Raw genomic sequence first — 121,896 nt, 5'->3', positions numbered from 1 at the left:
AAGAATACCACAGTAAAAACTGCCTCAGGCAAAGTAAAAATTAGTGAATCACACTCTAGGGCAAAACAGGATATTTTCATATCCTCAAATTATCTTCCTCAAATTATTTATTAATATGTTGGTTTTAACATATGTCCACAAACTCTGGGGCTTCCCAGGTGGCACTAGTAGTAAAGAACCTGCCTGCCAATGTAGGAAATATAAGAGATGCAAGTTCGATCCCTGGGTCAGGAAGATCTCCTGGAGAAGGTCATGGCAGCCCATTCCAGTATTCTTGCCTGGAGAATCCCATGGATAGAGGAACCTGGCTGGATATGGTCCATGGGGTCGCAAAGAGTCAGAAATGACTGAAGCAACTTAGCAGAGCACACCACAAACTCTGTGGTACTCTTCTCTCCAGAAGGTGGATCTCTATTTCTCTCCCCTCATGTCTTTGCTGCCTTCTAACAGAGTATAGAAAAGGGAAAATAGTAACTTCATAGTGGAGACACCAGACAGACACAACCTTAGCCAAGTCATCAAGATAACATCACCACTAATAGTTGCTGATATCATGTACTGTTTGATATGCCACAAGATGTGCACTTCACCTCCATCTTACCAAATATCCTTAATTCTAGTCTAACCAAGAGAAAACATCAGCAAATGTAAACTAAGGCCCATTCCACAAAATATCAAAATCATGAAAAAGGATCACAAAGCATCAAATCATGAAAAACAAGTGAAGACTGAAAAACTATTTCAGACCGCAGAAGACTAAGGAGATGTGATGGCATGGTATCCTGGATTGAATCTGGACTTTAGTTAAAATCCTGGTGAAATCCAAATAAAGTATACAGTACAGTTAATAGTAGTACTGTACCAATGTTAACTTCTTAAGTTTTGATAAATATACTACACTATGTAAGATGATAACACTAGGGGAAATGGATGCAAGAATATAGAGGCACTCTATCTTTACAATTCTGTAAATCTAAAATTATTTCAAAATAAAACATTTATATATGCTGTATCTTTAAGAGTAATTTTTCAACATTCCTTTTACTTTTTCAGCTTCTATTTCCATTCCATGTCCCTAATCAAATTTGGTCCTAATTAAAATCTATTTTTGTACTTTTAAGCTTTGATCACCATCCTGACCACACTTCTTGGCAACATTTTAATTTCTTAACTCCTGTAGGCAAAAGTTTGTCAATGTTAAGAAAAAAATCTAAACTGAGTTATCATTAAAATTATTAATGAGCACTTGATCAAAGCATCAGAGTCAACACATCTGATAATCTCTAAAGAAAAATATGCTGCTTCTATTGAAAATGAATTACTTAATGAGAGATATGAGGCTATTTTTTCTCCCAATTAGCCCATGTATTTGTGGATGGAAATTACTTCTTGCTATAATGATACAGAATACCATCAATTCTGTTATTTTTCTTTTTAAGTGATTTAACCCTTGAGAAACCTTTCCCAGATAAAAAAGTAGAGGAGCATTTAAATTTTGTTATAGCAATCTCCCTCAATCCCTTGAAGTCCTTGTGGGTTACTTGCCAAGATCTGTTGAAATACTTGTAAAATACTATTTAAAATATTTTCAATGATCTATCAGCAACACCTCCATTAGCACCTTCTTCATCTTTCCCTAGAGCAAAGAACTGGGGACACTCACTTTGTGTGTGTCATGCATGTATCAGTCATTAGCTTCTCAAGCCCCAACCAGTTTTCGAAACTGTTGCTTATTTGGCTCCACGTGAGGCTTCCGCAAGAGTCCAGGGAGGCTTTTTTCTGTAAACAACACACACACCATAAGGCCAAACCTTGTCCACAGGTACCTTCTGAGAGTATAACTGTGGACAAAGCAAAGGGTCTCCTGAAACTACCCACACATAGGTACCCTAGAACTGCCTTCAGGGATCCTATAATAGATAGGAGTGCTCAGTCATGTCCGATTCTTGGCAGCCCTATCGACTGTAGCCCACCAGGCTCCTCTCTCCTCGGGATTTTCTCTGCAAGAATACTGGTGTGCGCCGCCATTTCCTTCTCCAGGGCATCTTCCCAACCCAGGGATCAAACCTGCGTCTCCAGCATTGCAGGTGGGTTCTTTACGGCTGAGCCACCAGGGAAGATCCCTATAATAGATAAGGAGGCACTATTCCAGTGCTATGTCGGGATGGAAGGAGTACCAGGCAGGTGTGCGTGGAGGGCATCAGGCAGGAGAGTGAAGGGGCTGAACTGTGTGATCTTATCTGCCTTTCCCAGCAGACAAGGAGGCCAATGGGCCCAGCTACCTACATACGGAAAACCTGTAGTACCTCGAGGCCTTGAACATGCGCAATGCGCGACGCCCAACATCATTGCGTCACTTGGCATCGCAAGCCTTGGAGCTCGGCAGGCACGCGCTGGCTCAGGCGCGGGGGCGGAAGCGCGGGCCGAAAGGACGGTTGGTGATTGGATGAGGCCTGCGTGGGGCGTCCGCCCGGTCCTGTGGTGACTCCACGAGGAGGCTTTTGAAAGACGCCCTTCTGGCCGCGTGGCTCTCGGGCCAAGCCGTCTGAAGTGAGAGGTTGAGGCCGGGAGAAAGAAGCAACGGCGTCGTCGGCGGCCGGCCGGCGAGCCCCCGGCCTGCGACCTGGCCTGCGGCTCGGTCAGAGTAGCCCGCCAGCGGAGTCCGGCCAGCCGGGCAAGAAGGACAATACTGGTGGGTGGGAGTTAGGCTGGGGCTCAGGAGGCCGCCAACCGGGTGGCCACTGGAGGGGTCTCAAATTTTTGTTTTCTTTTCTTTTTTTTTTCCCCTGACCCCTGAGAAAGGCTTTTCACCAAAAACCACGTCGTCCCTCCTTTCCTCCTTGTAGAAGTGCTTTGGGGAGGGGTTTGGGAGACAGTTCTGTCACCATAAAACTGGTCACAAAGCAGTCATGACATCATGGGAGCGCTTGTCATGGGAGTGTGTGTGTGTGTATACAGGCCATGTATGGGAATGTATTGGAATGTGGTTGTTTTTATTTCAGAGTAAGTATTTTTAGTTTACATAGTACTTTTTAAATTTTCTGCTAATTTTCTTAACAATTTGTAGGTGAGAAAATGTCTGGAAACAATGACTGGTTTCAGAGTTCTCGGGTTCCTAGCTTTGCCCAGATGCTGAAAAAGAACTTGCCAGTTCAGCCATCAGCCCAGACGGTAACTACACCCACAGGATATTCCTCGGAAAGTTACAGCCTGTCAAACATGGCATCCAAGGTTACTCAAGTGACGGGTACAAACTCTTTTACATTTGTAATAATGCCTAAGTTCTATAAGATTCTGGGATGTCCAGTCAGTTTTGATGAGCTTCTGGTTTCACTGTTTCCAGAATATATATCCATTTACCTGTGGCCATGTCCCAACTGAAACTTGGATTTTACTCCCAGCCCAGTAGAAATGCTTCGCCTGGCTGTTCACTTAATTGTTCTTTACCACTTGAGCACAAGACCACTTCCAATGTGTCTTGCCTTTTTGAAGTGAGTCTGTGTTTATGCCTTTCAGGAAAGAACTGGATTTATAAGGGGTTATATTCCACATATCACTGTAGTGTTAAGTGTAAAGCCAGGACACACACAGTAAAAATTCAGTTGAATTCAACTTAAAAGGTAAAAATAGTGAATCGAAAGCAGACTCTAGGTTCTGGTACCAAATCTAACTACATTCTAGGCCTCAGTGACCTCATGTGTAAAAATGACTTAGCCTTTGAAGACCTTGACATCACTGAAATCCTATGATTCTTTGATATCACTTTATACTTTGACAATAACAGCACTTTGCACAATAGCCTTAGTACTTCAGAAGGTATATACATAACAGGTTAAACTTCTTTAGTAGTAGAAACATTTTTGATGAAAAACACATGTGACTGTGTGTGTAGAATTGTCTTCCATTTTAGGGAAGGGTTTAGTGCTTTTGCTTGTCTTATTACTCTATTTAATTTAACCAAATTGACAAGCATAAACATTTATTTTTAGGTAATTTTCCAGAACCATTGCTTTCCAAAGGTCTTTCATCTATTTCAAATCCTGTCCTTCCACCGAAAAAAATACCTAAAGAATTTATAATGAAATACAAACGTGGAGAGATAAATCCTGTATCAGCCTTGCACCAGTTTGCACAAATGCAGCGGGTTCAGCTTGACCTGAAGGAAACAGTGACAACAGGCAAGTAAAAAGTTGTATCTGGTTGTTACAATATAGAAAATATTTTCCTATTAAAAGGAGAGTATATATGTGGCACTAAATTAATTTTCTTTATTCACCTAAGGTCGGAGTTGGATAATTACTAGTATGTTTTGACAAGGATACTTTATAAATGTTTATATTCATATTTTAGCATTTTGAAACTCTAAATTTACTCATACAAAAATTTTACAATCACTGAATTTTAATTTTTTGTGTATGGCTAAACGGAAATCTCATCAGCCGTGTAGATTATTTTCAAGTGTAACTAGGTACTCCTTATAGCATAAACATGCTTTTGTAGGGATGTTAAATATTTGGACTGATTATTTTTATGAGTATTCTGTGATGATGATGCCTGACAAGAATTACAGTCAAATTTGGCTTCTGAAATATAAAAGTTAGAAGGGAAAATAGCACTTAGGTGACTCATTCTCTCTGTGAAGACTTGCCCGTGACTTAATTTCTCTATTCTCTCTTAAACTGCCCCCTGCTCTTAAGAGGCATTGATAGGCTAAAAGCATGTGAAGCAAAGGAGCACAATCTTTAAAAATCTTCATATGTGTGCATATGTGTGTGTACACACACACACATTATCAAGTAGTTTCCTTTCTTTAATTTTCTGTTACTGATACTGTTAACAATAGGGATCTTAGAGCTACTATATGTAGTAGATTGTCATAGTGAAGCCAAATTTCTAGTCATTAATTTGGGTGAAACAGCAGTACATTAACAGCTGACAAAAAAAAGGTAGAGTTTTCCTAGTCCTGTCACTGTAGGTTGGATAACTGGATGTGTTCAATACTATAGACTGAATTTTTCTGTAATTAGTTAGCTTTCTGCCATTCTGTTGGTCAACTCTTAATTGAACTAAGCAAAACTCAAAAACACAAGTGATTGTTCATAGTGTTCATTTCATGTGCATAGTAGTGTCGAATTACCTAATTCTGTAGATTTGATAGAAAAAACACAGTATCAGTATTTTTAAACCCGCTAGGTAGTGTGGATTTAGATGACGGTAAAGTTTAAGAACCTGGGGCAGAAACAAGATGAAGCTTAAAGTCTCATCTCTCTGATACAGGATACTTATTAACAAATTTGATGCATAGTATCTCAAACATAAGAATCATCTGGGCCACTTGTTAAAAATATGAGTCCCAGGTTTACTCAATTTGGATTGGAACTCAGGTGATCATGAAGGAAGAAATTTGGGAAACTGAGATCATAGATGTTGGGAGGAAAGCAGTTTACCCTGATCCAGTCTGGAGTTGCTTATAAAATCTTGTTGTACATTTTAAAAACCTAGCAGTTATTGGAGTATGTGAGAAAATAATAATAAAGAGGCTTATGTGGAGTGACAGTGTACCTGGCCATTTGTAACCAAAGTAAAGACTTAAGTTTCTTAAAGGCCTCCTATACTTCCCTGGTGGCTCAGACTGTAAAGAATCTGCCTGCAAGGCAGGAGACCCGGTTTGATCCCTGGGTTGGGAAGATTGCCTGGAGAAGGGCATGGCAACCCACTCCAGTATCCTTGTCTACAGAATTTCATGGACAGAGGAGCCTTGCTTGGTGCAGACCATGGGGTCACAAAGAGTCAGATATGACTGAGCAACTAACACTATTAGGAAGGCTATAGTCTGAATACCAAAAAGTAAAATTAGAGGATTCCATTTTATTTTTCATCAGGAGAATATGAAAACTAGGTAAATGTAATTGTGTAAAGATACTTTTTCTGGGAATTTTGGATGATTGAACAGTTTCGTTCTTTAGAATATCTTTTTTATTATTGTTTGTTTTGGTTTCCCATGTAAATCCCCACTATGCACCCTAAAGCTGTGATGGATTTAGATTGTTTCTGTGACTCTGATAGAAACATAGGATTTCTTCAAAGGAATTCCTTCTATTCTGGAGCTTTTAAGAGTATCAGGGCACTCAGAGGACAGGAAAAATTCAACTTCATCGGTACTGAGGTTTGAAAGGAGACGTGTTGCCAGATGCTCCACATTTTCCCTTTCATTGATCATTATATAGACATTTGAATGCCTACCACTGCCAGGCATTATACAAGACATTGTCACTCTGTGTGTGACATGTACTCTAAAGTTGGCCCTATTGTTGATGCTGAATCTGAAGCCACACCAGCTGCTTGAAGTTTTCCTCAGAACAAGTTGAGGGGTCCACTCAGCTATACTTAAAACCTGTATTGGCCCTACAGAAAAACTGTCAAGCTGAGATTGTTTTATGAAGTTGTACTGGAATGTTTTCCTATGTAACAGACATCTTTTGTAAGATCATTCTGTGAAGTATTACAACTTATTCTGAGTTACTTTTCAAGGTAATGTTATGGGACCATATTTTGCTTTCTGTGCTGTGGTGGATGGTATTCAATACAAGACTGGACTGGGACAAAACAAAAAGGAGTCTAGATCCAATGCAGCAAAATTAGCTCTTGATGAGCTTCTACAGCTGAATGAACCTGAACCAAGAATTTCAGAAACATCAGGTAAATATTTTTTAGTATAAAGTAGTGTTGTAAAATGCTTCATTTTCCAGAAAGAGTCATCTGAAAGATTTACAATAATGAAGTTACTTGCCAACTGCACGATAGAGGTAGCAGAATTTGAATTATTTCCTTCTTTTGCTGATTGCTGAGTTATTTGATAGTAGTTAAAATACTCTTATATATTTTAGCACCAAAGATATAAACATGTTGCTGAACTGTCTAGTAACTTTGTTATGGGTTTGAGTATTGAAACTTAGTTTTTTCTTTAATTTATTGGATTCTTGTTATGCTCCTAAACTATACATTTAACATGGACAGGTTTTTATGCAATTTTTGTGACATTTGCTTGTGTTAAATTTGATAATGGTAGGATTGCTTGAGAGAATAAGGGCCTAAGGCAGTGGCACCCCACTCCAGTATTCTTGCCTGGAAAATCCCATGGGACGGGGAAGCCTGGTAGGCTCCAGTCCATTGGGTCACTAAGAGTCGGACGGGACTGAGCGACTTCACTTTCACTTCTCACTTTCATGCATTGGAGAAGGAAATGGCAACCCACTCCAGTGTTCTTGCCTGGAGAATCCCAGGGACGGGGGAGCCTGGTGGGCTGCCGTCTATGGGGTTGCACAGAGTCAGTCTGAAGCGACTTAGCAGCAGCAGCAGCAAGGTAACACAGCAAGTAGATTGAGAGTGTAAACTCCAGAAATAGATTGCTCTGTCTTGAGTATTGTCCCTGGACAGATAAGTTGTTTGCCTTCTAAGCCTTAGTTTCATCATTTCAAAAATGGAGACAAAGATAGATACCTCCTATATCTGTCATTTTAGAATTCAATAAATAACGCATGCAAAGCCTTTAACCAGTGCTTGGTGAAGAGTAACATAATCAATTAACAGAGGTTATTAATCAATTTGAGGAATATATGTGTTAGCATAGTAAACAGTAACAGTTTTTTTCAGTATTCATTTTGATTTTTTTAAATTTATTCATTTTGGTTTTGAGTTCATTTAGATTACATTTTGTTTTCCCTATAAATGAGGCAACTTCAATAAAGAAAAACACTTAAATTTGATTTAAACAGTGACAGTTGACTATTTTTAAATTCAAATTATCACTTTGTTTTATGACTGGACTTTTTTTTTGTTTATAACTTGTTAATTGTAGTATATCTTTTGTAATACTTCCCTTAAGGTCATTTTGTTCTTAAAGTACAATCTGTATTTCATATATTTTAATTTTTATGTTTAAGTAAAACCAGTATTTAATAATTAAAAGTGATCTATTTTGCCACGTCTCAAATTTGATGTGTATATTTCATTATTTTAAAAATAGTTTGTCATAGTTTGGATTAAATAACTACTCAGGAAGTATTTTGTTAATTTTCATATTTCTGCTGCCTGTATTTCAGATTTATTAATTTTTTAGGACTAGATGCGATTTTGCTGTCTTACATATATTGGCAGTTTATTAATGGAAAAATCTCTCTATATAATTTTTTATAAGCTATCAACACACTTAGGTATGTGCCCAGAAATATTTTCCCTGTTTCTTTCCAACCATTGCATACATTCAAATCACTAAATCTGTGGTTTGAAGATCTGCTATGTTTCAGACAGTTTTCCCAGGAGCCACCTGCCAATACACAAGATGCAGGAAATGTGGATTTGATCCCTGGATCAGGAGGATTCCCTGAAGGAGGAAATGGCGACCCACTCCAGTATTCTTGCCTGGAAAATTCCATGGGCAAAGGAGCCTGGTGGGCTACAGCCCATATGGGGGTGCAAAGAGGACATGACTGAGCATGCACACATGCGTGCGTGTTCCAGGGGCTGTGATAAACACTGGGAATCTAGACTCAAATAAGACCCATCTTATACCCTCAAAGAATTAAAATACTTTGTTGAAATCAAGTTAAAACATATCTACAGAATTTCCCAATTTCTAATTTAATTACTAGAAAAGGATATTTACAATTGAATCATGAAAAATGCATTTCCCTAAAAGTTTTCAAAACGTTTATCTAGGGCTAGCAAATCTTTTGCCCTTTGGCTATAATTTTTAGTTTCTAAACATTTATATTTTCCTTTTTTGTGAACATTAAAGTAGCATTTTCCCATCTCCGTGATAGCATTTTAATATTGAACATTGTTTTCTCAAAGAATGACAGAAATGCATTAATTATGACTAAACTTTCAGTTCAGTTCAGTCACTCAGTCATGTCCCAGTCTTTACGACCCCATGAACCACAGCACACTAGGCCTCCCTGTCCATCACCAGCTCCCGGAGTCTACCCAAACCCATGTCCATTGAGTTTTGAAAAAGTCCAGTTTGTCAATTTTTTTTGTTTGTTTCCTGTGCCTTTGACATCATGTCCAAGAAATCATTGCCAGATCCGGTGTCATGAAGCTTTTCCCATGTTTTCTTACAAGAATTTTATAGTTTTAGCTCTGATGTTTGAGTCTTTGATCCATATTGTGTTAATTTTTGTATAATAGTGTTATTTAAGGGATCTGACTTCATTTATTTGCATGTGAATATCTAGTTTTTCCAGCATCATTTTTAGAAAAGACTGTTCTTTCCCCTCATTAGACTTATTAGAAAAGACCCTGATGCTGGGAAAGATTGAAGGCAGGAGGAGGAGGGGATGACAGAGGATGAGATGGTTGGATGGCATCACCAACTTGATGGACCTGAGTTTGAGCAAGCTCTGAGAGTTGGTGATGAACAGGGAAGCCTGGCAGCTGCAGTCCATGGGGTCACAGAGTCAGAAACAACCGAGCAACTGAACTGAGCTGTCATTTCCCCTATTGAATGGTAGTGGTGCTCTTGTTGAGGATTATTTGAAGCCCTTTTATTTTTTTATTTTTTATTTATTTTTTTTTTTATTTTTAAACTTTACATAATTGTATTAGTTTTGCCAAATATCAAAATGAATCCATCACAGGTATACATGTGCTCCCCATCCTGAACCCTCCTCCCTCCTCCCTCCAAGGCCTTTTAAAAAATTTATTTTTGCACTCTCTATTCTATTTCATTGGTCTATATGACATCACCACAGTTTTGATTACTGTCACTTTAGTATTAAGTTTTGAAATCATGAAGTGTGAGTCCTTCAACTTTCTTCTTCTTTTTCAAGATTATTTTCCCTGTTTGTTTATGGTGTTTCAAAATGTAGACCAACTTGTACAGTCACATTTTCTTATTTATTGAAAGCATTTGTGCTTGATAAACAAGATTAATATCTTTAGTTTTCATTTCACCCACTGAACAGATGGGAAAAAAATCCATCTTCCTCTGAGTTTTTAGAGTTCTGCTTATCTAAAGTTCAGAGTGTATATATCTAACTATAGTCAACATTTACTTAACTAATGTGAACCCCAAGATGACATTGTCAATCCTTCTTTGTTAATTTCTGTGCTTTCAACCAGTTTTTCATTTTACTCAGTGAGGTACAGAGTAGCAGTTCTGTTTACTGCCTTTGTCTTTATGAATGATTCTTGAGAGATGCTAACTACTTTAGTTGAACCTTTGCTCCTGGACTTTTTTCATTTAAACTTTACTGATCTTTTTTGTCCCTTTGATTTAGTGTCCTGCTTTTTTCTTGTTTTTCCTGGATTCCCTAATTTGGAACCAAATAGAAAGCTATTGCAAAGAATTGGGTAAAAAACTAGAAAACTTTTTTTCATGTCAATTATTTTTATTGTGCTACTGGCACAAAGAATGAAATTGTTTCTGAATTATGTTTAGGTCTTTAAATTACTCATTTAACAAGTTCATTTAAATAAATAACTTAGAAAACTTTGAAGTATTCCCCTACAAAATACTCTGGTAAAATGATAATTTTTACTTACTAAATTAAATTTTTGATAGAATATTAAATACAAATATCTTACAAATGTTTTACCTGGTATTACTGTAAATGTAAAATTGTTCATAAGCATTTAAACTAGGGTTTAATTTTAACCGATTTTCAGAATGTTAAATCTGTTACAAAGCAAGCTATATAGTAGCATAAGAATAGGGAACCAGAAATGTATAATTTGGTGTTTGTATAATTGATTTCAGTATAATAAACACATTTAGAAAGGCTGAGCTAATGGATAATTGATGGCCTAGAGTTGGCAGAAGTATATAGAAAAAACAATCATTCTTGGATTGTTGTTTTATTACAGAATAGTATTATACCTGCCCTTTTGAACATTTAAGTTTCATTTTTACCTTATGATTTTGTTTTATTTACAGGTCCTCCTCCTATCCCTGCAGAACCTATTGTTTCACCTGAACCAGTATATGTTTCAAAAGTACATTATGGTAGGAAAGTCCTTTATGATAATTTTTAAAAGAAGATTAACCCAATTAAAAATTATAACAGCATACAATTAAAATATGCATAGGTATGAAAATGTGCATTAGTATTTTATTATTCAAACCTGTCACGCTTCTACAAAGATGAGTATTTCCTTCCATACTCTGCTAAAAATTAGAGAAATAATAAAATTGGAGAGGAACAATTGAAGAAGTGGCTTTTTTCCTATGAAGAGATGACTTATCAATATCATGTAACTGCTTTTTTGAAAATTCTGTGCTTTGGTGGCCTGGTCATTAATGAAATCCAGTGGCTTTCTGGTGCTTGATGGTTGGGATAGTCATTTCAATCTGTTCACTTTCTTTTAATGTTAGTTATTACTCAAGCTCAAGAAAACTGTAACTGCAATTAAAGTTACTAGTTGTGTGACCTATAACCACTTACTTCTCTCTGTACACCTTAATTTCTCTACCTGTAAAATGGCTACAATAATAACTGCCTCATAGGGTTATTGTGAGGTTTAAATTAATTTATGCATGTACAAAATCTTGATCAGTGCCTGGCCCACAGTAGGTGCTCACTAAATAGTAACTGCTATTATTTTATTGTAGTATTTATTCTATTCAACACTATATGGTGATTGTTGTATACTTTTCCTATTAGATTGTTAATCTCCTGAAAGGCAGGAAATTATCCTTAATTTCTACATTGCCTACATAGTAGTAACACTTCAGACTTTAAAATTTAGAGTATTTGCAGATCTAAAATGAAGAAGGGCATTTCTTTCTTTGTCCTTTCCAGGTCTGAGGATTAGGATTTGAAAACACTTTCAGGCTTGGTTTTCCATGGTCTTTCTGAGACAGAAAAAGGCTGTGTACATTTGTGTGCTTGTTTCAAGTAAAAGTACTAGACCAGGGGAAATAGGCACATTCAAAAGGCAAAATCAACCAATAGTTAAATATATTCAGTCAAATATTGTCACTTGATCTAATGATCATAGGAATTGATGAACAGAAGGACAGTGAGTGATCATTTCAACAGGAATGATCTCTTAATATTGAAAGGGGCTCTAGTCTTTTCACATTCAATGGACATTTTTAATGAATAGTAGAAAGAATCTTAGGTTGATCATGGGCAGATAATACAGATTACTGGTACCCTGAGTATGTGGTTAACAATGTGTTTACAAAAATACATGAGTAGAGTCAGGTTTGGTAGGCTCAGGTAAGGAGTTAAAAAGTTAAAAATTAACAGTTCTCTGTTAGGAAAGGAGGGACAAATATCATTCTTCATGCTTATGTGTAAACACAGGAGTTGAATATTATCACTTTGAAGAACAGATTTGAGATACATAAAAATCTCCTGAACAGCTCCTTTTGGGCCAGTTTTGGAAGGTATCATTTTTTCACAGCCTGTCTACTTTGCCATATTTTTACTGGACTGTATCTTCACTAAATATAACGATATTTTGGTTCTGAAGATAGATTCAGGTTCCTTATGATACTAAGGATCACTTGAAATTAGCAGCCGGAAATCAAGGAAATGGTGTTAACATCATATATGTAATGCTTTATCTCATCCTTCACGTCCAGTGATTTGTGAGAACATTTTATTTCCTCAGCAAGCAGCACACATGTATAGGAAAAATGGTATTGCTCCTTATTCATATGCATGCTAATGAGAGATCCATTTAGTAGCAAAGATTTGTTTATATTCACAGGACTCATTATTTCCTTCAACAGCCAGTTAAGATCAAGAGTTTTATCAGTATGTTGTTAACTTCTAAATGTTCTTCATAATATTTAGGTACAACCTTTTTATATGCAGCGAAACATTGTCCTGCCACACACATAATTCTTGTTCTGTCAGTATTAATTGCAGTGTATTTTTCTGTTCTGTGTCATTGCACAAAATAATTGCTAACTGTATAGTCAAAGTGAAAGTCATTGAGTCTTGTCCGACTCTTTGCAACCCCATGAACTATACAGTCTGTGGAATTCTCCAGGCCAGAATACTGGAGTGGGTAGCCTTTCCCTTCTCCAGGGTTTCATCCCCACACAGGGATCAAACCTAGGTCTCTCACATTGCAGGCAGATTCTGTACCAGCTGAGCCACAAGGGAAGCCCAACCATATAGGACGTGATGAAGCAAATTATATTCATTCTTTGGAACCATTAAGAAGGAGGGTAGCACTAATGTCTACCTCTGAATGATGCCCAAGACCAGTTGCAGAGTGGATTTTAGCATGCCCAGTTTTTATTTTTTAAAGTAGTATATGTTTTTATTTATTTGTTTATATTTTTGTTCATCAAAATATCCATCTTGATAATAGTGGTTGCATTTGGAGAGGAAGACTTCTGAATATACACCTTTTATATTGCTGTTGGAGTGAAAAAAAGGTTTCATTTTAAAATATCATTAAATGAGTATGCTTCTCCTGTATCATAAGATTTTGGTGATAAGCAGAGCCAAGTTGCTGAATACTTCTCATTCATATTTTTAGTATACACTATACATTTTTACTAACACCAAAAACTAATTTTTATGCCACACAATGGTTTTTGCAAATTTAAATGAAATATATGCTAGCAGGCAATTGTAATAATTTGTACCTTCACACATTGTGGTTAGATAAAAGAATATAACCAGTAGTTCATTCTTCTTTCCCTCAGAATTTCATTTTATGATTTTATATATGAAGTTCTTTAACTCTTTTTGATGTGACTTTACCTGTTTTTGCTAAGAAAGCATTGACAATATTAACAAAGAAAAATTCAAGTTTGACAAATATAAATAAAAACTTGTAAATGGCCTGAGATTAGCTGTATTAACTAAGACTAATAATGTTAAAATTTTTATCATTTGTTTGCCTTTTTAATATATTAAGCAGGTAAGAAAAGAATTTCTATGAAAGTATATTTATATGTTTCATATATGTGCAATGCATGAGAGCAAAATTGTGTCATTACTTTTTTCCTCTGAAGATATCATGGACTGCAAACCATTTGATAAGACTACTTAGCAGCCATCATGGAACATCAGGAACTTTCAGTGGCTTAGTAAACAAGTAAACTTTGAGAAATACTCTAAAGTGATTCTGCAACCTCTCATTCTCTAGAATAATGATTCTTCCCTAGGGATACACAAGCATATATATATATATATACACAAAGCAATAGGTGGCCAAGGTCCTATCTCAGAACCTCAAAACTTTCATATTTTTTAAAAAGTCCATGGGTAAGTTTTGATATATATTCTTGGTTATAATTCTGTAGTAATCCTAATTACTTTAAGCTACCTTTATCTCCTTTCAAAGTCTGGGTTTTTTCTTTTTTTTTTTTGTAGGAACATGGAACAATATCAAGAGTTTAAGTGTTTAGTGCTATTTAGTGGTTCTCAGTGGGGCAAATACTAAGGAGTATATTTTGATTATCACAGTGATTAGGGAAGACTATTGGTTTTCACTGAGATCGTGCTTGTCAGACAATGTGGGACAGTCCCTTATAACAGAGAATTGTCTTGTGTCCTGTATAACGTTTCAATATTTTATCAAATACAAATCAGTAATCTTATAATTTGTAATACTTGCGCTTCTTTTTTTAAACAAAAATCTATCCAACAGCTCAATAACTTGTATGCTTTTAGAATGGAATGCTTTAAAATCTCAAGTCATGACATAAATTATAAATTTGCTTACATACCTCTGAAAATTAACTCATTCAGTTGAAAGGTTATTCTGGCCTCTGGAATAAAGCACAGTGTTCTTCAAATTCATGTTGCATTTGATTTTTTTTTCTAGAAGGGAGACATATTCAGTTTGCAAAGATTTCACAGATTGTTAAAGAAACATTTAGTCAACTAATTTCTAGTCAATCAGACTATCTGAAATGTAGCAACTCATTAGCTGCTTTTATAATTGAAAGAGGTAAGTGTGAGTATTTGTTATGTGTTTATAGAAAAACTATTAAGTAACTTAATGATACTGTGGTAGTATTTAATTAACTTTCTTTGCCCCTATTGATAGTGGTGCTGTATTAATTTGAAATAGCCTTTTCTAGTAGGTGTGGGTTGTTAAACACACATTCTCAAAGAGATAAAGTATAATGAACAGGAACCAATAGAGAACTGCAGAATGGTAAAATACTTAACATTTTAATCAGTAACTATGTTGGAATCACTACCGACTTGAAATCTAACCTCATTATAACAAACATTGAGGACTCTATAAAAATTAACATTTTCTTCACTATCAAGTAATAAAAGATTAAAAAATGAAAAATCATGAATCTCTGGTTTTTCCTGTAATTATTATAATGTGATTTCAATTACATTTTATCTTTTATCCTTTAATGTTCTATATTGATATTAAAAGCATTTGAATTTTATATTCATCTCTGAATAAGACACTGTAGATGATAAAAAAAAAACAATTTCATATTTGGTTCCTATTCTTAAGGATTTTTTTTAACCTAGATAGGAAGAGAAGATATATATGATTATTCAAGGGTCAGCTTAGTTTGAAATCATGGAGCATGATACCTCCATGCTTTATTTTTTCTCTCTAGAGATTGCTTTGGTTATTTGGGTGTTTTTATGTTTCCAAACAGATTTTACAGTTTGTTCCTGTTCTGTGAAAAATGCTCTTGGTATTTTAATAGGGATTGCACTAAACCTGCAGATTGCCTTGGACAGTAGTATGGTCATTTAAAAAAAATGATTTATTTATTTTAATTGGAGGCTAAAGTAATTACTTTACAATATTGTGGTGTTTTTTGCCATACACTGACATGAATCAGCTTTGGGTGTACATGTGTCACCACGTCCTGAACCCCCCTCCCACTTCCCTCCTCATCCCATCCCTCTGGGTTGTACCAGTGCACCGGCTTAGAGTGCCCTGCTTCATGCATCAAACTTGGTTTGGTCGTCTGTTTCACATATGGTAATATACATGTTTCAGTGCTGTTCTCTCAAGTCATCCCACCCTCACCTTCTCACACAGAGTCCAAAGTTTGTCCTTTACATCTGTGTCTCTTTTGCTGTCTTGCATATAGGGTCGTCATTACCATCTTAATTTCTTCCAGTCTTTGAGCATCGTGTATCTTTGCATTTGTTTGTTGTCATCTTCAATTCCTTGTCAGTATGTTACAGTTTTCTAAGTACAAGTCTTTTCCAAAACTCCTTGGTTAGACTTATTCCTATGTATTTTATTCATTCTGATATAATTTTAAGTGGTATTGCTTTCTTAATTTGTGTTTTTTGATAGTTCATTATTAGTATATAGAAATGCAGAAATTTTCTGTATATTAGTTTCATATCATATAACTTTACTGAATTCATGTATTAGTTGTAATAGTTTTTTGGTGGAGTCTTTAAGAATTTCTGTATATAGTATATCATGGGTGGCAGTTTTACTTCTTTCCATTCAAGTTGTATTCCTTTTATTTATTTTTTAATCTGATTACCATGGCTTAGACTTCCAATACTATGTGGAATAAAAGTAGTGAGGGTGAATATCTTAGTCTTAATCCTCTTAAGAGGACATTGCTTTCAGCTTTTCACCATTGAGTATGATGTTGGCTGTGATTTGTCATATATGGCATTTATTATGTTGAGGTATGTTCTATCTCTACCCACTTTGTTGAGAGTTTTTTGTTTTTAATCATAAAAGCATGTTAAATTTTGCTGAAAGCTTTTTCTTCACCTATTGAGATAATGTACTTTTTAGTTTTCAATTGTTTATATGGTGTGTCACATTGATTTGTGGATATTAAACCATCCTAGCATGCCTCAAATAAATCTCACTTGATTATGGTATATGATCTTTCTGCTAATGTATTGTTGAATTTGGTTTGCTAATAATTTGCTGAAGATTTTTTTGCATATGTGTTCTTCAAGCATATTGATCTGTAAATTTTTTTTGTGTGGTGTCTTTCTATGGTTTTGGTATCAGCATAATGCTGGCCTTGTAAAGTGAGTTTGAAAGTGACCTTTCCTCTTTAATTTTTTGGAATAGTTTAAGAAGGATGGGTATTAACTCTTCTCTAAATGTTTGGTAGAAGTCACCTGTGAAGCCATCTAGTTCTGGACTTTTGTTTGTTGGGAGTTTTTATATTACTGATTCAATTTCATTACTGGTGATTAATCTGTTCATATTTTCTGTTTCTGCCTGGTGGGTCTTTGGAGATTGTATGTTTCTAGGTATTTATTATTGCTTGTGCATTTTATTGGCAAATTATGGTTCATAGTAATCTCTCATATTTCTTTATATTTCTGTGGCATCAGTTGTAATTTAACCTTTTTCATTTCTGATTTTATTTATGTGGCTTGTCTTTTTTTTATGTATCTGGCTAAAGGTTATAAATTTTGTTTCTTTTCAAAGAACCAACTGTTTTTTCCATTGATCTTTTTTGTTTTTTTTCAGTCTCTATTTTATTCATTTCCATTGTTATCTTTATGATTTCTACTAACCTTTGTTGTTGTTCCGTTGCTCAGTCATGTCTGACTCTCTGCAGCCCCATGGACTGCAATATGCCAGGCTTCCCTGTTCTTCACAATCTCCTGGAGTTTGCTTAAAATTCTAACTTTAGTTTTTGTTTCTTCTTATATTCTAGTTCCTTTAGGTATAAGGTTGGATGACTTGTTTGAAAATTTTCTTCTTTCCTGAAGTAGACTTATTTATTTTATTTTGGCTGTGTTGCATCTTCATTGCTGCACTGGCTTTTTCTCTAGTTGCTGTGAGAAGGGGCTACTCTCTAGTTTGACCGTGTGGTCTCAGTAGTTGCAGTGCACCAGCTTAATTGCTCCCTGGCATGTGAGACCTTCCCAGTCAGTCAGTCAGTCAGTTCAGTCGCTCAGTCGTGTCCAACTCTTTGCCAGACCAGGGGTCAAACCCTTGTTCTCTGCATTGGCAGGCAGATTCTTAACCACCGGACCACCTAAGAAGTCTCTAGACTTGTTTTAATTTCAGTCTTATATCTGCTTTTGCTACATCCCATAGATTTTGGGTCATTGTATTTGCATTTTCATTTGTGTCTAGATATTTTTTTTAATTTCCTCTTTGATTTCTTCAGTGACCCATTGATTGTTTAGTACCATGTTGTTTAAAATACATGTGTTTGTGTTTATGTTTCTTTTCTTGTAATTGATTTCCACGTTCATAGCATTGTGGTCAGAAAAGATGCTTTATATTAATATGATTTCAATCTTCTTAAATTTATTGAGACTTATTTTGTGTCATAGCATGTTATGTGTCCTGGAGATTGTTTCACATACACTTGAAAAGAATGTATATTCTACTATTTTGATGAAATGTTCCATATATGTTCAATTCTGTCTGGTCTGGTGTGTCATCTAAGACCAGTGTTTTCAAATTAATTTTATGTCTGGATGGTCTGGCTATTGATGTAAATGGGGTGTAGCCCCCTACTATTGTATTATTGTCAATTTCTCCCATTATGTTTATTAATACATTCTTTATGTATCTGGATTCTCCTATGTTGAACGCTTTACATTTACACTCGCTATGTGTTCTTTTCCGATTGATCCCTTTATCATTGTATAGTGCCCTTTTTTATCTTTTTACTGTCTTTTTCTTCATTTGCATGGAAAATCTTTGTCCCTTTCACTTTCAACCTGTGTGTTTTTGTAGATCTTAAGTGAGTCTCTTGCAGGCAGTAATGTGTATCTTGTTTTCTATTCATTCAGCTACTTTATGTCTTTTTTATTGGAGCTTTTAGTCCATTTACATTTGAAGTAATTACTGATAGGTTAATACTTATTGACATTTTGTTACTTGTTTTCAGCGTATTTTTATAGTTCTCTTTTGTTCCTTTTTTCTTTTGCTCTCTCCTCTTGTGATTTGATGACCATCTGTAGTAGTCGAGTTTGGATTCCTTTCTCTTTTTTGTGTACATCTCTATTATAGATTTTTGGTTTATGCCTACCATGAGGTTCATATATTAATATAACTATATACATGAGTGATTAAGTTGATGATCTCAAACTGAGAAGGACTGGGTTATAGAAAGTCCACATAAATAGGAGGTAAAAAGAAAAATGAATGGTATCTTCTGAATATAGGGTTTCAAATCTCAAATGGGATACAGCAAAAAGTTATTCTGTTGCCTTTATTCATAAAAGGCAAAAATTTAGTATAATGTAAAACATCTGCCTTTTAAATTGAGATATTATTGACGTATTTTTAAAACTTTGCTTCTTAGGAGACTCTCAAACTTTTTTTTAAACTTTTTATTTTGCACTGTAGTATAGCCAATTGACAATGTGATAGTTTCAGGTGAACAGTGAAGGGACTCAGCCGTGCATGTACATGTATCCATTCTCCCCGAAACCCTCTCCCGTCCAGGCTGCCATATAACATTGAACAGAGTTTCACGTCCTATACAATAGGTCCTTGTTGGTTGTCCATGTTAAATATAACATGTGTACCTGACCATCCCCACCTCCCTAACTGTCCCTTCCCTTCAGCAACCATAGTTTGCTTTCTAAGTCTGTGAGCCTCTCTCTTTTGTAAGTAAGTTCATTTGTGGAAGACTCTCAAACTCTTATTTGAAGGTGTGGAATTATTGATATTTTTCCATATTTTTGGTCAATGGTTTTGCTAACTTTAAAATGGTAAAACAGAATTTTTCATTGAATTATAGGCCTAATTCACTCATTTAACCTAATCTCTTTATATTAATACCTGGCATTTATTGGGTTGGCCAAAAAGTTCCTTTCGTTTTTGAGTAAGAGACAGATTTTTTATTTTCACCAAGAATGTTGATGATGTTGTTTAGTCACTAAGCAATGTCTGACTCTTTGTGACCCCATGGACTGTAGCACACCAAGTTCCTCTGTTCTCTACTATTTCATGGAGTTTGCCCAGATTCATGTCAGTTGAGTTGGTGATGCTATCTAACCATATCAAACTCTGCCACCCCCTTCTCCACCTGTTCTCAGTTTTTCCCAGGTCCAGGGTCTTTTGCAGTGAGTCAACTCTTAGCATCAGGTGACCAGTGTATTAGAGCTTCAGGAACAGTCCTTCCAATGAATATCCAGGGTTGATTTCCTTTAGGATTGACTGGTTTGATCTCCTTGCAGTCTAAGGGACTCTGAAGACTCTTTTCTAGCATCACAATTCAAAAGGATCAATTCTTTGGAGCTCAGCCTTCTTTATGGTCCAGCTCTCACATCCATACATGACTACTGGGAAACCCGTAGTTTTGGCTATACATACCTTTATCGGCAACGTGATGTTTCTGCTTTGTAATATACTGTCTAGGTTTGTCATAGCTTTCCTTCCAAGGAGCAGGTGTCTTTTAATTTTATGGCTGCAGTCACCATCAACAGTAATTTTGGAGCCCAAGAAAATAAAATCTGTCACTGTTCCCACTTTTTATCCATCTATTTGCCATGAAGTGATGGGACCGGATGCCATGATCTTAGTTTTTTGAATGTTAAGTTTTAAGCCAGGTTTTTCACTCTCCTCTTTCACTTTCATCAAGAGGCTCTTTAGTTGCTCTTCACTTTCTGCCATTACACTGGTAACATCTGCATATCTGAGGTTATTGATATTTGTCCCAGCAGTCTTGATTCCAGCTTGCAAATCATCTAGCCTGGCAATCCACATAACATACTCTGAATATAAGTTAAATAAACAGGGTGACAATATACAGCCTTGTTGTACTCCTTTCCCAACTTTGAACCACTCCATTGGTTCCATGGAACAATCCAGTCTGTTTTCCATGTCCAGTTATAACTGTTGCTTCTTGACCCACATACAGGTTTTTTTAGGAGACGGGTGTAAGGTGATTTGGTATTCCATGGACATCAGACCCTGCCTAGGCTACAGTCCATGAGATAGCAAAAAGTCAGACGTAACTGAGAGACTAACACACAAGGTGGTCTGGTATTCACAGCTATTTAAGAGTTTTTCAGTTTGTTGTGATCAACAGTCAAAGGCTTTAGCATAGTCAATGAAGCAGAAGTAGATGATTTTCTGGAACTTGCTTGCTTTCTCCATGATCCAATGAATTTTGGCAGTTTGATCTCTGGCTCTGCTGCCTCTTTGAAACCTAGCTCATGCATCTGGAAGTTCTCTGTTTACACACTGCTAAAGCCTAGCTTGAAGGATTTTGAGCAATAACCTTGCTAGCATGTGAAGTAAACACAGTGGTATGGTAGTTTGAACATTCTTTGGCATTGCCCTTCTTTAGTATTAGAATGAAAACTGACCTTTTCCAGTCCTGTGGCCACTGCTGAGTTTTCCAAATTTGCTGACTTATTGAGTGCAGCACTTTAACAGCATCATCTTTTAGGATTTGAAATAGCTCAGTTGGAATTCTGTCACCTCCATAGTTTTGTAATAATGCTTCCTATGGCCCACTTGACTTCACAGTCCAGGATATCTGAATCTAGGTAAGTGACCACATCATCATGGTTATCTGGATCATTAAGACCTTTTTTGTATAGTAGTTCTATATATTCTTGCCACCTCTTAATCTATTTTAGGTCCTTACCATTTCTGTCATTTATTATGCCCATTCTTACATGAAATGTTCCCTTGTTATCTGCAGTTTTCTTGAAGAGATCTCTATAGTCTTTCCCATTCTATTGTTTTCCTGTTTCTTTGCATTGTTTATGTAAGAAGGCCTTCTCTTTCCTTACTATTCTCTGAAGCTCTACAATTCAGTTGAGTTTGTCTTTCCCTTTCTCCCTTGACTTTCATTTGTCCTCTTTCCTCAGCTGTTTATAAAGTCTCCTCAGACAACCACTTTGCTTTCTTGCATTTCTTTTTATTGAGGGTGGTTTTGGCAACTGTCTCCTGTACAGTGTTGTGAACCTTCATTCTGTAGCTCTTCAGGCATTCTATCTACTAGATCTGATCTCTTGAATCTATTCATTACCTCTACTGTATAATCATAAGGGATTTTATTTAGGTTGTACCTAAATGGCCTAGAGGTTTTCCCTAGTTTCTTCAGTGTAAGCTTAAATTTTACATTAAGATGCTTATGATCTAAGCCTCAGTTAGCTCTTGTTTTTACTGACTGTATAGAGCTTCTCCATCTTTGGCTACAAAGAATATAATCAATCTGATTTTGGTATTGACCATCTGGTGATGTCCATGTGTAGAGTCATCTCTTGTGTTGTTGTTAGAGGGTGTTTGCTATGACCAGTACATTCTCTCTCTCAGAGAAGGCAATGGCACCCCACTCCAGTACTTTTGCCTAGAAAATCCCATGGACAGAGGAGCCTGGTAGGCTGCAGTCCATGGGATTGCTAGAGTTGGACACAACTAAGCAACTTCACTTTCACTTTTCACTTTCATGCATTGGAGAAGGAAATGGCAACCCACTCCAGTGTTCATGCCTGGAGAATCCCAGGGATGGGGAAGCCTGGTGGGCTGCCGTCTATGGGGTCGCACATAGTCAGACACGACTGAAGTGACTTAGCAGTAGCATCAGTAGCAGTACATTCTCTTGACATAATTCATCAGCCTTTGCCCTGCTTCATTTTGTTCTCCAAGGCCAAACTTGCCTGTTACTCCAGGTATTTCTTGACTTCCTAATTTGCACTCCAGTCCCCTATCATGACATCTTTTATGGGTATTGGTTCTAGAAGGTGTTGTAGGTCTTCATAGAACTGGTCAGCTTCAGCTTCTTCGGCATCAGTGGTCAGGGCATAGACTTGGATTACTGGATGTTGAATGGTTTGCCTTGGAAACAAACCGAGATCATTCTGTTGTTTTTGAGCTCACACCCAAGTAATGCATTTCAGACTCTCTTGTTGACTATGACGACTGCTCTGTGTCTTCTAAGGGATTCTCTCCCATAGTAGTAGATATAATGGTCATATGAATTAAGTTCTCCCATTCCCATCCATTTTAGTTCACTGATTCTTAAGATGTCAGTGTTCAGTCTTGCCGTCTCCTACTTGACCATGTCCAATTTTCCTTGATTCATGGACATAACATTCCAGATTCCTATACAATGTTGTTATTGACAGCTTCAGACTTTGCTTTGACCACCAGACACACAGCTGATATGTTTTGGCCCACCTGCTTCATTCTTACTAGTTGTTGTTCAGTCCCTCAGTCATGTTCAACATTTTGAGACCCAAAGAACTGCAGCATGCCAGGCTTCCATGTCCCTTCACCATCTCCCAGACCTTGTTCAAACTCATGTTCATTGAGTCAGTGATGCCATCCAACCATCTCATCCTCTGTCATCCCCTTCTCCTGGCTTCAGTCTTTCCCAGCATCAGGGTATTTTCCAATGAGTCAGCTCTTCACATCAGGTGGCCAAAGTATTGGAGCTTCAGCATCAGTCCTTCCAATTCAGGGTTGATTTCCTTTAGGGTTGACTGGTTTGATCTCCTTGCAGTCCAAGGGACTCTCAAGACTTCTCAAACATCACAGTTTAAAAGCATCAATTCTTTGACTCTCAGCCTTCTTTATGGTCCAACTCTCACATCCATACATGACTACTGGAAAAACCATAGCTTTGACTATACATTCCTTTGTCAGCAAAGTAATGTCTATGCTTTTTAATACACTGTCCAGGCTTTTGATAGCTTTGATCCAAGGAGTGAGCATCTTTTAATTTCATGGCTTTAGTCACCGCAGTGATTTTGGAGCCGAAGAATATAAAAGTTTGTCACTGTTTTCATTGTTTCTCCATCTGTTTGCCATAGGTGATGAAACTTGATGCCATGATCTTAATTTTTTGAATGTTGAGTTTTCACCCAGCTTTTTTTCTCTTCTCTTTCACCTTCATCAAGGAGCTCTTTAGCTCCTCTTCACTTTCTGCCATAAAGACGGTGTCATCTGCGTATCTGAGGTTATTAATGTTTTCCCCCGCAGTCTTGATTCCAGCTTGTGCTTCATCTAGCCTGGAATTTCACATGATGTACTCTGCATAGAAGTTAAGTAAGCAGGGTGACAGCATACAACCTAGACATACTCCTTTCCCAATTTGGAACCACTCTGTTGTTCCATGTACTGTTCTACCTGTTGCTTCTTGACCTGCATACAGGTTTCTCAGGATTGCCCTTCAGTCTTCCCCAGTAGCATATTTGACACCTTCCAACCTGTGGTGGGGGGCTCATTTTCCAGTGTCCTATGTTTTTACCTTTCCATACTATCAATGGGGTTCTCCTAACAAGAATACAAGAGTGAATTGCCATTTCTTTTTCCAATGGATCCTGTTTTTTCAGAACTCTTCACTATGATCCATCCGTTTTTGGTGGCCCTGCATGGCATGGCTCATAGCTTCAGAATTACACAAGCCCCTTTGCCACAATAAGGCTGTAATCCATGAAGGGCACTGAGAACTTTATTGAGGAACCTATTCATCATTTTGCTATACTACCTTCAGCCATTTTTCAGGAAATTTTATAATTCCATCTTCCCAAAGCTTTTTTTTCTTTTTGAGCAAAGAACTATTCCAGGTGCTGTATACAGTCTTCCAAGGAATTGAAATTTTTTCCGTTAAGAGAATTGAAGTTTCAGTATCTCGCAAATACAATGAGTGAATCAAAACTTCCCAGCCAAGCTGTAACAGTTTTTTCCTGGTCGTCAAATAAACCTGTGATCTAGCATCAGCCTGATGGAAGATAATGCATTTTTCTGTTTACTAATTCTGGATGCTTTTCATCAAGTGATACTTTCAGTTGGTCTAGTTGGGAGCAGTACTGTTGGAATTGTTTGGTTTTCTGGAAGGAACTCAGAATAGAGGAGTCCCACCATGTTCACAAAATCACCTTTCAGTGAAGACTGGCTTTTGGTGGGGTTGGTCGTGGTTCACTTCACTTGCCGCATGATTTCTTCTGTTCTACATTATTGTATGGTGTCCACTTTTCATTGCCCATCACAATTTGTTTTTAAAATGGAATGTTTTCATTATGTTTAAGTAGAGAATCACATGTGGAAATACTGTCAGGAAGATTTTCTTCTCTTAATTTATGCTGACCCAAACATCAGAATGATGACCATAACCAAGCTGGTGCAAATGATTTTCAACACTAGATCTCGATATTTTGAATATGTTGGCTATTTCCCATGTGACATAATGTTGATTTTTCTCAGTTATGACTGATTTGATCACTGTCATCTTCCACTGGTCTACTTGACCATGGAGAATTGTCCAGCAAAAAATCTTCAGCATGAAACTTTGCAAACCACTTTTGACTTCTTCGATCAGCCACAGCACCTTCTCCATACATGGGAGAAAACATTTTTTACATTTCAGTTGTGTTTTTATCTTTCTTGAAACAATAAAACATAATATGCCAAAAATGTTGGTGTTTTTCTTCCATCTTCAGTATTAAAGTGGCTACACAAAGATTTACCAATTTGGATAAATTTTTTTAAATGCATGCTGATAGGATAGGTGTCACAATACAATCTTAACAGTTGTCTCAAATGAAATTAAAGGAAACTAAGTACTGCTAGTGCCACCTTACGGGGTGGGGGGCGGGGGGGAACACAACGAACAAACTTTTTGGCCAATCCAGTAAATAGATGCTTAAATAACAGTTTGTTGAATATAAATATAAAAAGACGGTAAAGTAGAGGTGGAGGTTGAACATAGAGAAGGAGGAGGTCAAAATAATCTGCTTCTGTTAACCTTTTCTTTTCAGCTGGACAGCACGAAGTTGTAGCTATAGGCACAGGTGAATACAATTACAGTCAGTGCATTAAGCCAAATGGAAGAGTGTTGCATGATACTCACGCTGTTGTTACAGCAAGGAGATCTCTCCTTAGGTAAGGTAACAAATACATTTAATGCCATCAAATATTAATGCTCTTATATTAATATTAGCCTAAAGTAATCACATATGTATGTTATGATTTACAAGTGGAGTTTTACTCATCACTGAGCCAAGGATACGGTATTGTCTTACTTACCTAAGCCGTCTTATATTTTCATGTCACTTTTAGAAATATTAACTGCACTGTTTAGTCTGTGAATTTTAGTGTCTTCTATTATCACGACCTTATGAACTAAATTTTAAAAGCCATGCAATCTGTTTTTAAAGATAAAATATGTCTTCATTACTGATTAATGTAATCTGAGAGTATAGCATTAGATCTGGACCAAGTAGGCTTAGTAATACTTCACCCCTGAATTAGCCATACTTATCCAAAGGCAGAAATCAATGAGTTTCCACTCATGAAGTCTGTACAAAGTCTACCATATGGTAGAATATCAGTAAAGTATTTTTTTAGACTGGCAGATCTCAGAGAGAAGGGGGGCTGAGGTAAGCATGCCTAGTTTCTTTTTTCAAATTTATCAGTCACTGCTCCTTATAAAAGGAAGGAGTATCTGATAATGGAGAAATAAACCAGGAATTTTACTCTTTGGAGTTTCTTTTCTGTGAAAACACAAAAAGTGGGAAATAAGCATTATTTCCTGAGGTATTCAGCTTTTGTTCTCTCACGTCACTGAATTTACTTTTCGGAAAACTTTTCTTAATGGAATTTTTCAAACACAGGTGAGACTCAGATAATTAATACCTTCATTCAGTTATCAGCATTCTGATACCAGTATCCAATATTCATACCCAATTATTAGTGTATCCTGCTATATTAGGATTTTGTTCTTATTTAATTATGCATTCTCACTTTTTGTTGGTGGTGATTTCTTTAAAATGTAAAAAACATTTAGGCATACTGTCGTTTCTGAAAATCTTAAGTATGTATCTCCAATAATAAGAAAAAGAATCCTACAGTCTTAAAAGGAAAGCTACTGGGAAGTCCATGAAAGTAATATAGCTCACTGAAAACTACCTCTTTTGTGTTTATTTCTTCCCATCCTTGGTACTGTCAGATATACTGATGATTAATTTTTATTACATATTTCTGATGTTAGGATTAAAATTATGTTTTTTTGAGTAAGCAAAATAGTATTTGTCCCCTTGAGTTGTCTTTCAGGAAATCTGTTTCACTTCTAAATTCAGTTTATGGGCTTCATTATGTTATTCCTATACTCTTAAATTTTTGTCTTCAGAACCACTACGTAACAGGAACCATAATTGTTTGTCTATGTGTTTGGGGAAGATAAAATAGAAATAATGCAGAAAATTAATACTCCTAGGAGGCTGGGAGCAGAGATGTCTTGAGAAAAAGGGGGAATCAATAGAGAAATGGGTCTTTTGCAAGAAATGATAGTTGAGTACTTTTGAGTGGAGTGGTAGTCGAGGATTGATGCTTTAAGGCTGGTCACAGGGTAAACTGGGCTGTAGCTGAAGACTTCTCAAGGGACTTACATCTTCATTAAGTAAGACTAAGATTATTTTATAATAAAACTTGATTTATAGGAACATTGCTCATGGCATGAATATAATGTTTAAGATACTTCATTTTTAAACATTCTTACTCAATAAAGCTCTTTTATTTTAGATACTTTTATAGACAACTTCTACTCTACTATAGCAAAAATCCTGCTATGATGGAAAAATCAATATTTTGTACAGAACCAGCTTCTGATCTACTCACCCTCAAGCAGAATATCAACATTTACCTCTATATGAACCAGTTGCCTAAAGGATCAGCCCAGATTAAGTCACAATTGTAAGTATATAGAAGCTGTTAAAAGCAACTAGGATGACCATTTATACATTCTGAATCCATATATCAAAAGAACAAGTAAATTCAAATCCATCCATATTTTCCTTCCAGCCTTCAGAGGTTATTTGTAGGCTGCAAGAGACCACAAATTCATTCTCCCTCCCCTGCACTGTCTTACCTATTACTATTACTTAAATAGTCCACATACTTCACTACTTTCTTTTACATGCTGTTGAAAATCTACTCCTTTCTGGTTGTAAGACTTTTTATAAACTTTAGGAAGTATGGATTATGCACTCTTCACAAACTAACACAGGAGTTAAGGAATGTAGTCTATTCTATAGTCAGAACTTCATTGTCTTGATGAATGGGTAGCATCAGTAGCATGATATTTGAACAACACAGACACAAAAAGAAAGTAAAATTTACTTTAAGTCTGACCATCTAGAAATAATTATGGTTTATAGTTTGTTTAAAAGCCTTCCAGTAACACCTTTGAAAACAAGGGTGAGTTTTCCTGTAGAGAAACCTCAAGAAAAATAATTTTAGATTTTTACTGTTTTTTATATTTTATTGGAAGTCAATCTTAAATATAAACTGTCGGTTTTCTTTTTTCATTCTTTAGTTTTGTCATTAAAAAATTTTCATTTGGAGAAAGGAAATAACTCAAAAATTATGATGGGGCAAAAATCAGATTTTTATTTGATTTTAAGGGACATAAAAATGGCAATAATATGTAATTTATCCTTGTGGGAGTTCTAAATAGGGTTAATTTCCACTTGGTTTTAATCTTGTGGAACAAAGTCATTCCATCCTGGCTTGCTTTGGGTTTGCCTCTATTTCTGTTACTGAAATTAAGTGTAACTGGCAAGTTACAATTCTTAGGTATATGCAGATTTTACTTCGTTGGTTTTGATTTTTAAAGGAAGAAACTTTCTTTTCTTCCTCTAGGCGTCTTAATCCACATTCTATATCTGCATTTGAAGCCAATGAAGAACTAAGTCTCCATGTGGCTGTTGAAGGCAAAATTTATCTGACTGTCTACTGTCCTGCAGATGTTGTTAATAGAATAAGCAGTATGTCCTCAAGTGACAAGTTGACAAGATGGGAAGTGCTTGGTGTACAGGGAGCATTGCTCAGTCACTTTATACAGCCAGTTTATATCAATAGTATTCTTGTTGGTGAGTGAGATTTCAGTACCTCTTGGCCTCTTTCACTAATTACACTTTATCAGTGTAAAATCAAATTTTGCATGCATGAAGCTTTACTTAAGGTAAAATTCAGATCCATTATTGTTGAGGTTTTCATTTCATGATAACTTGTAATCACACTTAGTATAATATGACTTTTATGATCTTGTGAGAAGTCTAAGAATATTTTAAGTAAGGCAATTATATGTATTCTGGCTTGAACATATGCTTTTGTTTGCACAATATTCAATGTTTCCCTTTCTTTTGGAAGAAGGTGCTTTTTTGAACTTCTCAGGTAAGCTTATATTTAGTTATTCCTGAAATAAAAAATATTAAATGCCCATTTTGGTTCTTTGCTACTTTTATACTTTTTAAAATGTATTTGGTTATGAATTGGATTCTTCTGGCTTGTGAAGTAAGTAGGAAGTAAATAGAATACAAAATAAATGACATGAACTGATAATTAACTTCTTCCTTTGGTATTTATATTTGAATGGGTTTTCAGGTATTATCTCCTCAACAGATATTTTGGACACTCAGTTTTGTAGTTTTCGCAAAGCCTTGAGAATTACAAAGCTTTAGTTACCCTTAGGAAACAATTTAAATTCCATTACTTGACTCTTCTTTGTTTACTGTTAATTTTTGGTAATGATTGCTCACATAAAAACTTTAGCTCGTCATATGAGTAATGTTTTGTTTTTAGAAGGTACTGTTTGTTTTATTCTTGTGAGTTTTTTTATTGTTCTGTGTATTTAAATCCATTTCTTGAATAAGTTCTCCTATGGACTATTTTTTGGTAGTTCTATATGTACACAAAATATTATATTTTCTTGCACTTTTGTTTAGCTTGACTTTATTAAATTATAAAAAGGAAATAATGATTATTTATTTTTCTAATATCAAGCTTATTTTCATTGCTTTGGAAACTTGTTTCACAATTCAAAAGGGTTTTCAGTGATAAGTCTTAACTTCTGTCCTAGCGCCTCAGCCACCCTTTTACCTCTGTGGCATCCATTGTTACTAGTTTCTTGTTTCCTTTCCAAAGATGGTTTATGTTTATACTTTTTTAAAATTTTACACCAATGAGATAATACAATTCACACTTTTCTGCATCCTACTCTTTTCATTTAATAATGTATCTTGGAAATTTTTCCCTATGAAGACTTTTTTCATTATTATTCATAACTCTCTTATGGTATTTCTTTGTATAAACATACTATAATTTATTTAACCAGTTGTGGGTTGATGGAACTTTAGATTGTTTCTAATCTTTTGCAGCTACCAAATGCTACAGTGAACCTTGACCTTTTTATGTTTGTCATTGACACAAAAGTAAAATATATGTAAATGTAAAATGAATTCCTAGAAGTAGAATTGCAGGTCAGAAATACATGAATTTCCAGTTTTGAAAATTATTGCCAAGTTACTCTCCAAATTATATTCTCACTAGCAATATATGAGAGTACCTCTTTGAAGTTACTTCTTTTTTTCCAAATATATATTTTTATAGATGATTTATTTCTTAAATTTAAATTGGATACCAGAATTATTCTGTTTTCTTTAGTCAAAAAATTCTCTCAGACACTTCAAATTTTTCTCAATCTTCTTTAAGAAAGGCTATTTTCTTTATAAATGTCTACAGAATGTCTAATAAATGTCTATACATTCTCTAGAGTCACAACTTTGAAATGCAAGGCTTTGGTTCTTGTAAAGAAAGATATTTTACAGTCTGTCATTTGTATAACATAACTTCAAAATATTTTAGTCTCTTAAAAGGATGGACTCAAATAGATTATTTTGAAATTATGTAGTATTCAGTGGTTTGGACTGGGGCTTAACAATTAGATTTCATAATTTGACTACCATCTTGTACATGGGAATGGGAACACCAGGAAGTAATAAAAATACTATAAGACTTTGTAAAATTACTCCTGATCTCTTTTCTTTGCGTCTTTATGGGACATATCTAGAGTTAATTAATTGGTGTTCTGTCTGAGAAAGCCAAAACAGATTTTAATGTTTGTTTAAAATGCAGATTTCTCAGCCTCTTAAGATCTCTACTCTCTCTCTGGGGGATAGCCCCAGGAATATACATTTTAAAAGGGCACCACCAGTGATTCTGATACAGATGATATGAATGGCTCATTGAGAAATACTCACTGTACATTTAAAAGTGTGATATGTACAGTTAAATGAATCTTAAGAGTTATTGAACTTAAGCTTCTCATTATTATATAAATTATTTTTATGCCATTTCTGATCATCTAACTCTAGTTTAAAAGGATCCAGTAATGTGGGATTTAATGACAATCTGTTCCATTAATTGGGTGCTCCGATTGATTTTAAAAATTACTCTTTAGGATTGAAATTCGCTTCCCTTTCACTTTGAACTAAATGACAATACAGATTAAATCTCAATTATTTGATGATAAATGACCTTGTCCCTTTTTCTCTTGTCTTATGAAATCTTTTGCAGTTCTCTATTTTGATTCTTAAAAACGTAAGTTATTTTATCAATAATAGATCAGTTACAGGTGGAAAGAGAATTATATTTGAAGACTTCATTTTACTTTCAAAAAGTTTTCAGAGACTAATTTCATACTTTAGATGTTTTCAGATACTCATTTTGTCTGTGGTAATATTCTTTCCTTTTTTAAGAAAAAAATCTTAAACTTGCTTTTTTAAAAGGCACTATTATTTTAATAGAAAATAAAAAGACCATATGTATGTGTTAGTTAGTTTACTGTAACCCTGTATGAGAGACGCAAAAGAGACACAGATATATAGAACAGTCTTTTGGACTCTGTGGGTGGGGGGGGGATGATTTGGGAGAATGGCATTGAAACATGTATAATATCATATAAGAAACAAATCGCCAGTCCAGGTTCTATGCAGGATACAGGATGCTTGGGGCTGGTGCACTCTGGGATGACCCAGAGGGATGGTACAGGGAGGGAGGTGGGAGGGGAGTTCAGGACGGGGAGCACGTGTACGCCCGTGGCAGATTCATGTTGATGTATGGCAGAACCAATACAATATTGTAAAGTCAAAAAAAAAAAAAAAAAGACAAGATGCTTTTTCCTTTATGTATTTTCCTACCTGGCCATCACTTGTGTTACATATGATTTGTTTTCTCCAGATGTTCTGTAATATGTAGGTGATAGTGTCAAAATGTAATGCCTTAGACTAAATACAGTGTTTCAGATATGGTATGAGCACTGTATAGTTCTGTAATAATGCTGTATTCTGTGATTTAGACACTGTTTTTATTAATGCAGCTTCAGTTTCTATGGGCATACCTCAAAGGTAGTGTGGGTTCAGTTCCAGACCACCACAATAAAATGAATATCACAATAAAGTGAGTCACACGAATATTTTGGTTTCCCAGTTCATATAAAAGTTGTGTTTATACTATAGTCTGTTAAGTGTGCATTAGTATCATGTCTTTAAAAAAAGTAAGGTATATACCTTAATTAAAAACTGCTTTATTGCTAAAAAAAAAAAAAAAAAAAGGCTAAACGTCTGACAACATGGGTTGCCAGACTTTCAATATGTATCTCTGAAGTGCAGTAAAGCAAAGTGCAATAAAGTGAGGTATGCCTGCATTACATACTTCAGCAACTGTTTCTGTTGACTTACATTTGTTTTGTTTGAGTATGTATTGTTTTGTGTTTTTTTTTTGCTTTCTAGGTGATGGGAATTGCAGTGATACTAGAGGCTTAGAAATTGCTATAAAGCAACGTGTTGATGATGCGCTCACTTCCAAACTTCCAATGTTTTACTTGGTCAACAGACCTCATATTAGTTTAGTACCTTCTGCATATCCATTTCAAACAAACTTGGAATATAAATTCCTGAGTCTGAATTGGGCACAAGGGGACATTTCTTTGGAGATTGTGGATGGCCTAAGTGGAAAGATCACGGAAAGGTTAGCATTACTAATTTCTTCAAATATTACATATTACTTAAGTGAAAGAATGTATTTTAGTACAATTTATAAAAACTTTTAACATTTTTGAATACAGTTTTTTGAATTCTGAATAATGATTAAAATAGTTATTGGGTGTGACAATTGATGCTTTTGAACTGTGGTGTTGGAGAAGACTCTTGAGAGTCCCTTGGACTGCAAGGAGATCCAACCAGTCCATTCTAAAGGAGATCAGCCCTGGGATTTCTTTGGAAGGAATGATGCTGAAGCTGAAACTCCAGTACTTTGGCCACCTCATGCGAAGAGTTGACTCATTGGAAAAGACTCTGATGCTGGGAGGGATTGGGGGCAAGAGGAGAAGGGTACGACAGAGGATGAGATGGCTAGATGGCATCACTGACTCGATGGACGTGAGTCTCAGTGAACCCAGGGAGTTGGTAATGGACAGGGAGGCCTGGCATACTGCAATTCATGGGGTCACAAAGAGTCGGACACGACTGAGCGACTGATCTGATCTGATCTGATGTTGCAGCTGCTGCTGCTAAGTCACTTCAGTCATGTCCGACTCTGCGCGACCCCATAGACGACAGCCCACCGGTCTCCCCCGTCCCAGGGATTCTCCAGGCAAGAACACTGGAGTGGGTTGCCATTTCCTTCTCCAGTGCATGAAAGTGAAAAGTGAAAGTGAAGCCGCTCAGTTGTGTCTGACTCTGTGCGACCCCATGGACTGTAGCCCACCAGGCTCCTCCATCCATGGGATTTTCCATGCAAGAGTACTGGAGTGGGGTGCCATTGCCTTCTCCATGTTGCAGACATTATACTAATTTAAAAACTTTTTTCCTAATAAGACAGGCCTAGAGAGGTTATATAACTTATTGAAGTTACTTAGTAAGTGGTGGAACCAGCATTTGAAGTCAGTTTCCAGAACTTTTATTTCTCTAGTGATCATTATCATTAGAATTATGTAATGTATTTGTTTTAAAAATTTGCTTTTCCCACTGAATCTGAATATCTGAATTTAGGGCTTAGAAATCTGTATTTTTGACAACTTTCCCAAATATTATTTATGTACACTTGAGTGTGAGAACTATTGTACAGTCCTATACTGATTTCTTGGAAAAACCCTGTTAATTGTTGGTTTTTGGTTTTTGGTTTTTCTTTTTACAGATAAAGAGACTGAGATTCAAGCTAGGTTAAATATCTTTCTTAAAATCACCCAACTATTAAGTTAAACAGCTAGGATTCTGATCTGGGTATTTTATTTCTAAAGCCTTTGTTCTTCTCCATAATACATTATGCCTTTTACATATACCTTTGTAATATCCCTAACATTGATTATCAAGTAAAACTAAAATCCTTCTTTTATGTGAACATACATTTATAATGGACTAATGAATAATGTTAAAAGTTTAAGTGCCTAAATTTGCTTTCTTTGTGAGAGACGGATTTAAATTAAGATCCCATACAAATGTTTCTTCAGTCAAGTATGAACTATTGACTATTTTAACTAGTATAAATTATACTGTTTATGCTTTGAATCAGCATAAAGAAGTGTATCTCTGTTAATAACATACAAACAAAGCAGATCTTCTATGAAAGACACTGAAAACAGTTTACTGAAAACATACTTACAAAACAAAATTGAAATTAATGTAAAATGAGCTTAACTCATTTTTTATAGCCAAATGCTTGCTAGGTGATTGCAAACACAGAGAAAACAGATATGATCTAATTATTCAACCCCAAAGTATTACATAAGGCAAAAAACAGTTTAGCAATATAATCCACAAGGAAGAACAGTTCTGAGTAATTGTGCAACAAGTAACATGACGTGTCAACATTCATAAAGTAGAAATTACAATAAGATGATAAGTAGAAATATACTATTAGTTAGTGGAGGCAATAATTCACCTCTTTCAGTTAGTGGTAGATTGAATAAGACAGAATAATAAGAATATATCAGTCTTAATATTATAGATTTGATTATAATTAATCTATTAATCTTTAAAATTCTGCACCATAAAAATATAAAATATACCTGCTTTTCAGGAACCTGCAGAACATTAACAAAAATTGACCATACGTTAGGCCACAAAGAACATCTCAAATTCTGAAAAGTATAAGTGATGTAGACAGTATTCTCTGATTGTGATGCAATAAAAGTGTAAATCACATAAAGTCAGAATACTTAGAAACTCCTTTCATTGGGCAAAAGAAGTTCTCTAACTTTTGACTCAGGGAATATAAAATGAAACCATAGAATATTTAGAAAACAGGATGTTTAATACATTGCATTTCAGAACTTTAAGTTATATAGCTAAAGCAAAGCTGAATGGAAAAGCCAGTTCTTTGGATGTTTATATCAACCAATAAAATAGAGTGAAAAATTTTATTATAATACTAGAAATGTAAAATAGAGAACAGATGAAGTTAAAAATGATCATAAAAACTGATTCTGTGGGGGGGAAAAAAGCACTGTCTAATCTCATATAAAATAATGATAAAGGAGTTATCACAGAGAAAATTTAAAGAAATCGTAGGAAACTTCACTGATCACCATGCAAATATATTTGAAAATATGGGTGAAATGTATACATTTCAAGGAAAAGTTATTTCTAAAATTGGTACACAAGAGGAGAAAATCTTACATTATTTTCTTGAGAAAGCTACCAAGAAGATGCCCTACCTCTTTTTCAAAGAAAGCAACATTCTAAGGTGGTTCAGAGGAATGTTATAAACCTTTAAATAGCAGAAACTTCCAATGCTATCTGAAAAGATGGAAAAGATTCAAATGCTTTTCTGAGGCATCATTGATCGTGTATGCATGCTCAGTCATATCTGACTCTTTGTGACCCCATGAAATGTAACCCACCAGGCTCCTATCCATAGTGTTTTTCAGGCAAGAATACTGGACTGGGTTGCCATTTCCTTCTCTAGAGGATCTTATTGACCCAGGGATTGAACCCACATCTCCTGCATCTCTTGCATTGTCAGGCAGATTCTTTACTGCTGAGCCACCTGGGAAGCCCTATATCATTGGTGCTTAAGCTTGATGGAAGATTTCACACCCACCCCCAAAAGTTATAGACCAAACTCACTTTTATATCCAAGCAAAATTGCTAAATATTAGGAAGCAGAACCTTAAAATAATATATTTTATGCAGTACTAAGTGGAAATTTTTCTAGAACTGTGAAGAAAATAACGTAATAAAAATACCAAATTAGAAACTCTTATTAATAAATTTGTTATATTAATTGATGTAGGGGAAAACACCATATTTCATCTTTATAAATTCCAAGAAGACATACAGTATAGCTCTACAACTATTCTTGATAAAAGATACCCAATAAGAAAGTAATAGAGATTTTTGTTAAGAATAAAATGTATCTCTTATTTGTCCAAAAGTGTCATCATGATTCATGATGAAATCTCAGAGTCATTTCTACTAGCATCCAAAATAGGACATTATTGTTTACTGTTGTTGTTGTTATTTAAGATGTTGTTTAATGCATTTAACAAAAGAAAGGAGAGACACAAAATATTGGAAAGGAGGAGGTAAAATGACTGTTTCCATATGGTATCATTTTATACCTGAAAAATCCAAGAGAATCATCTGAAAAAACACTGCAAAAAAAGATATCATGGTGGAAAATTAATATATAGAGATTAGTACATTTTGTTAACAAGAGTGTGTGTTAACTATTGCTGCATATACTATTGTTTTAGAGGCTTAAAACACCAACCACTTTTTACTGCTCCCAAGTCCTTAGGTCAGCTGAGCTGGATTTGGTCAAGCTCTCCCATGTGTGTGGGGTCAGCTGTAGGTCAACTGTAAGGCAGCTTGGCTGATCTTAGAGGGACAGCTGGGCTCTCATCTTCTAGTGGATCAATCTCAGCAGGTTCATATGGTAGAGGAAGGAGTGCCAAGGCATAGAAACACAAACTGCTTGCAGCCCAGGCTTGCAACAGGCACAGAGTATTTTATTGACCAAAACAAGTTACAAGACCAGTCCAAATTCAAGGGGAGGAAGAATAAGCTGTAGTTGTTGATGGAAGAATCTGAAAAATTACATTGTAAAGAGCATACAAACAAGAATAAAGGATTTTGGCAGTTTTTGCAGTCTATCACAAAAACAACTAATGAGAATATATAATGAAGGGAAAGAGTTACAGAAGCAAGAACGCTATAATATGTGAACCTATTTTTATTAGAAACACAGAAAAATATATATATTTACGTGTGTACACATATGCACGTATATATATATGAAGGGTGATGGAGTACATATATTTTACTTTTTTAGGGAGTCAAATTGTACATTAAAATGTATAATTTCATGAGTTTACATACACATATATATATTTGTGTATGTATATATACACACCTGTGTAACCATTACCCCAGTCAAAATTCAGGATGCTTTCTTCATCTCAAAAAAGATTTCTATTCCCTCATCTAGTCAATCCCTGGTAGAATCACTATCTTAATTTGGATCATTATAGATTAATTTTGCCTCAAACAGTAGAAATTTTCCAAATATCCATATTTTTCTTTAATTCTTAATGTAATACTCTGATAACATACACTAATTTTATAAAAGAAATTAGCTTCAGAAAACAGTTAATACTCAGAATAATTTTATATAGAAAATTTCACTATCTGTGCATAATTGAGATAAATATACATTTTGTATTGATTTTAATCCCTGTAAGTGCTAACATAAATCATTAAATAATGATTAGTGATTGTTTCATTCTTTTCTACTTTAGTTCCCCATTTAAAAGTGGTGTGTCAATGGCAAGTCGGCTTTGTAAGGCTGCAATGTTAAGTCGATTTAACCTGCTTGCCAAAGAAGCTAAAAAAGAAGATATACTTGAAGCTAGTACATATCATGCAGCTAAGGTAAGTCTTTAAAAGAATGAAATTGAACATTGAAATAAAAATTTTAAGAAAATAGTACTGTGGTAATTTGATGATGATACATAGCAAAATAATGGTTAAATAATTCTGATATTGCCATGTAGTGGTAAAATTAGATTTTAAATGGATATGTTGGAAATTGGATATGTGAATAAGTTTTACCACTTTTAGTAGCTGCCTCAGTATGGTATGTACTAACCTTGCAATATTGCTAAAAACCTGCTGGTCATACCCAGAAAAACAAAAAGGTAATAAAATCTCTTTTGTGTATGATATTAACTATGTTAACTATAGTATTTCAGTATTCTAAAATAATGCATTACTATATTCATATAAATTACTTTGCTTATATTCCTAAGTTGTGAAACACCTTTGAGTTTGTGATTTGGGGTTAAGTGATATATAGACCCTTTGATATATTTAAAAATACACTTTTTTAGTATTACAAACATAATGCATATTTGAGTAGAGAACTTGGAAATCTTTTCTTAAATGCAGATGGGAAATATAGCTTATAATCCTACCTACTATTCCAGTATGATACTCCTAATCTTAAAAGCATGTTATTTCATTTTCTTGTCATGTATTTATATTTTTTGTGTATATGTGCATGTGTGCACTAAGTCACTTCGGTTGTGTCTGACTTTTTGTGACCTCATAGACTATAACCCAACAGGCTCTGCTGTTCATGGGATTTCCCAGGCAAGAATACTGGAGTGGGTTGCCATTTCCTTCTCCAGGCAATCTTCCCAACCCAGGGATTGAAGTCACATCTTCTGCTTGGCAGGCAGATTCTTTACCTCTGAGCCACCTGGGAAGCTATGCTCATACTTGATATGCTTTTTAGTTAACTCTTTTTATTCAGTATACTATGAACTGAGCCATGTCATAATATGAAATATCCGTGTTTTCAAGTTATGAAAGACATATTGTTTTTGATAATCTAATTTCCTTTTCAATAACAATATAGTATTGTATAAAAGTCTTAATTTCATCAATATCTTAATGCTCAAACTGTATAATGCTCAAACCTGTAAAGCAATGAATATTAATGGTAGTTAGTTTGTATATACACACATTTTTAAGTATAAAAGCTTACCCTAGACAGTTTCTGACTTTGGCTGCATAAAGAGGTTTCAAGTCATCTCTGTAAAAAAAAACAGAGATTATCTCTGTGATAAAATTGGACAAATTAGTCAAGATAAAAACCCTTTTCACAACTCTGGAAATTGACTAAAGGCGGAAAACACATTGGAAATTGTATATTCTTGTAAAACTTAGATCTCTGGGAACGAACAGCAGGAATTTGTGAAACCTTTGCCCAAAGGTGTTCCTGTTCTCTCTCCTCTCTCTCTGATAGTTTGAATAGCAAGAACTATAGTTTTATGAGATTGAGAATGCCACCAAAAGTAGTAGATTTTCTGGACTTGATTTTGGGCAAGAGGGTGAGCATTCGTCACTTTTTCAACTAAATGTGCCAAACCTGGTAGGGAGAAAAATGGCAAAAATCAATAACTGATGCAAGGTTGCAGTCCTGGTTGGAGCAAGTGGTATACAAAAGAGTAACTTAACAGGTAGATATTGGAAATGAAAGAGCCATGGAAGAGTTGAAAGAAATTCTCTACATATCCTTGGTTGACCAAGAAATTACACTCAGGTGCAAGTGAGACTAAAGAGAACCCAGAAAAGAGTTAAAAGTGTGAAATAGAACTGCCTGCAACATTAAATACACTGTACCACCCATCCCTCCCCAAATTAACTGATCAGAAGAAGGTAGAAGTCTTATAAGTTTAAGGTGTTGAGTGTAATGCCTGCTGAAATCATTTGCTTATCACTAAGCTTTGCAGTTTATCACAATAGAACTGGACATGGAACAACAGACTGGTTCCAAATAGGAAAAGGAGTACATCAAGGCTGTATATTGTCACCATGTTTATTTAACTTATATGCGGAGTACATCAGGAGAAATGCTGGGCTGGAGGAAGCACAAGCTGGAATCAAGATTGCTGGGAGAAATATCAATAACCTTAGGTATGCAGATGACACCACCCTTACGGCAGAAAGTGAAGAAGAACTAAAGAGCCTCTTGATGAAAGTGAAAGAGGAGAGTGAAAAAGTTGGCTTAAAGCTCAGCCTTCAGAAAACTAAGATCATGGCATCTGGTCCCATCACTTCATGGCAAATAGATGGGGAAACAGTGGAAAGAATGTCTGACTTTTTTTTCTGGGCTCCAAATCACTGCAGATGGTGATTGCAGCCATGGAATTAAAAGATGCTTACTCCTTGGAAGAAAAATTATGACCAACCTAGACAGCATATTAAAAAGCAGAGACATTACTTTGCCAACAAAGGTCCATCTAGTCAAGGCTATGGTTTTTCCAGTGGTTATGTATGGATGTGAGAGTTGGATTATAAAGAAAGCTGAGTGCTGAAGAATTGATGCTTTTGAACTGCATTGTTGGAGAAAACTTGAGAGTCCCTTGGACTGCAAGGAGAGCCAACCAGTCCATCCTAAAGGAGATCAGTCCTGGGTGTTCATTGGAAGGACTGATGCTGAAGCTGAAACTCCAATACTTTGGCCACCTCATGCAAAGAGCTGACTCATTGGAAAAGACCCTGATGCTGGGAAAGATTGAGGGCAGGAGGAGAAGGGGGGACGACAGAGGATGAGATGGTTGGATGGCATCACTGACTCGATGGACATAGGTTTGGGTGCACTCCGGGAGTTGGTGATGGACAGGGAGGCCTGGCGTGCTGTGATTCATGGAGTCGCAAAGAGTCGGACACGACTGAGTGACTGAACTGAACTGAAGCTTTGCAGATACCTGGTAACTACTAGGAAACCAGGCTAAAACAGAAACTGGAAAGAGACAGTACACACCATAGATGAAAACAGAGCTTATGATTTCAACATGCAGAAAACCAAAACCTTGTAGAAAAATAGAATCCAGAGTTTCTATATTATCCAAAAGTCTCTTTCACCCCAAAAGTTTGAGATATGTAAAAACAGGAAAGTAAAATAAAATTTATACTTAGGAAGAGTAACATTCAAAAGAAACTGGTTCTGAGAGGATTCCAATTTTGAACACAGCAAAGTCTTCAAAGCAACTGTTATAAATATATTCAAGTTATTAAAGAAAAGTATAACAATGTTTCAGTAAACAGGTAATCTCAGCAGAGAAATAGAAACTCAAAAAACAGAAAAGGCAAAAGTCAAAAAACTCAAAACTCCTAAAAAAACCCAGATGAATATTCCAGTACTGAAACAATAAATAACAAGTGAAATGAGTAATTCTCTAGATGGACTCAACAGTACATGTGAGATTGCAGAAAAATATCAATGGGCTTTGAAGATAGATCAAAATAATTTTAAAGGACAGATGAAGCAAATAAAAGAAAATTTTACAGAACTTCAGAGACTTGTGGAACAATATTAAGTCTACCAACTTATGTTTACTAGAAATTCTACAGAAAAAGAGAAAAGGATCAATAAAAATATTTGAAAAATTACTGAAAAAAATTCCCATATTTGATGAAAAACATTAGCAGGCCCAAGATGCTCAAAAAAATCCCAAGAAAGAAAAAAAGAAAAAAAAAAGATTCATATCTACATACATCACAGGCAAGCTGATTAAGATCAAGACAAAGAGAAAATCTTGAGTTTTTGTGTATTACCAGGATTATGTCAGTATCAATCTGAAGTAAACTATGGTAAGAAAAAGAAGCATATTGTAATTCCTGAAGTAGTCATGAAAACAATAACTTGAAAGCTATTGCTAAAATATCAGCAGAGGAATTAAAATATTGTCCTAAAAAATGCATTTTTAAAAAGACTAGAAGGCAGTAAAGCAGCAAAGAAATAAAAGACCCAGGACTTGGAAAATAAGTAGTGAAATGGCAGACATAAATCCACTTACCAATAATTATTAAAACATTAAATTTGAATATTCTAAAATCTCAAAAATGACAGAATAATCTCAGTTTGTTTCTAAGGCAAACCACTCGATATCACAGTAATCCAAGTCTATGCCCCAACCTCTAATGCCGAAGAAGCTGAATGTTTCTATGAACGCCTACAAGACCTTCTAGAACTAACACCAAGAAAAGGTGTCCTTTTCATCATAGGGGATGAGAATGCAAAAATAGGAACTCAGGAGATACCTGGAGTGACAGACATGTTTGGCCTTGGAGTACAAAATGAAGCAGGGCAAACGCCAACAGAGTTTTGCCAAGAGAACGCACTGGTTATAGAAAACACCCTATTCCAATAACACAGAGATGACTACACATGTGGTCAATACTGAAATCAGATTGATTATATTCTTTGGAGCCAAAGATGGAGAAGCTCCATACAGTCAGCAAAAACAGGACCTAGAACTGACTGTGGCTCAGATTGTGAGCTCCTTATTGCAAAATTCAGCCTCAAATTGAAAAAAGTAGGGAAAACCACTCAGTTATTAGGTATGACCTAAATCAAATACCTTTTGATTATACACCAGGCTTCCCAGGTGGCTCAGAGGTTAAAGCATCTGCCTCCAATGCAGGAGACCCAGGTTCGATCCCTGGGTTGGGAAGATCCCCTGTAGAAGGAAATGGCACCCCACTCCAGTATTCTTGCCTGGAGAATCCCAAGGTCAGAGGAGCCTGGTAGGCAACAGTCCACGGGGTCGCAAAGAGTCAGACATGAGTGAGTGACTTCACTTTCTCTTATGATTATACAGTGGAAGGGATGATTAAATCTGATAGAGTGCCTAAAGAACTATGGATGGACGTTTGTAACATTGTACAGGAGGCAGTGACGAAAACCATCCCAAAGGAAAAGAACTGCAAGAAAGCAAAGTTATCTGAGGAAGCTTAACAAACAGCTGAGGAAAGAAGACAAACGAAAGGCAAGGGAGAAAGGGAATGATATACCCAGCTGAGTGCGGAGTTCCAGAGAATAGCAAGGAGAGATAAGAAAGGCTTCTTCAGTGAACAATGCAAAAAAAAAAAAAATAGAGGAAAACAATAGAATTTGAAAGACTAGAGATCTCTTCAAGAAAATTTTCGAGATACTAAGGGAACATTTCGTACAAGGATGGACACAATAAAGGACAGAAACGGGAAAGACCTAACAGAAGCAGAAGAGATTAAGAAGAGGTGGAAAAAATACACAGAAGAACTATACGAAAAAGATCTTAATGACCCAGAAAACCATGATAGTGTGGTCACTCTCCGAGGGCCAGACATTCTAGAGTGTAAATTCAGGGGGGTCTTAGGAAGCATTATGATGAACAAAGCTAGTGGAGGTGATGGAATTCCAGCTGAACTATTTCAATCGTAAAATATGATGATGTTAAAGAAAAAGTAAAAGAATTCCAGAAAAACATCCACTTCTGCCTCATTGATTACACTAAAGCCTTTGACCGTGTGGATCACAACAAACTGTGGAAAATTCTTAAAGAGATGGCAATACCAGACCATCTTACCTGCCTCCTGAGAAACCTGTATGCAGGTCAAGAAACAACAATTAGAACTGGACATGGAACAATGGGTTGGTTCACAATTGGGAAAGGGGTAGGTCAAGGCTGTGTATTGCCACCCTGCTTATTTAACTGATATGCAGAATACATCATGAGTAGATTGAAAACAGAGGATGAAAAAAAAAAGACATACCATGCAAACAATAGCAATAATTTAGCTGGAGTCTGTATATTAATGTCAAACACACATCAAGATGAGAAATAATACGAGAAACAAAGAGTAACATATTAGTGGTAATACACTACTGTTGTTCCAAATGTTGTTAGTATACAACAGGTAAGTATTGCTATGTGGGTATAACAGTGGAACCTCAAAATGTATAAGCAAAACCTGTAGCATTTAAAGGTTAAATGGAAAGTTCTACAGTTATAGTTGGAGGTTTTAATTAATATTCTTGTCTTAGTAATTGATAGTACAACTAGAGAGAAAATCAGTAAGAATATAGAAGGCTTGGAATACTGCAGTCCAACCAAACCAAACACTATTTTCTGCACAACAGCAGAATATACCTTCTTTTCAAATATACATGGAGCATTCTCCACTACAGACCATGTAGGCCGTAAAGCAAGTCCCAATAAGTTCAAAAGTGTTGAAATTATAAAACTTATGCTGTAACTACTGTACAGTTAAATTAGAAATCAAGGATAAAAATTAAAATTTAAAAAATATAAGAAGTGTTTAGAAATACATAGCCTTAAGTGCTTATATTAGGAAGAGAACCATAAAAATCAGTTATTTAAGCTTCCACCTAAAGAAGTTAGAAGAAGAGTGTATTTTAAAAAAAATAAGAGTGCTTGCTTTGGCAGCACATATACTAAAATTGAAACGATACAGAGAAGACTAACAACATACATGGCCCTTGTGCAAGGATGACATGCAAATTCATGAAGTGTAAAGTATTTTAAAAAGAGATGAAATAATATAGGATAGGTTGGAAACTAGGTAAAAACAGAAAAGGAAAACATACAGAAAAATCAGTGAACTCAAAAGTTGGTTCATTGAGAAAATCAGCACAGTTGATAATCCTTTAGACTGCGAAATAAGAGCACAAATGATCAAAATCTTGAAGGAAAGAAGGGTCATCACTGAAGAGCCCAAAGAGCTAAAAAAAATTATAAGGAAATACTACAAACAACTTTTGTCAACAAATTAAACAAGTTAGATGAAATGAGCACATTCCTAGAAAGACAAATTATAAAACTTAACTAAGAGAACATATAAATTGAACTAATATAAAGAGATTAAATTATTAATTAAAATTCTTTAAAGAAAAGTGAAAGTGCAGTTATGAATTCACTTGTGAATTTTATCAAATGTAAAAACAAAGATTAACATAAATCATACAAAAAATATTAAAGTAAAGGAGCAGCGAGTGCTTCCCAACTCATTTTATAAGGCAGTATTAAAAACCCTGATACCAGAAGTGGGCAGAAACATCATAAGAAGTGAAAACTATAAATCAGAATCTCTTAGGAACATAAATGTAAAAATTCTTTTTTTTTTAAATTTTATTTTATTTTTAAACTTTACATAATTGTATTAGTTTTGCCAAATATCAAAATGAATCCGCCACAGGTATACATGTGTTCCCCATCCTGAACCTTCCTCCCTCCTCCCTCCCCATACCATCCCTCTGGGTCGTCCCAGTGCACTAGCCCCAAGCATCCAGTATTGTGTATTGAACCTGGACTGGCAACTTGTTTCTTACATGATATTTTACATGTTTCAATGTCATTCCCCCAAATCTTCCCACCCTCTCCCTCTCCCACAGAGTCCATAAGACTGTTCTATACATCAGTGTCTCTTTTGCTGTCTCGTACACCGGGTTATTGTTACCATCTTTCTAAATTCCATATATATTCGTTAGTATACTGTATTGGTGTTTTTCCTTCTGGCTTACTTCACTCTGTATAATAGGCTCCAGTTTCATCCACCTCATTAGAACTGATTCAAATGTATTCTTTTTAAGTTTAAGGCTGAGTAATACTCCATTGTGTATATGTACCACAGCTTTCTTATCCATTCATCTGCTGATGGACATCTAGGTTGCTTCCATGTCCTGGCTATTATAAACAGTGCTGCGATGAACATTGGGGTACACGTGTCTCTTTCCCTTCTGGTTTCCTCAGTGTGTATGCCCAGCAGTGGGATTGCTGGGTCATAAGGCAGTTCTATTTCCAGTTTTTAAAGGAATCTCCACACTGTTCTCCATAGTGGCTGTACTAGTTTGCATTCCCACCACCAGTGTAAGAGGGTTCCCTTTTCTCCACACCCTCTCCAGCATTTATTGCTTGTAGACTTTTGGATCACAGCCATTCTGCCTGGTGTGAAATGGTACCTCATAGTGGTTTTGATTTGCATTTCTCTGATAATGAGTGATGTTGAGCATCTTTTCATGTGTTTGTTAGCCATCTGTATGTCTTCTTTGGAGAACTGTCTATTTAGTTCTTTGGTCCATTTTTTGATTGGGTCGTTTATTTTTCTGGAATTGAGCTGTAGGAGTTGCTTGTATATTTTTGAGATTAGTTGTTTGTCAGTTGCTTCATTTGCTATTATTTTCTCCCATTCTGAAGGCTGTCTTTTCACCTTGCTAATAGTTTCCTTTGATGTGCAGAAGCTTTTAAGGTTAATTAGGTCCCATTTGTTTATTTTTGCTTTTATTTCCAATATTCTGGGAGGTGGGTCATAGAGGATCCTGCTGTGATGTATGTCAGAGAGTGTTTTGCCTATGTTCTTCTCTAGGAGTTTTATAGTTTCTGGTCTTATGTTTAGATCTTTAATCCATTTTGAGTTTATTTTGGTGAATGGTATTAGAAAGTGGTCTAGTTTCATTCTTTTACAAGTGGTTGACCAGATTTCCCAGCACCACTTGTTAAAGAGATTGTCTTTAATCCATTGTATATTCTTGCCTCCTTTGTCAAAGATAAGGTGTCCATATGTGCGTGGATTTATCTCTGGGCTTTCTATTTTATTCCATTGATCTATATTTCTGTCTTTGTGCCAGTACCATACTGTCTTGATGACTGTGGCTTTGTAGTAGAGCCTGAAGTCAGGTAGGTTGATTCCTCCAGTTCCATTCTTCTTTCTCAAGATCACTTTGGCTATTCGAGGTTTTTTGTATTTCCATACAAATTGTGAAATTATTTGTTCTAGCTCTGTGAAGAATACTGTTGGTAGCTTGATAGGGATTGCGTTGAATCTACAAATTGCTTTGGGTAGTATACTCATTTTCACTATATTGATTCTTCCAATCCATGAACATGGTATATTTCTCCATCTATTAGTGTTCTCTTTGATTTCTTTCACCAGTGTTTTATAGTTTTCTATATACAGGTCTTTAGTTTCTTTAGGTAGATATTTCCTAAGTATTTTATTCTTTCCGTTGCAATGGTGAATGGAATTGTTTCCTTAATTTCTCTTTCTGTTTTCTCATTATTAGTGTATAGGAATGCAAGGGATTTCTGTGTGTTGATTTTATATCCTGCAACTTTACTATAGTCATTGATTATTTCTAGTAATTCTCTGGTGGAATCTTTAGGGTTTTCTATGTAGAGGATCATGTCATCTGCAAATAGTGAGAGTTTTACTTCTTCTTTTCCAATTTGGATTCCTTTTATTTCTTTTTCTGCTCTGATTGCTGTGGCCAAAACTTCCAAAACTATGTTGAATAGTAATGGTGAAAGTGGGCACCCTTGTCTTTGTTCCTGACTTTAGAGGAAATGCTTTCAATTTTTCACCATTGAGGATAATGTTTGCTGTGGGTTTGTCATATATAGCTTTTATTATGTTGAGGTATGTTCCTTCTATTCCTGCTTTCTGGAGAGTTTTTATCATAAATGGATGTTGAATTTTGTCAAAGGCTTTCTCTGCATCTATTGAGATAATCATATGGTTTTTATTTTTCAATTTGTTAATGTGGTGTATTACATTGATTGATTTGTGGATATTGAAGAATCCTTGCATCCCTGGGATAAAGCCCACTTGATCATGGTGTATGATCTTTTTAATGTGTTGTTGGATTCTGATTGCTAGAATTTTGTTAAGGATTTTTGCATCTATGTTCATCAGTGATATTGGCCTACTATCAACAATTATATGCCAATAAAATGGACAACGTGGAAGAAATGGACAAATTCTTAGAGAAGTACAACTTTCCAAAATTCCACCAGGAAGAAATAGAAAATTTTAACAGACCCATCACAAGCATGGAAATTGAAACTGTAATCAGAAATCTTCCAGCAAACAAAAGCCCAGGTCCAGACGGCTTCACAGTTGAATTCTACCAAAAATTTAGAGAAGAGCTAGCACCTATCCTACTCAAACTCTTCCAAAAAATTGCAGAGGAAGGTAAACTTCCAAACTCATTCTATGAGGCCACCATCACCCTAATACTAAAACCTGACAAAGATCCCACAAAAAAAAATTCTTTATAAGATATTGACAAACCAAATCCAGCAACATACAGAAAGGATTATATACAAAGGAGGTTTATTCCAGGAATGCAAGGGTGATTTAACACCAGAAAATCATTTGATATGTTATGTAAATATTTTTAAGTTCAAAACCTGTTTATCTCAATAGACGTACATAATACATTTGACAAAATTTAACACCTATTCACAGTAGAAACACTGAATAAATAAGAAATAGAACTTCCTCTACTAGATAAAGGGCATCAGTGAAAATCTGCAGTTTACATGACAGTGCTGAAGGCTGAATACTCTTTCCCTTTGCTCTCACCACTTCTAGTCAACATTGATCTGTAGGTTCTAGCCAATGCAGTAACGCAAGAGAAGGAAAGAAAAGGCATCCAAACTGGGAAGGAAGTAGAAAAACTGTCCTTATTCCTAAATAATCTTGTATGTACAATATCCTATGGAATCGACCAAAAACAAACAGCTATATCATGTGTGAATTTAGCATGCAGTATAAGAACAACATAGAAGAATAAATTGTATATCTATATGTTAAGAATGAACACTCTAAAATTAAACTCGAAAAAAGTTTTATCCATAACAGTGTGTAAAAAAATTAGGAATAAATTTAACAAAAGAACTATAAGACCTGTACACGAAAAATAATGAAACATTGCTGAGAGAAACTTGTAAAGACCTAAATAAATGGAGAAATGTACCATTTCATAGATTGGAAAACTCTATTTTTAGAATGTCAGTTCTCTCCTAAATAATCTGTTGATTCAAGGCAAGCTCTTATCAAAATCTCAGTAAGCTTTTGTATAGAAATTGACAAGCTGATTATAGAATTTATATATAAACCCAACGGACATAGAACCAAAACAATTTTTAAAAAGGAAGCAAAATGATAGAGTTACCCTACCTAGTTTCCACAATTTAACATAAAGCCACAGTAATCAAGAAAATGTATCGATTTAGCAATAGACATAAAGATCAATAAACACAGTAAGAGACCAGAGATAAACCCACACACTTACAATCAATTGATTTTGTGCAAAGGTGTCAAGGGAATTACGTGGGAGAGAGGACAGTCTTTTCAACAAATGGTAATAGAACGGTTGAGTATTTGAGAACAAATTAACCTAGACTTATATCAGTTATACAAAAATCTCAAAATGGATCATAGAACTAAGAGCGCTAAAAACTATACCACTTGCAAAGAAAATGTGGGAAAATATTTTATTTTCTTGGGCTCTAAAATTACTCCAAAATGACTGCAACCATGAACTTAAAAGTCACTTGCTCCATGGAAGGCAAGCTATGACAAACCTAGACAGTGTGTTAAAAAGCAGAGATGTCACTTTGCCAACAGAGGTCCATATAGTCAAAGGTATGGTTTATACATGTATAAACGATGTACAAACTACATGTACATGTAGTAGTCATGTTGGACCATAAAGAAGGGTAGGCATCGAAGAATTAATGCTTTTGAATTGTGGTGCTGGAGAAGACTTTTGAAAGTCCCTTGGAGAGCAAGATCTAAACAGTCAATCCTAAAGGAAATCAACCCTGAATAATCATTAGATGGGCTGATGCTGAAGCTCCAATACTTTGGCTACCTGATGTGAAGAACCAACTCATTGGAAAAGACTCTGATGCTGGGAAAGATTCACAGCAAAAGGAGAAGGGAGCAGCAGAGGATGAAATGGTTAGATGGCATCACTGACTCAATGGACATAAGTTTGGGCAAACTTCGGAAGGTAGTGAAGGACAGAGGAGCCTGGCGTGCTGCTGTCCATGGGGTTGCAAAGAGTCGGACACAACTTAGCAACTGAAGAACAACAACAACAAAATTTGTCTTCCTGCGTTAGGCAAATTTTTCTTAGATATGGCATCAAACATGTAATACATAAAAGAAAAAATTGGTGGAGTCCAGAATTTAAAACTTGCATTTCAAAAGTCATCATTAAGAAAATGAAAACATAAGCCACAGAATGGAAGGAAATACTTAAAATCATAAATTTGACAAAGGTCTTGGATCTAGAATAAAGAACTCTTACAAATCATTAAGTGGACAAACCACTCAACTTTTCCAAGTGGTAAAGAATATATGTGGATGGCTAATACACATATAAAGGTGTTCATCCTGATTAGTCATTAGAGAAATGCAAAACCAAACCACAGTGAGATACCACTTCACACCTACTAAAATCCAAAAGTCTGGTTGTACTGCATGTTGTTGCGGAGAAACTAGAAACCTCTTTCACTGCCGATGGGAATGTAAAAGGTTTTAAAATACTTTGGAAAACAGTTTGGCAGTTTGTTTTGTATACTTAGCATGTGATCCAGCACTCCCACTGATATTTATAGGAGAAGCAAAAACTTATATCCACCAAAGACTGGTACATAAATGTTTACAGCATCATTATTTATAGTAGCCAAGCCCTGGAAACAACACAGATGTTCATCAGCTGGTGACTGCATAAGCAATGTGATATATCTATTTGATGGAATACCAATCAACAATAAAGAACAAACTGATACATCAGACAACAGGAATGAATCTGAAAATGGTATGCTAATTTAAAGAAACCTGACACAGAAGAGTACATGCTGTGTTGATCACTTTCTATGAAATTTCTACGAAAAGCAAAATTCTGGGGACAGAAAGTAGATTCATGATTGCCTGAGACTGGGGCTTAGAAGTACAGATTTACTGTATATGAGCACAGTGGAACTTTTTACATGTAATGAAATTATTTTAAAACTGGGCTGTGATGGTTGCACACCTATATCAATTTCATAAAAATACCCACATCAAACTGAACACTTACCAATGGATGAATTTACCATTGGGTGAATTTATGGTATACAAATTTTACCTAAATCTGGTTTTTCTTTTTTAAAGTTTATCAGTATGTTTATTTATTTAAAAAGTAAAAGGAAATAAGCCAAAATATTCTAGTTATCTATAGTTTGGGAATTATAAGCGAGTTTTTTTTACTTCTTTGAATATTCTTTTTCAAGTTTTCTGTAATGAGTATCATTACTCTTTTAATTGCAAATATTAAAAAAGAAGGAAAATTATCTCTTAGGAGTGTTGAGAATAATTTTTAGTTTCAGAAACAATACTGAAGGAAATGGAAATTCAGAAAGATTTTTCATAATGTTTATAGTGTTAAACTAAAGAAAGATGATTAAGGCTAATTAATTTCTTTTCATAAGCCAAATTCTGCCTATATTCTGTAATTTACTGTTTTTTCTTTCTGTAGCGTATGTCTGGATCCTATCAAGAAGCTAAAACTTTGTTGAAATCCTACTTACAGCAACATGGCTATGGCTCCTGGATTGTGAAATCTCCCTGTATAGAGCAATTTAGTATGTGAATTAAGCAATCCATTGTCATATTAAAAATCTTTTTTTGTGTGTACTTTGACTACTAAATATTGGTGGTTTTTAGATTTCAAAATCAGTCTTGCTATAGCAGTGTTCAGAGATTGCTAAAACTTCGTAAATATTTATGTCAATTTACGTTGAAACATTTGAACTTTTTTTTTTAGTAATTACCTGCTTCATTATGTAGCTATTTTGTATTTTTTATAGACATTACAAAGCCATTACCATTTTGTAATTTAAAAGAAAATTTCTTTTAATTTTTGTACTTTAAAGTTACTTGTTCAGCAAAGATATTCACTGTGTCCTGGTGTCTCACTCAAAATTTTTTTTTTAATTAAAAATTGGAATCCAAGAATACAAATAATAATTCTTACTCATTTGTTGATTAAAGCAACAGACACTTGAATGTCTAATATTTGCCAATAATCATAGTAAAAAATAGTAATTAAAATATCATTTCTCATGTCAGAGAAATTTATGAAATCAAATTGAACATAAAAATTCAGAGAAATATTAACCATGTTAGGGAGTACTTTGATAAATTATTCTGATTAGTAAAGGATTATTATAAATGTTTTAAGATTACCTATTTTCAGGTCTTCTGTAAGATCCATTCAAATGTTATTCTTTATAATTTAGATTAGTAAGAATTTCTAATAATAGGTCAATAAAATATTGTTTAGCTTTATATTTGTATTTGTTTATATAGCTAGATGAAAAGAGAAAGTTTAGTTACTCTTGGTTAGGACATATATCTTTAGTGAAATTGAGTTTGTTCTCTTAAAATCTCTTCCTTAGATTAAATCACAGATGGATTAAACATTGACTCTCAAGACTTTGTTCCTCTTAGCTTGGATCTTTATTAAACTACTAGGTCTCACTCCAACTCTAGCCAAGATGAACTGTTATAATTTCTGATAAGATTAATGTAGGGCTTTGTTTTTGTTGTTGTTGTTTTAGTTTTGGGGTTTGTTTTTTGTCTATTCTAAAAGTATAATAGAGCTTAGTTGATGAACATTGAAATCGTCCTGGATAGAAAGACATACATGTCTTTCAGTAGACTAGATTCTATATTTATTAATAGATTGAATCATGTGAAATTGCCATTTCAGGGGAGAGGGTAGGTAAAAAACGATCAAATATGAGCAATTTCATGTCAGCATACATATACTATTATTAATAATAAGTTTAATTTCCATCAAATAGATGATATTTAGTGGTTTTTTTCTGAATTGATATTTCCTTGTTAAGTCTTTTCAGTTTCTTGTCTGGGTTGATTCCTTCCACAGCTAATTTACAGCCTTAATTTCTATTACTTTAACTTCTCTTTGATAGTAAATTTCCTGTGAATATACAGCATGTTTCATCTTTTCTTGGCTCTTCACATCTGTGGATATTTTGCTTTTGTCTAAATTAGGAAAAGCACAAAATGGTTAACATTTGCCTAAATAGTGAAAGATCATGTTAGACAATTTATTTCCTCAAGAAAAATGTTTAATTTTAAGGGTTAGGTAAAACATATACCCAGCTATTTTACAGATAGGATCCAGTAAGGACTACTGATTTCTTTAACAAGTAGTCACTGAGTGTCTCTGTACATTATGTCTACTTAATTTATATATGGTATTTTGAAGTGGAGAAAGATTGTATCTCAAGAGGGATAAGCTAGATAAAGAATAAAGGAGATGACATTTAGTAGAAGGCAGTCATTTAGCAGAAAGGGTAGGATACAGATGTGAAACCCAACATTGGCTATTATGACTCTGACAGTTGTAAATTATTTAATCTTTTGTAGCTCAGGTTTTTTTCTTTGCAAGGAGAAAATTGGTTCTAGTGGTTATTATTCTTTGTTCAGGGATGGAAGCTTGATAGGGCTTCAGGGTTCATCAAAAGTGGAAATGCTTATTGTTTTTTCTCTGTAATATGTATTTGGTTGTACAAAATGTTTTGCTTGAAAAAAACAAACTTCTTTTCTAACATAAATCATAAGTAACGTTTAGTTTATAAGCATTCTGAGCACAGTATTTAATTTATAAGCACAATAAAATATTTGTGGCAGATATTTGTCAAAGATTTATATTAAAAGTTGATAATTATGAAATACATTTATGCAGCAGGATCAGGGTTAAGCTATTTTTCAATACAGAAAGAAAATTTTCTGTAAAATTCATTCATTTTAAGTGTTCTGTTGGGAAAAGTAAAGCTAGACTTCTAAACCTCTACTTCTAAAGTTGCTCAAAACCCATTAAACTAGTTGCATCTAAGTTAAAGTCCTCTTTTTAGCTCTAAGGTTCTGTTATCTGAGGCAAACATTGAAGGATGGGTAAAATTTAGAAGGCTGAAATTAAAGAGAGAATGCATTCCACTTGGAAATGATAAAGCAAAGATTAGAAGGATAATGTTAACAGTGTTTGAGTCTAGAATTTAGAACACAGGATGGAAGATGTTGAGAGATGAATCTAGAAGATGTTCTCAGTTTGGTAGGCAGAGGGAGTTCGTGAGAGATTTCTTATAGGGAAGTGACCTACACTGAAACACAATTTCACAATGTCTTCTTTGTTTTCTTATTATGGAAATTTTCAGAGATATAAAAATAGAAAGTAGCACCCATCACACCAGCTTATTAAAGCATGGCAATCTCATTCCATATATACCTCCCAAAGATAGATTATATTAGAATAGATATCAGACATTCATCTGTAAATACTTTGATATGTATCTGTAAAATATGAACACTTTTTAATACAAAATTCAATTAGTATACCTTAAAAATTAATAGTAATTCTCCATCTCATAAATGTTGTATATATTGTTGGAATCAGAATCAAAATTATATCCATGTATTGGAATTTGAATTTTTGTTAAATATCTATTAATCTACAGATTTCTTCTCATTATTTTTTTCTTTTAACTTAGTTCTTGAAAAAAACTGGGTCCTTTGCAGAGTTTCTCACAATCTTATTTTTGCTGCTTTTATCTCCATGGTATCATTTGACATTTGTCTGTCCTCTGTATTTCCAGAAAACAGTAAATTCAGGTTTAATTTTTTAGCAAAAATACTTCACAGGCAGTATTGTGTGCTTTCTGTTAGAAAGCTTTCTGGGTTGTCTATCTTTTGTGATGTAGCCATCATTGATGAGTCTTGTCTAAATCCATTATTAGGGATTGTGGATTATACTCAAATTATCTCATTACCTGGAATGCTTTGACTTTAAAAATGTCCACTTCTCAGTTATTTGATTACTGAGGTATAGTTGGTACAGAAAAGAATGGATTATTTCTCTTTCTTGATGTTTTTTGAATAGTTAATTCTCTGTCATCCTTTAAAGTTGACCAAACAGTGCTTTTTAGTATCATTATGAATTTAAACATGTCTCCTAGTCTATCCACATTGTTGTAAATGGCATTTTCAATCTTTTTTTATTGCTGAGTAGCATTTGATTTTTTACTGCTGCTGCTACTGCTAAGTCGCTTCAGTCGTGTCCGACTCTATGCAACCCCATGGACGGCAGCCCACCAGGCTCCCCCGGTCCCTGGGAGTCTCCAGGCAAGAACACTGGAGTGGGTTGCCATTTTCTTCTCCAATGCATGAAAGTGAAAAGTGAAAGTGAAGTCACTCATTCGTGTCCGACTCTCAGCTACCCCACGGACTGCAGCCTTCCAGGCTCCTCCGTCCATGGGATTTTCCAGGCAAGAGTACTGGAATGGGGTGCCATTGCCTTCTCGAGTAGTACTCAAATTGCCTGGCACCCCACTCCAGTACTCTTGCCTGGAAAATCCCATGGACGGAGGGGCCTGGTAGGCTGCAGTCCATGGGGTCGCTAAGAGTCGGATACGACTGAGCAACTTCACTTTGACTTTTCACTTTCATGCATTGGAGAAGGAAATGGCAGCCCACTCCAATGTTCTTGCCTGGAGAATCCCAGGGATGGGGGAGCCTGGTGGGCTGCCATCCATGGGGTCACACAGAGTCGGACACGACTGAAGTGACTTAGCGGCAGCAAATTGCCAACATCTGTTGGATCTTAGAAAAAAGCAAGAGAGTTCCAGAAAAACACCCACTCCTGCTTTATTGACTATGCTAAAGCCTTTGACTGTGTGGATCACAACAGACTATGGAAAATTCTTAAACAGATGGGAATACCAGACTACCTTACCTGCCTCCTGGGAAACCTGTATGCAGGTCAAGAAGCAACAGTTAGAACTGGACATGGAATAATGGACTGGTTCCTAAATGGGAAAGGAGTACAATAAGGCTGTATATTGTCACCCTTCTTAATTAACTTATATGCAGAATACATCATGAGAAATGCTGGCCTGGATGAAACAAGTTGGACTCAAGATTGTGGGGAGAATCAAGATTGCTGGGAGAAATATCAATAACCTCAGATATGCAGATGATACTACCTTTATGGCAGAAAGCAAAGAGGAACTGAAGAGCTTCTTGATGAAAGTGAAAGAGAATGAAAAAGCTGGCTTAAAACTCAACATTCAAAAAATGAAGATCATGGCATCCAGTCCATCACTTCATGGCAAATAGATCAGGAAACAATGGAAACAGTGACAGACTTGATGTTCTTGGACTCCAAAATCACTGCAGATGGTGACTACAGCCATGATATTAAAGGACACTTGCTCCTTGGAAGAAGAGCTATAACAAACAGCATATTAAAAAGCAGAGACATTGTTGCTGACAAAGTCCATCTAGTCAAAGCTGTGGTTTTTCCAGTAGTCGTGCATGGATGTGAGAGTTGGACCATAAAGAAAACAGCACCGAAGAGTCGATCCTTTTGAACTGTGGTGCTGAAGAAAACTTCCACAGTCCCTTAGACTGCAAGGAGATCAAACTAGTCAATCCTAAAGGAAATCAGTCATGAATATTCATTGGAAAGACTGGTGCTGAAGCTGAAACTCCAATACTTTGGCCACCTGATGTGAAGAACTGACTCCTTAGAAAAGACCCTGATGCTGGGAAGGACTGAAGGAAGGAGAAGGGGACGACAGAGGATGAGATGGTTGGAGAGCATCACCAATTCAATGAACATGAGTTTGAGCAAACTCCAGGAGTTGTTGATGGACAGGGAAGCCTGGCATGCTGCAGTCCATAGGGTCACAAAGAATCAGACACGATTGTGTGACTGAACTGAACTGATTCTTTTGGGGCTTCTCCGGTGGCTCAGATGGTAACGAATCTGCCTGCATTGCAGGAGACTGGGTTTGATGCCTGGGTCAGGAAGATCTCCTGGAAATAGGAATGGCTACCCACTCCAGTATTGTCGCCTGGAGAATTTCATGGATGGAGAAGCCTAGTGATGGGGGTTACAAAGAGTATTCTGTTTGTGCGTGTGTATACACATCACATCTTTTTTATCCATTCATCTGTCGATTGACATTTAGGTTGGTTCCATATCTTGACAATTATATATAATGCTGCTATGAATACTGGGGTACATGCCTCCATACTCTTTTCCCAGTGGCTGCACCAGTTTGCATTCCTACCAATGGTGTATGGGAGTTCCCTTTTCTCCACATCCTAACCACTGTTTATTATTTGTGTGCTTTTTAAAAAATATTTATTTGGCTGCACTGGGTCTCCATTGCTCTGTGAGGGCTTTCTCCAGTTGTGACAAGCAAGGCCTACTCTTCGCTGCAGTGCGCGGGCTTCTCCTTGTGATGGCTTCTTTTATTGTGGAACATGAGCACTAGGGTGCATGGGCTTCAGTAGTTGTGAAGCATGGACTTAGCTGCCCCACAGCATGTGGGATAGTCCCAGATGGAACCTGTGTCCCCTGCACTGGCAGGTGGATTCTTAACCACTGGACCACCAGGGAAAGTCCCTATTTGTGTGGATTTTGGTGATAGCCATTTTGACAGGTGTGGAGTGATAGCACATTGTGATTTTGATTTGCATTTCTCAAATGGCTAGCAATGTTGAGCAACTTTTCATATACCTGTTGGCCATCTGTATATCTTCTTTGGAGAAATACCTATTCAGGTCTTCTGCCCATTTTTTGATCAGGTTGTTGTTTTGATGTTAAGTTGTAAAGAGTTTATTTATTTTGCATATTAACCTCTATGGATGATACTATTTGCAAATATTTTCCCCTATTCATCAGTGTCTTATAGCTTGCCACATACAGGTCTTTTTCCTCCTTAGGTAGGTTTATTCCTTGGTATTTTACTCTTTTTGATAAGTGGTATTTTTTCCTTAGTTTCTGTTTCTTGTTTGTGTGTAGAAATATAACCAATTTCTGTATATTAATTTTGTATCCTGCAACTTGATCAAATTCATTGATGAGCTCTAGTTGTTTTCTAATGGCGTTTTTAGGATTTTTGATGTACTATCAAAGTATCATGTTATAGTATCATGTTATCTGAAGACAGTGACAGTTTTACTTCTGCCTTTCTAATTTGGGTAATTTTTATTTCTTCTCTGATTATTGTGGCTAGGATTTCTGATACTATATTGAATAAATGTGGCAGGAATGGGCATGCATGTCTTGTTCCTAATCTTAGAGGAAACACTTTCAGCTTTACACCCTTGATAGTGATGTTGGCTATCAGTTTGTTTTATATGGGGTTTATTATGTTGAAGTATGTGCATTTTATAACCATTTTGTTGAAAAAACTTATTATAAATGTATGCTGAGCTTTGTCATAAGAGATTTTTGCAGTATTGAGATAGATGATCATATGATTTTTATTCTTCATTTTACTAATATAGTGCATCACATTGTTTGATTTGTCGTTATTGAACCATCTTTGCATCCCTGGTAAAATTCTGTTTGATCAAGGTGGTATGATCTTTCTAAAGTGCTTAAGGATTCGGTTTGCTAATATTTTGCTGAGAATCTATGTTTATCAATGATATTGGCCTATAATTTTCTTCTATTGTAATATCTTTGATTTTGGTATCAGGGTGATAATGATCTCATAGAAAGAGTTAGCAAGTGTTCCTTCCTCTCCTGTTTTTTGAAATAGTTTGAGAAGGATAGGTGTTAACCCCTCTCTGAATATTTGGTAGAAGTTAATTGAAGCCGTCTGGGCCTGGACTTTTACTTATTGGAGTTTTTAAATTGCTGATTCAGTTTCAATATGGTAATTATTCTATTCATATTTTCTATTTCTTCCTGGTTCAGTTCTGGAAGATTGTAACTTTCTAAGAAATTTCCCATTTCTTACAGATTGTCCATTTTGTTAGCACTTGGTTATTCCTGGTAGTCTTTTATGATCTTTTGTATTTCTGAGGTATTGGTTGTAACCTTCCCTTTTTCATTTATAATTTTATTGATTTGGGTTCTCTCCCCCTTTTTTCTTGGTAAGTCTGGCTAAAGGTTTATCAATTTTATTTATCTTTTCAAAGCACCAGCTTTTAGTTTCATTGATCTTTTATTTTCTAGTCTCTGTTTTTATTTCTCCTCTGAACTCTGTGACTTCTTCCCTTCTACTGATTTTGGGTTTTATTTGTTTTTTCTTCTTTTCCTTTAAGTTTAAGGTTATGTTGTTTATTTGAGATTTTTGTTGTTCTCTGAGGTAAGCTTGTATCACTAAACTTCCCTCTTACAACTGTTTAAGCTGTGTCCCATGAGTTTTGGATCATCATATTTTTGTTTTCATTTGCTTCTAGGTATTTTTTAATTTCCTCTTTGATCTCTTCAATGATCCATTGGTCATTTAGTAGCATATTGTTTATCCTCCATATCTTTTGTGTTTTTTTCAGTTTTTTTTTTTTTTTTTGCTTGTAGTTGATTTCTAGTTTCATAGCATTATAGTCAGAAAAGATGCTTGATATGATGTCAATTTTCTTAAATTAACCTATGCTGCTTTTGCAGCTTAGTATGTGATCTCTCCTGGAGAATGTTCCATATGCACTTTAAATTTGTATTCTGTTGCTTTTGGATGGAAAGTTCTATTTATATCTAATGTTCATTTGGTCTGATGTGTCATTTAAGGACAGAGTTTACTTATTGATTTTCTATCTGGATGATCTGTCCATTGATGTAAGTGGGGTGTTGAAGTCTCCTACTATTACTATGTTCCTATTGATTTTTTTTCCCTTGTACTTGTTCATATTTGATTTATGTATTTAGGTGCTCCTATGTTGAGTGCATGTATATACAATTATATCATCTTCTTGGATTGATCCTTGGATCATTATGTAATGTCCTTATTTGTCTCTTGTAGTAGTCTTTATTGTAAAGTCAGTTTTGTCTGATATAAGTATTGCCACCCTGTATTATTCCCTAAGTATTTTTTAATTATTATTTGCATAGGATAATACCTTTTTACATTGCCTCACTCTCAGTCTGTCTGTGTCTTTAGATCAGAAGTAAGTCTTTTATAAGCAATATATAAATGGGTCTTGGTTTTTTTTATCTGTTCAGCCACTCTTTTTTGGGGTGTGTGTGGGATACTTAGCAGCATGTGGGATCTTAATTCCCTGATCAATGATTGAACCTATGCCGCCTGCATTGGAAGTACAGAATCTCAACCACAGGACAAGGGAAGTCCCAGCCACTCTGTGTCTTGATCGAGCATTTAGTCTATTTACATTTAAGGTAATTATTTCCCTGGTGGCTCAGGTGGTAAAGAATCTGCCTGCAATGCAGGAGACCCAGGTTCAGTCCCTGGGTCAGGAAGATCCCCTGGAGAAGGGAGTAACTACCCACTCTAGAATTCTTACCTGGAGAATTTCATGGACAGAGGAGCCAGCCAGCCAGTTATGGCTGGCTATAGTCCGTGGAGTCACAGAGTCAGACAAGACTGAGAAACTAGCACTTCACTTTATGCCATTATTTTAGTTGTTTGTGGCTTTTTTTTTTTTCTCCTTTTTTTTTTTTTCTTTCTCCTGATTTGATGGCTATCTTTAGTGTTATTTTTGAATTCCTTTTCCTTTTTGTGTGTGTATCTATTATAGATTTTTGGTTTATGCTTACCATGAAGTTTTTATATAGAAGTTTTATGTACATGTATATGATGGTTTTAAGTTGCTGGTCTCTTAATTTTAAATGCACTTTTGTAGCCCTGCATTGCTACTCACCTCCTGTTATGATTACTATATTTATATCATATTTTACTTCTAAAATGTGTGTGTATCCTTTAGCTGCTTATTGTGGATGTATATAAATTTACTGTTTTTGTCTTTTAACCTGTCTGCTAGCTTTGTGTGTGTGATTTCCTAGATTTACTATATGTTTGCCTTTACTGATGAGTTTTATTGTTTCTTAACGTTCATGCTTCTAGCTCTCCTTTTCCTTTTCACTTAGAGAAATACCTTTAACAATTCTTGTAAAGCTGGTTTGGTGGTAGTGAATCCTTTTACCTCTTTCTTATCTGTTAAACTTTTGATATCTCCTAAGAGCTTTGCCAGGTAAAGTTTTCTTGGTTGTAGGTTCTGTCCTTTTATCACTAAATATACTGTGCCAGTCCCTTCCAACCTACAGGGTTTCTGCTAAAAAGTCAGCTGATAGCCTTATAGAAGTTCCCTTATATGTTATTTGTTGCTTTTCCCTTGACGCTTTTAATCTTTATTTTTTGTCATTTTATTGACAGAATATGTCTTGGTGTGTTCATCTTTGGGTTATTCCTGTGTGGGGTGGGACACCATGCTTTCTGGACTTGAATGTTTGTTTCCTTTCCCAGATTAGGGAGTTTTCAACTATTATGTCTTTATATATATGTTCTCAGCTTTGTTCTCTCTTTTTTCTTCCTTTGTGACCCCTGTAACGTGAATATTAGTGTGCTTGATGTTGTCCCAGAGGTCTCTTAAGATGTCCTTATTTTTTTCCTTCTATTTTCTTTTTTTCTGTTCAATATCAAATGATCAGTGATTTCTTACTGCTGTCTTCTAGCTTGCTGATCTGTTCCTCTGTATCATTAATCTACTATTGATTCTTTCTAGTGTATTTTTCATTTCAGTTGTTATGTTATTCTCTTTTTGATGGTTCTTTGTATTTTCTAACTCTTTAAAAACTTGTAACTTCTTGTTCTACATATCCATTCTTCTCCCAAGTTCTTTGATCATCTTTATGATCACTACCCTGAGTTAGGTTGCCTAACTCCACTTCACTTAGTTCTTCCTCTAGGGCTTGTTTCTTCATCTGGAACATCTTCCTCTGTCACCACATTTTGCCTACATTTTTATTTTATACAAATAAAAACTTATGTATCTGTTAGGTTAGTTATGTTTCCTGACTTTGGAGAAGTTGCCTCCTATGCATCCCAGCAGCATACCACCTCTCATCAACTGAACTATGTCTTCCCTCTGAGGGCTGCAGGGCCCTTCTGTTGTGGTGGGCTGACTATGTGGGTAGTCTTGTAGGCTTAATTGGTCACTATCCCAGTTGATTGCCAGGTCAGGCCTTGTACACAGGCTGCTGGCTTCTGGTTGGTGGGGCTGGGTCACATGGTGGCTGACTCCAGAAGCCCAGGGGGCCTTGGGGCTGGTGCTGGCTCCCTGGTGGGCAGAGACAGGGTCCAGAAAACTCCAAAGCTGTTGCCTGCCCACTAGTGGGTGAAACCACATTCTGAAGTTAGTGAAGGACTACTGACATGCAAAGCTAGGCCCTGGAGTCTTGTTGCAGGACCTAGGAGTCCCTGGATCCAGGAGACCCAGGACCTAGGTATTAGATTGTTGTTGGGGTGACTGGTTCCTGACTCAGTTTGGTAAGGGGTCCGGGGTGTTCCAAAACTTGTGCTGGCCCATTAGTGGGCAGGGCTGTTGCCTAGATGATGTTTTTGGGCAGAGTCTGGCCTGCTGAGTCCAGAAGACTTGAGTCCACAGGCTGTGGGATTGTGGTTTTATTGTGTCTAGTGTCTACCCCTGAGTAGATGAGGCTGGCCTAGAAGCTAGAGCAGGCTTCCTGGGAGCAGAACTGGGGCCCAGGAGATTTGGGGGCTGGTGCCAACCCACTAGTAGGAGGAGCTGTGTTTGGGGCTTGTGTGCTGGTCCATGACCAGAGGCTGCTGTGGGCTCTTTGGGTCTTAAGGCAGCCTGTTTGGTGATAGGTAGAGCTGTATCCCTCCCCGCTTAGCGACTAGCCCTGAAGCGTGCCAGCACTGGTACCTACAAGATATTGGGCCAGGGCAGGGCTGGGTTCTGGGGCTAATATGCTAGAGAGATGATTCCACAATGGCACCTGTCAGCACCAGTATCCCACTTGGTAGAAGGCACTCTTATGCTTGCCTGCTGCCAGCATCTGTGTCCCCAGCATGAGCCATACTTGTCTCCTGCATCTCTGCAGACTCTCCAAGAGCAGCAGGTAGGTCTGACCCAGGCTTCTGTCAAATTGCTGCTTTTGTCCTGGGCCCCAGAGTGTGTGAGATTTCCTGTGTGCTGTAAGAGTGAAATCTGTTTTCCCCAGTCCTCTTGTACTCTTGAAACTAAAGCCAAATCCTCTGGGGGCTCGTCTTCCTGTGCAGGATTCCTGGGTCAGGGTGTTTGATGTGAGTCTTGGACCTCCCACTCCTGTGGGGGAACCTGTGCAACAATCTGTGGATTCCCCACCTGGGGCATTGGACTTGACTCTATTCAAAATCCTCCCCTCCTACTCATCTTGTTCCTTCTGTATGTCTTAAGTTGTAGAAGATCTTTTCTGGTAGGTTCCAGTCTTTTTCATCAGTGATTGCTGTGTAAATAGTTATGATTTTGGTGTGCTCATGAGAGGAGTTGAGCTCAGGTCCAGAGACAGCTGAAACCTGGACAGTCGACTCTGTCCTTAGTCAGCCCATTACTTACTCTCATGTTCGGTAACACCAGTTTTTTATCTGTGCCATGGTATGAAAAAGTTAAAAAGCAGTATTCTGAACATTTTAATTTAAAAAGTATTGATCATATATTAAGTAATTGCCTATTAAGGTAGAACAGACATTTAATTATATGTTACAGAAACTTACAATTTTTTAGTTGGGAAGTATTTTTAGATAATTATATTTCATTTTGCACATGAGGTAAAGTGAGCATTATTTTAAGAAAACCTTTGATGAAATTTGTGAAAAATAATTTTAGGATAATATGTACATGTAATAGGTAATAAATACTTTAAAAATATTGATGGGCACTGGATATGAATGTTGTCCAGCTTCACTTCATAATAACAGTTAATGAAGGATCACTGTGACTTTCAAACGCAAGTTTATTTTCTTTGAGAATGAGCTGAAATTGATGGTTCCTAGATAAGATGACTATTCTTTGATGTGAGAAAGGAGAAAGAATATTGTTAAGTAAACAGGAAGCATGAGAATTTCCTCTTTAGAAATCTTTTGACCCTGATACCATACTATAAATTAAGTTGATTTAAAGTACACGTTTCTACTCTGTCACTTCTTGTGTTATAATGGATGTCAAAAATATTTTTGTTTAGTTTAATAGTTTTAGTAGTACCAAAAGAACATCCTGACTACCAGAACAGTATTTGTTTCTACAAATAACATGCATGTTTCTGTTGATAAAAATTCTCCTGAGCCTGGAATCCCTTTATGATATTTTAAGTCTGGATTATTTTCTAAGCTATAATTTATATTGTTACATGATGGTAGAGCTTAAAAAGGTGTACTACTTCTAGAAAGTTGATATTGCCATTTAAGATCTTTGAATTACTTTGAATTGTAATTTAAATTGCACTGCATATATTATTATGTAATGTTAGTTTTGATCATCCAATAAGCCTTTTTTAATACATCCCAGTAAATGGGGGTATACCAAGATTGGGTGTCCCAAAGCGGGACATCTCAGGGCATAGAATCTAGGCTGATTGTAATCCAAACCCTCAAACAGCAACAGTTAAAGTATACAAATATATATAGTTCTGTGGGACCCTAAGCCCTACTGACCCCCCCAAGGGCCAGACAATCTGGAGATGTCCCCTGGGCAGCATTAATAAAAATCAGGGCTCCAGATGAGTATATAAGCTCCTTTCTGGGGAGATACCGTTGAACTGTAGCAGGGCTGTGGGAGAGTACAAAGGTGAATTTCTCTGACCTTCGTTTCCTAAGAGCACCTTCATATCCTGTTGATCAGTGGTCCCCATCCTTTTTGGCACTAGGAACTGGTTTCATGGAAGACACTTTTTCCATGGATGGTGGTGGTGGGGTGAGGGATGGTTCAGGCAGTAAGCAGATGGTTCAGGCAATAATGTGAGTTCAGTTCAGTTCAATTCAGTCACTCAGTCATGTCCTACTCTTTGCGACCCTATGGACCGCAGCACGCCAGGCCTCCCTGTCCATCATCAATTCCCAGAGCTTACCCAGACTCATGTCCATTGAGTTGGTGATGCCATCCAACCATCTCATCCTCTGCCGTCCCCTTTTCCTCCTACCTTCAATCTTTCCCAGCGACAGGGTCTTTTCAAATGAGGCAGCTCTTTGCATCAGGTGACCAAAGTATTGGAGTTTCAGCTTCAACATCAGTCCTTCCAGTAATGTGAGTGATGGGGAGCAAAAGGTGAAGCTTCAATCTCCCACCACTCACCTCCTGCTATGCAACCCAGTTCCTAACAGGCTGCAGCAGGTGTGGCAGAAGCGGGTGTTGGGGACCCCTGCTAGATGTGTGCCAAACCCAAAGCCTACCCCTAAGGCCAAAAGTCCAGGACTAGCAAGTAGGCATCTTTCACAGGAAGTCGGGGGCTATTTTTCAGTCTTCTGTCTGTGTAGTGCCTTGGGAGTGGGCTGCCATGAATTGTCTCTCCAATGTTACAGTCCTGTGGTACCCAAGAATGCAAGCCTGCCTCCAATCTCACCCCACTCCCACATTCAGACAATCGAGGGTGGCAGCTGCAAAAACCAGAGCATTAGAGAAGGGTATGAGCTCCCTTTTCTAAGATATGAGTGAGTTGAATTGAGGCAGAGGGAGAGCATGAAGATTGCATCCATTGGCGTTCCCTGAGAACACCTCTGTAGATCCTTATAAGTGTGTCAAACCAGAAGCCTTCCCCTGAGACCAAAGCTCATGGACAAGGAAATGGGCCTCTTTGTCAGAAAGACTGAGAATTTATTTCAGTCTGAAACATGTCCAGTGCCCTGTGTGATAGACTTCAAAGAACTCTCTCTCTGATTGGTACAGTTCCATAAGACCCAGGAAAGCAGACGCCTAGTCTCTAGAGATAGGTGGTCAAAGGGTATCTCCTGTGTGGGAGCCATGAAAATTGGGTCACCAGATATAAAAAATCCCAGGGCAGCAGGTGTGTGTGGAATCTCCCCTCCAGGAGATACTGGCATTCTGAAGCACAGCAGAGGGAGGGTGAGTGGTGTCCTCTGGCTTTAGCAAATCAGAATGGAAGCAGGAAAATGGTTCCTACCAGGCTCTGTTCCTGGAAAGTATCTTAACAGGCCCCTCCCCCTCAGACCAATGCTTTAAAATTAGGACATGAATCTCATTTATGTAGAGTCTAGGCACTTTTCAAAGGACTGTTTCTGCACTGGGCCTTGGAGCAGGTGAATCTGTACAGAAGCCCACATTTTGCCACAACTCTAGTCTCATGGGTACAAGCACCATTGTTTTCAAATGTTTGAAGGTCTGTTTCAGATATTCGAAGAACTCAAAACCCTGGTGCTGGTCTTAAAAGTTGCAGCATCCAGTATGAGGTATGAACCCTCTGCTGCTCAGTGAGAAGCTCCAGGTTTTTTAGTTCCCTCCTGGTTGTTGATCACCTCACAATGGATGGGAGCTGTGGTAAAATTATGTCTTCATTTTTCCTACCCACTTTGACGTGACATCCCTCTCATTTACCTAATGTGAAGGGCAAAATCGTTTTGCTGATTTTTAGTTTTGTTTCCAGAGGAAATTTTTCCGTTATAGCTGTAGATTAGGACTGTCCATGGAACTTACTGTCCATTCATAAGTTCAGGAATTTCTTGCATCGCCATCTTGAAGATGCATTTCTCCATCTTTTTTCAAATTCTTCCTGTCAGTGCACAAATTGTGGGTATCAGTTTCTCCACATTATGTCAGTACTTATTATTTTCCCTTTTTTCAGACATAATACTTAAGGATTTTAAAAATATATATGTATCCAGTTAGTCTGGTAGCATTTGTTGAAGACTATTCTTTCCCCACTGAATTAAGTTGTACATTTGATATAACCTTATATATGTTGGTATTATTCTTTTCTGCTGCTCTGTCCTTATGTCAACTATACTTAATTATTATAAGCTTTTTAATGTCTTGTTATTTGGTAATATGAGCCCTCCAGCTTTGGTTTTCTTCAAGAATGTCTTGGCTATTTTACGCTCTTTGTATTTCCATATAAATTTAAGCTTTACATTTTTGGTTTCATACCATCCCCTCCACTACAAACATATTGCATTAACTCTGAAGATCAAATTAGGAAGAATTAATAGTCTTAAATTCATGAACATGGTAGATCCTTTCATTTATCTAAGTCTTAATTTCTCATATTTCTTTTCAAGATATATATATATTATAACATTTATTCTCAGTCATTTGATATTGTTTGGTGCTATTGCAAATGGCACTGTTTTAAAATATTCTCTGATTCTGGCATATAACACTACAGTTGACATTTTTGTATACTAAGCTTGTTACTAGTAATCTTACTATGTTCACCCATTAATTCTAATATTTGTAGTTTCAGATCCTTTTGGACATTCTATTTTTACAATCACATCTATGAAAAATGATAGTTTTACTTCTTCTTCTCTTTTACTTCTCTTCCTTGTCTTACTACATGTATTAGAACCTCCACTATACCATTTGGAGAAGGCAGTGGCAACCCACTCCAGTACTCTTGCCTGGAAAATCCCATGGACGAAGGAGCCTAGTAGGCTGCAGTCCATGGGGTCGCACAGAGTCAGACACAACTGAAGTGACTTAGCAGCAGCAGCAGCAGCCACTATACCATTGAATAGAAATAGTAATGGGCACCCTTGTCTTAGTCCTAAACTTAGGAGGAAAGTGGTCCATTTTTCATCATTAACATATTGTCTCTAGTTTTGTGACAAAGGTATTCAGTTAAGGAAATTATCTTCTTAGTTTTCTGAGCACTGTTATTTTTATTTTGATTTCCTTAACTGATTTTTATGCATCAATTGCATTGATTCATGTAATCTATATGGATTTCTCTTTTTTTCTGTATGTGATGAATTATATATATATTTTTAATATCAAATCAATTTTATATTCCTGGCATAAATCCAATGTAGTCACATATATTACCTTTTATATATAACATTGATTTTTGTTAATGTTTTGTTAAAAGTTTTTGCATTTGTGTTTAGCAGAGTTATTGGCTTCTGTTTGCTGTTTCTTAAAATGTTCCAGTAGTCATGTATGGATGTGAGAGTTGGACTATAAAGAAAGCTGAGCACCAAAGAATTGATGCTTTTGAGCTGTGGTGTTGGAGAAGACTCTTAAGATTCCCTTGGACTGCAAGGAGATCCAACCAGTCCATCCTAAAGGAGATCAGTCCTGAATATTCATTGGAAGGACTGATGCTGAAGCTGAAACCAATACTTTGGCCACTTGATGCGAAGAACCAACTCATTTGAAAAGACCCTGATGCTGGGAAAGGTTGAAGGTGGGAAGAGAAGGAGATGACAGAGGATGAGATGGTTGGATGGCCTCACCGACTCAATGAACATGAATTTGAGTAAACTCCAGGAGTTGGTGATGGACAAGGAAGCCTGGTGTGCTGCAGTTGATGGGGGTCACAAAGAGTTGGACATGACTGAGAGACTGAAACTGAACTGAACTAAGATGTTAGCTTGATGTCAAGATTTGCTGGCTTAATAGAGTGATTTTTGAAGTAATTTTAGAAAAGACTCCAATGCTGGGAAAGATTGAAGGCAGGAAGAGAAGGGGACAACAGAGGATGAGACGGTTGGATGGAATCACCAACTCGATGGACAGGAGTTTGAGCAGACTCTGGGAGATGGTAAAGGACAGGGAGCACTGGTGTGCTGCAGTCCATGGGGTTGCGAAGAGTCAGACAGAACTGACCAACTGAACAACAACAACAACAAAAATAGAGTGATTTTTTAAGCATCCCTTCTTTTTCTATACTTTCACATTGCTTATATAATATTGTTAGTATTTTTTTTTTAATATATGAAAGTATGTAACAGGCTGTTTAGGCCTGGAGTTTCTTTATGAGAATGTTTTAAATTACAGACTCAATTTCCATTATTTCGTACCATCTTTACAGGAATGTTTAAATTATAGATTCAATTTCCATTGCTTTGGACCATTATTTCTTCAAAATATGTTTCTGTCCTCTTTTTCTGGTACTTCTATTTACATATATGTTAAATCACTTGATATTATCCAACAAATCATTGAGTTTACTTTTTTCTCTTTGTTCTTTGTTCTGATAGTTTCTCTAGGATAATGTGTTTAAGTTCATTGAACTTCTTCAGTGTCTAATTTCTTGTTAAGTCTACCTGGTGAATTTTTAGATTTCATGTTTTTTTTCAGTTCTAACATTTCTGTTTTAGGACTTTGGTTCATTTTTGCAGTTTTTTTAAAAATAGTTTTAATTTTTATAGTTTCCGCTTTTGTTGGATTCCCTATTTGTCCCCTCATTGTGTTCAACTTGACTTTTAAATCTTGAACATATTTATAATAGCTAATTCCATCACCTCTGTCATTTTTTTTTTCCTGCTTCTATTGAGCTATTTTTCTCTTGGTTATAGGTCACGTTTTCCTTCAGTATTGCATTATGCTGGATATTATTGAAGCTGCATTGTTGACTTTCTGTGTTTTGTTGGCTTATTTTAGACAATGTTTAATTTTGTTTTGGAATGGAATTAATTTATTTGTGAATAACCTTTCAAGGCTTGCTTTTAAGCCTTCTAGAAATTAGTCCAACTTCTAAGGTACTTTATAGGGCTTCTATGAAATTCCCAAGTTGTTCAACAAGTTTCTCTAGTCTGGCTTGTTGGAAATGGAGCTTCTTCTAATTCTGTGGAAGTTTCAGTGCTTGTTTAGGTCAGTTTTTCAGTATACATTCTTTGCTTGTTAGCTTCTCTTTGTCTAGTCTTGTGGACTCTCACTACTAAAATAGACACAGCTTAGTATTCAACAAAATAATGAACAAATGAGTGAATGAATTTTCTAGACATACTTCTGTAGCGCCTTCTCTGTACCACTATCTTATATTTCCAGTATGTTGTGCCACAAATTTCACTTGCTTCAGTAACCTTGAAATTCTCTGATTCTTTAGCTCCATAAGGCTGCTATGATCTGTGTAAGGCTCAACTTTGGTTTCTTAGGCATCACATTTTCTGCTGCTTGTTCTTTGATGCTCTACTTTAATAGTTATTTATAAGAGAAAGATTAGTCTGGTACTAATTGCTCTGTCAAGACTGGAAGCAGAAGTCTTCTATACATTTTGAAATCGTGGAATTACCTGAGGAATCAGATTTAGAATTACTACATCTTCTTGTGGAATGAAGTCTTGTATCATTATGAAATTCTTCTCTTTATCTCTGATTGTAAATCTTGTTTAATGTCCCCTTCTTAAAATTAATAAAGCTAGCTCTATATTGCAGGGGATTTTTAAATTTGTTTTTGAGTAGTGTTTGCATTATATATCCTTATCATCCTTATACATTTAACCTTTTTTTGTCTTTTTATTTGAAGTATTTTTTTAATAAACTGTATATTTGGGATTGGTTTGTTTTAAACCAATCTGTATATTTAGGATTGGTTTGTTTTAAACAAGTAGTCAATAGATGTTTGTTAAAATGATTACTTTTATATCTTTTTAAAAAATGTAATAGGATCAACTTTTTTTACATTTTTTTTTTGATACTCTTTTCCATTATGGTTTATCATAGGATATTGAATATAGTTCCCTGTGCTACACAGTAGGACTTTGTTATCCATTCTATGTATAAAATAGCTTGCATTTCTAACTCCAAACTCCCAATACATTTGTTAGGATTGGTTTTTATTTTAAATTGTAATCTTTTTTTTTTAATCGGAGATTTTAGTTTATTTATATATTTTTTTAATTTTATTTTATTTTTAAACTTTACATAATTGTATTAGTTTTGCCAAATATCAAAATGAATCCGCCACAGGTATACATGTGTTCCCCATCCTGAACCCTCCTCCCTCCTCCCTCCCCATACCATCCCTCTGGGTCATCCCAGTGCACTAGCCCCAAGCATCCAGTATCGTGTATCGAACCTGGACTGGCAACTCGTTTCTTACATGATATTTTACATGTTTCAATGTCATTCTCCCAAATCATCCCACCCTCTCCCTCTCCCACAGAGTCTATAAGACTGTTCTATACGTCAGTGTCTCTTTTGCTGTCTCGTACACCGGGTTATTGTTACCATCCTTCTAAATTCCATATATATGCGTTAGTATACTGTATTTACGTTTTTCCTTCTGGCTTACTTCACTCTGTATAATAGGCTCCAGTTTCATCCACCTCATTAGAACTGATTCAAATGTATTCTTTTTAATGGCTGAGTAATACTCCATTGTGTATATGTACCACAGCTTTCTTATCCATTCATCTGCTGATGGACATCTAGGTTGCTTCCATGTCCTGGCTATTATAAACAGTGCTGCGATGAACATTGGGGTACACGTGTCTCTTTCCCTTCTGGTTTCCTCAGTGTGTATGCCCAGCAGTGGGATTGCTGGGTCATAAGGCAGTTCTATTTCCAGTTTTTTAAGGAATCTCCACACTGTTCTCCATAGTGGCTGTACTAGTTTGCATTCCCACCAACAGTGTAAGAGGGTTCCCTTTTCTCCACACCCTCTCCAGCATTTATTGCTTGTAGACTTTTGGATCACAGCCATTCTGACTGGTGTGAAATGGTACCTCATAGTGGTTTTGATTTGCATTTCTCTGATAATGAGTGATGTTGAGCATCTTTTCATGTGTTTGTTAGCCATCTGTATGTCTTCTTTGGAGAACTGTCTATTTAGTTCTTTGGTCCATTTTTTGATTGGGTCGTTTATTTTTCTGGAATTGAGCTGTAGGAGTTGCTTGTATATTTTTGAGATTAGTTGTTTGTCAGTTGCTTCATTTGCTATTATTTTCTCCCATTCTGAAGGCTGTCTTTTCACCTTGCTAATAGTTTCCTTTGATGTGCAGAAGCTTTTAAGGTTAATTAGGTCCCATTTGTTTATTTTTGCTTTTATTTCCAATATTCTGGGAGGTGGGTCATAGAGGATCCTGCTGTGATGTATGTCAGAGAGTGTTTTGCCTATGTTCTTCTCTAGGAGTTTTATAGTTTCTGGTCTTATGTTTAGATCTTTAATCCATTTTGAGTTTATTTTGGTGAATGGTATTAGAAAGTGGTCTAGTTTCATTCTTTTACAAGTGGTTGACCAGATTTCCCAGCACCACTTGTTAAAGAGATTGTCTTTAATCCATTGTATATTCTTGCCTCCTTTGTCAAAGATAAGGTGTCCATATGTGCGTGGATTTATCTCTGGGCTTTCTATTTTATTCCATTGATCTATATTTCTGTCTTTGTGCCAGTACCATACTGTCTTGAGGACTGTGGCTTTGTAGTAGAGCCTGAAGTCAGGTAGGTTGATTCCTCCAGTTCCATTCTTCTTTCTCAAGATAGCTTTGGCTATTCGAGGTTTTTTGTATTTCCATACAAATTGTGAAATTATTTGTTCTAGCTCTGTGAAGAATACTGTTGGTAGCTTGATAGGGATTGCGTTGAATCTATAAATTGCTTTGGGTAGTATACTCATTTTCACTATATTGATTCTTCCAATCCATGAACATGGTATATTTCTCCATCTATTAGTGTCCTCTTTGATTTCTTTCACCAGTGTTTTATAGTTTTCTATATATAGGTCTTTAGTTTCTTTAGATAGATATATTCCTAAGTATTTTATTCTTTCCGCCACAATGCAGTAAGATTAGATCTCAATTACAGGAGAAAAACGATTAAAAATTCCAACATATGGAGGCTGAACAACACGCTGCTGAATAACCAACAAATCACAGAAGAAATCAAAAAAGAAATCAAAATTTGCATAGAAACGAATGAAAATGAAAACACAACAACCCAAAACCTGTGGGACACGGTAAAAGCAGTCCTAAGGGGAAAGTTCATAGCAATACAGGCACACCTCAAGAAACAAGAAAAAAGTCAAATAAATAACCTAACTCTACACCTAAAGCAACTAGAAAAGGAAGAAATAAAGAACCCCAGGGTTAGTAGAAGGAAAGAAATCTTAAAAATTAGAGCAGAAATAAATGCAAAAGAAACAAAAGAGACCATAGCAAAAATCAACAAAACCAAAAGCTGGTTCTTTGAAAGGATAAATAAAATTGACAAACCATTAGCCAGACTCATCAAGAAACAAAGGGAGAAAAATCAAATCAACAAAGTTTATTTATATTTAATGAGATTGATAGAATTTTATTTAAATCTTTTTTCTTGCTATTTGTTTTCTATTTGTCTCATTTATTCTTTGTTCATATAGTTTCCCTTAATTCCTTTTTTCTTATCTTTTTAAGGTATATTTTTAATATTATACTTTCTCCTTTATTACTTTTTAGTATACTATTCTTCTAGAGGTTACCATATATTTTAGTATACAAACTTGATTTACTACAGTCTACCTAAACTTCATTCTTTTAGCACCTCCCAAATAATACAAGTTTTTAATACAACATTTTAATGCCATTATTTATCTTTTGCCCTTAGTTCTTTTGTTGTCAAATATTTCACTTGCACATGTGTTAAAATGCCACAAAATATATTGTCACCTTAGTTAGCAACTATTTACCCAATGTGGTACTCTTTACTTCTTTTTTTGTAGTCTGTGCTTCCATCTGGAATTTTTCTCTTGAATCTGAAGTTATTCTTTAGAGGCACTTGTAGTTTAGGTCTGCTTTTGACTAGTTTTCTCAGCATTTTGTCTGAAACGTCCATTTCGCCTAAATTTCTTAACAAATTCTGAAAAGAATTCCATATTAATTGTGTTTTGTTTCATCATATATATGCCATTCCATTGTCTTCCAACTTCCATAAATGTTGAAAAATTAGCCAATGATTTTATTATTCTGCTGAAGACATTGCCTTTTTACCCACTGAATTTTTGTCGTTGCTTTCAAATGCTTTGCTCTGATTTCCTTTGGTGGGGATTTGAGGGGTTTCTGTAGGTTTTTGTTATTTTGTATATATCCTGCTTGGGAGAAAGCATTGGCACCCCACTCCAGTACTCTTGCCTGGCAAATCCCATGGACGGAGGAGCCTGGTAGGCTGCAGTCCATTGGGGTCGCTAGGAGTCGGACACGACTGAGCAACTTCACTTTCACTTTTCACTTTCATGCATTGGAGAAGGAAATGGCAACCCACTCTGGTGTTCTTGCCTGGAGAATCCCAGGAACAGGGGAGCCTGGTGGACTGCCGTCTCTGGGGTTGCACAGAGTCGGACACGACTGAAGCAACTTAGCAGTAGCAGCATCCTGCTTGGGCTTTCCTTAGTTTCATTAATCTGTAGGTAAGTGTCTTTTAATTATTTATGAAAATTATTAGCCATTATATCTTCATATATAGTTTCTTCCTCTTTCTTTCTCTTTATGTCTATGATTCCAATTATCTATATGTTAGATCTTTTTAATATATTCCACTCGTTTCTTACATTCTTTTTGTTTCTACTTTCTTTTTTCATCTGGTCTTCAGTTTGGATAGTTTTTATTAGCCTGTCTTTGGATCACTATTCTAGTCTTCTGCTATGTCTAGTATGCCATTAAACAAATCTAGTGATTTCTTAATTTCAGATACTATATTTATCAATTCTAGAATGTTCATTAGATTTTTAAAAAATAGATTCCAATTTTCTGTAGAAATTCACATTTCCATCTGTATTTTAGAACCAGAGCTCTATTTTCTTGAACATATTTTAATGTTAGTTATTTTAAAGTCTGTGACTTATAACTGTATATGAGATCTTTGTTTAAGATGTTTCTTTGCCTCATAATTTTGAACATGTGTATGTATGTTTGTTAGCACACCTCATAATTTTTTGGTGCAACATGTGGATGGAAATAATAGAGGGGCTGATGTGAATTTGATGATGTTATCTTTAAAGTAGTTTATGTTTTCTTGAAAGGCAAGTAGGATGGCAGTTACCCTTCATTCTGTTGAAACCTGGCTTTAGGCTTTTTTATCTTTTTTTTTTTTTTTTGTGAGTTAAAGTTTTTATTTTTTTTTGCATATTGCTTTTATTTTTTTTTCATTTCATATATGATATTATACATGTTTCAATGCCATTCTCCCAAATCATCCCACCCTCTCCCTCTCCCACAGAGTCCAAAAGACTGTGCTATATATCAGTGTCTCTTTTGCTGTCTCGTATACAGGGTTATTATTACCATCTTTCTAAATTCCATATATATGCGTTGGTATACTGTATTGGTGTTTTTCTTTCTGGCTTACTTCACTCTGTATAATAGGCTCCAGTTTCATCCACCTCATTAGAACTGATTCAAATGTATTCTTTTTAATGGCTGAGTTAATACTCCATTGTGTATATGTACCACAGCTTTCTTATCCATTCATCTGCTGATGGACATCTAGGTTGCTTCCATGTCCTGGCTATTATAAACAGTGCTGCGATGAACATTGGGGTACACATGTCTCTTTCCCTTCTGGTTTCCTCAGTGTGTATGCCCAGCAGTGGGATTGCTGGGTTATAAGGCAGTTCTATTTCCAGTTTTTTAAGGAATCTCCACACTGTTCTCCATAGTGGTTGTACTAGTTTGCATTCCCACCAACAGTGTAAGAGGGTTCCCTTTTCTCCACATCCTCTCCAGCATTTTTTAGAGCTGGTATATTTCATATGTTCTTATTCTAAGGCTCATTTGCCTACAGGCTTGCCCCTTTTCTCTCACCTTAAATCCTGATATATTTACTAGACCCCTCCCCCATGGCAGAACTTAAACTCCAATCTGTGTCTCTTCACCACCACAAACCTCTTTTGCCTCATACCTGCTTTTTTCTGGCATTTCTTTTCTTGGTTGGAAGGTGTCTTAACTTTTGCATGTGCAGGTGGTAGATCAGCCCTTGCAGGGAATTTGTATATAAATATAGGAATAGGATCCTTCACAGTTGCCTCTGTTTTACTTCTCAAATCCCAAACAGTTTGACAACCCTCAACTCCTAACTTTATTTCCTTATAGGTGTGCCACTTGAGTTCTAGTTCCTTGTACCATAATTTGGAAAATACCATAGACAGAAAAGCTAGGGTGTCTGTTATCTACATTGTTTCCTGTGAGGAATATAACTTGTAAGACCCTGCCTACATTTGTTGCTCTCTTCATGCAGTGAAACTGGTGCCACACTTCGGTTTGTAGGGAGGAGGAGAGTCCTAGAAATTTGAATGACAGGGTCAAAAAGTACGGGCTATTTTGAAAGGAGTATGACCTTTGGTCAGCCATCTTGAGGCCATCCTGAAGTGATCCTTCTTCCAGCTCTTACAGAGACTTGGACAAATTAAACTAGAAAAAAACAAGACAGGAAAGCACCTTGACATGGTTTACATAAATCAACTTAGAGTAGAGAAGGATGTTGAGTTGTCCGAGGGAAAATGGAAATATCTGACACAGGACACCCTTTGTTCCTTAACATTTACTCTCTGTTTTCATTTTGGAGAAAAATCTATATCCCAGACAAAGAAGACGTTTGAAATACCATCAGTTTTGGTATCATTGTGGGCAAATGTCCATTCAATGATACTTTCCTGAAACTTAAAATACTAGGCATGCAACCAGTATTTTACACATAAATACAGACTATGTGAAGTCCCATTTCACATAGCAGGAGACAAAAAGGATAATGGGTAAAATAAATATAACTACCTGGGTCTCTGCTGAATAGCCAACAAAGTTGGTAATCAGGAAAGTTGAAAGTTTGTAGTAATGGAATTTGGTAATCATAGCTGCATTCTTCCAATATTCTTTGCATGAATATTATCCTCTACCATCTACTATTATCCTCTACCATTCTTCTGGCTAGATAGAATTCTTTCAGTTCAGTTCACTCAGTCATGCCAACCCTTTGCAACCTCATGGACTGCAGCACACAGGATTCCCTGTCCATCACCAACTCCCAGAGCTTGCTCAAATTCATGTCCATCAAGTCCGTGATACCATACAACCATCTCATCCTCTGTCATCCCCTTTTCCTCCTGCCATCAATCTTTCCCAGCATCAGAATTTTTGTAATGAGTCAGTTCTTTATATCCAGTGGCTAAGGTATTAGATCCATCTGGAGCTTCAGCTTCAGCATCACTCCTTCCAGTGAATATTCCTTTAGGATTGACTGGTTTGATCTCCTTGCTGTCCAAAGAACTCTCAAGAGTCTTCTCCAACACCACAGTTCAAAAGGATCAATTATTCAGCACTCAGCTTTCTTTATGGCCAACTTGCACATCCATACATGACTACTGGAAAACCACAGCTTTGACTAGATGGACCTTTGTCGGCAAAGCTTTTTAATATGCTGTCTAAGTTTGTCATAACTTTTCTTCCAAGGAGCAGGTGTCTTAAATTCATGGCTGCAGTCACCATCTGCAGTGATTTTGGATCCCAAGAATATAAAGTCTATGACTCTTTTCCCCATCTATTTGCCATTAAGTGATGGGACCAGATGCCATGATCTTAGTTTTCTGAGTGTTGAGTATTAAGCCAGATTTTTCACACTCCTCTTTTAATTTCATCAAAAGGCTCTTTAGTTTCTTTTTGCTTTTTGTCATAAGGGTGGTGTCATCTGCATATCAGGTTATTGATATTTTCCCCAACAATCTTGATTGCAGCTTGTGCTTCATCCAGTCCAGCATTTCCCATGATGTACTCTGCATAAGTTAAATAAGCAGGGTGACAGTATACAGCCTTGATGTACTCCTTTGCCAATTTGGAATTAGTCCATTGTTTCATGTCCAGTTCTAACAGTTGTTTCTTGACCTACATACAGATTTCTCAGGAGGCAGGTAAGGTAATCTGGTATTCCCATCTCTTTAAGAATTTTCCACAGTTTGTTGTGATCCACACAAGTCAGGACTTTGGCATAGTCAGTAAAGCGAAAGTAGATATTTTTCTGAAATTCTATTGCTTTTTACATGATACAACAAATGTTGGCAATTTGATCTCTTGTTCCTCTGCCTCTTCTAAATCCAGCTTGAACATATGGAAGTTTTCAGTTCACAAACTGTTGAAGCCTAGCTTGGAGAATTTTGAGCATTACTTTGCTAGCGTGTGAGATGAGTGCAATTGTGCAGTAGTTTGAACATTCTTTAGCATTCATTGCCTTTCTTTGGGATTGAAATGAAAACTGACCTTTTCCAGTCCTGTGGCCACTGCTGACTTTTCCAAATTTGCTTGCATATTCAGTGCAAGACTTTCAGAGCATCATCTTTTAGGATTTGAAATAACTCAGCTGGATTTCCTTCACCTCCACTAACTTTGTTCGTAGTGATACTTCCCAGGGTCCACTTGACTTCATACTCCAGAATGTCTGGCTTCAGGTGAGTGATCTCACCATCATGATTATCTGGGTCATTAAGACAATTTTTGTATAATTCTTCTGTGTATTCTTGCCACCTCTTCTTAGTATCTTCTGCATCTGCAGGTCCATACTGTTTCTGTCCTTTATTGTGCCCATCTTTGCCTGAAATACTCCATTGGTATCTCTGATTTTCTTGAAGAGATCTCTAGTCTTTCCCATTCTATTGTTTTCCTCTATTTCTTTCCTTTGATCACTGAGGAAGGCTTTCTTATCTCTCCTTGTTATTCTTTGAAACTCTGTTTTCTGATGGGTATATCTTTCCTTTCTCCTTTGCCTTTTGCGTTTTTTCTTTTCTGAGCTATTTGTAAGACCTCCTTGGACAATCATTTTTCCTTTTTCCATTTCTTTGTCTTGGGGATAGTTTTGAGTACCACCTCTTCTACAGTGTCACGAACCTCCATCCATAGTTTTTCAGGCACTCTGTCTATCAGATCTAATCCTTTGAATCTATTTGTCACTTCCACTGTTTAATCATAAGGGATGATTTAGGTCATACCTGAATGTTTTAGTGGTTTTTCCTACTTTCTTCAATTTAAGTCTGAATTTTGCAATAAGGAGTCAAGATCTGAGCCACAGTTAGCTCCCAGTCTTGTTTTTGCTGACTTTGTAGAGCTTCTCCATTTTTGGCTGCAAAGAATGTAATCAATCTGATTTCGGTATTGACCATCTGGTGATGTCCATGTGTAGAGTCATTTCTTGTGTTGTTGGAAGAGAGTGTTTGCTATGACCAGTGTGTTCTCTTGGTGCAACTCTGTTAGCCTTTGCCTTGCTTCATTTTGTACTCCAAGGCCAAACTTGCCTGTTACTTCACTTATCCCTTGACTTCCTACTTTTGCATTCCAGTCGCCTATGATGAAATGACATCTTTTTTTGGTGTTAGTTCTAGAAGGTCTTGTTCACTTCAGTTGCTCAGTCATGTCTGACTCTTTGTGACCTGTGGACTGCAGCACACCAGGCCTCCCTGTCCATCACCAACTCCTGGAGCTTACTCAAACTCATATCCATCGAGTCGGTGATGCCATCCTACCATCTCATCTGCTGTCATCCCCTTCTCCCACCTTCAATCTTTCCCAGCATCAGGGTCTTTTCCAATGAGTCAGTTCTTCACATCAGGTGGCCAAAGTATTGGAGTTTCAGCTTCAGCATCAGTCCTTCCAATGAATATTCAGGACTGATTTCCTTTAGGATGGATTGGTTGGTTCTCCTTGCAGTCCAAGAGACTCTCAAGAGTCTTCTCCAACACCACAGTTCAAAAGCATCAATTCTTCAGTGCTCAGCTTTTATAGTCCAACTCTCACAGCCGTACGTGACTACTGGAAAAGCCACAGCTTTGACTAGATGGACCTCTGTCAGCAAAGTAACGTCTCTGCTTTTTAATATGTCTAGGTTGGTCATAGCTTTTCTTCCAAGAAGGTCTTGTAGGTCATCATAAAAGCATTCAGCTTCAGCTTGTTTGGCATCAGTGATTGGGGCATAGACTTGGGTTACTGTGATATTGAATGGTTTGCCTTGCAAACAAACAGAAATCATTCTGTCATTTTTGAGATTGCACCCAAATACTGCATTTCAGACTCTTGTATTGACTATGAGAGCTACTCCATTTCTTCTAAGGGATTCTTGCCCACAGTAGTATATATTATGATCATCTGAATTAAATTTGCCCGTTCCAGTCCATTTTAGTTCACTGATTCCTAAAATGTTGATGTTCACTCTTGCCATCTGCTGTTTGACCACTTCCAATTTACCGTGATTTATGGACCTAACAGTCCAGGTTCCAATGCCCTATTGTTCTTTACAGCATCAGACTTTACCTCCATCACCAGTCACTTCCACAGCTACGTGTTGTTTTTGCTTTGGCTCTGTCTCTTCATTCTTTTTGAAGCTATTTCTTCATTCTTCTCTAGTATATTGAGCACCTACCAACCTGGGGAGTTCATCTTTCAGTGTCATATCTTTTTGCCTTGCCAGACTGTTCATGGGGTTCTCAAGGCAACAATACTGAAGTTATTTGCCATTCCCTTCTCCAGTGGACCACGTTTTTGTCAGAACTCTCCATCATGACCCGTCCATCTTGGGTGGCCCTACACAGCATGGCTCATAGTTTCATTAAGTTAGACAACGCTGTGATCCATGTGATCAGTTTGGTTAGTTTTCTCTGATTGTGGTTTTCATTCTGTCTGCCCTCTGATGCATAAGGGTAAGAGCCTTGTGGAAGCTCCCTAATGAGAGGAATCTGGGTCTTGTGCTAATGGGCAGGACCGTGCTCAGTAAATCTTTAATCCAATTTTTTGTTGATGGGGTAAAGCCAAACTATGGGATTGCCTTCAAAAAGATTTATGCTAGCACTGTTGTATTCAGTGCCTCTGACCCCGTGGCAGGCCACTACTGATCCATGCCTCTGCTGCAGATTCCTGGAAGCTCACAGGCAAGTCTGGCTCAGTCTCTTATGAGGTCACCACTCCTTTCTCCTGGGTCCTAGTGTACACAAGGTTTCATTTTCACCCTCCAAAATCTGTTTCCCCAGTTGCGAGGAAGTTCTGTAATCAAATCCCACTGGCCTCCAAAGTCAAATTCCCTGGGGTTTTTCAGTCCCTTTGCTGGATACCCAGGTTGGGAAATCTATTGTGGGTCCTAGAACTTTCTTAACAGTGTGAGAACTTCTTTGGTATAATTGTTCTCCAGTCTGTAGGTCATCTGCTCAGTGGCTCTATGGTGGGGTTAATGGCCACCTCCTCCAAGGGGACTTAGACCACATGGCGTTCCTTCCAGGTCTGCTGCAGCCAGAGAGCCCCTGTCCCTGCAGCAGGCCACTGGTGGCTGATCCATGCCACCACAGGAGATACTCAAACACTCAAAGGCAGGTCTGGCTCAGCCTTTGTGGGATCTCTGAGTCCTGGTGCGCACAAGGTTTTGTTTGAGCCCTCTGAGCATCTCTGGCGGGTATGGAGTTTTCATTCTAAACATGATTTTCCACCTCTTAGAATCCTGTTGGGGCTTCTCCTTTGCCCTTGGACATGGGGTACCTTTTTTTGGTGGGGTCCAACATTCTCGTGTTGATGGTTGTTCAGCAGCGAGTTGCAGTTTTGGAGTTCTCACAGAAGATGAGTGCATGTCCTTCTCCACTGTCAGTGTCCTAGAATTCTTTACCTAGTGGTAAACTCCAAATTCTCTATTCTGTGAAATCCAAGTCTTTGGTATTCTTGCATTTTGGGGATCGGTACAGTTTTCCACTGACCAATACAATTGGGAAGAGGAAGTTAAGTGCTGCCCCACTGAGCTTCCAGGGTTCCAAATAGTGTTACCTATTATGTAGCAGCTGCCTTTGTTGTATAGTGGGAAATTGATTTCCTCTTGTCATCAAATCAGTTACTCTACTAATACAATATGTACCTGTTGGTTCAACTGCGTGAAAAGCCCCTAAATGTCCAAAAGGTAGCCTCAGCTCCCAATTAATCAGTTTTCTGATAAAAGTTAATATTCCTGCCCTTTTAAGCAGTAGAACCATAAAATCAACTAAGCTAAGATTTCATTAATGGGAGGTAAAGAAAATTTTTTTCACGTGAGTCATTTAGTATAATGATGAGATGGACTGCTTTTACTTGTACTTTTTTATTCCTAGACCTATGTTCTCTGGCTCTGGGGGAGACTGTACAATATATTGGCTGCTGATTTAACACTAATAGAGCATTCTTCATTTGATCCTCACAATATTGTTTCCAAGTAGATGCCCTAACTGAATCTTCAACAAGGCATTTCTCTGTCTAACCAAGCCAGCTGCTTCTGAATAATAGAGCCTGTAGAGAGAGCAGTGAAATCCATGGGCTTGATCCTATTGCCACACTTCTTTTGCCATACTATATGATTTGGTTGGAGGTAGTGTTGTGATGGATAAGACATTTTGTAAATCTAACAGTGGTGCTGTAGAACACTTGAGGCAAAAAAGAAAGAAAATCTGTGTTTGAAACATCAATCTGTCCTTTTGATGACAAAATACTGTTCATGCCATGGTAGGAGAGGTCCAGTATAATCAATCCCAACTGATTCTTTTAGGGAATGGTGCTATACTGAAAACTCAGCATTGACTTTGCATTGGGGAGCTTAAGTATTCACAGTGACAGTAGCCAGGTTAGCATTTTTAAGTGAACAACCATGTTATTGAGTTCTTTTTTTATATCCATACTTGTTACCATAGAATTTTGTTTGTGGACCTATTGAATAAGCACTGGATTGGCCAAGGAAAGAAACTGGCTGACATCCTCAGAAAGGGTCATCTTGTCCACCTGAATAATGAAAGCCTTCATTAATATCTTCAGATCCTCTGCCCATTCAAAGAGAGCCATTACATACCTCTTCTCCATAACTTCTTGTCACTAATTTTACATTTTTTCTTCATATCCCCAGTCATCTGGCAGTCTCATTCATCACTTTCCACAAGTCAGTCTATTCTAGATCCAAACCTCTGTCCATTTCTCCTTAAACATGAAACGGGCAACCAAGTTTGAATAGGGTTATTCTTCTGGGATCATCCATTCTGGCTGACACCAGCATCCAGTACAGATCTGTTTGTGAACCATGCTCTTTTCTCTTTCTCTCTTTTTTAATTTTCTTTTTTTTTTTTAATTTTCTTTTATTTTTAAACTTTACAATATTGTACTGGTTTTGCCAAATATCGCAATGAATCCACCACAGGTATACATGTATTCCCCATTGTGAACCCTCCTCCCTCCTCCCTCCCCATACCATCCCTCTGGGTCATCCCAGTGCACCAGCCCCAAGCATCCAGTATCATGCCTCGAACCTGGACTGGCGACTTGTTTCATACATGATATTCTACATGTTTCAATGCCATTCTCCCAAATCATCCCACCCTCTCCCTCTCCCACAGAGTCCATAAGACTGTTCTATACATCAGTGTCTCTTTTGCTATCTCATATACAGGGTTATTGTTACCATCCTTCTAAATTCCATATATATGCATTAGTATACTGTATTGGTGTTTTTCTTTCTGGCTTACTTCACTCTGTATAATAGGCTCCAGTTTCATCTACCTCATTAGAACTGATTCAAATGTATTCTTTTTAATGGCTGAGTAATACTCCATTGTGTATATGTACCACAGCTTTCTTATCCATTCATCTGCTGATGGACATCTAGGTTGCTTCCATGTCCTGGCTATTATAAACAGTGCTGCGATGAACATTGGGGTACATGTGTCCCTTTCCCTTCTGGTTTCCTCAGTGTGTATGCCCAGCAGTGGGATTGCTGGGTCATAAGGCAGTTCTATTTCCAGTTTTTTAAGGAATCTCCACACTGTTCTCCATAGTGGCTGTACTAGTTTGCATTCCCACCAACAGTGTAAGAGGGTTCCCTTTTCTCCACACCCTCTCCAGCATTTATTGCTTGTAGACTTTTGGATTGCAGCCATTCTGACTGGTGTGAAATGGTACCTCATAGTGGTTTTGATTTGCATTTCTCTGATAATGAGTGATGTTGAGCATCTTTTCATGTGTTTGTTAGCCATCTGTATGTCTTCTTTGGAGAAATGTCTATTTAGTTCTTTGGCCCATGTTTTGACTGGGTCATTTATTTTTCTGGAATTGAGCTGTAGGAGTTGCTTGTGTATTTTTGAGATTAGTTGTTTGTCAGTTGCTTCATTTGCTATTATTTTCTCCCATTCTGAAGGCTGTCTTTTCACCTTGCTTATAGTTTCCTTTGATGTGCAGAAGCTTTTAAGGTTAATTAGGTCCCATTTGTTTATTTTTGCTTTTATTTCCAATATTCTGGGAGGTGGGTCATAGAGGATCCTGCTGTGATGTATGTCAGAGAGTGTTTTGCCTATGTTCTCCTCTAGGAGTTTTATAGTTTCTGGTCTTATGTTTAGATCTTTAATCCATTTTGAGTTTATTTTTGTGTATGGTGTTAGAAAGTGTTCTAGTTTCATTCTTTTACAAGTGGTTGACTAGTTTTCCCAGTACTACTTGTTAAAGAGATTGTCTTTAATCCATTGTATATTCTTGCCTCCTTTGTCAAAGATAAGGTGTCCATATGTGCGTGGATTTATCTCTGGGCTTTCTATTTTATTCCATTGATCTATATTTCTGTCTTTGTGCCAGTACCATACTGTCTTGAGGACTGTGGCTTTGTAGTAGAGCCTGAAGTCAGGTAGGTTGATTCCTACAGTTCCATTCTTCTTTCTCAAGATAGCTTTGGCTATTCGAGGTTTTTTGTATTTCCATACAAATTGTGAAATTATTTGTTCTAGCTCTGTGAAGAATACTGTTGGTAGCTTGATAGGGATTGCGTTGAATCTATAAATTGCTTTGGGTAGTATACTCATTTTCACTATATTGATTCTTCCAATCCATGAACATGGTATATTTCTCCATCTATTAGTGTCCTCTTTGATTTCTTTCACCAGTGTTTTATAGTTTTCTATTTATAGGTCTTTAGTTTCTTTAGGTAGATATATTCCTAAGTATTTTATTCTTTCCGTTGCAATGGTGAATGGAATTGTTTCCTTAATTTCTCTTTCTGTTTTCTCATTATTAGTGTATAGGAATGCAAGGGATTTCTGTGTGTTGATTTTATATCCTGCAACTTTACTATAATCATTGATTAGTTCTAGTAATTTTCTAGTGGAGTCTTTAGGATCATGTCATCTGCAAACAGTGAGAGTTTTACTTCTTTTCCAACCTGGATTCCTTTTATTTCTTTTTCTGCTCTGATTGCTGTGGCCCAAACTTCCAAAACTATGTTGAATAGTAATGGTGAAAGTGGACACCCTTGTCTTGTTCCTGACTTTAGAGGAAACGCTTTCAATTTTTCACCATTGAGGATAATGTTTGCTGTGGGTTTGTCATATATAGCTTTTATTATGTTGAGGTATGTTCCTTCTATTCCTGCTTTCTGGAGAGTTTTTATCATAAATGGATGTTGAATTTTGTCAAAGGCTTTCTCTGCATCTATTGAGATAATCATATGGTTTTTATTTTTCAATTTGTTAATGTGGTGTATTACATTGATTGATTTGTGGATATTGAAGGATCCTTGCATCCCTGGGATAAAGCCCACTTGGTCATGGTATATGATCTTTTTAATGTGTTGTTGGATTCTGATTGCTAGAATTTTGTTAAGGATTTTTGCATCTATGTTCATCAGTGATATTGGCCTGTAGTTTTCTTTTTTTGTGGGATCTTTGTCAGGTTTTGGTATTAGGGTGATGGTGGCCTCATAGAATGAGTTTGGAAGTTTACCTTCCTCTGCAATTTTCTGGAAGAGTTTGAGTAGGATAGGTGTTAGCTCTTCTCTAAATTTTTGGTAGAATTCAGCTGTGAAGCCGTCTGGACCTGGGCTTTTGTTTGCTGGAAGATTTTTGATTACAGTTTCAATTTCCGTGCTTGTGATGGGTCTGTTAAGATCTTCTATTTCTTCCTGGTCCAGTTTTGGAAAGTTGTACTTTTCTAAGAATTTGTCCATTTCTTCCACGTTATCCATTTTATTGGCATATAATTGTTGATAGTAGTCTCTTATGATCCTTTGTATTTCTGTGTTGTCTGTTGTGATCTCTCCATTTTCATTTCTAATTTTATTGATTTGATTTTTCTCCCTTTGTTTCTTGATGAGTCTGGCTAATGGTTTGTCAATTTTATTTATCCTTTCAAAGAACCAGCTTTTGGCTTTGTTGATTTTTGCTATGGTCTCTTTTGTTTCTTTTGCATTTTTTTCTGCCCAAATTTTTAAGATTTCTTTCCTTCTACTAACCCTGGGGTTCTTCATTTCTTCCTTTTCTAGTTGCTTTAGGTGTAGAGTTAGGTTGTTTATTTGACTTTTTTCTTGTTTCTTGAGGTATGCCTGTATTGCTATGAACTTTCCCCTTAGGACTGCTTTTACAGTGTCCCACAGGTTTTGGGTTGTTGTGTTTTCATTTTCATTCGTTTCTATGCAAATTTTGATTTCTTTTTTGATTTCTTCTGTGATTTGTTGGTTATTCAGCAGCATGTTGTTCAGCCTCCATATGTTGGAATTTTTAATAGTTTTTCTTCTGTAATTAAGATCTAATCTTACTACATTGTGGTCAGAGAAGATGCTTGGAATGATTTCAATTTTTTTGAATTTACCAAGGCTAGATTTATGGCCCAGGACGTGATCTATCCTGGGGAAGATTCCGTGTGCGCTTGAGAAAAAGGTTAAATTCATTGTTTTGGGATGAAATATCCTATAGATATCAATTAGGTCTAACTGGTCTATTGTATTGTTTAAAGTTTGTGTTTCCTTGTTAATTTTCTGTTTAGTTGATCTGTCCATAGTTGTGAGTGGGGTATTAAAGTCTCCCACTATTATTGGGTTATTAGCATTTGCGTCCCTCTTTTGTCTCTTTTTTTGTCTTTTATATTTTTTCCTACCTCCTTTCGAAGACTTGGGTTCCTTTTCTGGGTGCCTGATGTCCTCTGCCGGCATTCAGAAGTTGTTTTGTGGAATTTACTCGGCGTTTAAATGTTCTTTTGATGAATTTGTGGGGGAGAAAGTGTTCTCCCCGTCCTACTCCTCTGCCATCTTAGCTCCTCCCCCTCTTTTCTCTCTTGTAGAACTCCCCCAAGAAGCCACAGGAGTGGGCTAAGGGAGAGGGGTTAAACCAGATACTGTGAGAATCTAAACTGCCTCTTTATGAAGTTGACTTGTCCCTCTTGGATCTCTTTAGGCCTACTCACTTGCATTTTATAGTGAAATGCTGCTGTGTTGCCCAATGTTAAATGTTTCAGTCCATCAGTTAATAAGTAGTTCATGATGGGCAGTTCAGGTTGCAGAATCCTTTGGTGTCCTGTGGTCAGACATTGGTCTTTACCAAGATTTTGCTTTTAAATGGGGAATTATCTCCAGAGTAGGGTGTGGTCTTTCTAAAAACTATAGAACTGTGTGGTCATTATCTTTCAGGGAATTTCTAGAGTCTTTTAACAACAGCTCTATCACAAACACTTTGAATACCACTGGGTCTTCTGGGTCATATATCTCATGTGGCTGAGGAACTTGAATTGAGGCCTGGACCTGCAATATAGCCCTTTCTTGCTGGGGGCGTTACTGAAAACTGACAGCCTTATAGAGTTACCCTTCAAAATGGGTCAGTATAGTGTATATAGCACACTTTCAAATTCCAGAGGCCCACCAAGCTTTGTACTTCTTTGCAGTTGGCCTTTCAAGACACAGAATCTTGTCCTCCACTTTAAAGGAAACTCCTAACGTTCAAGACACTACTGGACCCTTAGAAACTTCATTTTTGTGACACATCCCTGAACTTGTTGCCCTTCTTCTACCCCACATTTGCCTTATTCGTGTACTACTCCTACCTGTTTCTTGCCAACAAATCCAGTTAACAGCACCAAAGTCATTGACCAGCATGGTATTCTTTGAAATAGTAAGATGATCAAGTACTCTCCAGACTAATGAGGACAGAGAGCAGTAAAATTGATAGATCCCTGGGATGAGACAGTTAAGATGTTCTGTTGCCCATGTAATTTAAATGCAAATGGAAGTAGCTAGAGACTGTCAGTCAACTGTGCTCCCTGGAATAGTGCTATGGAGATGTGCTAGGAGGCTTTGTGATCCCTTTGAGCCCTTCGGAGAAGGACTCAAGCTAATATTTCACCAGGCTAAGTCCCCATTCTGACTGATGACTCACATTGGAGTTTAAGAATTACAGGATCCTTTAGGGTCATTACCTAATAACTTGCCAGAATATCTCAATAATTCCCATTCTTTAGTGAATGGGCTCCCACATGAATATCTCTTCCAAAATTGCTTGGGGAAATTTTTACAGTATATACCTGTGGCCATATTACAGGACCTTCCTTATTCTGTGCTATTCCCAGAATGACAAATATCTGAGTTTGTTTTTATTCATCAACTTTATTAAATAATTTTAGTCAATGACCTGCATAGACATTATATTTAAAAATTCAATATACAAATAAATACTTCAGGATAAATAATTTAACTGAATTTTTTAGAGCCCGTAGGGCTTACAAAAAGAATCTTAAAAGATCCATATTTATCATCTTAAGACTAACAGTTACAAAAGGTAGGAAAACATATATCAAAAAATAAATATAAATTTTAAATATTTAAATAAATAGAAAGCCTGATAGTTTAAAATGAGAGGCACTTAGTGATCAAGTCATTGTTGAGTAGATGCTTTGACAAAAGGTAATCCATTTGTTCAGAAATTCTACAGCGTTTACTGTTGCATCATCATATTCACATGTGAATCTTGTTTCAGATCCCTACAAAAGAAAACATTTTAATTTTGTTTTAGTTCAAAGTAGTTTACCTTATATACAATTATTTTCAGTTCAAGTCTTATAGAGTTATGGCCTTTATTTTCAAGTATATTAAACATATTAACATTCACATTTTCTTCAAATGACCAAAATTATGTGCCTAAATTAGTGTGTGTTATGATATCCAGATAGTGACATATAAGCTGTAATTTAACTTGTGCTTTTTATCCTTTAGGATGTCTATTAATTAATGAATTTTGTACTTTGACAGATGGATGAGGAAAGAGAGCCATGAATCTCTCACATCACCCAAGTTCCTTGTATATTTCATGCTTCCTATGTGTTTAAAATTCTTAAGGTCCTGAAAGTGAGTATTACCTCTAAATAAAAAGTTAATTATCTGGTCCATTGGCCATTTTACTGGTTGCCATTTTTTTAAACAAATCACTTAGTTCTTCTACCAAATGATAGGAAAACCCCATTTAAAAAGTATTTTGGGTAATCAGAATTAGCTATTCTGGAAGATGATCTGAAAAAAATTTAAAAATATAGTAGGTCCCCTACATCCAAATGAGTTCTGTTCCAAAAGCGGGTTTTGTAAGTTGAATTTTGTTTGTAAGTCCTACAGAGTTAGCCTAGGTACCCAATTTAACACAGTCAGCTATATACTGCTGCTTTTATACTTGCTTCTAGACATCCTGGGCTTGAAACAAAAATACCCACTACTACTGTACTCTATACAGTACTACACAATAAAGTACACAAAGCACATCACTTGTAGAGGATGCAGGAAAGTGACAATGTATGCCAGACATGTGCACTAACTTTTATGATTGGACATGTGAATGCACATTCACATCTTTGAAAGTCCACAACTTAAAGATTCATATGTAGAGGACTTACTGTATATAATGACTCCTGTCTCCTTTCTTTGAAATTCAATTCAGTATCTTCTCCCAATCCCAGTTTTGTGTTAATGTGAGGGGTGACAAAGTGCATTGGTAGGGGCTTGTCCCTGAGTGGATGGTAGATAGAGGCCCTCTAGCTTACACTTCCCAGATCCACAATTTGTCACCTAACATAAAAATGACTTATATTCATAATGGAATTTAAATGCATGAGTACTTCACAAATACCAAATGTTACACAATGTTAAAATGCCCTTCCATTTATTTTATTTCCAGGAGAACAAATATAGTAATATTTTACCTGTAGTTCCAAAACGATTCTCTTGATATTGTCCATTGAATCCTTGATCTCTCTGGGGTTCAGGTTTTTGCTTGGAGCTAAATTTAGCACTTCCTCTAGAAGTTTGAGTTCTTCTAGTAAACACTTAAGATGTTTCAATTCTGTAGCCTTGAATAGTAGTAAAAATAATTATCAGATCAATTTTCCCTGACTAAAGGTCAGAATCAGAAATTAATATCAAAATTTATTTTATTAATAGAGACAGTATATAGTTTGTACCAATTCTCTGTTTCTCAGCATTACTATAAAGATGGATCAATATAGTTTACATTATAAAACTGGAAAAATTAGAGTTTAGCTGCCCGTAGTTAGCATTAACTGTTAGTTAACAAATAATAAGTCATTAATTTCAGCTTAATTTGGCTTTGCAAAAAAGGCAACATTTCTGCACCCAAATGCAAATTACCAATATAGGTTGAATTCTTTTCCAGTCTGTGTAGAAATTATTAGAGCCAAGAGTAGTCATAATTTGGAAGTGTAGGTTCACATTCTATGATTCTAATATTTTAATAATGTAAGAGTTATGAATCATATAGAATGTTAGGGACAGGGAGCTCTTGGATGCAATCTGTCACAATCGCAACATTTTATAGATTAGTTAATTGTAACTACTTAGTAATGGCTTGATATAGCAAGGCCCATAAAACTGCATCTTAATTTTTTATTTTTCTATAAAAATTATAGTAAGATGCATTGTTAAACATAACATCTCAATCAAATAAAAGCTTACAGTATTTGAAGGATTTTTGGATAGGCTCCCTGATTCAGACATGTACACACACAAGTACACACATATACATACTTATTTATATAATGATAATATTTCATATTTCTATGGTATATTATAATTTCAAAGTGTTTTGTCCTAAATAAGTCCATTTAAGTCTCACAGCCACCTTTTGACATACGTAATACACTGTGTTATCACCATGTTACAAATAAGGAAACTAAATCTCAGAGTTTAAGTGTCTTCCCCAAGGCCACATGACCAGGTGGTGTGTATGTGTGTGTGCTCAGTTACGTCTGACTCTTTGCGATCCTATGGACCATAACCCACCAGGCTCCTCTGCCCGTGGGATTATCCAGGAGCCAGAATTAGATGTCAGTTCTTTTTCTTTATAACATTATCATAACAACTTTTGAATTAAATGTTTTTGCACCTCTTTAAATTCTTTTGCAAACATGGAATAGTTGTAAAATGGAGAAATGAATGGAGTTTATCACATTACTTTTAGTTTCAGATAGATTTTGTGTTGTCATTTAGAAACTGTTAAATTTCAAAGAATTCTACCACCCTGTACATAATCTGTTACCTCACTTTTAGAGAGAGAGGTAGGAATACACCACGTACATCTTATGACATTTTCATCTAATGCTCTTTCAACTTGCTACTAAAAATTAATAAGTTTAAGGCTTAAGTTTTTGACATGAACTTGGAACTCTTTCCCTCAGAATAGTCTAGTGTCTTTATGCTACTGGAAGTAAGAGTTATGTGACTCTGATTAAGTTGGAGGAGCATCTGTATTTCCTTTTCATCTTTTAAAAGGGTAGTTTGAAAAAAAAGGGTGAAGAAAGTGAAAGTGTTAGTTGCTCAGTCATGTCTCTTTGCAACCCCATGGACCGTAGCCCCTCAGGCCCCAGTGTCCATGGGATTCTCCAGGCAAGAATAACTGGAGTGGGTTGCCATGCCCTTATCCAAGGGATCTTCCTGACCCAGGGATTGAACCTAGATCTCCTGCATTACAGGCAGATTCTTTACCTTCTGAGCCATCAGGGAAGTCTCAAAGGGTAGTTTGATATCTAATGTCCTCAAAGTTGACCCTTAAAACACAGTTTTCTTATGGGCTATTCACCCAAGGACAAGCGCTTTTTAGGATCAGAGTCTTGGCCATTACCTTTGACTGGCATAACAACTGGGAAACTTGACACACCTAGTGTATCTCTAGGAGCTTGGATGATGCTTATCTGTCTGAATCCCCAGACAACCAAATGGAACTTTTAGTCTTGGAATATAAGTCATATAGCACCAGAAGTGTCTGGGTTTATTTGCATAAAAGATGTGTAAGTCCCAGTTTTTACTCTATACTCTCCAGGAAGAATTTTGTCCTTATTATTACTTCTAATTGTTACTCCTTATATGGCATTTCTCATATGCCAGGCACTATTCTGAGTACTTTACATTTATTCATTAATTCTCACAAAAGTGTATGAAGTATATACAATTATCATTTACATAAGATACTGTGTCACAAAGAGAATAGGTAACTTGCTCAAGGTTACAAAAGCTTGGACATGGCAGAGCTGAGATTTCAGGTTAAATAATCTGTCCTAGGATCTGTGCTATGGATTAATGCTATACTGCCTCTTGAAGGAAGATCCTTAAGAATCCTTCCTAAAACAATAAAGGATTTTTTCAGATGGGCCCTCTGAAATCAGTTTTGCTAATTTGAATGGTAAAGTGATATGCTCAAGTATCTCCAGAGTTTTATATTTTTAAATAAAAAAGTAAGTCAACACAATCTTTTTAAATATTAAATTAAATATTTAAATTAAATATGCAGCAATAAAGTGCGAATATTATTCCTTTTTTCCCATTTCCTCTACCCCAAAATATACATAAGTATATATTTTTAAAAAACTGCAAAGCCATTTTTCAGAAGCCCATTATCAAACTTGAGATTCTTTTTAAAAAGATACTGAAGTTACTATTTCTTCTCCTCAGATGAAGTGCTATTAATCCAGTTAGTGTGTAAATTTTCACATTACTTTCAGTTTTCTTAAAATTGAACATAGAAAGTTGTACTTACGTTAACCTTGGGCACGTAAAAGTCAAATGTATGCATCCTGGAGAGCTTGAGGTTCTCAGGATTCTGAGAAAGCATAACAGGTTGTTATTTAAAAAGCAGACTCTAGTTAGAAAAATTAACTGTAATAATTTGAGTAAGAAAGAAAATAAACTTACTTTAACTTTCTCCAAAAGCAACTGTAAATCCAGCAGCAATGACTTCACTTCTTTCATTGTGTTCCCCGTAGAGCTTGAAGTAGGTGCACCGTTTGCAACGAGTGCAAGAGTTAGTGCAATGCAAGACAAGAGTTGTATCTTGTACATTGTGGCAGGAGTTGAGGTTACTGTGAGTAGTGATTAGAGAAGCAGATAGGAAGTTCTAGAACAAGAGAAGCAATTTATACTTTTAATTCTGGAAAAATATGATGGGGGTGTCAAAATGTTTTACATATTACACATACTTTCAAAGATTCTACCTGTGTGGCAAAAAGCATTACCTTTATTTTTCCTCTTCTGATGACTCTTTGGAATTTCTTTAAACCCCCATAAACTGACTGAATGGATTTAGGTGAAATCCCTCTTGGTTACATTAGCCCACACTTAGGTGGCAGTTCTAATTCATACAACTAACGCCTTCTGTATGAAACAGTTTTTCCTCCCTCTTTCTTTAAGGGGGTGGGGATACAAAAATGGCTCATGAAAAATTTCTCTTTGTCATAAAACTGTGCGGAACATGTGGAGCACCATGTTGTGGTGGACAAGAACAAGAGTAAATAGTTGAAAAGAATAAATTTTTAGATTTGTTGATTAAACAGGAAGAATATTGGTTTCCTGTTCCAGGATGGCTTTACCTTTTATCTCCACGATGACTGAGCTAATGCATACAATGTGATAGATTACTTCTTACACAATCAGCTAGAGAGGTATTAAAATTAGAATACATAAAATACTGAGTTTGGGGCACTGTTTTATGCTGTTTTAATGTTTCTTGTGTCTGTTTACATCTCTTAATGTCTGTTGTACTTTTTTTTAATAGTGTGGTGTTTAACAAATACTCAGAAAAGGATTTGCATACAAGAGTACTACTACTGCTAGCTGTGTGTGTGGGGGTAGGGTATTAGTCATTTTTTTTACAAATTTATTTTTGCTCCTTTATTATTTTTTATGGGCATTAAGGGAATATAATGAGAGTTGGAATGTTGCCAGAATCAAGGATGTTTTTTTCTTCCTCTCAGTCTCTCAGGGGCCATTTGAGCTATATTAGTCTTTCTCCCTCTTCATGCCCATTTCATTTCTTTCTATCTGTTGAACGATTACTTATATTTCTTTAAGGGAAAAAATTAGCATAACAATAGTAATCCCCAGGCTTGTTTATAGGAAGCTTACTAACTGGAATTTATGGATACCATTTGTATATTCTTTAGGAGAACGATAATATGGCTAGCTTGAGGTGTACCAGTACTGGCCTAATTATTGTGGCTGGGAGTGAGAAAGACAGGGTAATAAGCAGTCCAGAAGGCCATGATGAGCCATGGAATGTGTATGCGTGTATGTGTGTGTGTCTTGTGGATTGAGAGCAATTGTCAGAATAGGGGTATTTGGGCTCAGTTACTCCAACATATGGTGACTGCAACAGATGGTGACTGCAGCCATGAAATTAAAAGACGCTTACTCCTGGGAAGAAAAATTATGACCAACCTAGATAGCATATTGAAAAGCAGAGACATTACTTTGCCAACAAAGGTCCATCTAGTCAAGGCTATGGTTTTTCCTGTGGTCACGTATGGATGTGAGAGTTGGACTGTGAAGAAGGCTGAACGCTGAAGAATTGATGCTTTTGAACTGTGGTGTTGGAGAAGACTCTTGAGAGTCCCTTGGACTGCAAGAAGATCCAACCAGTCCATTCTGAAGGAGATCAGCCCTGGGATTTCTTTGGAAGGAATGATGCTAAAGCTGAAACTCCAGTACTTTGGCCACCTCATGCGAAGAGTTGACTCATTGGAAAAGACTCTGATGCTGAGAGGGATTGGGGGCAGGAGGAGAAGGGGACGACAGAGGATGAGATGGCTGGATGGCATCACTGACTCGATGGACGTGAGTTTGAGTGAACTCCGGGAATTGGTGATGGACAGGGAGGCCTGACATGCTGTGATTCATGGGGTCACGAAGAGTCGGACACGACTGAGCGACTGAACTGAACTGAACTGACTCCAGCATAACTCTTACAATACAGACGCCAGAAGTCTAGCAATAAAAGTTACTAAGAGGGATATTCATTACAATTCTTGGAGCACCTTTATGAAAAAATAAAATACTACAAAAAAACTTGTGACTAACAAATACTCAGAAATGAGTTTACATTCAAGGGTATCGATGCTAGTTTTATAGTAGACTTTATATGTGCCATGTATACGGCTTCTCTGATGGCTCAGCGGTGAAGAATCCACCTTCAGTGCAGGAGATGCAGGTTCAATCCATGGGTCAGGAAGACTCCCAGGAGCAGGAAATGTCAACCCACTCCAGTATTCTTGCCTGAAAAATTCCATGGACAGAGGAGCCTGGCAGGGTACATACCATGGGGGTCAAAAAGAGTCAGACGTGACTGAACACGAAAGCGTTCAAAGAGTGCCATGTATAAACTAATCCATAAGTTTCTAGTTTTTATGTTTTCACTCTTTAATAAATTGAGGTTTAGTCTCTAAAGCACCTGTGACACTGAGTGTAACAATAATAGTTATAAAATAATACCAGATCAGTATTTTTTAGTCATTAGATCAGGTAGGATACTTGGGATTATGTTCATTTGCACTCAGTACAGTGCACTAACTGCCTGAATGATGGTATAGATATATACTTCTAATTTAAACTGGGAAAATTTGAGGAAATACTTTTCCAAGCCATGTCTTACAACTTCCCCATTTTTACTACCTTATTTATTTTTGTCTATTCTGTAGACACTTCTCTAACTCCTATGATACTGTCAGGTATATAGAAAGAAAAAAAGTATGCATAGACACATGATTTCGTTTAAGCCTTACCTGTGAAGTGATGGTACCATTTTGTAGGTAGAAAATTGAACGTCAGAGAAGTTAAATAATTTGTTCTAAGTTATTTAGCCCTTACTTCCAGTTTGAGACAGAACAAGGATTTGAAATCAGAATATTCTTACTCCAAACTCCACACTCTTATCATTTATATTCTTTCTCAAAGGAAACGTGCAGTAGAAAATTCATAGGTAGACAAGTATAATGCCAGGTAAAAGATGATTACTGCCTTGAGAAAGGTGGATATAAACAATTTTGAAGAAGAAACATGACTTTAAACTGAGTTTTGACAACATGGTTAAAATGTAGATATTTAAATTTAAGATTAAGTTGAGGGTAGGTAGGCAGGAAAGGTTATACATTCTGTGAGCATAATTTTTACTTTTTTTTGTTGGTCACACCACAGGGCATGTGGCATCTTAGTTCCCTGATAATGGAATAAACCAGTGCCTCCCTTACTGGAAGTACAGAGTCTTAACCACTGGACAACCAGGGAAGTCCAGGTTATACATTCTAAGGAACACAGTTGTACTTAAAAAGAACAGAGAAAAATGGTTCAGTACTTTTTAGATATGCATTAGACAATATTCTGAAGAATATGAAACATCTTCCTAAAATGTAAAAACAAGCATTACAGTTCCTAAGGAGGAAAAAAAGTAAAGAAAAAACCAGATTATAGGCAAATAACTTTTTCTTTTAGAAAAGATTAGAGACAAATGATCATGCTCTTTTCCTTATTTTATTTTATTCTTTTTTACTAAAAACTGCGTAATGTCTCTCTGTACCTTTCATATCAAAACCACAAATTTAGCATTAGTTCTAAGGGAAAGGCTATTTAGTAATCTGTGTGTCAACTCTGTTATACTTGTTTCACTTCTTTAAAGACTTTGAGTGTGTCTTCCAGCATCATCAGCTCAGGCTTTTACCCTTCCAGAGTGGAAGGATTCACACCCACACTTTTTTTCTGTGTGGGGGCTTTTCCAGCAAGGCCTTTGATGTTCTCAGAGTCTTGATATTTGTATTTCTCCGGCTATTTCCATTAGAGAATAGGTCAGTGTATGGCTGAATTGACAGGACCCTGTAGAAAATTGAATTCCTAAGCCCCTGCCTTGTCCTTATTATTGTGTAACAAGCATCATTATAGAAGCTTGGGGAGAAAGCTACAGCAAATGTACACTGTGGCAAACTCACTTTTTAACATGTCTGACACATCAGCTGGTTTCTCTGACTATAGCAGTAATAGAATCAGTAGTAGGCTGCTAACTGCCACGTGTCACATTCCCTATTTCCCCTATCAATAAGCAGCTATTTTAGTTGCTTAATGTTGTTTGTGAGTCTGTCTCAGAGTCCAGAGTAACCCAGGTCCCTAAAGCTGTCTTCCAAAGAGGTTGGTCAGTCAGTTGCATAATTGTCCAGCCATGACTTTCAAGAACTCTGTCTCGTGCAAGAATTTCTTCTTTTTGAGCCTTTTTCACAGCTTTGTAAAACTTTAATTTTGTCTGGAGCTTGATGCCTGTATTAATGTATGTCTTGTTGGTTTCTCTAAAGGTCTCTTGACTTTTCAAGATATAGTTCTCTCCCTTTAAAGTTAGACTATATTGTTGGCTAAGCTCCATACCATCTAGAGAGATTTTTTTACTAGGAGCTCTGTTTCCTATGAAAATCCAGATTTCCTCAGGCATAGGACGGTGACCATTCTTTGTCTTTACTAGACCTATGGTCCTCCATAATGTGATACCACTTCTGTAAATATGTCTGTGAATCACAATTAAGTCTTATTTGCATGGGGTCTTCCCAGTGGTAAATTTTAATGGTGTTCACAACCTTTTGGATGAATTATTTCTTTGATACTTTTATTTTTGCAAAGTATTTTCAAATTGATTATTTTATTGAGTCACATTCTGCTGATAAGAAATTTAACATTTGTAGAGGTTGACTTAGGAGAAGGCAATGGCACCCCACTCCAGTACTCTTGCCTGGCAAATCCCATGGACGGAGGAGCCTGGTGGGCTGCAGTCCATGGGGTTGCTAAGAGTCGGACATGACTGAGCGACTTCACTTCGACTTTTCACTTTCATGCATTGGAGAAGGAAATGGCAACCCACTCCAGTGTTCTTGCCTGGAGAATCCCAGGGATGGGGCAGCCTGGTGGGCTGCCGTCTATGGGGTCGCACAGAGTCAGACATGACTGAAGTGACTTAGCAGTAGCAGCAGAGGTTGATTTGCCCAAGACCACATTCTTAAATTAGTGGTGAAGTTAGAGCAAAAGTCAAGGCTTCCTTGTCTCCAATGTCATGCATTTCCCGTGTTAAACAGTGATGCCAAATTCTGGGTCCATTATGCTGCATAGAAAAAGCTGAATTGTGCCCATTTTCCATCTCACTTATTCTCAGTAATAGCTGATGAATCAAGTGAGGCATCATCCAATATCCACCTTCATTTAAGCAACACCTTGTCTAAGCAGCTTTACGATTTCTAAGAATTTAGAGCAGCTGAATTCATATAGTGGCTATAAAAGCTGGGTTTTGCTCATATCTTTTAATCTCTTTCTGGGGTCTTTTAAAAGCACTAGAGCATTTGCTATTTCCTAACACTTCTCCCATGTTTAAAGTAAGAAAACGATTGTGTCCAATGTGGATTTAAGCTGCATTGTCCTTTTAGGAGTGCAGTATCCAAGGTTGATATGAAGATATGACACACAAGGCAATTGCATTTGTCAACTAAGAGATAGCTCACACTTAAATGCGATGAGAATAGGAGTATCTTCAAAATCTTTTCTGGAAATTTCCTTTTTGTGTAACTATCCAACCCCTATGACAAATCACAGACCACCTGACCTGCCTCTTGAGAAATCTGTATGCAGGTCAGGAAGCAACAGTTAGAACTGGACATGGAACAACAGACTGGTTCCAATTAGGAAAGGGAGTATGTCAAGGCTGTATATTGTCACCCTGCTTATTTAACTTATATGCAGAGTACATCATAAGAAACACTGGACTGGAAGAAACACAAGCTGGAATCAAGATTGCCGGGAGAAATATCAATAGCCTCAGATATGCAGATGACACCACCCTTATGGCAGAAAGGGAAGAACTAAAAAGCCTGAAGAGGAACTAAAAAGCCTCTTGATGAAAGTGAAAGTGGAGAGTAAAAAAGTTGGCTTAAAGCTCAACGTTCAGAAAGTGAAAATCATGGCATCCGGTCCCATCACTTCATGGGAAATAGATGGGGAAACAGTGGAAAGTGTCAGACTTTATTTTTTGGGGCTCCAAAATCACTGCAGATGGTGACTGCAGCCATGAAATTAAAAGACGCTTACTCCTTGGGAGGAAAGTTATGTCCAACCTAGATAGCATAGTGAAAAGCAGAGACATTACTTTGCCAACAAAGGTCCATCTAGTCAAGGCTATGGTTTTTCCAGTGGTCATGTATGGATGTGAGAAGAAGGCTGAGCGCCGAAGAATTGATGCTTTTGAACTGTGGTGTTGGAGAAGACTCTTGAGAGTCCCTTGGACTGCAAGGAGATCCAACCAGTCCATTCTGAAGGAGATCAGCCCTGGGATTTCTTTGGAAGGAATGATGCTAAAGCTGAAACTCCAGTACTTTGGCCACCTCATGCGAAGAGTTGACTCATTGGAAAAGACTCTGATGCTGGGAGGGATTGGGGGCAGGAGGAGAAGGGGACGACAGAGGATGAGATGGCTGGATGGCATCATTGACTGGATGGACATGAATCTGAGTGAACTCCGGGAGTTGGTGATGGACAAGGAGACCTGGCGTGCTGCGATTCATGGGGTCGCAAAGAGTCAGACACGACTGAGTGACTGAACTGAACTGAACTGATGACAGATCACACAACAATTACTAGAGTTAGAACATGACAGTCTTCTGATGGTAATGGTAATAGATCTGTAAAGCACTTCAAATTCATAAAAGTACTTTCATATCCATTTATCTCATTTCACAGCAAAAAAAAAAAAGTGAAGGAAATAAATTTTCTGGCTGTATGTATTTCGTAAAGACCTTTATTCTCTTCATACATTAAGAATTAAGCCTTGCAGCTTATAAATAAATACTAGCTTTCTCCTCTGTGGAAATAAATGCCTTCATTAAAATCATTGTAAAAATAAAGTTATTATTTATGTTTAAGTTCTCTACTAACCATTGGTTCTTTCCTCTTCTACAGAAGCTTCGGATGCATCATTAACAGTCCATTGTTCCATGATTCCTAATGTTGAAAGATAAACTGAGGCATGCCAAAACTTTTTAGACTTTATTTGAGCAAAAGTCAATTTGAATCAGGCATCATCCAATCTAGCGGACAGAAGGGAACTCTGGGGAGCTGTACAAAATGAAAGATTTTTACAGCTAAGAAGGGAATGGGAACAAGGAAGTTATACTAGACAAAAAAGTGGATTGGCTTTTGCAAGGTTACTTTCCTTTAGGAAATTTCAGGAGTGTATCAAGCAGATTACCTAACTAATGCTGATTAGGCAGTTCCCAGTTGGAGTTTCTGAGAGAACCAAAACTGTAATTAAGTCTTGGTTTACTGATGTGGGGCTTAGCATAAGTGATTCCATTTTGGCCTGTTGTTTTTAACACTAGTATATTTTTTAAAGATCGTAGCCTGATTTTTTGTTTAAAAATTGTAACATTAATTATAAAATAATTCATATTATAGAAAATTTGGAAGAAAAAAGTGAAAAAATTTAAAATCAACTATAATCTTACTGGGTAGACATAACTGTTGTTATCACATGCAGTATTTATGTCCATCCAGTCTGTTTTCTTGGTATGGTTTTACATGCTTTTCTCTTAGTCATGTGTTATAAACATCTCACATATTAAGTATTCTTTAATAGTTGCATAGAATTCTGTTGTGTGACTGGAATTATTGGAATTTACATTAATTATGTTCACAATTATGAATAGTGTTGTAATTCACTAAACTATTTTGCACATAAATATTTGTGCAAATTTCTGGTTTTCCTTTTAGGATAAAACCCTAGAATTGGAATTACTGGATCAAAGAGTTTTAAGGCTTTTGATACTTATTCAAAAAGTTCTTAACAACTTAGCACTCCTTATCAGTGGTATAAGCCTATATTTCTGTACCAATTACATAGTTTTCATATGATCAAATAGGGGTGGAGCAAGAGGGAGAAAGCAGAGATAGTAAAATGTATGCTGATCGCTGGTTATACTAATATATTCAGTTCCATATTTGGAATTAGGAATCAAGTAGACCTGAGTGCCAGTCCTCTTTATCACTCACTGGGTGTGTGACCTTGAACAAATTTCTTATCCTCCCTAAGCCTATTGTTTCATTTCTAAAATGACAGTATGGACCTAAGTGGAGTTTTGTGTGAATGACCAATAAAATAGCACATGAAAGCACAAAACACTAATCTAATAACTTTGGATGGCTGAGTAATCCCATGACCTGTTTCTGATACGCTGCTCCCTCTCCGTTTTCTAAGATATTTTTGTTTAATGATGGCATTTGCTTTGCAAGCTATTTTGATATCATCCAGGTTTACCTATTTGCCTAATATGAAGGTTGAAAAAGAAATAGATGGAGATTTTTTACCATGTCAGCATTGCTCAGATTAAATTTAGGTAAAGTCTAACTAAACCAAATAATTCTTAATCATTCTATAAGGTTACTAGAGGTAAAATATAATGGAGATATTATCCCATAATATATGTCAGTCCCATCTAAGGAGATCTCTCTCCATTGTAGAGGAGGAACAGTCATTTTCCCTTTATACTTCTATTTGCTCTGCTGAGACTCTTCCCCGCACATACACAGACCATACCCCCCCCCCCACCTCCAGAGTAAAAGACAGATTACTAGGAGAAAAAATAAACAATTTTAGGTACATATGTACCTACAGGAGCCGTGTAAAGATTTGAGCCTCAAAAGGCAGCCAGGTGGTTGAGGCTTAGATACCATCCTAAGCTAAGAAATAGGATAGGAGTCTGGGGCTTCGAGATCTGGGGCTTCAAAGAGGGGAAAGGTGTTTCTTGGGAAAGTGAGAAGAGGAAATGTTTGGTAAGCAAAAGTTGCTCTGCCATGCAGATATCTCTCGAGTTAAAAATTATCTTTGTTATGTAATTGCTTTCTTCCTGGTACAGACTCCTCTGGAAAGTAAATGTTCCCTGTAAATACAGATTTCTCTTATAAAAGGGTAACTTTTACACTGTTTTCAGAAATGTTCCTGTATCTGCAGTTTCTCAAAATAATCAACTAGAAATAATTCTTACAGCCAAAGAAGCATATTTTGGGGTGGCATATTCTGCTGCGCTTCACCATCAAAATTGACCTATCCTGATCTGAGTTGAAGAACAATCTCATTCCTCTGAAACAACCGAAACTCTGAACATTGACTAATAACCTCTGATGTGCTGAATTATTAACAGTGTCTGCTTGGAGTGCTGTTTTGAGAATAAGTCTGTCCTCAGTGAAGTGCACATGAGTATATGAAGTGCACTGAAGTATATTCCGTCTGCAGTGGGCTCTGGGATGTGGAGTAACAGCCTGCATGCCAAGTTTTTAACAGTTCTGCTCTTGCTCATGCTTTCTTTAGGCCAAGTTCCAGCAAACTTTGTTATTTGTTTTCAAGAGCAGGATAGATTAGAAGCAATTGTAGGAATTGGGCTGCCTGCAGAATAAATGATTGCCAGTGGTTAAAAGTATTTTAAAAGTGAAGGAGATATGGGGACCAAAGGAAAGCACATTCTTCTGAAACTTTAGTATGTGCTCCAGTAACCCCATGCACCCTAGTAACCATTTATAATAGCAGAATATAATGACTAATATTCACAGTGATGACCTACCTCTTCAAAAAACATTGAAATTATGCTTTGCCTTATTAAAATCTGCTTTGTTTAGGAAGTCAATTTATATGTAATATTTTTAGGGAAGATTCTATTACAAATGTTCACGATAAAAAATCTGATATTTTAGCTAAAGCAAATGAGAGCATGTCTTCACATGTCAGCAGACCAAGCCAAAAATAATTATTTTTTTTAAATTTAAATTTATTTATTTTAATTAGAGGCTAATTACTTTACAATATTGTATTGGTTTTGCCATACATCAACATGAATCCACCACGGGTGTACACATGTTCCCAATCCTGAAGACAGCAATGCTAGAGAAGAGGAGGGAGTCAAACAAATCAACACTCTACTGGGCCTGTCTCATGCAAATCATAGAGAATGGAAGGAGGATCCAGGCTCTTTAAGATGTAACCTTCTGTTGCAGGGAACAGCAGGAAAGCTTCCATACTACCTCACAGTTACTCAGCTTTTTTGGTAGAGCTTCTAGAAGTAGATAGGTGGCTGATTTTAGTCAAACTTGCCTCATATAATTTTTTTAAATGTATGATTATATGCTTTATTCTTAATTATCTACCTCTGACAATATTAGGCAAATCATTCTGGACTACTCACTGGATGATATTGGGATTCTTGTAGAATTCATTTCACCTCTTAGGCCAAACTTGTCTATAGATTAACCCACATATATTTCTGTGTATGTACTTGTATGTGTGTATACATATAGATATATCGGCAATTAATTCCTATTTTTTGTGAATTTGGACAAATATTATCCATAGAATTATCCATAGAATGTATTAAGGAACTTACACTGCCAAATCTGTTTTTCATTTGATTTCATTTTAATTTGATTTATAAATTGTGAGCCAGAATTATCACCAATTTGTTGCTGTTGTCCAGTTGCTAAGTTGTGTCCAACTCTTTGCAGCCCCACGGACTGCAGCACGCCAGGCTTCCCTGTCCTTCACTATCTCCCAAAGTTTACTCAAATTCATTGAGTTGGTGATGCTGTCTAACCATCTCCTCTGCCGCCCTCTTCTTCTTTTGCCTTTGATCTTTCCCAGCATCAGGGTCTTTTCCAGTGAGTCGGCTCTTACCATCAATAGATGAGGTTATTTTAACCTAGGAGGAAAATCTTGTAAGTTTGTTGACAGTCATTAAGCTTCTAACCATACTGAAGGTACACAGTCATTGAAAATATTTATATTAATAACACTTTTCTTATGCAGAACTAACATGGAAAATTGAGATTCCTCCCTCGTCTCACCTTTTACATGTTTCTCACACTGTAAGTCAGCAATATAGAACAGTTCTTACAAAACCATTGGGCTAATATTAAAATGTGGAGTGTACCAAAAACCTAGTTATTTCTAGCACCCCTTTCATTCCTAAGCAGAGGGAGTCCTTGGTGCAACCCATGGGCCATCTGGAAGGCACCCTAGATGTGGGTATAGTGGGCATCTTTAAAGTTGTTTTATTCTGAGTTTGGGTATGTTTGAGGGGAAGCGACACTGAGAAGAATACTCAAAGGTGAATCTTCATTCAGGTAAGATGCAGGTACAATTTCTAAAAGAATAGCTGAAGATTGGCTGCTTCATAGACCAGATTGATGGTGAAATGTTTTCAATATAGCAGCTGGTAACATAATAATGCTTAAGAATTTGACTTCTATAAGTGAGAAATCATTTGATGTAGAACTACCTATAAAATGATAAAAGGCAGCATAAAAGTACAAAAAAGTATTCTTTGGGTGAGGCAAAAGTTAACATGTTTTCTGTGTTGAATATCCAAAAGACAGTAATTTTATTATACATCACATTGTAGGTAGACTATATAATCCAAGATAATTACACTCTTTGCTCCAGCATTCTATGTTGGCTGTGGTGGTTAAAATTTCAGCTATTAGGAATATTTTTATGTGGTTATAGTATCACTGAAAGTTCTATTGATATGCTCATTTACCACTTAGAAGAATAAATAAAATGAAATCCTAGTATCCCTTAGATTTCAAGATATTAATTCATTGTTCTCTACATTAACGTAGGTTGGGGGGAAATGGAACAATAAGAATTTGATTAAGCATTAGGGATGATTTAAGTTTGAATTATATGGTACTGTTTCCTAGGGAATATAAATTCAAGTGCCACATGACAGTAGTGAGGGTAGGAACACATGAGGGTCTCAAGGCCTGAAAGGAGAAAGAACAAACAATCTATTGCAGGCTCATCTCAATCCAGCCCTATCTATATTTGAAAAAATGAAGTTGCACTTTTACTGTCTCAGGAGCAGCTATGAGACACTGGATTACTTTGGAACCTCCTGAATACCTTATTTTCTTCAGATACAAAGGCGTTTTTAAAGGTTACCCTGTTATTTCTGTTGTAGAGAATGCTAATTTCCTACTAATATCTGCTCTTCCCTCTTGCTTTGAGAGTGAGGTTCTGAGCTTTAACTGGATACAGTACTGCTCCCTGGTAAAAATCACATTCCCTGGTTTTTGTTTGCAATGAGGTGTGGCCTTGCAGATATGATAACCAAGTTCTAGTGATTCTCAGACATAAAGACAGGGTACCACACTGTAGGAATGTAAGAGCTGAGAGCTAAGATACCAATACTTTTATGAAACTACCAAATCAACTCTGCCAAGTTCCTGAATTGCTTTTTGTGAGAGCAAAGTAAACATATCTGCTTAGGATACTTTTATTTTGGGTTTCTGATTATATGTCCCTAACTATATGAGTTATATATGATTATATGTCTGATTATTATATCTGATTGTATGTCCCAGTACTATATGAGTTCATTAGGCTTTGTTCTTTCTTAAACAATCCTATTTGGTTATTTTGACTGCAAAATATTCAAGGTACGTGATTAAACATCATTATGGGTTATGAGGTACAAAAATAAGTTGCCATCCCTAGGCTACAGAATTTTATATTTTAGTAGGTAAATGCATGGAGACAGTAAATGCTTGGAGATGGGTAGCTGGTGAATTGCTGTCAAATTTGCTGGCTTCTACTGGTCATGTATGGATGTGAGAGTTGGACTGTGAAGAAAGCTGAGCACCGAAGAATTGATGCTTTTGAACTGTGGTGTTGGAGAAGACTCTTGAGAGGCCCTTGAACTGCAAGGAGATCCAACCAGTCCATCCTAAAGGAGACCAGTCCTGGGTGTTCTTTGGAAGGACTGATGCTGAAGCTGAAACTCCAATACTTTGTCCACCTCATGCGAAGAGTTGACTCATTGGAAAAGACCCTGATGCTGGGAGGGATTGGGGGCAGGAGGAGAAGGGGACAAAAGAGGATGGGATGGCTGGATGGCATCACCAACTCAATGGACATGAGTTTGAGTGAATTCTAGGAGTTGGTGATGGACAGGGAGGCCTGGTGTGCTGCGATTCATGGGGTCGCAAAGAGTTGGACACGACTGAGTGACTGAACTGAACTGGTATAAAAATAGACGAGATCAATGGACTAGAATTGAGAATTCAGAAATGTACTTTTAATTTTAGTCAATTGATTTTTGACAGGGATGCTAAGATAATTCAATGGAGAAAGAATAATCTTTTCAACAGCTGGTGCTGGGACAACTGAATATCTATATTTGAAAAAATGAAGTTGCACTTTTACTTCATACCGTATACAAACATTAACTCAAAATAGACATGAAACTAAATTTTAGACCTAAAATTATGAAACTAATTGAATAAAATATTCTTTGAATTAGATAATGATTTCTTAGCTATGTCTCTAAAAGCAAAATTAACAAAAATAATAAAATATACCTCACCAAAATTTAAAACATTTGTGCTTCAAAGGACACCATAAAGAAAGTGAAAAGATGATCAACAGAATGGGAGAAAATATTTGCAAATCATATATCCATATAAAGTGTTTATATCTAGAATGTATAAAGAACTCTTGCAACTCTTGCAAAGGGCAAATAACCCAGACTTAAAGTGGCCAAATAATTTGATATTTCTCCAAAACAAGATGTATACATGCCACATAAAAAGATGCGCAATATCATTAATCCTTGGGGAAAAGCAAACAAAAATCATAATGAGATTCCTCTGCATACCAGTTGGTATAACTGAAATAAAGACTCTATAATGTGTTTGCAAGGATATGAAGAAATTGAAACAATGATGCGTTGCTAGTGAAAATGTGAAATAATGGTCCAGGTGATTTGAAAAACAGTTGGACAGTTCCTCAAAAGATTAAACCTAGAGTACCTTCAGTTAAGTTCAGTCACTCAATTGTGTCTGACTTTTTGTGACCTCATGGACTGCAGCATGCCTGCCCATCACCAACTCCCAGAGCTTGCTCAGACTCATGTCCATCGAGTCCATGATGCCATCCAACCATCTTATCCTCTGTCACCCCCTTCTCCTCCTGCTTTCAATCTTTCCCAACATCAAGGTTTTTTCCAATGAGTCAGTTCTTCTCATCAGGTGGCCAAAGTATTGACATTTCAGCTTCAGCATTAGTCCTTCCAAAGAATATTCAGGATTGATTTCCTTTAGGATGGACTGGTTGGATCTCCTTGCAGTCCAAGGGACTCTCAAGAGTCTTCTCCAATACCATAGTTCAAAAGCATCAGTTCTTTAGCACTCAGCTTTTTTATGGTCCAACTCTCACATCCATACATAACTACTGGAAAAACTATAGCTTTGACTAGACAGACCTTTGTCAGCAAAGTAATGACTCTGCTTTTTAATATGCTGTCTAGGTTGGTCATAACTTTTCTTCCAAGAAGCAAGCGTCTTTTGATTTCATGGCTGCAGTCAACCGTCTGCAGTGATTTTGGAGCCCAGAAAAATAAAGTCTGTCACTGTTTCCACTGTTTCCCCATCTATTTGCCATGAAGTGATGGGACCAGATGCCATGATCTTAGTTTCTGAATGTTGAGCTTTAAGCCAACTTTTTCACTCTCCTCTTTCACTTTGATCAAGAGGCTCTTTAGTTCTTCTTCACTTTCTGCCATTAGGGTGGTGTCTTCTGCATATCTGAGGTTATTGATATTTCTCCTGGCAATCTTGATTCCAGCTTGTGCTTCATCCAGCCCAGGCATTTTGCCTGATGTATTCTGCATGTAATTTAAGTAAGCAGGGTGATGATACACAGTCTTGATGTACTCTTTTTCCAATTTTGAACCAGTCTGTTGTTCCATGTCCTGTTCTGTTACTTCTTGACCTGCATACAGATTTCTCAAGGGGCAGGTAAGGTGATCTGGTATTCCCATCTGTTTCCAAATTTTCCACAGTTTATTGTGATCCACACAGTCAAAGGCTTTGGCATAGTCAATAAAGCAGATGGAGAAGGAAATGGAAACCCACTCCAGTATTCTTACCTGGAGAATCTCATGTACAGAGGAGCCTGGCAGGCTACAGACCATGGGGTCACAAGGGTCGGACATGACTTAACAACTAAACCACCACAACCAACCAACCACAAAAAGTAGAAGTAGATGATTTTCTGGAATTCTCTTGCTTTTTCAATGATCCAGCAGATGTTGGCAATTTGATCTCTAGTTCCTCTGCCTTTTCTGAATGCAGCTTGAACATCTGGAAGTTCACAGTTCATGAACTGTTGAAGCCTAGCTTGGAGAATTTTGAGCATTACTTTGCTAGCATGTGAGATGAGTACAATTGTGCAGTAGTTTGAACATTCTTTGGCATTGCCTTTCTTTGGCATTGGAATGAAAACTGACCTTTTCCAGTCCTGTGGCCACTGCTGACTTTTTTAAATTTGCTGGCATATTGAGTGCAACACTTTCACAGCATCATCTTTTAGGATAGAAATAGCTCAACTGGTATTCCATTACCTCCACTAGCTTTGTTCATAGTGATGCTTCCTAAGACCCACTTGACTTTACATTCCAGGATGCTTGGTTCTAGGTGAATAATCAAACCATCATGGTTATCTGGGTCATGAAGATCTTTTTTGTATAGTTCCTCTGTGTATTCTTGCCACCTCTTCTTAAAATCTTCTTCTTATGTTAGGTCTGTACCATTTCTATCCTTTATTGTGCCTGTCTTTGCATGAAATTTTCCCTTTGTGTCTCTTAATTTTCTTGAAGAGATCTCTAGTCGTTCCCATTCTATTGTTTTCCTCTGTTTCTTTGCAGAGTTCACTTAAGAAGGCTTTCTTATCTCTCCTTGCTGTTCTTTGGAACTCTGCATTCAGATGGGTATATCTTTCCTTTTCTTCTTTGCCTTTAGCTAGCTTTCCTTTTCTGCTTTCTCCTAGAGTACCTTATGACCCAACAATTCTACTAGGTATATACTCAAGAAAAATATATCTACATAAAAACTTGTATACAAACGTTCATAGCAGCATTAATCAAAATAGCCAAAAGGTGAAAACAGCCTAAATGCCGATCATCTGGTGAATGGATAAATAAGAAGTGGTATGCCCATACAATGGAACATGATTTGGTGATAAATATTGAAGTATTGATACATTATACAACATGATGAAACTTGAAAATGTTAATCCTAATTTCAAGCAACTGGTCACAAAAAGCCATATGTTGTATGATTCCATTTAAATGAAATGTCCAGAAAAAGCAAATCCATCATGTCAGAAAGTAGATTAGTTATTTCTAGAGACTGGAAAAAGGTAGAATAGGGAGTGACTGCTAAGGGGTATGATATTTCTTCTTTAAGGTGGTGAAAATGTTCCAAAATTAGATAGTGGTGATGTCTGTACTACTTTGTGAATATACTAAAAGCCACTGAAATGTATATTTATGGTATGTAAAGTGTCTCAAAGCTGTTAATTTTGTTTTGTTTTGCCAGCTTTACAATTGTGGTTAAACATACATGGTATGCTTTTGGTTTGTGGCTAAACTGAAATAGTATCAAGTGAAGCTACATTTGTCTCTAAGAATTGCATGTTTAACAATATTTTTAAAACCTTTATTATTATAATTAAGAAAAATGAACTGGGTTAAATTTTTAATTGTCTTTATTGTTACATAAAGATGCCACATGGCATTCAATTATAATCTAATCAAGTCCCAAACATCATAGAAGTGGTAATGCTTTCTCTTTGAGTGGTATTTGAAAATGGCATCATCCAACACAGTATTATATTTGAATGCTTGAAAAATGTATTTTAAGAGTAATTACTGTACCAACAAATACTATAGAAATGTGGCAATGGTTGCAGGAAAGATGATTCCATGGTTTTCCCTTCCACATGCTAATGGTTCCACATAGTATGACTGCTCAAAATAACAAAAAACTGTGCAGTCATCTTTGTTCTCTTTCTCTTGTACTCCATATTCAGTCTGTCAAAAATCCTGTTGGTTCTATCCTCACAATTCATCCTTGGTCCACCACTTACAATCACAGCTCTCTCAACCACTCACTATCATCTTTTGTTTAAGTATTTCAGTAATTCAAACAGATGTCCCTTCTTTTGATTTTTGCCCCACCACAAGCCTCTTTTTACACAAGAGACAAAGTGGTCCTTCTAAAATCTGAATCAGATTACATCATCGTGACCAGAACCTTCTAGGGAAAGTATTATAAATGCCAAATTTATTAATTGGTTTACAAGACCCCCCTAATCTGACCTCAGTAATATCATCTTCCACTCTTCTCTCCTGCCTACAGTTACATCGTTCTCCTTACTATTCCCTGAACAAAATGGCCTGTGACAACTTCAGAGCCACTGCAGTTGCCCTTCCTTCTGCTTGAAATGTTCTCTACCCCAATATCCTCTTGAATTCCCTCACCTTCTTCAATTCTTTTCTCATATGTCTTCCTCTCCGAGAGACCTCTGGTCATCTTATTAACATTGATCTCCAGAAACTATCTCCCTTCCCTGCTTTCCCCCCTTCTATAGTTTATTATCACTTTATAGTACATCACATTATTTTATTACTTAATCATTAAGTGTCTGTGTTTTTCCACTGTAATATACACTCTGTGAAGGCAGGGATTTTTGTTTGTTTTGCCTGTTACTACCCGCTAAGGCTTATAACAGTGTCCGACACATAGTTGTCACTCAATAAATATGTATAGTAAGCCATTCTGAGAAAGTAGGAATTTTTCTGCATATATTGGAAAGATATTGATAGATTTTATATTTGCATTTTATAAAGATTCCTCTAGTAGTAGTATGGAGGAAAATTTGGAGAGCTAAACAAATAAAACAGAAAAGACTTTATCGCATATCAAACACTTTTGCAGAAACACTCTATAGGGAGACTGAACATAGCTTAGGAAGACAAAATATAATTTCCTTGGGAAATGCCTTGATTATTTAAATAAAAGTCTGCATTGTTTTGCCGATTTGTGAGCATGAGGTACACTATCAGGCTTGTAAATTTACCATGTGCTATTTGTTATTGAGAGATTTAAAATGAAGCAATGCTATGCTATAATATGGAATAAGCTTGGGTGTTTAAAGTCTGTTAGGAAAAGTTGGAGTAGAGAGAAAATGTGGATTACTAAAGTGCTGACACAGAAATATTTTATCATGGATAAGCAAGGAAATTATTATTTTTCTCATAAAGGCCAAAAAAACACAACAACAGCAACTCTCAGTAGATACTGTGTAATATTCTGGATGGAAAGAGTTACTACATCTCAAATGAGTGCCTGAATTCTAAGGGAGCAGAAGAAGGTGTCCTCTGAAGAGAGTTTTGAGAGTATTAAATACAAAAGCAAAGATTCTCCTTTTTTGATTTACAATATGTGGAGTCAAGTGCATGTCCCATGTTTTTCTTTTGATGTTTATGTGTTGTCTGAAATGATGAAAAGTTGGACTTTCCATGGAACTCCGCCATCCTGATTCTACTCTTTCTGGTTAAAATTGCATGCTTTTATGGTTTTTTCATTGCAATTATGCCACATGTTTTGAGAAAAATGTGATGTGTTTATACTCAGGTAGATAAAGTTTTTGTTTCACAATTACCATAACCAATTAGTATGATATGGAGTTTATTCCCTAACTTTGTACTTTATGTTAATCTACATCTTGCTAATTTTCTGGCCAAAAAGAACTGAAAGAACTGTGGTCTTAGATAATTGAGTGAGAGACTTGTTTCTGCCCTGCTGAGCAGATAATAGTCTAAAGAAAATTTCTCAAATAGTCATCTCAGTTGTGAGCTTTCTTCTTGGGCTTATTTTTTCATGCTTTTTCTTTCTTTCTTTCTTTTTATTTATTTTTCCCATTACACCATGCAGCTTGTGAGATTTAGTTTCCCAACCAGAGAGGGAACCCACACCACCTGCAGCGGAAGTGCAAAATCTTAACCACTGGACCAACAGGGGAGTCCCATACACGCGTTCTTTTTTCAATTTATGAAGTTTACAATTTAAATAATATTGAAAATATTTTTAATTTCCTGAAACACTAATTCCAGAGTAGATAAGACTGAATTCATGGATAAAGGAAAATAATGTTTATTAATTGAAGATTGTATTAAGTAAGATTGCCAAGAGATACCTGTTTTCAAATTGCTCAAGTTACATGAACTAAAGTATTTAGTCACACACAAGAGTGATTAGCTTCAGAGAGAAATCTCACTTACTACTTTCCCACTTTTTTGTAATAGTGTGTTTCCATATTGAAATGTTGTCTCCATTTCATCAAAACAGAGGCAAACCCGTCTTTTATAATCTGCTTTCACTCATAAATATCTGCAGTCTTTATAGCATTTTAGCAAGAAAATCTAAAATCTTTTACATTCCCTCAAATATCCATCCCCTAACCATTCTACTGGATTTCAGTAGTTTGGCCATGTATATTGGGCTTAAAATTTCTAGCCAAGTTGTAAACAAGTCAGTAACTACACAGAATAGGTAAAACATTAAATGTGTTACATTAAGTCAGTGGAAACTGTTTAAACTCTTCCTTTATCAAAATTTACTATTCAATTTAAATTATCTAAATTATACTTCTTTTATTTCTCCAGATAAGAAACAGGAAGGCCTGGGGAGGTGGGGTGGCGGTTGGGGAGGACTTGGCATTAGTAGACTTAGGAGTAAATGCAATTCTCCTTACTGACGTGTTCATCCTCAGAACGATTCATGTTCTAAGAAAAAGCGACTATCCCAATTTTGTCAGATCTAAGATGGAAAAACAAAAATAAAACCACAAACCCATGTCATATAAGAGATATTTAGATATTTCATGAGTTAACAATCATAGAAATAGCTATCATTTTTTAATTCCGTCTGCAGAAACCTTTCATAACTAGGGGTATTATGACCAGACCCTTAATTAAACTGGAAAATTTGTTTTACAGTTTATAGTTGACTATGTTAAAGAAATAGTTCAACCATATCTGAACCTAATTTCAAATAATACAAGTGCTAGGCATTACTAACTTATTTTTTATAGCTTTATTGAGGCATAATTGCTATACAAAAGAAAATGGATGTATTTAGTATATACAATTTGATGAGTTTAGATATAGGCATACTTATGAAACAATCATTACAATCAAGGTAACAAACATACCCTTCTTTTGGTGGTAATAACATTTGACTACCCTGTTAACAAAATTTTAAGCACACAATTTATTATTGTTAACAGTAGGCACTGTGTTGCACAACAAATCTCTAGAACTTAACTATCTTGCACAAATTAAACTTTATACCCACTGAGCAGCTCCCCATTTCCCCCTCGCTCCAGCCCCTGGCAACAACCATTCTACTGTTCCTGTGAGTTTAACTATTTCAGATGCCTCATATAAGTGGAATAATACAGTATTTATCCCTCTGTAACTAGGTTATTTCACTTAGTATAATATCCTCCAGATTCATCAATGCTATTGCATATGGCAGGTTTTCCTTCTTTTTAAGGCTATATAATACTCCCCTGTGTATATATACCACATTTTATTTATCTATACATTTGTTGATGGATATTTAGGTTTCTTTTTGTATCTCAGTTACTCTAAATAATGCTGCAGTGAACATGAGAATGCAGATATTTTTCCAAGATCCTAATTTCAGTTCTTTCGCATGTACCCAGAAATGGAACTACTGGATGATATGATAGTTTATTTTCAATTTTTTGAGGAACCACCATACTGTTTTCTATAGCAAATACACCATTTTTTTCCATCAATAGTGCACAGGGGTTTCAATTTATACACATTCTTACCAACATTTATTATCTTTTGTTGATTTCTTTTTAAACAACAATCCTAACAGGTATGAGGTGATATCTAATTGTGATTTTAATTTGCAGTTCTCTAATAGTGATTTGAGATTCTTTTTACATATATGTTGGCCATCTGTATGGTCTTCTCTGAAGAAATGTCTATTCAAGTTTTTTTGCTTGCGTTTTAATTGGGTTATTTATTTTGTTTTACTATTGAATTATAGGAGTTCCTTACATGTTTTGGATACTAACCTCTTATCAGAGAGATGGTTTAAAGGTATTTTCTCTAATGCTATAGGTTGCCTTTCATTCTGCTGATTGTTCTTTTCTCTGAAAAAGCTTTTTAGTTTTGGCGTAGTCTCACTTGTCAATTTTTGCTTTTGTTACCTGTGCTTATTGTTGTCACGTCAAGAAGCTTTCTCTCCAAGTTTTCTTCTAGGAGTTTTACAGTTTCAGGTCTTACATTTAAGTCTTTAATCCATATTGAGTTGATTTTTGCATATGGTTTAAGATAAAGGTCCAGTTTCATTCTTTTGTATGTGAATGTTCAGTTTTCTGTACATAATTTGTTGATGAGATTATTCTTCTCCATTGTATATTATTGGCACCTTTTAACTTTGCTGAAAAATAATTGATTGTGTTTGCATGGGTTTATTTCTGAGCTCTCTGTTCTGTTCCATTGGTTTATATGTCTATCTTTATACCAATATCATACTGTTTTAATTACTGTAGCTATATAATATATTTTGAAGTCAGGAAGTGTGAGGGCTCCAGCTTTGTTCTTCTTTCTCAAGATTGCTTTGACTATTCAGGGACTTTTATGGTTTCAAATGAATTTTAAGATTTTTTTTTTCTGTTTACATAAAAATGCCAGTGGGATTTTGATGGGGATAACATTGAATCTATAGTATCATTTTGAGTAGTATGAACATTAAATAATATTAAGTCTTCTAGTCCATGAAAATAGTATGCCTTTTCATTTATTTGTCTTTATTTTACCAGTGTTCTATTTATTTTGCCAGTTTTCAGTTTGCAAGTCTTTCATCTCTGTAGTGTATCTCCAAGTATTTTGTTCTTTTCAATGCTGTTGTTAATGGGATTGTTTTCTTACTTTCTCTTTCAAATAGCTCACTAATAGTGTATAGAAATGGAACTGATTTTTGTAGGCTGATTTTGTATCCTGCAAATTTCATGAATTCATTAGTTCTAACAGTTATTTTGTAGAGTGTTTCAGTTCAGTTCAGTTCAGTTACTCAGTCATGTCTGACTCCTTGCAACCCCATGAATCACAGCACGCCAGGCCTCCCTGTCCATCACCAACTCCCAGAGTTCACTCAGACTCACGTCCATCAAGTCAGTGATGCCATCCAGCCATCTCATCCTCTGTCATCCCCTACTCCTCCTGCCCCCAATCCATCCCAGCATCAGAGTCTTTTCCAATGAGTCAACTCTTCGCATGAGGTGGCCAAAGTACTGGAGTTTCAGCTTTAGCATCATTCCCTCCAAAGAAATCCCAGGGCTGATCTCCTTCAGAATGGACTGGTTGGATCTCCTTGCAGTCCAAGGGACTCTCAAGAGTCTTCTCCAACACCACAGTTCAAAAGCATCAATTCTTCAGCACTCAGCCTTCTTCACAGTCCAACTCTCACATCCATACAGAGTGTTTAGGTGACTCTAAATAGTGACATATTATTTCATCTGCAAAAAAGATAATTTTACTTCTTCATTTCCCATTTAGATGATTTTTTTCTTGACTAATTGCTCTGGCTAGAACTTCTAGTACTGTGTTGTATAGAAGTGGCAAAAGTGGGCATCCTTGTTAGTGATTTCAGAGTAGATTTTGGTTTTTTACTGTTGAATGTGATATTAACTATGGGCTTACCTTATATGCTGTTAATTGCTCAGTTGTGTCCGACTCTTTGTGAGCCCATGGATTGTAGCCTGCCAGGTTTCTCTTTCCATGGGATTTTCCAGGCAAGAATACTGGAGTGGGTAGCCATTTCCTTCTCCAGGGGATCTTCCCAATCCAGGGATCGAACCTGGGTCTCACACATCATAGGCAGATTCTTTACCTTCTGAACCACCAGGGAAGACCTTTCTTATATGGTCTTTATTATGTTAAGGTAAGTTTCTTCATTGTTTCTTTAAATAAGCCTTAAAAAAAAAAAAAAAAAACTTTTTGACCACACTACACAGCATGTGGGATCTTAGTTTCCTGACCAGGCATTGAACCTGAACCCTCTACATTGGAAGCATGTAGTCTTAATCACTGGACTGCCAGGGAAGTCCATAAATACAATTTTTGTGCCTTTTTGTTTCTCTTCTCCTTCTTATACTCTATAATGTGCACATTGATTTATTTGATAATGTCCTATAAGTCCTTTAGGCTTTCTTCACTCTTTTCCGTTATCTTTTTTTTTGTTTTTTTGTGTGTGAACAATTTCAAATGACTTGTCTTCAAGTTCACTGATTCTTCTGCCTGATCAAGTCTGATATTGAAGCTCTCTATTGAATTTTTTCAATGTAATTATCAAATTCTTGAGCTCCAGAATTTCTGTTTGGTTCTTTTTTATGGTTTGTTGTTGTTGTTGTTTGTTCATTTTTTACCATTGTTGATATTCTCATTTTTTCATATATTGTTTCTAGGAATTATTTATTTGTATATCTGTATTCTTTTTAAAGATGATTTTGAATTATTAATACATAGATCTCCATTTCTTTAAGGTTGGTTGCTGGAGATATATTTTGTTCCTCTGATTTTGTCATATTTCCTGAATCTTTGTGTTCCTTGTCGCTTTGTATTGGTGTCTGCACAATTGAAGAAAACAGCCACCTTTCCCAGTCTTTCCTGGTTAGCTTCAATAAGGAAAAATCTTCATCAATCATTCTGCCTAGAGTTCCTGGGAGATTCTCAAACTTTTTCTGTGAATGTGCATACTCCACTCCTCTCCCTCCTTCCTGAAGGAAAAATCTTTGGTGGTGTTCTGATTTGTCTGTTTTTAACCTATGAAGCTCGAAATCACTGGACTCTCAACAAACCTAGATTGTAAACCATGGACAGAAAAGGTCTCTCTTATATTCTTCTTTCTCTGCCTTTAGATGGGCCACTTTTAGTCCCTACTTCTTTCTTTCTGCTAGAGTTTTACTAAAGCAGCAAGAAGCAGCTGATCCATTCTAATATTCCTAAGTTTTCCTGTCATTTTCCTGGATACTCTAACTTTAGTAGGCGTATGTCTGCCCTCAAGGTGAAAGAGTTTTACCAACTTTTTTCCAAGCAAGATTGTCAAACCTCTCAGTGAACAATAACAGAGTGCCCATTGCCATCTGTCCCATGTTCTCTACTTAACTTCCACATCACATTTTAGAGTCTGAGACTTGCAGCACTTTAGTGCCATGTACCAAATTCTATATTAGATAGGATACCTCCAGCTTTAAGTAACAAAAGCTCTACTTTGAATTGGTCTGAATACCAAGGACATTTATTTCATTTATTAGGAAGTCTAAAAATAGACTCCAGAGCCAACTGATTTAGCCCCTTAGGTCATCAAGGATCCATATTCTATGCTGTGACAGTGTTGGCTTCTTGCTGAGACTAGTTCCTCTCATGAACATAATATAGCTGCCAATAGCAACTAGAATAATATACTTCCTTATTTCTATGCAGCAGAAGAGTGAAACTAGTTCCTTTTTCCAGAAACTCAAGTCAGTCCTTGTTCTAAATTGTCTTAGGCCTGCCCACCCCCCAATTAATCCATTCCAAGGACAGTAGTCTTACTGTGATTGGCTTTCACTGACCTGAGATAAAATGGATGACGGAGCATTAGCTTCAATATCCTCTATAGCCAAACATTTTCCAATGTGTATTCATAAGCAAATGAAGGTCCTGATTTCCAAATACCTCTTCTCTCAGTGCTAGCAAGTTTCTCCCTGTGCTCTTCTACACCTGAGATCTTAGAGTGAAGACTCTATTGCATGTTTGAGTAGTTACTGGCGGAAAAGTTAACAAAGCTTTGTATTATCTCTCTTCTGGCTTAAGTTGCTGTCAACAACCATCACTTTAATAAGTAAAGCTAGCTAGACTCCCTGCATGTTTTAGGAAAGCTTCAAGGTTGAAAGTAGCATAACCCCAATGTAGTGGCTTAAACAAACAGGGTATTATTTGTGTCGTATAAGTCTGGCCATATGTCCTTGAGTGTGCTGGCACAGTAGCTTGACAATGTCAAGGTCAATGTCTGATTATCAGCCTTTTTAATATATTTCTATGACCTCATGATGACAAAACGGTTACTGCATTCCAGATATTGAGTTTATATTTTAAGCAGGAAGAGGCAAATGTGATCTTACTTACATTTTATCAGCCAAAACTAATGACCCATGACCACTCCTAATTGGTAGGTGAATGTGGAAAAGGGGTCTGGCTAAGCCAACCACAATGTCTGCTGCACCCTGACCACTGAATAAAGTATGTCAGCATATACAGTTTAGTACAGATTTACTTTCTTCCAAAAGCTAGAAATGAGTTAAAAACTGGTGATAGTTACAAGGATCTAAAAATGCCCAGTCCAGCTGCCCTATCCTGTCAGAACACTTCAGGCAGTCTACCTGTGGTGGCTCTCCTGGACTTGGGAGAATGTATGCTATCCATGGCCCCCTGCTACCTTACAGTTTTTAGCTCAACTTCAGAGTTCCCGTTATAGGAGTCCAATTGACTGGGAAACTGAATCACAGTTAATGCTGCAGGAAACTATAGTGGACCTTGTTTCTTGTTACCCCACAAGTACCCTGCATGTTTTGTTCTTATAACTCCTCCCAGTGTACATGTGAGGAATAAGGGATTCCTTGAGCTTCACTTTCCACCTCTACCTCTCAAGGTGGTCTTTATTCTTAGGATTGGCAAATTGACAGACAGCAGAGAGGACTTTGCCTCCTTGCCTGAAACTCAGGAACTCTTCTCTTCTTTGCTTCAACTCTTCTCTCTTGTTATCTCTATATCTCACTGGACAGTGTATGTGAAGAAGCTGCAGTAGAGGGGAAAGGTACTATAGCAAAGGGGACTTCATTTTGGCCTTCATTAAGTCCTGCTTTGTTCCCACAGCATCTTGGAGATGGATGCAGAATAGGGCAAGACTGGAAGGCCTACTTCCCATGCCTCACCTCCTAGCCCTACTCTGAACAGAGGAAAGATTGAAACCCTTCTGATGACTCATAAATAACCAAGCCCCCTGGAATGCCAGAGCTACTTGGAACCAAGGCAGCAAATAAGAGGTAATTGTCTTTAGTTGCCTTCAGTTCTTATTCTCTTCTTTGTCAGAATGGAGTATCACTGTCCACCACTAGGACTTTCCTTCTGATCATGCTTTGTAATCTTGTCATGGAATTCCATCTCTGCTTGCTACCACCACATGTACACACTGTGGTTCTGTTCTAAGGCAGAGAAGTAGAAATTTATTCTAGATTTCTGAGTTTAGGGAACTGGCTAAAGGTTTCTCACCATTGGAACTTGAGAGAAAATGGTACGTATTTTCATTTTTTGTGGAAACTGGACATTCATAGAGAGAAGTGATATGCAAATAGAAAGTCAACATCAGAGATCCTCACACAACTCTTATGAATAGAGACAGCTTCCAAGACAATGAGGATTATGTGGAAGGAAATGTCCAGAGCCAAAGAAGCTGAGTGGTGACAGACAGCCTTTTACGCATATCCAGGACTCCCTGTGCCCTTCTGCAAACCTCAGGTTTTGGCCAAGAGATGTAAGTTTAAAATAGGCATGGATTGTTCAAAATTCTTATAAGGTTGTTTATCTCAATCCAGTGCTGAGCATATATCTGTTTGCTACTCACAAGCGGCCCTGTTTTCTGGATCCTTCAACAGCTATCAGTGTCCTGACAGTCTCTCAGTACTGTCTCGTAAAAGAGATAAAATCAGGTGTCCTTGATTTTAAAACAGATTCCTGATTCCCTGAATAGATTATCTCAGGAATGAGTCTTAAAGATGCTGCAAAGGGGAAAGGAAATCTTGAAAATCATTTATTTTGCTATCTCTGGAAATAGCCCAACCCAGATCTTCTCACACAAATGCACCTCTGAATCCCATATATCCAGCAGTAGAGTCCAGAACTTTTGTTTTTAAAGTGACGTGTTTTTTCTCCTGATTAGAAACTACTGTGTGTTCATTGCAGAGATTTTGAAAAACATAAAAAGTACAAAGAAAACAAAAATTATCTGTAGTCCCATATGTCTAGTGATTGTCACCCATAACAATGTGATGCATTCTTTCCAATCTCCCATTACTTTCTCTCTCAATTTATGTGTTCATGCCCCTTACAAAATTGGGATGATAACCATGTACATGATTTTGTATTTTGCTTTTTTCATCCAACTGTATATTATTACTATTTTCACAGGCAAGTAAACATTTTTTAAATATCTTTTTAAATGATGTTATAATATCTCATCAAATGACTATAAAAATATTTGATTATTCTCTTGATAATAATCCATACCTTTTCTGAACAAATTTTAGTGATATTTAAAGCATTTAAATAGCAAGTATATTAAAATAAAATCAATTGAAAGTTAAGCATATGAAATGGTAAGTGTAATCTGCTAAATGCTATAAAGCAGATAAAGAATTATAAGGCCAATTCTCTAATCTCAGTGAGATTTTAGGTTTTATTATGGTATGATTTTTTAAAAAACTGAGTACAATGTAGCTTAATACTTAAAAACATAGCTTATAATTTAAAATAATTAGTACTTACAGTTAATTATTTTAAAATACTGTTTATTTTACATTCACTCTACTTTTCAAAACTCTACAAGGCAACTTACTGTAAAACAGCTAAAATAAAAGTGAAGATCATCACAAGTAGAGGAAGAAGATAGGAACCAAGACATAAAGGAAGGTAAAGGAAAAAAGGAAAAAGAGACCAGTGAAATCAGAAAACCTAATCTAAAAATAATTACTGCATGGACTGGGAGGAACCTAGCTTTTATTATCTAAAAAGTTCATTTCTTCAGTTATTCATTTGTTTTTTCAGTCCACAAATACTTATTGAACACTTCCCACGTGTCAAGCATTGAGTTAGGGGCTGCGAACAACGATGAACAAAATAGACTTGTTCTCATAGAACCTATGTTTCACAAAAAGAAACAGACTTTCTCGTAGCTCCTAATGATTGTATCCTCAGTGGAAAATTCAAAGATCTTCCATGTTTCTTCATCTCGTATAGGTCCTCAGAAGAAGCAATGAACACTAAGGTAGCTCAAAATATTCAACATAAAGTTTGAAAAATATAGTCTATCAATAGAGGATTTGAAATAGAAATAATAAAGCTTGGAGAATCTAGAATATGAATGTTTATCACATTCTTCATGCAATTTCTTATGTATATTAATTATCCTAGATAGCCTTCTGATAATATAGTTGACTTTTTAAATATTTCGTTTTTAATTATCTAAGAAATCTGAACACATTACTAACATTTTGAAAAAGAAGAAAAATAAAACTCTCCTTAAGGCTTTGACCTCACTTAATCATTAGTAATATTATATCTCTTTCTCATCTTATAGATTGCCATATTTTACATACTTGTAATCATACACTACATAAAATTGTCCTTGAATCTTTTTTCACTAATCATTATATTGTAAGCATTATATTAATCAGGGCTCTCAAGATAAACAGAATATATATATATTCTGTATATGTGTAAATATATATTTTTTATATATATATTAAATAAAAGAGAGGGATATTGAGAATTGAGAGTGAGAATGGGCTCATCCGGTTATGGAAGCTGAGAAGTTCCAGGAGTTGGCAGCCAGCAAGCTGAAGACCAAGAAGTATCAATGTTTTAGTTCAGGTTCTAAGGCTGGAAAAGACCAGTGTTCTACTCAAGCAGTCAAGCAGAAGGCAAGAAGTAGGCAGAGACTTGAGTAGCCCTAGCTAGGCCTCTGTAGAGAAGGCAATGGCACCCCACTCCAGTACTCTTGCCTGGAAAATCCCATGAACGGAGGAGCCTGGTAGGCTGCAGACCATGGGGTAGCAAAGAGTCGGACATGACTGAGCGACTTCACTTTCACTTTTCCCTTTCATGCATTGGAGAAGGAAATGGCAACCCACTCCAGTGTTCTTGCCTGGAGAATCCCAGGGACAGGGGAGCCTGGTGGGCCGCCGTCTATGGGGTCGCACAGAGTCGGACACAATTGAAGCGACTTAGCAGCAGCAGCTAGGCCTCTGAGTCATCCTGTGGAATGTATGTGTTAGTTGCTCAGCCATGTCTGACTCTTTGTGACACCACAGATGGTAGCCCACCAGGCTCCTCTGTCCATGAAATTCTCCAGGCAAGAATACTGGATTGGGTTGCCTTTCCCTTCTCCAAGGGATCTTCCTGACCGAGGGATCGAACCCTGGTCTTCTGCATTGCAGGCAGATTCTTTAACTTCTGACCTACCATTTTGTAGTCATTTTGGATTACAGTATTTTAATCGTTTCCTAGTTTTTTCCCACTTCTGATTAACACCATGATGGACATATTCATGATAGGAATATTTCCATATTTTAGACCATTTCTTTGGAAAAGCTCCCCCATATGCATTTCTTTTTGTTTAGGGGTTGGGATGTGTGTTAAATAAGCAGGGTGACAATGTACATCTTTGACATACTCCTTTCCCGATTTGGAACCAGTCTGTGGTTCCATGTCAGTACTAACTGTTGCTTCTTGACATGCATACAGATTTCTCAGGAGGCAAGTGAGGTAGTCTGGTATTCCCATTTGTTGAACAATTTTCCAGTTTCTTAAGATCCACACAGTCAAAGGCTTTGGCATAGTCAATAAAGCAGAAATAGATGTTTTCCTGGAACTCTCTTGCTTGTTCGATGATCCAGCAAATGTTGGCAATTTGATCTCTGGTTCCTCTGCCTTTTCTAAATCCAGCTTGAACATATGGAAGTTCATGGTTCATGCACTGTTGAAGCCTATCTTGGAGAATTTTGAGCATTACTTTGCTAGCATGGGAGATGAGTGCATTTGTGTGGTAGTTTGAACATTCATTGGCATTGCCTTTCTTTGGGATTGGAAAGAAATGAAAAGGAATGAAAACTGATCTTTTCC

General features: G+C 36.5%; 2 protein-coding genes, 1 long non-coding RNA gene, 1 other non-coding gene and 1 pseudogene across 6 annotated transcripts; 3 read left to right on the top strand and 2 right to left on the bottom strand.

Moving 5' to 3' along the window:
• Positions 1-2,452: 2,452 nt before the first annotated feature.
• ADAD1 (adenosine deaminase domain containing 1) lies at positions 2,453-88,146 on the top strand. Of its 3 annotated transcripts, XM_024977595.2 has the most exons (13): positions 2,453-2,692; positions 3,068-3,247; positions 3,990-4,178; positions 6,532-6,699; positions 10,937-11,005; positions 14,800-14,925; positions 25,638-25,761; positions 27,400-27,570; positions 28,519-28,748; positions 32,448-32,685; positions 37,457-37,589; positions 50,818-50,923; positions 87,998-88,146. In XM_024977595.2, exons 2-13 carry the CDS (start codon positions 3,076-3,078, stop codon positions 88,003-88,005), a joined length of 1,734 nt encoding a protein of 577 aa, XP_024833363.1. In that variant the 5' UTR covers positions 2,453-2,692; positions 3,068-3,075; the 3' UTR covers positions 88,006-88,146. The 3 variants fall into 3 exon arrangements, with proteins under 3 accessions (XP_024833363.1, XP_002694441.1, XP_059732265.1); XM_002694395.6 differs by lacking the exon at positions 87,998-88,146 and having other exon boundaries at positions 50,818-50,931; XM_059876282.1 differs by lacking the exon at positions 2,453-2,692 and having other exon boundaries at positions 3,087-3,171.
• On the bottom strand, positions 13,235-34,819 carry LOC112442030 (uncharacterized). Its single transcript, XR_003030014.2, has 3 exons — positions 34,724-34,819; positions 14,702-14,795; positions 13,235-13,380 (listed from the first exon to the last, which is right to left on the bottom strand). It is a non-coding gene; the product is annotated as an uncharacterized lncRNA (long non-coding RNA).
• TRNAW-CCA (transfer RNA tryptophan (anticodon CCA)) lies at positions 42,110-42,181 on the top strand. Its single transcript has one exon. It is a non-coding gene; the product is annotated as a tRNA-Trp (tRNA).
• On the top strand, positions 43,921-44,034 carry LOC112442127 (uncharacterized; annotated as a pseudogene).
• IL2 (interleukin 2) lies at positions 87,336-92,130 on the bottom strand. Its single transcript, NM_180997.2, has 4 exons — positions 91,937-92,130; positions 91,782-91,844; positions 88,936-89,082; positions 87,336-87,729 (listed from the first exon to the last, which is right to left on the bottom strand). The coding sequence occupies exons 1-4, from the start codon at positions 92,081-92,083 to the stop codon at positions 87,619-87,621; spliced, it is 468 nt and encodes a 155-aa protein (NP_851340.2). The 5' UTR covers positions 92,084-92,130; the 3' UTR covers positions 87,336-87,618.
• Positions 92,131-121,896: the final 29,766 nt, after the last annotated feature.

The sequence above is a fragment of the Bos taurus genome, chromosome 17 (genome assembly GCF_002263795.3).
Source record: "Bos taurus isolate L1 Dominette 01449 registration number 42190680 breed Hereford chromosome 17, ARS-UCD2.0, whole genome shotgun sequence".
Classification (NCBI taxonomy): domain Eukaryota; kingdom Metazoa; phylum Chordata; class Mammalia; order Artiodactyla; family Bovidae; genus Bos; species Bos taurus.
Note: the sequence above shows the minus strand (reverse complement) of the source record. Positions and strands in the feature narration are given on the sequence as shown.

Bases quoted from the DNA above. Each gene is read 5' to 3' on its own strand.
- ADAD1 (XM_024977595.2), top strand. From the start codon at position 3,076: ATGTCTGGAAACAATGACTGGTTTCAGAGTTCTCGGGTTCCTAGCTTT. The intron at 6,700-10,936 runs GTAAATATTTTT...TTTTATTTACAG, and splicing joins AAGAATTTCAGAAACATCAG to GTCCTCCTCCTATCCCTGCA. The intron at 25,762-27,399 runs GTAAGGTAACAA...CTTTTATTTTAG, and splicing joins GCAAGGAGATCTCTCCTTAG to ATACTTTTATAGACAACTTC.
- IL2 (NM_180997.2), bottom strand. From the start codon at position 92,083: ATGTACAAGATACAACTCTTGTCTTGCATTGCACTAACTCTTGCACTC. The intron at 91,845-91,936 runs GTAAGTTTATTT...ATGCTTTCTCAG, and splicing joins TGCTTTTGGAGAAAGTTAAA to AATCCTGAGAACCTCAAGCT. The intron at 87,730-88,935 runs GTAAAATATTAC...TTTCTTTTGTAG, and splicing joins GAATCGTTTTGGAACTACAG to GGATCTGAAACAAGATTCAC.